This window comes from Macaca nemestrina, chromosome 11, assembly GCF_043159975.1.
Source record: "Macaca nemestrina isolate mMacNem1 chromosome 11, mMacNem.hap1, whole genome shotgun sequence".
Classification (NCBI taxonomy): domain Eukaryota; kingdom Metazoa; phylum Chordata; class Mammalia; order Primates; family Cercopithecidae; genus Macaca; species Macaca nemestrina.
Window position 1 is genome coordinate 50717493 of NC_092135.1, and position 144179 is coordinate 50861671.

The 144179-nt window shown below is 37.6% G+C and overlaps 1 long non-coding RNA gene across 1 annotated transcript; it reads left to right on the forward strand.

The window, feature by feature from the left end:
- Positions 1–8385: 8385 nt before the first annotated feature.
- Positions 8386–65456, forward strand: LOC139356973 (uncharacterized). Its single transcript, XR_011609557.1, has 3 exons — positions 8386–8478; positions 43249–43328; positions 65392–65456. It is a non-coding gene; the product is annotated as an uncharacterized lncRNA (long non-coding RNA).
- Positions 65457–144179: the final 78723 nt, after the last annotated feature.

The window sequence follows — 144179 nt, forward strand, 5'->3', positions numbered from 1 at the left end:
CACGCATGCGGGAGGGAGGATCTTCCTAAACTCAGTGCAATCATGTCACTCTCACTCAGACTATGCGTTGGCTCTCCACTGACTACTGAATATGAGTACAGTTCTTCCCTCAGTATCAAGGGCCTCTCTGATAGGACTCCAAAATATATTTCTGGTTTACCTATTCCATTGCCCAAGCTGTAGACGAGCTAAACCACTGATGGTGCTCTCAGGTCTTGCCATCCAAGTGTTCACAGTATTCATTTAATGGCTTCACTGTCTTTCTTGGACTGTGTTTACTTTCAGCATCACATTCTCCATCTCCATTTATTGACACTCCAATCATTTTCAGTTTCATGTCAAATGACACTTTCCCATAACCCTGGTGGATTTCATCATATTTTCCTCTTTTCTTCAGTTAATTTGGACTTTATCTCATTGTTTACTGAACTAGAAGCTCCTTTCAGGGATTCTATCTTTGTATCTCTTTACCTCTTGCAGTGTCTTGTGTAGGGCATGGATATTTGGAAAATTTAAACATTAGGAGTTGCTCTTGGAGGGAAACAAGTGACTTTTGGGAAAGGTTACCAGCTTTTGGAGGAAAAAAACAAGAATAATAGCAATTGTCATAAACATTAATGAATTTTGTATTCATCCAATACATATTTATTGGATAGATACTCTGTCAGGCATTGTGGTAGGCACTAAAATGTGATGGAAAATGGACGACATTACCTTTGTCTTCAAGGAGTTTAAAATGTTGCAGCAAAGCAGACAGTATAAAAAAAGCAATTAAAATAGAGAGTCATGGAGAGGACAGGATGCAGTGGGGACACATAGCCGAGGAGTCTGACCTGTCTGCTGGACACAGGGGGTGGCAATCTGAAGAACGTGTAGGATCTAGTCAGGAGGCTGGAGTGGGTGTGGCAGTGTTTTCTACAGGGGAAACTGGGTGTGATGGTCTTGTGGGGAGAGTGCACATGGCCCACGAGGCAAGTTGATTCAGCTTGTGTATGGGCTAAGAAGAGTGGCAAGTGACATGCTGAAGGGGCCCAAATCACAGAAGGTCTTGTAAACCATGGGAAGGAGTTTGAACGTTTCCCCTGCAGACAGTAAGAAACCATTGCAAAATCTTAAAACAGGAGTTATTTGATCAGCTTTGTGTTTTGGGAGTAACCCTTTTGTGTGGAAAACGGAGACAATAAATTTAAGGAGATATATTAAGAGTCTGTTTTAAGAATCCAGGCAAGGTGGAGAAAATGAGAGAAAGAGAATGATGAGGATAATGATGATGATGATGACAATGATGATGGATTAATCTAGGGAAAAGGCTGTGTAATTTTGAAAAATGTTTAGGAGACTGTACCACTGCTCGGTAAAATAGTTAAACATTCTGGCTCTCTAAATCCTGGTTTTGTATTTTCTAGCTGAACAACCTGACAATTACTTAACATCTCAAAACCTTAGTTTCCTCATCTGTAAAACAGAAATAATAATAATCCTTACCTACAAGGTTGTTAGGATTAAATTAGGTAATGCATGTATGAGCTCTTTGCACAGTGCTTGGTATGCAGTGAGCACTCAATAAATAATTGTTGTTTTTAGATTCACACAATTTAGTTTGTGAGTGACTGGCTGGGATGAAAGTGAGGGAGAAGACAATGAGGTCATCCAAATTCTGGCTTATTTACTGAGTGGATAATGGTGCGGCTCACTGAAATTTGGAAGCAGGTGTTGAGAAGGAAAGGGAAGATAAGGAGTTTGAGTGGAGATGTAGGAATTTGAATTTGTGGGTCTGGAATTCAGGGGAAAGATTTGAATGTTACCTGCATAAGAGTGCTCTTGAAAAGATAGACAAGATTCTATATTCCCACATCTCCGTCACCCCTCAATCCATTCAGATGTGGCATCTACTCTCACCACTCTACAGAAAGTGGAGTGTTCTAGTCGCTAGTTGAATTCATGTGAGTGGATGAGCATGTTAGAGGAGGGGAGGAGGTGTGGTGTGAGTGGAGCAGATGATGGAGGGCACCCAGGAAACACCAGCTGCTAAGGTGCGGACGGAGGACCAGGAGGTTGTAAAGGAGAAGAGAATGTGCTACCAGAAGAAAAACCAGACTACGGTGGTACCATGAAGCCAAGTAGACCAAGTACTTCATGAAGGAGGCAGTGGTCAGTGGTTCCACTGAGAGTGAAGCAGGGTAAGGTTTAAAAATTGTTAATTGATTTAACAACCAGGATGTTATTGGTAAACACTACCCCTTTCATAGTGTGGTGGGGACACAAACAAGATCTGAGGAGATGGAAGGCTGATTAGGATGTGCAAAACTACAATCCTGGCAATCCTTTCAAGATATTGGGCTGTTGAATGGTGAGATAGAATAGAGGTGGAAGAGGGGGATAAAGTTAGAGAATTTGTTTTGTTTTTAAAAAAAGGCATTTGCATTAGCATATTTAAGTGAAGACAGAAAGGAGCGTGTAGAAAGGAGGAAATTAGAAGCAGGTAAAGACGGAACCTGAACTCTGGATTAGAGAACAGGGTGGCCCTTGAGAACACCCTGGAGTTGAAAGATGAAAAATTAGGGATTCTAGCATGAGGATCCCAAGATAAGCCCACTATGGCATTTTGGTACACAATCTTTCAGAAGAAAAAAGGTTGGGATAAAGGAAAGCAATTTCTGTGACTGCATTTTATAGTAGATGCTTTCGTGAAGTTCAGGGGCTGAAACTCACTATGAGAGAAGATGGACAGAGGAAACTCTTAGGGAGGCTGTGTTTGTAGTTACAGAAGCAGAGCATTTCTTCAGAAGTAACAGTAGACAAAGAAGAGACATCAAACATCTGGGGAACCACCTTGCGTGATCATCTAGGAGAATGGTCTTGCACACAATTTTAATGTGAAAAAAATGTTGCATATGAAAGAATGTTCAGATGTGAGCCACGCTTGGACCTCAAGGAAGTAAGGTCAAAAAGAAACTTCTCATGAAGAATAATAGGTACTTGAAGCTGAATTGTGTGAATATACATAGCTTTTATTTTTATTTTTTAAAATTGTATTCACCTATTTAATCTTCATATATATCATATATCAGGAAAAAGCAATTTATTTTGTAGGAATTTTAGAGAAATGCAGTGTGTTTACTTTTAAATTAATATGAGAAGGCATGGACATTTCTATGTTAATTTCAGGGAACATTTTATTTTTTAACTGTCACTTCCTCAAAATCTTCTGTCTCCCAACTACGTACTTTCCATACTTTTTGACAAATGGGCCTTTTGTGCACAAGCCTCATAATCAAATTGGTTCAAGAATAGATTGCTGCAAGTGGAACTTTCTTATATTCACCCTTGTGACAGCTAATGAAGACAAATGGGGGAAGAACAGGGACTGTGCTTTGCGGAAGGAGCTCTCATTCCCCACTGTGTTGGCTGAAGGCAAATTTGTTTCAAAGGAAAAAAAATAGAATCATCTAATTGCTTAATTCCTGCTGAAAGCCATTGGCAGCCAGCCTGCTCAAATACAGACTTTTATTTAGAGAACAAGTGTAAAACTTGCATACACATCCAACAGAAACCTTATTTTTTCCTCATTGAACAGTTGCCATTATCAGAAAGTGTTTATATTTGATCTGCAGAAAAAAAGAATATTTGCCTTTTGTCGATGTTCAAATTAACTATCCGAACAAAGATTTCATATTGCTTTAGTTCTGGGAAATATAGTAATTAGGGAATGACTAGAAATTTGGAGGTCACAGGTAATTTTTTTTTTTTTGAGAGAGGTCTCCCTCCGTCACCCAGGCTGGAGTGCGGTGGCACTGTCATAGCTCACTGCAGCCTAGACCTCCTGGGCTCAAGTGATCTTCCCACCTCAGCCTCCCAAGTGTCTGGAACCACAGGCATATGACACCATATATGGCTAATTTTTTTACTTTTTGTAGAGACGGGGGTCTCACTTTCTTGTCCAGTCTGGTTTTGAACTTCTGGGCTCAAGTGATCCTCCTGCTTTGGCCTCCTAAAGTGTTGGGATTACAGGCATGAACCATGAATCCAGCTAACAGGTACATTTGAGAATGGTTTTTGCCTTCAGCTAATTTAAAAATTAAGATGCCAGTCAAATATATGACACAATTGGAACCCTCATACATTGCTGGTGAGAGTCAAACTGGAACAATGTGAAAAATTGTTTGGCAGTATCTATTACAGGCAAATATAAACCAGCACTGTGGTCCAGCAATTTCACTGCTGGGCATTACCTAACATAAATGGTTTGGAATTTCATATTGGATTACTCAGAGTAGCCCTAAACTAGAAACAACTGAAGTGTCCTTATACAGAATGGAATACCCGTATAACAATAAAAAAGAATAAAGTATTGATCCAAGCAACAACACAGATGAATCTTAAAAACAATGTTAAGTAAAAGAAGTTAGATATTAAAGAATACATGCTGTATCTGTATAGTTCCATTTTTTAAAGTTCAAGAAATGCAAAATTGATCCATTAGGATAAAAGTTAGAATAGTGGTTATTCTTGATGGGGGTTGACCTGGAGGGGAGGCAGGGGGAAACTTCTGTGGTGCTGGTGATGTCCTAGACTCCAGTGTGATTGTAACGGATGGTAGCTATAAGAGTATTAAACATAAGTAAAAATTTATTGAGGTGTATATTTCAGATTTGTACATAATAATATTAAGTTGTACTTTGATTTATAAAATAGACCATCTTGGGCGGTGCAGTGGCTCATGCCTGTAATCCCAGCACTTTGAGAGGCTGAGGCAGGCAGATTACGAGGTCAGTTGATCAAGACCATCCTGGCTAACACGGTGAAACCCCATCTCTACTAAAAATACAAAAAATTAACCGGGCATGGTGGCACACACTTGTGGTCCCAGCTACTTGGGAGGCTAAGGCAGGAGAATCGCTTGAACCTGGGAGGCACAGGTTGCAGTGAGCGGAAATTGTGCAACTATACTCTAGCCTGGGCAACAGAGCGAGACTCCATCTCAAAAAAAAAAAAAGTCATCTCTCTGATTTCTTAAAAACATTTTTTTACTTGCAGAGAAGGAGAAAGCAGGCAATAATGAGAGCTTGCCTCCTTGACCATGACTTTGTGGGCCCTGTATATTTCAGGTAAATCAGACTAAGTGACATACCCTCACTACACTAAGTAATTGATTTTTCAGTTAGGAGATAACAACTGTAATAACTAAATATTTATTGGATTTAGAGTAGTTATTAAAGATAAATTTGATTTACGGAACCACAGAGGCTTTGAGAGCATTCTGTAAATAATCTTTCTGAATTTGCTACATCTATGAATCAGTAGTCATAGGCTTTTGACCTTGACCATTTTTATGTCCCTTGATTTGATCTTTTGGGACCCATGGCCTTATCTAGTCCTACTCTAGGCTTTGCTAGACATCCTTTCATAGGCTTTTTTAGTGGCCAGATTTCACCTTCCTTACAGTTTGACCCATGAACTCTGGAAATACGCAGGAGATAAGACTGTACTTTAGAAAGCACAAGAAATTTAAAATGTCTGGAATTTTAGAAAATGTTAGGGGAAGACCTAATTTTCACAACAGCAGTCCATTATTTCAATAGACGATGAAGATTGCATGAGAAAGGCTCTCTGTTTCCAATGTGGTTGAAGAAATTGAAGTTGGTTGTAGCAAAACACACAGGAATGATGAGGAAGAATTTGAGAATAGGAAATAACTTCAGAGATCATCTCACCCTTATGTTTCCAAGAGCATGAACAACATACAATTTAAGTAAGGTTATATCTTTAGATCTCTTCATTTATTATGCCTGCTGATATTTAACTGATGGAAGAATAGAAGGCATATGCGCTGGCATCACTAGAAGGACACCAATACTTTTCACCTCTACTGGATTTTTTTATTTTTTATTTTTTATTTTTTTATTTTTTTGAGACGGAGTCTCGCTCTGTCGCCCAGGCTGGAGTGCAGTGGCCAGATCTCAGCTCACTGCAAGCTCCGCCTCCCGGGTTCACGCCATTCTCCTGCCTCAGCCTCCCAAGTAGCTGGGACTACAGGCGCCCGCCACCTCGCCCGGCTAGTTTTTTGTACTTTTTAGTAGAGACGGGGTTTCACCGTATTAACCAGGATGGTCTCGATCTCCTGACCTCGTGATCCGCCCGTCTCGGCCTCCCAAAGTGCTGGGATTACAGGCTTGAGCCACCGCGCCCGGCCCCACCTCTACTGGATTTTTTTTTTTTTTTTCAGACGGAGTTCTGCTCTTGTTGCTCACGCTGGAGTGCAATGGTGCAATCTCGGCTCACTGCAACCTCCACCTCCTGGGTTCAAGTGATTCTCCTGTCTCAGCCTCCTGAGTAGCTGAGATTACAGGGGCATGCCACCATGCCTGGCTAATTTCTGTATTTTAGTAGAGATGGGGTTTCACCATGTTGGTCAGGCTGGTCTTGAACCCCTGACCTCAGGTGATCCACTCACATCGGCCTCCCAAAGTGCTGGGATTACAGGCTGAGCCACGGTGCCCAGCCTCTACTGGATTTTAGTGTTTATTTGGGCTATGAAATTGTAACAGTGTACAAGATACACTCTGGAGTTGGAGCAGAGGCTCTCTTCAGGGTCTTCTGTTTACTAGTTCTATGATCACTGACAAGTTACTTAACTTCTCTAAGCTCCAGCTTCTTTTTATCTAAAGTGGAGTTTATACTAGTGTCTGACTCATTAGAATGTTAGGATTAAATGAGATGACATGCACAGCACTTAGCACTTAGCAGAACAAAGCCTGATACATCTTAGGAGTTCAATAACTGTTGCCTAACATCACCATCAAACAATAATACTAATAGAATATGGCTACTAATAATATCTATTTATTAGCTTATATTTGTGCAGTTAATCTGGTGAAAATTTCTCCATGTGGAACTGATAGTGTGTTTAAATGACCAGCACTTCCTCTCCATTTTTTTTTTTTTTTTTTTTTTATCCCTGAGCCTGCTAACAGTGTTTGTCCTCCATGCAGAATTGAGCCAATTTATATAATGGTTTTAGAAGTGAGGTAAATAGGATGAGATTCATTAGTGTTGGACTGATTTGTGCCTAGAAACCCCATGGGACATTTCTTGACAGCTAAGCCACCTAGCCCCCATGGTGCCAGTTAATAGAAAAGCTTCATCTGTAGTGAATTCATTTGTTATTGCAGTGGGAACATTCAATTTCCTCCTCTTTTTTATTTGCGGCTGCATTAGACTCAGAGTTTCCGAATATTTTTGTTTTAAAGCTATTGTTTAGATTTGAAATTAGTATTCGGAGAAGCAAAGGCTCTTCCTAATTTGGAGGCAGTGTACAGAGTAATACAGACTTTATGGCCCCATTGGAATGTGACAGTGATGCAGCAGTGGGAGCCGGTGGGGAATAAGCCCCTGTTGAGTTGAACAAAGTACCATGTACCTGAACTTTTGTATATTAATTAGATGGAAGTATCTATCTGTATTAAATTGAGCATTATAATCATCACCAATTGTTAAGTGATATTAGATGAATGAAAAAAAGAACCAACTATAACGCATGTCCATACCTAGCACTGTGGTTGCAGTTAACATGACACCAACCTAAGTAATATATTTAACAAAAATATTAAAAATATATATATTCATCTCAGATTGTTCCTTGTAGACCAAAATACCTATAGGTTTGATTAAAATTTTTATGTCTTTTATATTTTATTTAGATGAGGTTTCACTGCCACACAGGTTAGAGTGCAGTGGCATTATCTTGGCTCGCTGCAACTTCCACCTCCCAGGCTCAAGCAATCCTTCCACCTTAGCCTCCCTAGTAGCTAGGACCACACAGGTGGTCACCAACACACTGGCTAATTTTGTCTAATTTTGGTAAAGACAGGGTTTTGCCTTCTTTTCCAGGTTGGTCTGGAACTGCTGAGCTCAGGAGATCCACCCTTCTTGGCCTCCCAAAGTGCTGGGGTTACAGGCGTAAGCCACCACACCCGGGCTTTTACATCTTAAATAGTAATTTTGTTATGGAAAAATAATTTAAATATAATTTCCAGCTAAAGTTATAGTTTCAATTTTACAGTTTTAATGTAGAGATAATTCTGTTTTTGGAGAATCATTCTTTGAAATTGAAGAATGGGTTCTTCAATTAGGAAAAATATGAATTACATGGAATATTTAAAGGAATATTCCTAGTGACTTTCACTTATTTTACTTTCACTTACTTTATGCCAACAAAAGACATAAGGCTCTGTGGACATGAAACACTTCTGATCATGGATATTAAGATTCTTCAATCTGTGACCTGTTACCTATACTGTAGCCACTGTTTCCACTAAGACATACTATATTGTTTGAGTCACTAAGGCATCCATTTACTCAACTCTACTTGTTTTTATACCATATAGATTTTTTAAAAACATCAGAGCTGGAGTGGAGAAAGATGGCTGAGTAGGAACAGGCTCCGGTCTGCAGCTCCCAGCAAGATCAACACAGAAGGTGGGTTATTTCTGCATTTCCAATTGGGGTACCCAGCTCATCTCACTGGGACTGTTAGACAGTGGGTGCCGCCCACGGAGGGTGAGCCAAAGCAGGGTGGGGTGTTGCCTCATCCAGGAAGTGCAAGAGGTTGGTGAACTCCCTCCCCTAGCCAAAGGAAGCAGTGAAGGACTGTGCCATAAGGAATGGTGCATTCCAGCCCAGATACTATGCTTTTCTCATGGTCTTTGCAACCTGCAGACCAGGAGATTCCCTCAGGTGCCTACATCACCAGGGCCCTGGGTTTCAAGCACAAAGCTGGGCAGTCATTTGGGCAGATACCAAGCTAGCTGCAGGAGGTTTTTTCATACCCCAGTGGCACCTGGAACACCAGCAAGGCAGAATTGTTTACTCCTCTGGAAAGGGGGCTGAAGTTGGGGAGCCAGGTGGTCTAGCTCAGTGGATCGCACCCCCACGAAGCTGAGCAAGCTAAGATCCACTGGCTTGATATTCTCGCTGCCAACACAGCAGTCTGAAGTCGACCTGGGATGCTTGAGCTTGGTAGGGGTAGGGGTGTCTGCCATTACTGAGGCTTGAGTAGGTGGTTTTTCCCCTCACAGTGTAAACAAAGCCGTCGGGGAAGTTCAAACTGGGCAGAGCCCACTGCAGCTCTGCAAAGCCACTGTAGCCAGACTGCATCTCTAGATTCCTCCTCTCTGGGCAGGGCATCTCTGAATGAAACGCAGCAGCCCCAGTCAAGGGCTTATAGATAAAACTCCCATCTCCCTGGGACAGAGCATCTGGGGGAAAGGGTGGCTGCGGGCACACCTTCAGCAGACTTAAATGTTCCTGCCTGCTGGCTCTGAAGAGAGCAGTGGATCTCCCAGCACAGCACTTGAGCTCTGCTAAGGGACAGACTGCCTCCTCAAGTGGGTTCCTGACCCCCGTGCCTCCTGACTGGGAGACAGTTCCCAGCAGGGGTCAATGGGCATCTCATATAGGAGAACTCCAGCTGGCATTTAGTGGGTGCCCCCTGGGACGAAGCTTCCAGAGGAAGAAACAAGCAGAAATCTTTGCTGTTCTGCAGCCTCTGCTGGTAGTATCTAGGCAAACAGGGTCTGGAGTGGACCTCCAGCAAACTCCAGCAGACCTACAGCAGAGGGGCTGACGGTTTTTTTTTTTTTTTTTGAGATGGAGTCTCGCTCTGTCTCCCAGGCTGGAGTGCAGTGGCACGATCTCGGCTCACTGCAAGCTCCACCTCCCGGGTTCACGACATTCTCCTGCCTCAGCCTCTGGAGTAGCTGGGACTACAGGGGCCCGCCACCTCGCCCGGCTAGTGTTTTTGTATTTTTTAGTAGAGACGGGGTTTCACCGTGTTAGCCAGGATGGTCTCGATCTCCTGACCTCGTGATCCGCCCGTCTCGGCCTCCCGGGGCTGACCGTTAGAAGAAAAACTAACAAACAGAAAGGAATAGCATCAACATCAACAAAAAGGACATCCACACAAAACCCCATCCAAAGGTCACCAACATCGAAGACCAAAGGTAGATAAATCCATGATGATGAGAAAAAACTAGCACAAAAAAGGGTGAAAATTCTAAAAACCGGAACGCCTTTTCTCCTGCAAAGGATCACAACTCCTCACCAGCGGGGAAACAGAACTGGACAGAGAATGAATTTGATGAGTTGACAGAAGTAGGCTTCAGAAGCAGGGTAATAACAAATTCCTCTGAGTTAAAGAAGCATGTTCTAACCCAGTGCAAGGAAGCTAAGAACCTTCAGAAAAGGCTAGAGGAATTGCTAACTAGAATAACCAGTTTAGAGAAGAATATAAGTGACCTGATGGAGTTGAAAAACACAGTATGAGAACTTTGTGAAGCATATATAATTATCAATAGCTGAATCAATTAAACAGAAGAAAGGATATCAGAGATTGAAGATCAACTTAATGAAATAAAGCGTGAAGACAGGTTAGAGAAAAAATAATGAAAAGAAATGAACAAAGCATCCAAAAAATATGATACTATGTGAAAAGACCAAGCCTACATTTGATTGGTGTATCTGAAAGTGATGGGGAGAATGGAACCAAGTTGGAGAACACTCTTCAGGATATTATCCAGGAGAATTTCCCCAATCTAGCAAGACAGGCCAACAGTCAAATTCAGGAAAAGCAGAGGACACCACAAATATTCCTTGAGAAGAGCAACCCCAAGACACATAATTGTGAGATTCACCAAGGTTGAAATGAAAGAAAAAATATTAAGGGCAGCCAGAGAGGAGGGTCAGGTTACCCACAAAAGGAAACCCATCAGACTAACAGCAAATCTCTTTGCAGAAACCCTTCAAACCAGAAGAGAATGGGGGCCAATATTCAACATTCTTAAAGAAAATAATTTTCAACCCAGAATTTCGTATCCAGCCAAACTAAGCTTCATAAGTGAAGGAGAATTAAAATCCTTTGTAGACAACCTAGTGCTGAGAGATTTTGTCACCATCAGGCCTGCCTTACAAGAGCTCCTGAAGGAAGCACTAAACATGGAAAGGAACAACCAATAACAATAACAGCAAAAACATACCAAATTGTAAAGACCATTGACACTATGAAGAAACTGCATCAATGAATGGGCAAAATAACCAGCTAGCATCATAATGACAGGATCAAATTCACACGTAACAATATTAACCATAAATGGGCTAAATGCTCCAATTAAAAGACACAGACTGACAAACTGTATAAAGAATCAAGACCCATCAGTGTGCTGTATTCAGGAGACCCATCTCACATGCAGAGACACACATAGGCTCAAAATAAAGGGATGGAGGAATATTTACCAAGCAAATGGAAAGCAAAAAAAGAAAAAAAAAAAAAAAAGCAGGAGTTGCAATTCTAATCTCTGATAAAACAGACTTTAAACGAAGAAAGATCAAAAGAGACAAAGAAGGCCATTACATAATGGTAAAGGGATCAATGCAGCAAGAAGAACTAACTATCCTAAATATATATGCACCCAATACAGGAGCACCAATTCATAAAGCATCTTCTTAGAGACCTACAAAGAGACTTAGACTGCCACACAATAATAGTGGGAGACTTTAACACCCCACTGTCAATATTAGATCAATGAGACAGAAAATTAACAAGGATATTCAGGACTTGAACACAGCTCTGAACCAAGCAGACCTAATAGACATCTACAGAACTCTCCACCCCAAATCAACAGAATAAACATTCTTCTCAGCACCACATCACACTTACTGTGCAATTGACCATATAATTGGAAGTGAAACACTCCTCAGCAAATGCAGAAGAACAGAAATCATAGCAAACAGTGTCTCAGACCACAGTGCTATCAAATTAGAACTCAGGATTAAGAAACTCACTCAAAACTGCACAACATGGAAACTGAACAACCTGCTCCTGAATGACTACTGGGTAAATAACAAAATGAAGGCAGAAATAAAGATGATCTTTGAAACCCATGAGAACAAAGGCACAGCATACCAGAATTTCTGGGACACAGCTAGAGCATTGTTTAAAGGGAAATTTATAGCACTAAATGCCCACAGAAGAAAGCAGGAAAGATCTAAAATCAACACTCTAACATCACAATTAAAAGAACTAGAGAAGCAAGAGCAAACAAATTCAAAAGCTAGCAGAAGACAAGAAAAAACTAAGATCAGAGCAGAACTGAAGGAGATAAAGATTAAAAAAAAAAAACCCTTCAAAAAATCAATGAATCTAGGAGCTGGTTTTTTGAAAAGATTAACAAAATGGATAGACTACTAGCCAGACTAATAAAGAAGAAAAGAGAGAAGAATCAAATAGACACAATAAAAAATGATAAAGGAGATGTCAGCACCGACCCCACAGAAATACAAACTACCATCGGAGAATACTCTAAACACCTCTATGCAAATAAACTAGAAAATCTAGAAGAAATGAATAAATTCCTGGACACATACACCCTCCTAAGACTAAAGCAGGAAGAAGTCAAATTCCTGAATAGGCCAATAACAAGCTCTGAAATTGATGCAGTAATTAATAGTCTACTAACCAAAAAAAGCCCAGATCTAGATGGAATCACAGCCAAATTCTACCAGAGGTAGAAGGAGAAGTTGGTACCATTCCTTCTTAAACTATTCCAAACAATAGAAAACGAGGGACTCCTCCCTAGTTCATTTTATGAGGCCAGCATCATCCTGATACCAAAACCTGGCAGAGACACAACAAAAAAAGAAAATTTCAGGCCAATATCTCTGATGAACATCGCTGCTAAAATCCTCAACAAAATGCTGGCAAACCAAATCCAGCAACACATCAAAAAGCTTATCTATCATGATCAAGTTGGCTTCATCCCTGGCATGCAAGGCTGGTTCAACATATGCAAATCAATAAATGTAATCCTTCACATAAACAGAGCCAATGACAAAAACCACATGATTATCTCAATAGATGCAGAAAAGGTCCTTGATGAAATTCTACACCCGTTCCTGCTAAAAACTCTCAATAAACTAGGTACTGATGGAACATATCTCAAAATAATAAGACTTCTTTATGACAGACCCACAGCCAAAATCATACTGAATGGGCAAAGGAAGCATTCCCTTTGAAAAGCAGCACAAGGCAAGGATGCCCTCTTTTACCACTCCTATTCAACATTGTATTGGAAGTTCTGACCAGAGCAATCAAGCAAGAGAAGAAATAAAGGGTATTCAGATAGGAAGGGAGGAAGCCACATTTTCTCTGTTTGCAGATGATAGGATTGTGTATTTAGAAAACCACATCATCCCAGTCCCAAATCTCCTTAAGCTGATAAGCCACTTCAGGACACAAAATCAGCGTGCAAAAATCACAAGCATTTCTGTACACCAATAATAGACAAACAGAGATCCAGATCATGAGTGAACTCCCATTCACAATTGCTACAAAGAGAATAAAATACCTAGGAATACTACTTACAAGGGATCTAAAGGACCTCTTCAAGGAGAACTACAAACCCCTGATCAAGGTAGTAAGAGAGGACATAAATAGAAAACATTCCATGTTCATGGATAGGAAGAATCAATATCGTGAAAATGGCCATACTGCCCAAAGTAATTTATAGATTCAATGCTATCCCCATGAAGCTACCATGGACTTTCTTCACAGAATTAGAAAAAACTACTTTAAATTTCATATGGAACCAAAAAAGAGCCCATATAGCCGAGACAATGCTAAGCAAAAAGAACAAAGCTGGAGGCATCATGCTACCTGACTTCAAACTGTACTACAATGCTACAAAACAAAACAGCATGGTACTTGTACCAAAACAGATATATAGACCAATGGAACAGAACAGAGGCCTCAGAAATAACACCACACATCTACAGCCATCTGATCTTTGACAAACCTGACAAAAACAAGCAATGGAGAAAGGAATCCCTATTTAATAAATGGCATGGGGAACACTGGGTGGCCATATGCAGAAAACTGAAACTGGACCCCTTCCTTACACCTTATACAAAAATTAACTGAAGATGGATTAAAGACTTAAACATAAGACCTAAAATCATAAAAACCCTACAAGAAAACCTATGTAATACCATTCAGGACATAAGCATGGGGAAAGACTTATGACTAAAACACCAAAAGCAATGGCAACAAAAGCCAAAATTGACAAATGGGATCTAATTAAACTGAAGAACTTCTGCACAGCAAAAGAAACTACCATCAGAGTGAAAAGGCAACCTACAGGATGGGAGAAAATTTTTGCAATGTATCCATCTGACAAAGGGCTAATATCCAGAATCTACAAAGAACTTAAAACAAATTTACAAGAAAAAAACAACCCCTTCAAAAAGTGGGCAAAGGATATGAACAGACACTTCTCAAAAGAAGGCATTTATGTGGCCAACAAACATGAATAAAAGCTCATTGTCACTGGTCATTAAAGAAACGCAAATCAGAACTACAATGAGATACCATCTCATGCCAGTTAGAATGGCAATCATTACAAAGTCAGGAAACAGCAGATACTGACGAGGCTGTGGAGAAATAGGAATGCTTTTACAGTGTTGGTGGGAGTGTAAGTTAGTTCAACCACTGTGGAAGTTCAACCAGTGTGGCGATTTCTCAAGGATCTGGAACCAGAAATATCATTTGACCCAGCAATTCCATTACTGGGTATATATCCAAAGGATTATAATTCCTTCTACTATAAAGACACATGCACACATACGTTTATTGCAGCGCTGTTCACAATAGCAAAGACTTGGGACCAACCCAAATGCCCATCAATGATAGACTGGATAAAGAAAATGTGGTACAGGGGCGGTTCCAAGGTGGCCAAATAGGAACAGCTCCAGCCTCCAGCTCCCAGCGTGAGCAACACAGAAGACGGGTGATTTCAGCATTTCCAACTGAGGTACCAGGTTCATCTCACTGGGGCATGTCAGACAGTGGGTGCAATACAGTGAGTGCAGCCCACCGAGTGAGAGCCGAAGCAGGGCAAGGCATTGCCTCACCTGGGAAGCACAAGGGGTAAGGGAATTCCCTTTCCTAGCCAAGGGAAGTCGTGACACACAGCACCTGGAAAATTGGGTCACTCTCACCCTAATGCTGTGCTTTACCGAGGGTCTTAGCAAACGGCACACCAGGAGATTATATCCCATGCCTGGCTTGGAGGGTCCCATGCCCACGGGGCCTTCCTCATTGCTAGCACAGCAGTCTGAGATCTAACTGGAAGGCAGCAGCGAGGCTGGGGGAGGGGTGCCTGCCATTGCCTAGGCTTGAGTGGGTAAACAAAGCAGCCTGGAAGCTCGAACTGGGTGGAGCCCACTGCAGCTCAAAGAGGCCTGCTTGCCTCTATAGACTTCACCTCTGGGGACAGGGCATAGCCAAACAAAAGACAGCAGAAAGCTCTGCAGATTTAAATGTCCCTGTCTGACAGCTTTGAAGACAGTGCCCAGCTGCAACAATAGCAAATATTGACAAATGGGATCTAATTAAACTAAAGAGCCTCTGCACAGAAAAGAAACTATCAACAAAGTCAACAGACAACCTACAGAATGAGAGAAAATATCTGCATTCTATGCAACTGACAAAGGTCTAATATCTAGCATCTATAAGGAACTTAAATTAATAAGCAAAAAATAAGCAACCCCATTAAAAAGTGGGCAAAGGACATGAACAGACACTTTTCCAAAGACATATGTAGCCAATAAGCATGTAAAAAAATGCCCAACATCACTAATTATTATAGAAATGCAAATTGAAACCACAATAAGATACCATCTTATACCAATCAGAATGGCTATTATAATAAAGTCAAAGTATAGCAGATGCTTGTGAGGTTGCACAGAAAAGGGTATGCTTATACACTGCTGGTGGGAATGTAAATTAGTTCAGCCATTATGGAAAGAAGTTTGGTGATTTTGGAAAGAACTGAAAGCAGAATTACCATTTGACTCAGCAATCCCATTATTGGATTTATACCCAAAGGAAAATAAATTGTTCTACCATAAAGACACATGTATGTATATGTTCCTCACAGCACTATTCACAATAGCAAAGACATGGAATCATGTCTAAATGCCCATCAATGATAGACTGGATAAAGAAAATGTAGTACATATACACCATGGAATACTATGCAGCCATAAAAAAAATGAGATCATGTTCTTTGCAGCAACATGTATGGAGCTATAGGCCATTATCCTCAGTGAACTAACTTAGGTACGGAAAACCAAATACTGCATGTGGGAGGATACAGTATTTTTTTTCTTTGTGTCCATATGTACTGAATGTGTAGCTTCCACTTTTGGGAGGTAAAGGAACAATAGACACTGGGGCCTACTAGAGGGTGGAGGGGGGTAGGAAACTGAAGATTAAAAAAAACTAACTATTGGGTACGGTGCTTATTACCCGGATGGTGAAATAATCTGTACACCAACCCCACATGACATGTAATTTACCTATATAACACAACTGCACATCTACCCCTGAGCCTAAAATAAAGATTTTTTAAAAAAGAACCAGGTTTTGGGCCGGGCGTGGTGGCTCACACCTGTAATCCTAGCATTTTGGGAGGCCAGGAAGGGCAGATCAGGAGGTCAGGAGATCCAGACCATCTTGGCTAACACAGTGAAACCCCATCTCCACTAAAAATACAAAAAAATTAGCCAGGCGAGGTGGCGGACGCCTGTGGTCCCAGCTACTTGGGAGGCTGAGGCAGGAGAATGTCATGAACCCAGAGGCGGAGCTTGCAGTGAGTCGAGATGGTGCGCCTGCACTCCAGCCTGGGTGACAGAGCGAGACTCCATCTAAAAAAAGAACAAAACCAAAAAACAACAACAACAAAATCCAGGTTTTGGTCTGTGTTTTTCTCTATTGATTTGTTTTCATTTTTTTTTTTTTTTTGCTCTAATTTTTGTTATTTGTTTTCTTCAGCTTACTTCGGATTTAATTTTCTTTTCTTGCTTTTAGATTTCTAAAGTAGGAGGTAAGATTATTGATTTTAGGTCTTTCTTCTTTTCAAATACATGCCTTCGATACTATGAATTTCCTTCTAAGCACTGTATTCACTGCATCCCCCAAATTTTATTTTTCCTTAATTCAAAATATTTTTAAATTTGTCTTGATTTCTTTTTTCATACATTTGTGATTTAGAAGTGCGTTGCTTAATCTCTAAGCATTTTGGGATTTTCCAGCCATCTTTCTGTTATGAATTTCTAGTTTAATTCCATTGTAGTATGAGAGCAGAAATTCTATAATTTCTATTCTTTAAGCTCATTAAGATGTGTTTTATGACTTAGAATGTCATCTGTATTGGTGAATGTTCCAAATGAGTTTGAGAAGAGTGTGAATTCTGCTGTTATTGGATGTAATCTCTAGATGTCCGTTATATACAATTAATTGATAGTGTTGTTAAATTCAACTGTGTCCTTACTGATATTCTGCCTACTGAATTGATCCATTTTTAATAGAGGAATATTGAAGTCTCCAACTATAATAGTGGATTACTCTATTTCTCCTTAAAGTTCTAACCATTTTTGTCTCATGTATTTGGATGCTCTTTTGTTAGGCAAATACATGTTAATTATTAATACATCTTCTTGGAAAATTGGTCCCTTTATTCTTATGTAATGTATCTCTTGATTCCTGATAATTTATTTGCTTTGAAGTCTTCTCTGGTCCCAAGTTAATATAGCAATCCCAGTTTATTTTGATTGTTGTTTGCATGATATATCTCACTCCATTTATTTACTTTTAATGTATATGTGTCTTTATAGTAAATTTCTTGTAGACAGCATATAATTGGGCCTCACTTTTTGATCACTCTGACAATATTTGTGTCAAATGTTTGGCCTCAAATGATCCTCTTGCCTTGGCCTCCCAATGCACTATAATTACAGGCCATTGCACCCAGATATTTGTCTTTTAATTGATGCATTTAGACCGTTCATATTCAAAGTGATTACTGATATAATTGGAATAATATCTACCTTTTTTTTTTTTTAACCATTTTCTATCTGTTGCCCTTGTTCTTTGGCCCTATTTTTGTCCTCTACTCTTTTTCTGCCTTTTGTGGCTTTAGTTGAACATTTAATATAATTCTCTTTTCTCTCCTTTGTTAGCATATCAATTATATTTCTTGTTTTATTTTCTTTATGAGTTGCCCTAGAGTTTGCAATATACATTTACAACTAATTTAAGCTAACTTTTAAATAACACTATACAACTTCACAGGTAGTGAAAGTGCTTTGTAATAACAAGATAATCCTAATTCCTTCTTCTTGTCCCTTGCATTATTGCTGTCACTCATTTTACCTATGCATATAGATTTGAAAAAGTTGTTGATATTATTTTGAACAAAATGTTATATGTTAGATCAACTGAGAATAAGAAATATAAAAGTTTTTATTTTACCTTTACTTTTCCTTCTCTGACGCTCTTCCCTTCTTTTCGTAGACCTGAGTTTCTGACCAACATTATTTTGTTTTTCTCTAAATAACTTCTCAACATTTCTTACAAGGCATGTCCACAGGCAATAAAGTCCGTCAATGTTTGTTTGCCTGAAAAAGACTATTTCTCCTTTAGTTTTGAAGGATAATTTTACGGGCACAGAATTCAAAATTGTCGTTAGTTTTTTTCTCAACATTTAAGTCACTTAAATATTTCACTCCACTCTTCTTGCTTGCATGGTTTCTGAGGAGAAGTTGGATCTTTGCCCTTCTATACATGAGGTATTTTTTTCGCTCTGGCTTCCTTCAGGGTATTTTTTTCCTTATTTTGATTTTCTGCTTTTTGAAAATGTTATGCCTAGGTGTAGTTTTTCTGGCTTTTAGCCTGCTTGGTGTTGTCTGAACTTCCTGGATCTGTGTTTTGGTATCTCATATTAATTAGGGCAAATTCTCAGTCATAATTGCTTCAAATATTACCTCTATTCCTTTCTCTTTTTCTGTCATTCCCTTTACACATATGTTACATATTTTGTAGCTGTCCCACAGTTCTCATATGTATGTCATAGATATATATATATATATACATCTGTCACATATATACACATCTGTCATACATATTCACACACACAAACACATACATCTGTTTTTCTCTTTGTTTTTTTAGTTTTAGAGGTTTCTGCTGAGATATTCACAAGCTTGGAGATTCTTTCCTCAGCTGTGTCCAGCCTACTGAAATCCCTTTGAAGGCATTTTTCTTTCTGTTGCAGTGCTTTTGATCTCTAGCATTTCTTTTTGTTTCCTTTTTAGAATTTTTATCTCTCTCCTTACATTGCCCATCAGTTCTCACATGGGCAGATTGTCTACTCTATGCATTAGAGCCCTTAGCATATTAATCATGGTTGTTTTAAATTACTGGTCTGATAAATCCAACATCCATACCATGTGCAGGTCTGGTTCTGATGCTTGCTCTGTCTCTTCAAAGTGTGTGTGTGTTTTCTTTTAGTATGTATTATAATTTCTTCTTAATAGCTAGACATGATTTGTTGGGTAAAAGGAAGTGTAAATAAGCCTTTAGTAAGATGGTTATAAGGTGTAGGGGAGGGAAAGAATTCTGTAGTCCTAAGATTAAGTCTTTTAGTAAATCTGTACATCTGGACTGTGAACTTCACACATGGTTCTCAGTATTTCCCCTCCTTTCCTACTTAGGTGGGACAGGATTGAATGGGCTGGTGTTGAGTATTCCCTTCCTCTATGTGGAGGGCGAGAGTCAGCTAGAGTTCCTCATTTTTTTTTCTCCAGCTCAGATAAAATCCCAGCAAGTTAGGCTTTGTTTAAAAATTTCTCCTGAGGGGCAGAACTTGTAAAGAACAGAATGCTCTGACGTATTCAAAGTAGTTCTTTTCCTCTCTCCATGCTGGAGAAATGAGGGAATTTTAATCTGATACTCACTGTAAAGACCCAGTAGAACTCCTTGAAGTTAATCTCAGAGGAGTGTGGGGTTCCACTATGACTAAGTCACCCCTCCCTCCCTCACCCCAGAGATTTTAACTCTCAGATTGTCTAATCCAAGTCTCCAGCAATTTACCAATTATAGTTAAGGCTTTCCTACCCCTGCACTGGTTTCTGCTAAGCTCTGGTGTGGTAAGTTGTGATTCTCTGAATCCACCTGTCTGTCTCTTCAATTTTGAGGGCACTGGTTTGCCCTGTGACCTCACTTCTCTGATGCCTCTAAGAAGAATTGTTCATTTTTCAGTTAGTTCAGTTTTTTGATTCTTGTGAGGATGAAGTGGTGACTTCTAAGCTCCTTACATGCTAGGCTGGTGCTCTTTTATTTCTTATTGTTTATTTTTAAAGGCATATGTAATCCCCAGTTTCAATTCTTCCTGAGCTCCTAATTATTGCCGTGGAATAATTGTTGAGGAGTTGTGAATGACTTTGCTATGGTCTGAAATTCACATGCTGGAACTTAATTCCTAATGTGATCTATTAAGAAGTGGGGCCTTTGGGGAGTGATTTAAGTCATGGAGGCAGAGCCCTCATGAATGGGATTAATGCTCTCATAAAAAGGGTTGAGGGAACTTGCTGGCCTCTGGTGCCATGTGAGGACACAGTGGTCCTTTTTGCCCTGTGACAGTGCAGCAACAAGGTGCCATTTTGGAAGCAGAGACTGGACTCTTACCAGACACCAAATCTGCTGGCTCTTTGATCTTGGACCTTCCAGCCACTCTTACTGTAAGTGATAAATTTCTGTTACTTATGAGTTACCCTGTATTGGGTATTTTTTTTGTTGTTATAGCAGCCTGAATGGACTGAGACAGAAATTGATACATAGAAGTGAGGTGCTGCTGTAACAAATACCATGAAGGTCTTTTCTAATGAGAGCTCAGAAGAAGAGGAGAGCTATAGAGAAAGCTTCAATCTCCCTCGAGATTACCAAAGTGTTTGTGATCAGAATGTTTGTAGAAATATGAATATTAATGGCCATTCTGATGAGGTTTCAGATGGAAGGGAGGAATATGTAATTAGATCACGGAGGAAAGGCCATTCTTGTCTTAAAACGGCAAAGAACTGGGCTGAAATTGTGTTCATTTCCTAATGCTTTGTAAAAAGTAGAAGTTGCAAGTGATGCAGTAGGATATTTGGTCAAATAAATTTCTAAGCAAAGTGTTGATGGTGTGGCATGGCTTCTCTTGGCTGCTTAAAGTGCAAGAAGAGACATGTAAATTAAAGATAAAATTTATGATCAAAAGGGAAGCAGAATTTAAAGATTTGGAAAATTTTCAGCCTACCTATGTTGTTAAGATAACAAAAGCATGTTTGGGAGAAAGCACTAAGGGTTTGGCCAAGCAAATATTTGATAAGAAGATTAGTATGGATATAAGAAAGACAGATGCTATTAAGACAATGGAATAATGACCCCAAAGACATTTTGGAGAATGTTGGGACTGCCATTCCCATCATAGGTCGAGAGTTCCAGGGCCATGAGGGCACTACAGTTTCAAAGCAGATGCCCAGGGGACATCATGACTCACTGTCCAGTGCCATCTCAAGTCTCTGCTCTCTCCCTCCAGGTGCAGTGCTCTTTAGCTGCCCCACATGTGGCTCCAGTGGGCCCAGATGCAATGTGGGCTATAGAAGTCTTCCTTCTGGAGGGCACAGTGGTAAACCACAGGAGCATTCACATGGTGGTGCATTGTCTGCAGGTGCACAGAATGTAAGGTCTGTGGGTGGATGTCAACCTCCACCTAAATGTCAAAGGATACCATAGAGAGCCTCAGAGCCCAGAAAGAGAGCTGAAACATGGGTGAGGGCACCCAGAGATCTCTCACCTGGACAATGCCTAGTGGAGCCATGAGGTTGAGGCCACAGCAGTGAGTCCCAGTTAGGGCAGTGCCCAGTGGAGTTGTCAGGGGAAGGTTGCTTCTGAGACTCCAGCCTGGTAGGGCCATTAGCGTGCAACTTCAGCCTGGGAGAGCTACAGGTATTTGACTCCAGTGCATGACAGCTGAAGCATGGGCTGTGCCCAGCAAACCCATGGGGGCAGGGCTGTTTGAGTCCTTGGGGGCCCAATCTCCATCCTCATTGTGTCTGGAAATAGGACATAGAGTCAAGGAAGGTTATTCTCAAACCTTAGGATTTAATGTTTGCCTTATTGGGCTTTGGACTTACTTGGGACCAGTTACACTTTTATTTGTATTTCTCACTTTTGGAATGGAAATGTCTATCCTATCCCTGCCCATCAATGTATTTTGGAAGCACATAATTTATTTGATTTCACAAGTTCACAGGTGGAGAGAAGTTTGCCTACGGATAAATTGTACCTTGAGCATCACCCATATCTGATTTAGATGATATTTAGATGAGATGCTGGACTTCAGATTTTAAGTTATGAAGCTTGGAGCTATTCAGATGGAATAAATATATTTTGCATGTGAAAAGAACTTGCAATTTGGGGAGCCAGGGCAGAATGCTATAGTCTGAATGTTTGTGTTCCCTCTCTCCCAAATTTATAGTTTGAAATTAATTCCCAACATGATGTATTAAGAAGTGGGGCCTTTGAAAGGTGATTAGGTCATGAGGGTGGAGCCCCCATGAATGAGATTAGTTCCCTTATTAAAGAATTTGAGAAGCTTGCTTCCCTCTTCTGCCTCTTCTGGCATATGAGGACACAGCTACAAGGTGTCTTCCTAGAAGCAGAGACTGGGTGCCCTGCAGAATTGTGAGCCAAAAATTTCTATTGTTTCTAAATTACCCAGTCTAAGGTGTTTTTTTTTCTTCCACATCAACAAAGCAAAGGCAAATAGTCTAAGATATTTTTGTTACAGCAACCCAGATAAATGGAGACAAAGTTTATACATTTATCTTATAAAATATTGCTTTTCACTAAGTTTATTTCCATATTTTCACAATGTTAAGCTTAACCTATAAAATTTTAGATGTTTGGACTTCATTTATATTAGTATCTGCCTGTGGTAAAGACAGCAGATGGCTGACAAACTTCAAGTCTGACCTTTTAAAGCCAAAATCAGAAAATGAACTGATCAGAATGTTTTGCGCTGCTACTTTTATTTCCTGAAGTCTGAAACTCACATTTCTTCTTAATGTCTTTGTTTTTCAGGAACTCAAAAACAAATTACATTTTTCTTTAAATTTGAAAAGTAGTCGGATTGCCTATAATAAACATCAATCCTTTGACAAAGTGCATTCCTTTTCTCCTTAAAACAGGGTAACCTTGTAAAGAAACGAGTGTGTAGGAGCTAGAGGTGGTCAGTTCCTATAAACACATTTTAGTTCCTGTCTTAGCTTGGACTAGAAAGTTGAGCATAAAATTCTCACAAACATTCTTTAGGAAAAGGGCTTTACAATAACTGCTTTATAGCCACATCCTCATGGAATACTGAGACATTTCTGTTTTCCTGGGTTCTGTGATCACATATCCAAGCTTTCCAGAACAATTCTGTTTTTGTGTAGTTTTGTTCTTTCTCAACAAAAGCAGTGCATTAAGGGTTAACAAAAGTCCTCTAAAACTATACCCTTACATATTGTAAATAAAAATGAATTCAAACTTCAGGATAACATATATTGATATCTGGTTTTTCCTTTAGAAAGTAAAAGTGGTAAAGTCTTTTACTATGCAATATGAGGAATATTATGTTTCTTGTATTCCCTCCCCTCCCCTCCCTTCCACTCCCTCTCTTCCTTTCTTTCTCTCTCTCTCTCCTTGCTTTTGTTATTCCTATCAATAGCTATTTATTGAATATATATGCTAGTTGCCTACAAAATGTGGGTCTTGTTTATTTTTCAAATTCACTTTTGTTGTATATTAAGGAAATATGGGGGAGGATTAAGAAGCAGAGGCAGTGAAGAACACGAAGCAGGCAATAAATTCAGGCGAGGAGACTATGTCTGGTTGCTTCTCTCCAAGCCTTTTTTAAGGAGTGAACTATGAACTGTAACTCCAGCATACATTTCTACCCCATACAGATCTTTCTGGTGTTCCCTGGGAGGGCTTTGAATCTCTGGTCATTGGAGTGTCTCAGTTAATCTCTATCAAGTTAAAGATCTGGATTCTGCAACTTTCCCTATCAAATTATCTGGTCTAGTTCTGGTTTGGGTTCCTGTTCTTGAATTTTTCTTTTCATAGACTCTCCATTTCTAATTGCATTAATAAATGGTATTTCTCTGCTCCCAGACATCTGCTGTATGAGTCTTGCTTGTAAAGTCTCCCAGATGAATTCTGACAATAAATGACTTGGTAGCATTACATTTCTCCAGAATGCTTTCAGGTTGAGAAGGAGAGCTCTGGGAAGCTGTTTCTGGTTTGCTTCAGCTGGCTTTGCTTGGATAGAAAAGAAAGTTAAGTGGGCCTCTAATTTCTGCTCCTTATCTGCCACTTTTTCTCAAAAGGACAATGTGCCTTTTAGGTGAGGGCTTCTCTAGTTTGGTTTTTGGAGACTTTAATATGCTCAGAGCAGGAGTGGTGCCTCTGTGTTCTGCACAGTGTCTGGCTGCCAAGGTGATGCTGAAGCTCTTTTCACCACTGCTCCTTATTTAGTGCTGTGCCGCTAGCTTTTCCACTCATCCCATATGACTCATGGGTGAGCCATAGCACCATGCCTTCCACGGTGTATTAGCCTTTGCTTTGATTCATTCTGTGCAGGTTACATAGGGTGTTCTAAGCTCTCCTTGTCCTTTGAGTCTGAGCCTTATTTTTCCTTGCCTGATGAACATTTGGACTGTAACACTCACGCCGAGGAAATTGGCCACATTAAGCTAAGTTACTGCCTTCATTTGTTTGGGCTGCTAGAACAAAATGTCACAGACTGGGTGGCTTATAAACAACAGAAATTGGAAGTCCAAGATCAGGGTGCTGGTGAGACTTGCTGTCTGGTGAAGCTTACTTCCTAGTTTACAGACAGCTGTCTTTTCCCTGCAACCTCACATGGTAGAAGGGGCAAGGGATCTCTCTCAAGCCTTTTTTGTAAGGATACTAATCCCATTCGTGAGGGCACCACTGTCATGATCTGATCACCTCCCAAAGCCCCCACCTCCTAATACCATCACACTGGAGATTAGGTTTCAACATAATTTTGAGGGGACACAAACATCATACCATAGCAGTTGGAGGAGGAGGAGAAGGACAGTGAGATATAGAGGTAAAGAAATAAAGGTGATAATCTGGACTGGGGCTGTGGACCTAAATAGAAGAAAAGTGTACTCGACTAAAATTAACAAAAAGGGCAAAATAATAATAATAATAATAATAATAATAATAATAACAACAACAACAACAACAACAATAAAAAGCCTTATGGCAAAACGCAGTCTGGCATTTCTTATGATAAATCAAGGATGCCTCATATAGTTAAGGTAAGAATACTTTAGAAAGCAATCAGAACCATTAGTGTTTTATGGTCTGATAAGGGAAGAAACCTGAGAAGGCCTTCTATCAAAATATTACAACTCCAAGGACATCTTTCATGTACAGATAGGGAGCCCTTTTGCTATCAGTCAGTGCTTAGCAGAGTTCCTGGCTAGGTCCAAGCTGCGGTTCATGTGTCTGGGAATGTTTAGTCACCTGGTAAGAGAATGGAGGGTGGATGTTCTTGAATGAACTGACTTCAAGCGTTTTGCTCAATGAAGAAAGGAGAAAATGTTCCTTAAGGGATTAGGGTAGGAGTGGAGGACGTACAGTATTTGCCTCAGCTGTGGTCCTCATACTGGTTTGAAGGACTTGAGTTTGAACCCTGTGGACAGATGGGCTATAGGCAGAAGTGGAAAGATTATTTTCCAGAGAGACTTGAGAGTCAAGGGGCACTTCCATCACCGCATCAGAGGGGAGAGGAGTGCGCACTGAGACTCCAGGGACATCCTGGCTGTTTGCTACAGATTTGGGAAATCCAAGAGGCAGTTTCTTTGGCCCTGCCATTTGTAATATAACAGTCAATATTCACAGGGTGCTGAGATCTAGGAAGCTTCCCTTAAACTGTATGCCATTGTTGGTGCATAGAGAGATGCTGGGGGTAGAAGTCACGGCATGACAAGGATTGTGCAGAACGCAAAAGAAGCACAGGCCACTCTGCGACTTCACCAGGAAAACAGAAACATCCCAGAAATTCACAGAAATCTTAGAACAGGTATTGGGATTTTTACAATTTGAGGCATGGAGCTTACAGTCTATTTTATTTAGATCTAAAGATGATAGTTGGGTTCCTTCCTTCCTCCTTTCCTCCCTGTGTCACTCCTTTCCTCCATCTCTCCTCTCATTCCATCCTCCCTCCATCCCTTTCTTCTTTCCATGATGTTAAAAATAAAGTAGACTATAGTTATTTTTTCTTTACCTCATCTTCAATTTATTTTTGCTACATTTTTTTGTGTTATTGAATGGGCCTCAGGGATTGACTAGACAGTGCCCGAGAACTCTGTCGGCTGCATTCTTAAATCAGCCATCTAAGAACTAGGCATACATTGATTTTTTTTTTTTTTTGCTTACATTTCCCTTCCCTTTCCCTTCCCTTCCCTGCCCTTTGCCTTTCCCTATCCCTTCCCCTTCCCCTTCCTTCCCCTTTCCCTTCCCTTCCTTCTGTCCATCTTTCTGTCCATCTTTTTGTCTTTTCTTTCCTTCCTTCCTTCCTTCCTCCCTCCCCCCTCCTTCCCTCCCTCCTTCTCCCCCTCCCTCCCTTACCTTCCCTTCTCTTCCCTTCCCTTTCTATTCCATTACTTTCCATTCGTCTCTTTCCTTCCTCTCTACAGGGTCTTTATCACCCAGGCTGGAGTGCAGTGGTGTGATCATGGCTCACTGCAGCATCTGCCTCTCGGGCTCAAGCAATCCTCTCACCTCAGCCTCCAGAGTAGCTGGAACTACAGGTGCGTGCCATCATACCTGGCAAATTTTTTTTTTTTTTTTTTTTTTTTTTTTTTTTTAGTGGAGATGGGGTCTCGGTATGTTGCTCAGGCTGGTCTTGAACTCTTGGACTCAAGAAATACTCCTTCCTCAACCTCACAAAGTGCTGGGATTACAGGCATGAGCCACTGTGACTGCCTCATTCCCTGAGTTTTCTTTGTGCAGCCACCCTGTCATCACTCTAAGTCCAAGTTTTGTGGGTGAGGCTGGCCCTGACCTTGGCTCCCAGGATTCTCATATGGCACAGAATTTGGCCATGAGAAACTTACTGCCTTGTACTTTTGATGAAGGTGAAAAGAGGTATGCTCCCTTCTGCTAGGACTCCTAACTGGGCAGAATGGAGCTGGAGCTTCTAGGAGCTAATTTTGCCACCACACTGGAAGAAACTGCCTGAAAAGGAAGCCAAGCAGAGGAGAGCATATCTGGGAGGTGAAGAGTCAGTTTCCTGACTATAGTGTTGGACTTTTGGACCCAGCTGTGCCAGATGCACTTTCAGATTTGCAAGTCCACATGGACCTTTTCTTCATAACAAGTTTGAACTAAGTTTCTGCTGCTTGAAGTTTCCTGCCAAACATAACACCTAAATCACGCCTCCTGCTGGTGTATTGGGAAGATGATTAGTTGAGGAACTAATGCCAAGGGATTAATGTCTATAAAATGGGCATCCTAAAATAAACCTAAGAACTAAGGTGGTCTGGCCTTATTAAATTTGGGGTTGATGCCAGGAAGTACCAGGGTGCCTTTGGTCGTTAATACCCATCCCCTCATGCATCGAGTCCTCTCTCTCTCTTTTCAGTTTACATATTGGTTCAGGACAGAAATTGGGAGGTTTAACACTTCGTGCTTGCGAGAGGGCCACTTCGAGATGTTTTAGCCCAGCATGAGTGCCTGGTTGCTCATTGGCAGGCCCTATGCTAATAAGCACGCTTGCCTGAACTATCATCCAGATTGTCTTATTATTTAGATGGTGGCTAAAAAGTAGGAGGGGGTGGAACAGTAGCTCCCATGGTAGGAAAATGAAAGACTTTCTACGTTTTTCTATCAAGAGGCCTATTTTTAGGAAGCGTGAAATTGGCAGGTATGTGCTGTCTTACATTCTTTATACCTGATGACTTCAAGGATACAGGCCAAACTGCAAAGTGTTTAGAGAAGCAAAATGCAAATGTATGCCTTAAAAATTAGTCAGATAGAGGAGAGATTTGGAGATTCCAATGTGTGACTCTTGCCTTGTTAAACGTCAGTGTGAAACACGATTACTAGTTATAACCAATTTGAAAGGTGTGGCTTCCCAGAGGTTCAAGAAGCAACTCATGGCCACAGTTGTGGGAAATGAGGTAGGAGTGTTGTGTAGGGAGGCTGGCTGGCACACCACCTGGCAACCACTGCCAAACATTAGAAACTGGCTCTTGAAATTAAACCTGTTTGAATCACTGGCCTGAGTCAGCCTTGTTCACTGCAGCCCTGTCAATGGGACCAATACTGGGGTTCAGATTTCCCGTGTTTAGGATCATCCTCCTTGCACTGTCACATTGTTCTCTTTCGGGTACTAAAAGCGTCGTTCAAGTTATCAACATGTTCTTCCTTTAGTGCTTCACTTTGGGGAACAAATTGTTTTTTTTTTTTTTATTATACTTTAAGTTCTAGGGTACATGTGCACAACGTGCAGGTTTGTTACATATGTATACATGTGCCATGTTGGTGTGCTGCACCCATCACCTCGTCAGCACCCATCAACTCGTCATTTACATCAGTTATAACTCCCAATGCCATCCCTCCCTCCTCCCCCCTCCCCACAATAGGCCCCCGTGTGTGAGGGGAACAAAATTTTTAAAGGTAATGTTGCAGACCTGCAGTCTGGGTCATTAACCTCTCTTGGAGACTGGCTGTGTCTTGCTGTGGCTCCTATAGCACACTTATGCTTAGCATGCCAAAATGTTAACTTAAAGAAGATAGATATGTATAAAGTATGTATATGTGTATGAGTGTATATATATATAAAGTATATATATATTTACTTTAGGTGCCCAGAAGTGGATTAGTTATAGTTCTTTGTTTATGATACATTCTCAATATTAGTTCATGCATGGACCATTTTTATTTCTTTTCTTAGTGTGGCTATTCATAAAATATTTCTGTCCCTTGGCCCTCTAGGCATATGGCTGGACTGCATTTCCCCATACACTCTGAAATTTGGCATGGTCGTATGACTTGCTTGGGCTGATAAAATGTAAGCAGAAGTGATGTGTATCATTTCTTAGCAGAAGCATTGAAGCAAGTGTATGATCCGCCATACACCCTTCCCTCTGCTATGGTGATGATGGAAACATTTTCCAGCCTGGGTCCTTGAGTGGCTATGATGAACAGAGTCCTCCTGTTGATCTGCATTGGACATGTAGTATGGGCAGAAAATGCACTTTTATTGTGTTTGAGATTTTGGATATTTGGATGGCATAACCTAGCCTACCTGCTTGTGCCAGTTAATAAGCTATTGTTTCTCAGTGCCTAACCCACCCTTGCCTAATCCTGTGTGTCTGGAGCTGGGATTTTGCTCCTCACGTGCCTCCTTGGCCAGCTGCTCCTGTTATGTTTCGCCAGTAGGAGGCAGCACACAGAGACCAGAAGGCAGGAAGAGGGCAAAGGGAGCGGCTCTTGGCTCTTCCCTGTTCTGCTTGCCGTTCCTGTCAGTATTGCTTCATCCATGGCTTCTCACCCTAACAGTGTCAGTTGGTTCCAGTTTCCAGCTTCTTCTGGCACTTCCAGGACTAGTTTTACTATTCCCTGCCAGAGGCACCAGCGCAAAATGGGTAGGATGGGTAGGCTGCCCTTCTCAGACGCCATGAGGTGCCTTGTCTGAGTTTCCAATTTCTGATAATCCTGACCTTTTTCATTTTTCTAGCCCTAAGAGTGGTAGGCGATTCTCGTTACCATATATGTGCTACCTTCGTGTTCCTTTTTTTGCTTTTGAATTCCTCAAAGACTTATTTAACCCATTCCCTATGTTATCTCTGTTAAAATAATTAGTATGGTTTCTGTATTCCTGCATAAATCCTAGCTGACACACAGATTGATACAATTATCTTTTATTTTTCAAACTTTTTTTTTTTTTTTTTTTTTTTTTTGAGGCGGAGTCTCGCTCTGTCGCCCAGAGTACAGTGGCGCGATCTCGGCTCACTGCAAGCTTCGCCTCCCGGGTTCACGCCATTCTCCTGCCTCAGCCTCCAGAGTAGCTGGGGCTACAGGCGCCCACCACCTCGCCTGGCTAATTTTTTGTATTTTTAGTAGAGACGGGGTTTCACCGTGTTAGCCAGGGTGGTCTCGATCTCCTGACCTCGTGATCCGCCTGTCTCGGCCTCCGAAAGTGCTGGGATTACAGGCGTGAGCCACCATGCCCGGCCTATTTTTTAAACATTTTTTAAAAAATTTATTATTGATTTATTGTTATGCGATAGAGATAGAATCTCACTGTGTTGCCCAAGCTGGTCTCGAACTCCTGGGCTCAAGTGATCCTCATCCCTTGGCCTCCCAAAGTGCTGGAATTATGGCCATGAGACACTGCACCTGGTCTATATAATTATTTTTAATAATGTAAGAAGCACTCATGAATTTGCTACCCTAAAATCAGGTCTAAAGGCAAGTCCTTGTAAATGATCTTTATTTAACCATATAGCCTTTACTCCCTATTCCATTTTCCAGCCTCTTTGCACAAATGCTAATTGGTGGCCTTGATCCTATGTTTATCCCTCCCTATCTGTCCCTTTTGTGTAGTTTTTATTGCATTTATAGGCATAACTAACCCTAAAAATTATGTATTTTAATTACAGTTGTTTTAGCTTTATGAAAAGGATATATATGGTATGTAATATTTTTACTTTTTAACTTAATTGCTAGAATTTATTGTATATTGTTGTTTATTGCTTTATTTGTTTTTGAATTGCTGTGTAATGTTCCATTGGGTTAATAGCCTAAAGTATATAATTTGAAGTAAATTAGGAAAAGCAAACTCTAGGCTTCATATGATTTCACCAGCAAGTCATGGAAACCAAGTAAATTAGGGAAAGCAAATGCTGGGTTTTGTGTGATTTGAATACCGAAAGTTGATACTGAAAAGCAGTCTTGCTGGTTGTTCTGATCTAGTTGATGAGTGTACGCTTTGGACTCATAGATCGGGCAGAAAGAGTACACATCTCACTAAACATTTACATTTGCTAATGGGGTTTTTGTCTTTATACAATTTAACTTTTTATTTAATTAAAAACTAATCCAAGTGTGGAAAGACAGTCAACACAGAAGGAAGATTAGATGGACCAGTTAATCAGATGCCTCACTTTTTAAAGTTGTCTCTATGAATCAATGTCATCCTTAAAAGAAAAGTCATTTTCAGTGAAGTTTGATGGCATATTGTTCTCTGTTGGTTAAATGGGTACAAGGAGTTAATAAACTATAAAGCACTGGAAGTTACTACTAATTACAATTAATAGTAGTTACTATTCATTACAATTAATAGTAATTACAAAAACAGTTAACAAATGAACTGAAAGATAGCCATTCTCAGAGCAATTCTAAAGCCTTCCCAGTTTACCTGAAGGCACTTCTGTGACAGAGCTTCCTTGCCCAGTACCAGCCAGTGAATTCCAGTGTTCTGAGGGAGAACTTTCGAAGAGATACTGAGCAAATATTGAATAATAAAAATAACAGAAGCTAACATTTATCGAGTACCTATTGGGAACCTGGACCTGCTAAATGATTTATATGCATCATTTCATTTTATCCAATAAAAAGGTAGGTACTATCATTGTCTCCAGTTTTACAGATGAGGAAATCAAAACCAAGAGAGTGTAAGCCTCTTGTTCAAACTCATGCAGCTATTAAATGGTGAAGCTGGAATGTAAACCTAGGTCTATTGTTCTCTGGAGGCTGAGTTCCTAATCTCATAATTCTTAACAAACTTTAGCCAAACACAAGCTCTATATTTTTGTTGTATTCGATGCATATTTTTTGTAGTCATGTCAACTTTAAATTGTCTTTCTCAAATACTAGAGAGGCGGGGAGTAGAGATTATATAGACAGGACCACAAAATGCAAAGCTGTCTGAATTTTAAGCATATTCTATATTCAGTCATTTATTCATTCACACAATTATTCGTTCAACATTTAATGATGTGCCAGAAACTGTGCAGCTCCAAAAGAAAAAAGATTTGTTCCTTTCAGGTGCCCTTAAGGATCAAAGTTGAGCCATACCTTTTCTTACTCTTAGGATACCTTTCCTCATTTGACTATGTCTTTACTTTTGATTTATTTTGGGTGAATGGAGAGACACTGAATAGTTTTATGAAGGAAAATAGCACAATCAATGTTATATTTTTACTTTTTTAGAGATTTCTTCTCTAGCAACTGTCTAGAGGATGTGGGTAAAAGAATTATGAACTCAAGGCAAGGGGCCCTTAAAGAGCTACTGAAATTGAAGGGGTCCAGTGAAAGATGGGAGGGCTCACATTAAGATGGAGCAATGAGGACAGCTAGTCTTAGGTGGTGGTAGAGAGAAGGGAGTCAAGGATGACTCTCAGGCTCTTGACTTGGATAAGTAAACAATAGTGGCAATGAGTCAATTGCTGAGATAGGGAATATACAGCAAAATAGATTATAGTGGGAGAAATAAGTTAATGAGCTGTTTGGAATGTGTTGAGTTTGAGATACCTAAATTCATCTAGATATATGTGTCCATGAGACAACTGGTTATGTTATCTGATATATTTATGTATTATATATTTATATTATATATTACATAATATATATTTATACATTATATATCTGATACATTCATATATAATATCTATTATGTATACATTTATATAATATAGATTACATATACACACATGTAATATATATGTTCATATATTATATGTAATATATGTAACATATAATATATGTAATATATAATAGATTACATATAAATTATATATTATATAATTATATATGATTAATATATAATTAATATATTAGAATATATAATATAGTACATACAACATGTAATTATATATTAATATATAATTATATATAACATATGTAATTATATATGTTATATATAATACATATTAGGGTAGAGGTCTTTTTCTAGAGATAAAATATTGGGAACTCATCAGCAGAACCTTAATGACTTTTGAAGAAGAAATGATTGATAAGAAGAGCATGTAAAGTGAGACGGCCAGGAGTCCAAGGAAGAAACATTTGGGGGAACCAAGATTTAAGAATGAATTACTGAGTAGTGGTTCAATAACTAGTTCTTTAACAGGATTCAGCCTAAAGTTTATCTTGTCATCTGAATTCTTTCCTTGATATATTATATATATAATTAAATGCTAGAAATTATATATACAAGTGAATGCTAGATATATAATATGTATACATAAATGCTAGAAATATATATGTAATTTCCAGCATTTATAGTTGACATTTTAACATACCAACCTGTTTTGTTTCAAATGTACCTATATTTGTTCCATACCCTGTTTTGATAAATAAGAAATTTTCCTTCTTTTATCAGCTTGAGGATATTAAAATGCTTATTTTAAAAATCTTTCACATTTCTTTATTGTTTGCATCGCCTTAGAAATCAACTCTTCTTTTTGGTGAGTTTGTGGACTTTCATTTAATGGGTTAGCTGTCTTTGTAAGACTTTAAATTTTGACTTGCAAGATCATCTTAAGTGGGAGATTTTCTTCTCTCTCCTGATGTAATCCTTGGTGATTTGGCAGTTGCTTTGCTTTGGATTCTCAGAGTTCCCAGTTCAGAATGATGTCTTATATTGACTTGGGGATATTGCACATCCAACGTTGGAAGACTTTGTTCTTTATTGTTATCCAAGCTCAACAGTCTTTTATTTTAGCCTCTGTTCACGGAGAGAGATAGGTTTGTTCCAGCTCATATTTTTCAACATTGAACCTGAATGTAGGCTCCTATGTGCATGGGTTGCTTTTGTCCTTACTCTCTTGCAGCAACTGACTTTTCAGTGACCAACGCTTGTTTTTTATCTTGGAGCATAGGATGCTTAGAGCTACAACCCACTTTATATTATTATGAGTTGTTTTCCATATCAGAACCACAAAGATATTTGTACATTTTTTTTATTACAGCTGTGTCTTATAAAGACATTTAAAAATTTTAAGCTATTATTGTAAAGTGTTCAGAGTGAAGAAGAGATGGGCATTTCCAAGTGAATCCACTCTATTTACTTTATTGTTTTTCTTTTTTCCTTTTCTTTTTCAGGATAGAATAGGAGATATGAACATAATCATAGGCACACAGATACTGTGGCCAATGAAAGGTGAGTGTGTAAGAGTATAGACACATTTGCCTCCACGATGTGAAGATAAGGTCATATTGTAAGATAAAAGAATGTAAACTCTTTACTTGTTCTCTAACCAGTTTTCTAAAAAATTGCTTGATGAGTATGGTCTTGGTAAGAAGGGCCATTTTGGGGCCGGGCGTGGTGGCTCACACCTGTAATCCTAGCACTTTGGTAGGCCGAGGAGAGTGGATCACAAGGTCAGGAGTTCAAGACCAGCCTGGCCAAGATGGCGAAACCCCGACTCTACTAGAAATCCAAAAATTAGCCAGGCACAGTGGTGAGTGCCTGTAATCCTAGATACTCAGGAGACTGAGGCAGAGAATTGCTTGAACCCAGGATGTGGAGGTTGCAGTGAGCTGAGATCGCACCACTGCACTCCAGCCTGGATGACAGAACAAGACAATGTCTCAAAAAAAAAAAAAAAAAAAAAAGGGCCATTTTGAGAAATTGTTACCAAACAAATCTTGTGCTTATTGAAGACTTTTGTTTTTCAACTTCTCAAAGGCTGGTTGTTTTGGGGTAAATGGAAGCAACATGCTGATGTACTTGTTAGGGGTTGGTAGAACTGGAGAGAAAACAGAAAAAAGGAGGATTGTTCATGGTTATAAATCCATGCTTTTCTTATCTGTGGTAAATTTATTTCTTCCGTTGACATGATTTTCTCCCAACAGAAAAATTACTTTGATACTTTTATTTCCTTTATCAAAAACTTATTTCCTCTGAACGTTAAAAAGAAAAAAACTTTGCACTCAATTTTGTGCCATTTTGATGTCCTAATCTAAATGCAATCTTTTTGTGTACCGCCATTAATCTTTAGAGAGGCACTCTCTTCCCCTTGATTGTAACATAATACTTTTTCTGTGCAGCCAAAAACGGTGGTGTTCTTTTTGTGAATATTAAATTGCATTGTAGGCCTGTTTTTCCTGTCCCTCGGCAATAGGAGTCTATCTTTCTTTACTGTCCGACTTCAGGGGGACACATTTATCTTTTGTTTTTTTAAACTATATCTTTGAATACAACACACATATAGAAAAGTACTGAGTCCTAAGCTTGCTATTTTTTCATGGAGTGAATACACTGTGTCACTGTAACCCAGATAAAGAAAAGAAGATTACCAGCTCCTCAGAGACCCTTCTCCTGTTCTCTCCTGGTCACTCATTATCTTTATCAATGGTAACAATATCATGACTTCTATCACTATCTCTAAGTTTTATTGATTCTTAACTTTATGTAAATGGAATTATACAATATGGACACCCTTTTGGCTGGCTTCTTTCACTTAACAGTATGTTTGTAAAACTCTCCCATGTTGTTGTTGTGGCAGTAATTTATTTATTTCCATTGCTGTTTAATATTCCATTGTATGAATGTAACATGATTAATCCATCTTATTTATTTATTATGGATATTTGTGTTTCCAATTTTTGGCTATTATGAAGAGTGCTGCTATGAACATTCATGATGTTCACATAAGGCATTCTTGTATGTCTTTTGTTGAATATCTATGCACATGTAACTGAAGGTGGAATTGCTAGGCCATAAGGAATGCCTGTGTTTAATTTTTGTAGATTATCACTGAATGGTTTTTCAAAATTGTTGTACCAATTGCCTTCCTCATCAGCAGCATATATGTGTTCTGGTTGCTTCTCATTCTTGCCAACACTTGTCATTTACTGTTAGCTATTCTGGTATATAGTAAAATGACACTGTGGTTTTAACTTACATTTTCCTGAAGACTACTGTCAGTTACATTTCCCTGGACAAATATACATTTCCCTGAAGGCAAATGAAGTTGAGAAAATTTCCATGAGTTTACTAGCCATTTGCAGACCCCCTTTTTTTTTTTTGTCAGAGTCAACTGTTCTAATAGGTTGTTATAGTAGGTTGTTACTGATTTGTAGAAATTCTTCTAAATTCTGCATTTGAATAGTCTGATAGATACACAATTGCAAATTTCTTGCCACATTTTGTTGCTTGATTATTTTACTCTTGTAATGGTATCTTTGGATGTAGAGAAAATTACTATTTTTGTGTAGTCTAATTTATTTATCTTTTTATGATTAGTGCTTTTTATGTCTTACTTAAGAAATCTTTGTTTATCACAGGTTCACAGGATTTTAAAAAATTTGTTTTGTGTAAGTTTTATTCTCTGATGTTTTAAATTTAGATCTATGGTCTATCCAGAATGGATATTTGTGTATGAAGTGAGATGGAATCAACAATTATTTAACTACTAGACAGGTATCTAATAAACAGAGCACCATTATTTAAGAAAACACTTATTTCTATACCACAGTGTCTCCTTATAAAAAGTGGCCCTACTTGGGCACAGTGGCTCCTACGTGATATCTCAGTTACTCGAGAGACCAAGGCAGGAGGATCGCTTGAGGCAAGGTGTTCAAGGTCAGCCTGGGCAGCATAGCTGGATCACATTTCTACAAAAAGTAAAAAAATTGGCCGGGCGCGGTGACTCAAGCCTGTAATCCCAGCACTTTGGGAGGCCGAGACGGGCGGATCACGAGGTCAGGAGATCAAGACCATCCTGGCTAACACAGTGAAACCCCGTCTCTAGTAAAAAATACAAAAAACTAGCCAGGCGAGGTGGCGGGCTCCTGTAGTCCCAGCTACTCGGGAGGCTGAGGCAGGAGAATGGCGTGAACCCGGGAGGCGGAGCTTGCAGTGAGCTGAGATCTGGCCACTACACTCCAGCCTGGGTGACAGAGCGAGACTCCGTCTCAAAAAAAAAAAAAAAAAAAAAAAAAAAAAAATAAGCCAGGTGAGGTGGTGTGCATGTGTAGTCCTAGCTACTCAGGAGACTGAGACAGGAGGATCACTTGAGCCCAGGAATTCAGGGCTGCAGTGAAGTATGACTGCACCACTGCACTGCAGCATGGGCAACAGAGACCCCATCTCACAACAAAAACAAAAACGAAACAAAACAATAAAACAAAACAACCCAGAAGTGGCTGTATATGTGTGGGTGTTTTTTTTGGACTCTTTTCTGTTCTTTTGGCCTATGTATGTTCCAAATACTGTATCTTAATTCCTGGAACTTTCTGGCTGTAGTCTTAATAATGATAGTGTTAGTTCTCCAGCTCTGTTTTTCTTCAGTATTCTTGAAGTAAAGACTTTAGTTGTTTTTTTTTCCATTTCTACATAAATTTTAAAAATCAGCTTGTTTCTTGCTTCCTCCTTAAAGCATTCTGGAATTTTGATTGACACAACATTTAGTCTAAGTATCAATTTTGAGAGAACCAACAATTTAACAGCATTGAGTCTTCAAATCTATGAACATGGTATTTTTCTTTACTTATATAGATCTTCTTTAATTTATCCTCATAATGTTTTTGTGTTTAGGGTTTGCATATATATTGTTGAATTTATTCCTGTGTTTTAGGTGCTTTACAAAATGGTATTTAAAAAATTTTCATAGTTTATTGTTAGCATATAGAGGTAGATTTATTTTTTTACATATTGATCTTATACAGATTCATTGCTAAATTCCCTTATTAATTCTGATAGATATCTGAACATTCTGTTGAATTTTCTATGTATGCAGTTATATCATCTATTCAAATGAAAAATTTATTTTTTTAAATACTTGTAACATATATTAAAATTATAAATATATTTGTGTATGTATGTGCACACATATGTGTTCTAATTGTTTTCAATTGCAAGATTTATAATGTTGAATGAAAATGATAATAGCATCTATTCTTGTCTTATTCCTAATCTCTGGGGTGGGGGTGGGAAGGAAATCTTCCAAATTTCAGCATTAAATATTATGTTCCCAATAGATTCTTAATAAATATCTTTTATTTGATTAGATAAGTTTCTATCTATTTCTAGTTTGCCAAGAGCTTTTCAAAAAATTGTAAGTAGATGTTGAACTTTATCAAATACTTTTACCTGTGTATGTATGTGATTATATGATTTTTCTCCTTTACTTCATTGAAGTGATAAATTATACTGATTGATTTGGGATGGTTAAACTAACCTTGCATTCTTTGAATAAATCTCAATTGATCACCGTGTTTTTTCTTTTATATACTACTAGTTTTTATTTTGTAATATTTTGTTTAGAATTATTTTTGCCTATTTTCATGAGAGAAATTGGCCTATACATTTTCTTCCTGAATTGCATTTGTCAGGTTTCAGAAGTGCTGGCTTTATAAAATGAATTGGGAAATGTTCTTTATTTCCTATTATCTAGAAGAAGTTATGTAGAATTCATATTATATCTTTTTAAGTGTTTGGAGGAATTCACTGGTAAAGCCATCTAGGTCTGGAGATTTTTTTGTTGTGGTAAACTTTCAATTACAGATTCCATTTCTTGTCTAGTATAGCAATATTCTAATTTTCCATTTCTTTTGTGTTACTTTTGTAAGTTGTAGTTATCTAGAAATTTATTACTTTTATATGCATTTTCAAATTTACTGGCAAACATTTATAATATTTTCTAATTTTTCTTTTTAATGTCCATAATGTCTATAGTGATATCCTCCTTTGTTTGCGGGATATTGGTAATTTGTGCTTTTTTTTTTTCTTCTTCTTACTTTACTTGTTAGGGGTTATAATTTTATTAGTTTTCTTAAAAATTAAATTTTGGATTTGTTAATTTTCTCTGTGGTGCATATTTTTTACTTCATCTGTTTCTACTCTTATCTTTATAACTTTTCCCATCTACTTTTCTTTGAATTTAATTTGCTGTCGTGTTCTAACTCCTTGAGATAGACATTCAGATAATTGCTTTTCAGTTGGTATTTTTGTTTAAAATATTCATTTTAGGTTAAAATGCCTCCTATAATTATAGTTTTAGCTTAGCTCCATAATATTGATTATATTATATTTTAGTTATAATTTAAAATATTTTCTAATTTCCATTGTAGTTGTTTCTTTGACTCCTAAGTTGGTTAGTTTCCAAGTACTTGGGGATTTTAAAATTATCTTTTTTGTTACCAATCTCTAGGTTAATTTACCTCAATGATTCAAATATTTTGATGTTAGTTGAGATTTGCTTTATGGCCCATCTTATGGTAAATTTTGGTAAGTATTTCTGTGCTTGTGAAAAATGTTTATTCTGTTGTTTTGGCTCAAGTATTCATGAAAATAAAGTAAATCATTAATTTGTATCATTAAGATTTTTATTGCATACTCTATCTACTCCTGAGATAGCTGTCTTAAATTTTCCCACTATGATTACGGATGCATCCATTTCTCTCTTTAGTTCTTTTAAATATTACTTTACATATTTCAAAGCTATACTATAAGGAAGATACAAGTGTAAAATTGTTGTATTTCTGTTCTTACCATTATGAAAATCATTCTTTACCTCTTATCATTATGGGAATCCTTCTTGTTGACATCTGGTATCTTGCCTTAAAGTATATTTTTATGATAGTATGACTGTAACAGGTTTTATAAAGATTAGTTTTTGCACATTATATAATTTTTCTATCATTTTACTTACGTGTTTTTATATTTAAGTTGTGGTTCTTATAAGCAAGATATACATTTTAATTTTTTATATCTAATTTTTGTGGGTACATAGTAGTGTATATACTTATGGGGTACATGGGATGTTTTGATACAGGCATGTAATGTGAAAGAAGTGCATCATGGAGAATGGGGTATCCGTTTTCTCAAGAATTTAATTCTTTGAGTTATAAACAATCGAATTACACTCTTTAAGTTATTTTAAATGTACAGTTAATTCTGACTATAGTTAATCTGTTGTGCTATCAAATCGTAGGTCTATTCATCCTTTCTATTTTTTGGTACCCATTAATCATCTCCACTGCCCCCCTACCCCCAACCCTCCCACTACGCTTCCAAGCCTCTGGTAACTATGTCCATGAGTTAAATTGTTTTGAATTTTAGATCCCATAAACAAGTAAGAATATGCTGTCTTTGTCTGTCTGTGCCTGACTTGTTTCACTCAACCTAATGATCTCCAGTTCCATCCATGTCATTGCAAATGACTGGATCTCATTCTTTTTTATGGCTGAATAGTAGTAGTCCATTGTGTATATGTACCACATTTTCTTTATCAACTCATCTGTTGATGCACACTTACGTTGCTTCCAAATCTTAGCTGTTGTAAACAGTGCTGCAACAAACATAGGAGTGTGGATATTTCTTTGATAAACTGATTTCCTTTCTTCTGGGCGTATACCTAGATGTAGGATTGCTGGGTCATATGACAGCTCAATTTTTAGCTTTTTGAGAAATCTCCAAAGTGTTTTCCATAGTGGTTGTATTGATTTAAATTCCCACCAACAGGGTACAAGGGTTTTTTTTTTTCTCTAGATCTTTGCTAGCATTTGCTATTGTCTGTCTTTTGGATATAAGCCCCATTTCAACTGTGGTGAGATACTTCATTGTGGTTTTGAATTACATTTCTCTGATAACCATTGATGTTGAGTACCTTTTCATATGGCTGTTTTCCATTTGCATATCTTCTTTTGAGAAATGTCCATTCATATCTTTTGCCCAGTTTTGATTGGATTATTAGATTTTTTTTCCCTATAGAGTTGAAGACATTGTTGCCCATATCTATGTCCTGGAGATTTTCCATAATGCTTTATTGTAGTAGTTTCATACTTTGAGATCTTAGATTTAGATCTAATCCATTTTGATTTGATTTTTTGTATATGAGTCTAGTTTTATTCTTCTGCATATGAATATTCAGTTTTCCCAGCACCGTTTATAGAAAAGATCTTCTTTTCCCCAGTATATGTTCTTATTACCATTGTCAAAAATGAGTTCACTGTAGGTGTGTGGATTTGTTTCTGGGTTCTCTATTTCATTACATTTGTCTATGTGTTTTTATGCCATTACCATGCTGTTTTGGTGACTATAGCTCTGCCGTATAATTTGGAGTTTGGTCATGTAATTTCCCCAGTTTTTTTCTTTTTGACTAGGATAGCTGTGGCTATTCTTTTTTTTTTTTTTCTGTCATTATACATTTTAGGATTTTTTTTCTATTTCTGTGAAGAATGTCATTGGTATTTTGATGAGGATTGCATTGCATCTGTAGATTGCTTTGAGTAGTATGAACATTTTAACAATATTGATTCTTATAATCCACAAACATGGAACATTTTCTCATTTTTTTGTGTCATCTTTAATTTCTTTCATCAGTGTTTTATAGTTTTCATGCTAGAGATCTTTTACTTCTTTGGTTAATTCCTTAGGTATACAATTTTTTTGTGTGGCTATTGTAAATGGGATACTTTTTTATTTTTCCTGTTGTTCACTGTTGGCATATAGGAGTGCTACTGATTTTTGTATGTTAATTTTGTATTCTGCAACTTTACTGAATTTGTTTATCAGTTCTAGTAGTTGTGCAATCTTTAGGTTTTTCCAAATATAAGATCATATCATCTGCAAACAAGGATAATTTGACTTCTTCCTTTCAAATTGTATGCCCTCTATTTCTTTCTCTTGTCTGATTGTTCTAGCTAAGACTTTCAGTGTTATGTTGAATAACTGTGGTGACAGTGGACATCAGATATGGTTTGGCTGTGTCCCCACCCAAATCTCATCTTGAATTGTAGCTTCCATAATCCCCACATATCGTAGGAGGTACCTGGTGGGAGGTAATTGAATCATGGGAGTGGGTTTTTCCTGTGCTATTCTCGTGATAGTGAATAAGTCTCACAAGATATGATGGTTTTATAAAGGGTAGTTTCCCTGCACTCGTGCTCTTGCCTGCCATCATGTAAGACGTGCCTTTGGCCCTCCTTTACCCTCTGCCATGATTGTGAAGTCTCCCCAGCCATGTGGAACTGTGAGTCCATTAAGCTTCTTTTTCTTTAAAAATTATCCAGTCTTGGGTATTTCTTCATGGCAGTATGAAAATGGACTAATACAGCATCCTTGTTGTGTTCCAGATCTTAGAGGAAATGCTTTCAGTTTTTCCCCATTCAGTATGTTACTAGTTGTGGATCTGTCATATGTACCTTTTATTATGTTCCTTCTATCTTTGACTTTTAATTTGATATGAAAAGTACATGGTATTTAATCCATACATACTTACTGTAACAACATAGTAGTATGTTTAAACCTACCATTTTACTATTTGGTTTTCTCTTGCTTTACCTGTTCTATGCTCCCTTTTCTCTCTGTTTTCTTTTTTTTGTTTTTTTGAGATGGGGTCTCACTCTATTAGCCAGGTTGGAATGCAACGGCATGATCTTGGCTCACTGCAACCTGTTGGATCCCTTCCTTACACCATACACAAAAACCAACTCAAGATGGATTAAAGACTTAAATGTAAAACCCAAAACTATACAAACCCCTGAAAGACAACCTAGGCACTACCATCCTAGATATAGGAACGGTAAAATATTTTATGACAAAGACATTAAAAGCAATCTCAACAAAAGCAAAAATTGACAAGTGGAATCTATTAAACTTTAGAGGTTCTGCACAGCAGAAGAAACTATCAACAGTGTAAGCAGACAGCCTACAGAATGGGAGAAAATATTTACAACCTATGCATTTGACAAAGGTCTAATATCTAGCATCTACAAGGAACTTAAATTTATAAGAGAAAAACAACCCCATTAAAAAGTGGGCAAAGGACATGAACGCTTTTTTTTGCGAGAAGACATACATGCAGCCAACAAGCATATGAAAATATACTCAATATAACGAATCATTAGAGATATGCAAATCAAAACCACAATGAGATGCCATCTCATACCAGTCAGAATGGCTATTACTAAAAAGTCAAAAAACAACAGATGCTGGTGAGATTGCAGAGAAAAGGGAACACTTGTACACTGTTGATGGAGTGTAAATTAGTTCAACCATTGTGGAAAGCAGTATAACAATTCCTCAAATAGCTAAAAGCAGAACTACCATTGGACCTGGTGATCCCACTACTGAGTATATATGCAGAGGAATATAAAACATTCTGCCATAAAGACACACACACATGAATGTTCACTGCAACACTATTCACAATAGCAGAGATATGAAATCAACCTAAATGCCCATCAAGGACAGAATGGATAATGAAAATGTGGTTCATATACACTAATAGAATATTATGCAGCCATAAAAAATAATGAGATCATGTTTTTTGCAGGAACATGGATGGAGTTGGAGGCTGTCATCCCTAGCAGACTAATGCAGGAAGAGAAAACCAAATATCACACATTTTCACTTGTAAGTTGGGAGCTAAATGATGAGTACTTCTGAACACAAAGAAGGAAACAACAGACACTGTGGTCTACTTGAGGGAGGAGGGAGAGTGGAAGGAGGGAGAGGTACAGAAAAGTCACTGGGTCTTTTGTTGGGTACTGGGTGTAATACCTGAGTGATGAAATTATATATATATATATATATATAAAAAATATATATATAATTATATATATAAAATATATATATATAAAATATATATATAATTATATATATTATAATATATATGTATCTATAATATATGTGTGTATATATACACAACAAACCACCATGACATGTGTTTACCTGTGTAACAAGACTTCACAGGTACGCCCAAACCTAAAATAAAACTTAAAAAAAAACAAAATACCCTTTTGGTTTTGAAATAATTTCAGACTAAAAGAAAAGTTGCAATAATAATATAAGAAGTTTCTGTATGTCCTTTATTAAGATTTTCTAAATATTAACATTTCACCAATTTTTACTCATATTCATCCTCTCTGATGCATAGATAAATGCATTTGTTTTTCTTTTAAACTGTTTTAGAGTAAATTGTAATTATAATTCTCTTGAACTTCATTGCCATTTGCTAAAATGTAGGTATTGTATCTTTGTCATGGAATGTTATTTTCTCTGGATGTATAATTCTAGGGTGGATTAAAAAGAAATCTTTCAGCAGTTTTTCTGTTGTTTTCTAGCTTGTATCACTTCTGTGAAGAACTTAGTGTTTGACTGCTCATTTGAAGCTAATGTAATTATTTCCTTTAGATGATTTTCAGTATTTTTTCCTTTATCATTATCCCTTTTTAGGAGTTTTGGCCATAATATGCTCAGATGTGCTTTTTAAAAATTTAATCTCTTTTGGCTTCTTTGAACTTTACAAATCTGTAGATTTTTTTTTTTTATACAAGTCTTAAAACATTTTCAACCATACTTCTTCAAAAGTTGCTTTGGCCTAATTCTCTTGTCCCCTTTGTCCCAGATCACCACTTTTATGAATGTGTGACTTTTTCCTTATGTTCATGTCTCTTAAACTCTTTTTGTTTTTTCTGTCATTTTTCTTCCTGTGCTTGGGTTTGAGTACTTTATAATAACTTATTTTCTTGTTCACTATTCCTGCATTCATTTTGTGTTGAAATAATAATTGCCTTCTTAAAGTCGATTATTCTACTTTTCAGTTCTACATTTGAAATTTGATTGTTTTTATAGACTTTAATTCTCAGGCAAAATTCTCCAACTTGTCATCTATTTTCTTAAACATCATTTATACATAACTCATATAGATGATAATTGGGTCATCTATGAATGTGTTTTTCTTTCTGCCTTTCTCCTGGTTCTGTTTCTTTGTATGCCTAGAAATTCTTTTTAATTGAGTGCTGACATAGTATATGAAAAATTGTAGAAGCTCTGCAGGATGTTATCTTCCTCCAGAGAGGATCCACTTTATCCTCTGTCAGACACCTAGGGGAGGGGCAGGCTCCTTAATCTAGGTAGGATTAAGGTTACTCTAGGCTATGTTTGTGACTTTTGAAGTCCAGATTCAGGTTTTTTCCCATCTCAGAAGACAGCACTCAAAAGAACCCTCAGGATACTTACCAGGGCCTTCAGGATTTGGCAGGTCCCGAACTCTAATTTTAGCATTCCAGTCATTGGCCTGAACTCTAATCATCAGCACTATGAGACCGTGGAAAACCTCTACTGAGATTTCCTGCAGCTTTTTGCTCAGCTTCTTATCCTTGTGTAATCTAAGAATTGGTCAGTGCAATGAGAGGAAAACTCAGGAGTTTGGGCTTACTTCTCTATGCTTTTTCTCTGTCCGTGGTCTTGGCAAACCTAGATCTTCTGGCTGCCTTAGCAGACCCAAAGTACAATATTTTTCTTCTTATCTCTATGAAAAAGCTCACTTGGCCCCTTTGATTCTTAGCATTTGCATTCTGCAAAACTTTTTAGCCTCTGCCTTCAACCTCTGCCTTCTTGCTTAAGACTCAGCAAATGCCCCAAGGGGAAAACTGTCTGCAGAATATTGGGCTCACCTCAAAGAATTTCCCTCCTCTCAGAGATCTTGGCCCCTCCATTCCCAAATGTCCCCAGAATTCTTCAGGCAAACCTTAAAGACTATTTTATACAGACAGCTTTTGTGGTTACTTTTGGGGCGAGTGTTGGTCTATTAAAACTATTCTATTGCTATAAGCAGGATTTCCATATTCATTTTTGATGTATGAATTCTTTTGAAAACAAAATTTTAAAACTGCTAAGTGTATGGAAGTCTTAATAATTCATGTCATTGAAGGCTATTTGAAAAAAATTTACTGATTCTTTAATAATTTTTTTCATGATCGACTCCTGCCCTTTCTCACAATGTATGCACTCTAATATAAACACTTGGCACCTCCATCAGCTAAAATAGACAAAAGTTGTTTGTAGAAGGAGACTTTGTCTTAGGCATTTGCTTGATTGAAGTTTTCATGTTGAATATTGTTCTCTACCTATAAATGGAACACTCAAGATTAACACCTTCTCCCTGAGCAAGTGCCATGGATGAAGCAGACTGTCAGGAACATTAATGATAACTGACAGCTCTAGAGAAAGGAAGCAGGTCTATAAATGCACTGGTGCCCTTGTAGAGTAAATTCAGTCAGCAGGCACTTGGAGAAGGTGTTATTTCAGCCTTAAAGTGAAAGACAGGGTTGGCCACCAAGTAAAAGGTTTTATATTTTGAAAACTGCCATAATTTTTCTTCTCTTTGTCATCTCAAGTAAGTAACATGTAAGTAGCTTAGAAATGATCCTGCCCATCTGAAGCCAATGTAATAGATAAGTTGTCCTTTCAAGGTCTCTTTCAATTCAGTTTCCATGTTATTATTAAAACAAAAGTTAATATGGTCTTATGCAGAATTAGTATACTTTTCACATAAATAAAATTATATGCTTTTCTTGAAAATTTCCATTTCCATTTCCCTGGTCATGTCTTCACCTAGAATGAACTTGGTTCTGCTCTTTGCAGTTTACTTTGAGAGGTTCCTTCAATTCACCATCTTGAAGAAGCCATCCCTGGTTTTCACATCCAGTCTGATTATGCCTTCACTCATATTTATTAATACTTGTCATGTGCCAAGTGTTGGAGACAAATGACCAAACTGAATGATCACATTTAATAATAAAAATACACAATGAAAAAGGTCACCATTTTTAAAGTGCAGACTATAAGTTCAGAGAAGCTAAGAAATTTACTCAGTCACACAGTTTGTGAATAACGTTGCTTTTTTGGAAAACTCTGTTACATTTCCAGTTGGTAATATATAGATATTAAATTCTGTTTGTTTTTGATCACCTGTGTTTTTTAAATACAGCCTTATACAACCCATTGTTCTTCCTGTGCTTATAGAAGACTATGGAAATAACGGTTTATGGACGTCTTTTGAATTAACTATTTGAAATATAAAAGAATCATCATTGTGCTAGAAGGATCATCAAGAGCTCTGCTTTGTTTCACATCCTGATAAGCAGAGAGACCAATATCTATTGCCACATAGATAACACTCGAGATACAGTATTTTAAAACATGATCCAAATCTGAACACTGCAGGGTGGAGGGTGAGATTAAAATTAAGTAGATTCTGACAATCACGAAAAATACTTCTGGAGACCTATACAATCAGTATAGGTTAATTCCAGTGAGCTTGCATCTGAGGGTGATATCAACCAACTTCTGCTTTTGTAACTAGCACGAGCATGTTTCTTTATCCAACATGAGTCACCTTCTAAGATTGATGTAGTTACAGATTGCCTCTGTAACTAACACAATGTCCCTGCTCCCCAATCCTCCCTTATTAAAATTCTATGTAATATCAGCAGTTTGCTTAATTCTGTGAGACTTTTCCCAATTAGTAATGCTCTCATTTCCTAAGGAGAACAATAAATTAACTTTGCAGCTTTTATTTTGTTTCAGAGTTTGAATGGTGGTCTCACCTCTTGATAGATAACAGTATATGTCAACACCTTTGTTTTTTTTAGTGAAAGTAACAACTTTGTTCAACTTCTCAAATCAATTATTTGTTGGAAATAAATTCACATACCAAATTATGGATTTATTACATAATTAAACCCTTCTTACCAAAAGTAAAATTCACTGGATTGTCACATTAATAAACATTGAGAAATTTAAACCTTTATTCTCTTTGTAGCAGCGTGGAATGTGTTTCATTGATGTATAACATCCATTTTATATAGTTTACATGTGACATCAGCCTCTTGAAGTGGAACATTAACAAATCTGACATGCTTAAAGTGTGAAGAGCTAGGGACTTAAAAATGAAACTTCCTGGAAAATCCCTAGGAGTAAGCTAAGAGTTGATGAGAGATGGACAGTGAATAGCAAATAGATCTGATGGATGTTCTCTAATATGAGACTACACTGGGCCATTTCTATACCTTTCTGTATACATCCTAATAAGCCTAGCAACAGAAAGTAGATTGGAAGGGTATGTCTTTAAGGGAAACTAATTTGGCGATGAGTTCTCCAGTAGGCCACAGAGTGAAGCTTTTGATGGTGGTGATGGAGCTGGCAGGGAAGTGACTTGATACCAGTCCAGGGCTGCATTGGGGTTATATTGCCAGTGGAGATGGGATCATGATGGACTGGAAGAAATGTAAAAGACTTGGTGATTAAAGGTCTTTATACAGGTTGGGTGCAGTGGCTTATGCCTGTAATCCCAGCACTTTGGAAGATCGAGGTAGGTGCGTCACTTGAGGTCAGGATCTCGAGACTGGCCTGGCCAACATGGTGAAATCATGTCTTTGCTAAAAATATAATAGCTGGGTGTGGTGGCGCATGCCTATAATCCCAACTACTCAGGAGGGTGAGGCACGAGAATCACTTGAACCCGGGAAGCAGAGGTTGCAGTGAGCCAAGATTATGCCACTGTACTCTATCCTGGGCAACAAAGTGAGACTCTGTCTCCAAAAAAAAGAAAAAGATGAAGAAAAAAAGTATTTATAAGAATGAAGTGCAGATGTGATTGGAGGGGAGAAAAAGACAAATGGCCAGATTGTGATCAGGGAGGAGAGAATGCTAAGGTAAGGATCTCAGATATATTACATTCAAGTCAAAAATATTTTTTGAAACTCAGTGGTGTATTATGTGATGGTTATTTTGCCAGATGCTGTGGGCGGTACAAAAATGAGTAAGATGTAGCTTCTGCTCTCATGGAACTTACAGTCTCATGGGCCTTTATAGGCTTTATGATGGGCTTTTGATGAGGATGTTCAGAGGTGTTTATGGCTGATTTGGGAAGGAGGCCATAAAAGCCAAGAGGAAATACATATTGTGAGGTCCATAAACCAGATGGGCATTAACATAAATGCTAAAGGCTGAAGAAAGGCAGGGAATGGGAACTAAACGGGAAATGGAAATGCCATACAGCACCAAAATGTAGAAGACAGTTATGACTTGCTTCTTTCTTTTATTTTCTTTCTTTAGGATTATTTAGTAGGGGACGGGAAGTGGGGAACCATGTGGGAACCCGCAGCAGATGACAGAACATTTTTAGAGAAATCAGATATACTTTTGATATAGTTTGGATATCTGTTCCCTGCAAATCTTGTGTTGAAATGTGATCCCATTGTTGGAGGTGGGGCCTGGTGGGAGGTATTTGGATCATGGAGGAGGCTCCTTTATGAATGGCTTGGTGCCCTCCTTGCATTAATAAGTGAGTTATTGCTTTATTGATTCAGGTGAGAGCTGATTGTTTTAAAAAGCCTGTTACACCTTCCCTTCCTCACTCCCTCTCTCGCCATGTGATGGCCTGCTCCCACTTCGCCTTCTGCGGTGATTGGAAGCTTCCTGAGGCCCTCACCGAAGCAGATGCCAGTGCTACACTCCTTGTACAGCCTGCAGAACCCAAGTATACCTTTTTTTCCTTGTAAATCCATAGATATTCCTTTATAGCAACCCAAAATGGATTCAGACAAAATTTATGAGGAGAGGTGGGTCTGGCTGATTATTATGTAATTACATTGTTACTCTCGATATTAAAGGCCACATAAATTGCCTGAAAATGTGAATTCACACTTGAAAATTTGAGGGTTTCTTTTGGAGGGAATGCATGCATATCAAAAAATTGTTAGCAGCTGCCCAATATCTTCTGATCATTTTTCAGTATCTCATACCAAGCCTAAGCACAAAATGTCTGGAGAATAATGCAGTATTAAATGATGATTATTTGTATATGGATCAACTCTAGGAAAAAATATAATTTTGGAGAGGTTAGATGATAACATTAAAGATAAATCAGTAAAATTAAGATCAAAAGCCTGACCTTGGACTGAATTTGGGAGTAAAGTTTTAAAATTCAAGATTTCTTGTTGTGCTTAATCCTCTTAAGCCAAACTATTACACTTTGTAACCAGAATCACCAGTAATTTATCCACAGTATCCTAATGGCTCTAATTTATGCTGCAGACCTCATCTGCACTACTTCGTTTGGTTTTAACAAAAAAGCCTTTTTTTCCCAACATGCATAGTTAGGTTTTATATGATTATTATAGGGAAGCTTGTTAGCAGTAAGGGAGTGCAGAGATGAAAGCATATTTTCTCAGATGGGCTGTCTTTCTGAATGCTGTTTGCTGGAAGGTAGCAGTTATGAAAGGAAATGATGGCTGCTGCTGAAGAGTCTGAAGGGGTCTGAGGGCTTTTCAGAGCACAGGCTGATGGGCATGAGGTGAATAGTTGTTGGTGGGTTTAATCCTAATTTGTCACCAACTCAGAGCCTGGATAGCTCACAATAGAAGATGACAGGTGTTTTAAAGCATGAGGCAAGTGTGTAACTTGGCTTTGTACAGAGGTCACAAAGTGCTGGTTAACTTGGATATTGCTATGCCCTTCATTTTACCTTAACACCTGCTTTCCTTCACAAGGTAACCAACCCCAAGGGGTCTCAGTCCTCGGTGAAATTTTTTTAAGGGGCATATTTACATCATTCCTTTGTACTTAACTTGGGTCATGTGTGGTAGCATCTATTGGATGTATTTGTGATGGGGCCGAGTGGCAGACAGTATACCTACAGTTTTAGCATTTAATTATAAGGGAAAAAGCAGATCGTCCTTGTATCACATGTTTTGGTATCAGGGCATTTCTAGCATCCAGCATTACATGTGGTGCAGTTAGGCTCATATGGATATGCGGCAGGAGGAAGATGCCCAAGGCAGATAGAAATTGAAAACAAGATTACACGCAGAGCCAAACCAGTGGCACATCATTTTTGGAAACACTGAAATATTAAACAGATATTTCACTTGGGCAGCAGATTGACTGTGCATGGTCTTTTCTGATGTTGGTGGTTTATATAGCAATTAAAAAAGAAGAAAAAGTAGAAAACATATTGAGTAAGTGACATAAATAAAGGATAAGAATTAGCTAAGAAAGGAGGTGACATTACATGTATCTGCTTACTTGTCCCAGGGTGTTTGGAAGCACATCTTGACTTTAATTGGGATACCAGTACCATCATTTAAAGCTTAGATTGCCTGTGCCAAATCCTAGGACTGCATAGGCATTCTTCTGCTTTCACTGTAAGTTTATAAGATATGTTGACTGCACCTAGAGGAGGTATAAAACTAAATGAAGATAAATGACTTGATTAGATACAAACAAATATATGTTGCATGCACTTGGAAAAGCACACAATTCCGTTTCAGGAGGGACATCATGGAAAGGAGAGGGGTTTGAAAAGTAATTTGGGGTTTGAGTAATTTGCTTTGTCTTACATAGTACTCCTCAAAGCCCACCTGGGAAAAAAAGAGGTGCTTTTTCTTTTGTTTAATTTCCTGTAAAGTGTTGATGACGTGAGGGTGCAGGCTTTCAGCAACATAGCCTGGTCCCTAATTTTTACCCATTGCTTTTCACTGGAGAAACATCAATAGAAAAACAAACAATTTTGTGTTATCTCCTTAGAATATTCTGTGAGAACTAAGACCATTCCTGTTTTCTTCCCTCTGACATCTCTTATTTTGTACATGGTCTAGCTAATCCACTATTAGGTTTAGCAAGGAAATGGCATTAAGATTTTTATTTATTTATTTTTCTGAAGAATAGGGTGAGATATCACACATTTACTTTTCAAACTACAAAGGGATTAAAAAAATGGATAAATCTTCTTGGAATTAGGTCTTTCAGTAAAGTAAGAGCTTTCATTAAATACTGACATATACTGAAGTTCAGCAGCTCCCAACCTTTCTGGCACCAGGGACCAGTTTTGTGGAAGACAATTTTTCCACAGACTGGTTGGTCGGGGATGGTTTCGGGATGAAACTGTTCCATCTCAGATCATCAGGCATTAGTTAGATTCTCATAAGGAGTGTGCAACCTGGATCCCTCACATGCACAGTTCACAATAGGGTTTGTACTCCTATGAGAATCTAATGTCACTGCTGATTTGACAGGAGGCAGATGGAGCTCAGGCAGTAATGCTCACTCCCCTGCAGCTCACCTCCTGCTGTGCAACCTGGTTCCTAACAGGTCACAGACCGGTACCAGTCCATTACCTGGAGGTTGGGGACCCCTGCTATAGTGTACGCTCTCTTGAATGTTCTAGGGAGTTTCCAGAATTAGGCTTGTGAAGCTTGTATGCATCTGTCTTCTTGTACCACAATGAGTTCCTTTTTTTAAACTCATGACACTTACTTTATCTTTTAGTCACACACACACACACTTTGTATGTGTACACAGTATATACATTCATCCTTCAGTATCCATGGGGATTGGTTCTAGGACTCCACACAGGTACTGAAATTCATGGATGCTCGAGTCCCTCATATAAAATGGTATAGTGTTTGCATATAACCTGTGCAACTCTTCCTTTAAATTTTAAATAGTCTCTAGGTTACTTATAATGCATAATACAATGCAAATGCTATGTACATAGTTGTTGTATTGGTTAGGGAATAATGACAGGAAAAAAAGTCTGTACATGTTCAGTACAGATGCAACCATTCTTTTTTTTTTTTCAACTATTTTTGATCCACAGTTGGTGGAACCCATGGATGCAAAACCCATGGATATAGAGTACTCAATATACATGTAAACTAGTTAATCAAGATTTAGTTCACCAAGAAATTCAAGAGGAAAGTCTGACATCAAGCATGCTGTATGTAGAAGTATAACTAACATCATGAAGGGTCTGAGCCTTTTGTTCTGTCTCCTGACTCTGCTTTTCTCTGAGCCAGCTTCATTCATAGGTAGGGTCTTCCAATATAGAGGTGAGGCTGGCCACCAGCATCGCTAGACATACATTATTCTTAAAGCTATCATCTCTTTCCTTGTAGCTCAGCCAAGGCCTTGCCAATGACCTTAACTGGACTGACTTGGATTATATGGTCATTCCTGACTCAATTCCTGTGGCCAGGCCTGAATTATATGCCCATACCTAGGGGTATCAGGACCAAGGACAGCAGCATTGCCTTTTTTCCCAAAGAGATTCTGATTCTAGCCAAACATAAACCCATGTCCACTAAAGTTCCATGCCTGTAACATTAGCTTGCAACTTTCTAGGAACTGTAGGTGGAACATAAAACAAGTTTGTTTTTCAGTCCTACATATAGATTGAATCATGGGCCTAATGTTTTAAAACTACAGTGTAATGATTTCAGCAAATTTTTACAGGGCCGATGCTTTATTTAGCTATTCATTTAGAAGTCTAATATTTCTCAAAGGATTTAAATCTCCAAAAATTAGATTAGATGAGGAAACAAAGAAGAAGGCACAAGCAAATTTATCACTTTTTTTCTGGGCTCCCACAACCCCCTTCCACTCGAAGTGCTGCTTCAAATAAGTGACTGTGTGGCCATCTATAAAATCAACAACCTTTCAGATTGGCAATAGACATGACAAAGTAGCATAAATGACTTATCTGCCAACTATTGATTGATAGATATTTGCTTATTGGTATAATCTAGTTATATAAATGTATTCAAAGTTATAATTTGACATTCTGCAATTCCCATCTATGGGTTTTATATAGGAATTCTACTCTTATTCATCACTAATTCTAGTGCATCTGAGTATAAATTGAATTAGGTTTGCTTTTTTCTGGGCTTTGTTTGTATGTCTAATGTTATAGTTACTTTATAATATTTTTTATTTAGTGACTCAGGTTCTTTTAGAGACAAAATAAGAATCTAAATGTGTCAACTGTTATTATTATTAGTTTATGGGTTTGTTCAACTACTAAACTTGAGCTTCAGGAGAGAATATCCTGGGACTTTCTCATCTTTTCTAACCCTATGCTCATTAGAATAGTTGACACAAGGTAGAAAATCAACACATGCTCGCTGAATCACTGACTTCAAAGCCCTTAGAGAATTCGCTACTGAAAGAAACGTTGGAAAAAAGTTTCAGTGAGTCTTTGAATAATCATTCTCTAAGTATTTATAAGCTGTTTTTATAAGCTTGAGTATTTATTAATTGGATTCCTTTAAGGTTTATACCCCACCACACAGCTAAAATTCTGTTAGAGCCTTTTTATTAACTGTTTACATGCAAAGTTGGATGAATTCTAACAAATTTTCAGAAATTACCTGTGTATATATGAAGATGAGTTAAGAAAACCCCAAATTTATGAAATTTCATTAAGAGTGGACAAGATCAGATATTGTAATAAAAATTACATGTATTAACTGCTCATTTGGAGTCCCCAATTATCTACTGAAACAAAAAAAAAAAAAAAAAAGAAGAAAGTATCCCACTCTCTTGATGGAAAAATTCAGGTTTTGAAAGCAATAAATAGACTGCGTGACATAAGCTTTCTCAAGAAACAGACATAATTTGGTGAAATTTAAAACAAGGATCAGATGTGTTACTTTGGTAGAGTAGGAAACTGATATGCTCAAGATTTTAGATGTCTTTAAAATAAAAACCTTACCAATAGAGGCATTATATACGATAGTAACTAACTTTCAATTTCCAAACTAAGACGGCTTAAATAATTTACTGTGCATAAAAGTTACATAATTATGCTCAAATAGCCACAACTACCTTTTTTTTTTCTTTTTTTCTTTTTTAAATGAGACAGAGGTTCACTCTTGTTGTCCAGGCTGGAGTGCCATGGCACGATCTTGGCTCACTGCAACCTCCGCCTCCCAGGGTTCAAGTGATTCTCCTGCCTCAGCCCCCTGAGTAGCCGGGATTACAGGTGCCTGCCATCATGTCCAGCTAATTTTTTGTATTTTTAGTAGAGATGGGGTTTCACCATGTTAGGCAGGCTGGTCTTGAACTCCTGACCTCAAGCGACCTACCTGCCTCAGTCCCCCAAACTGCTGGGATTACAGCTGTGAGCCACCACGCAGGCCTGCCTCTTGAATTAAATTATGGACATTTAGAAATGAGGCTCCATGTGTGTTGTGGGAAGTCAGGGACCCTGAATGGAGGAATCAGCTGAAGCTGCGGCAGAACATAAATTGTGAAGATTTCATGGAAACTTATTAGTTCCCAAAATTAATACTTTTATAATTTCTTATGCCTGTCTTTACTGTAATCTCTGAACATAAATTGTGAAGATTTCATGAACACTTATCTCTTCCCCAGTCAATACCCTTGTGTTTTCATATGCCTGTCTTTAATCTCTTAATCCTGTCATCTTCGTAAGCGGAGGAGGATGAATGTCACCTGAGGACCTTGTGATTGTATCAACTGCACAAATTGTTTGTAGAGCATGTGTGTTTGAACAATATGAAATCTGGGCATCTTAAAAAGGAACAGGATAACAATGATGTTCAGGGAACAAGAGAGGTAACTTTGAACTGGCTGCCAGTGAGCCGGACAGAACAGAGCTATGTTTCTCCTCTTTCATAAGCAAATAGGAGAAATATTGCTGAATTCTTTTTCTCAGCAAGGAACATCCCTGAGAAAGAGAATGCGCCCTGAAGGTAGGCTTATAGATGACCCCTTTTAAGGTGTCCCGTCTTCTATGGTCGAAGCCGAAGGGATGAAATAAGCCCCGGTCTCCTGTAGTGCTCCCAGGCTTATTAGGACAAGGAAAATTCCCACCTAATAAATTTTGGTCAGACAGGTTATCTGCTTTCAAACCCTGTTTCCTAATAAGATGTTATCAACGACAATGCGTGCCAGGAACTTCATTAGCAATTTTAATGTCGCCTTATCCCATGGTCCTGTGATCTCGCCCTGCCTCCGTTTGCTTTGTGATATTTTATTACCTTGTGAAGTATGTGATCTCTGTGACCCACTCCCTCCCCTTTTGATAATCGCTAATAAAAACGTGCTGGTTTTAGGGCTTGGGGAACATCATGGATCCTGCCGACATGTGATGTCTCCCCCGGACACCCAGCTTTAAATTTCTTTCTCTTGTGCTCTTTCCCTTTATTTCTCAACCCAGCTGAGACACTTAGGAAATAGAAAAGAACCCACTTTAAACATCGGGAGCGGGTTCTCCCGATACATGTGCATTTTATGTACTAATGCTGTGATTCTTAAAACTCATATTTACTGTATTTATGTAGCTTATTGGACGTTGAAAAGTTGACATGGTGAAACAGTTCTGATGGCCTCCAAGAAGCATGTACAATCTAAAAAAGCATAGGGAAGATTTCACTTAAATATGGATCGCAGTTGCCTCAGACCCACTCCTCACACAGGTTACACCTGTGCTGTGCTGTAACAAAGTATAGTAATAATCATACTTAATATAATATTTAATAAGGAAATGGCAAACATGCACCGTAACATTAAATGGGAGATGAAAGAATAGTTAAAAAGTTAAGAATACATTTTCAGTTGATTCCAATTCTAAAGTGATGTTTTCATTGTTATCAACAAACAGATCCGCCAGATTTTGTCAGCCCCATACTGTGTTTTCTCAGTCTTGTCTGAGCTTTATGGAAGCTTCTTGTGTCTTTATCTTGGGCAACAAACAGAGGTGGTTATAGCTTCATGTTCTAACTTTTTAAATGAGCAGAAAGTATACTTTTCCCCTTTGTTTATCTGGATTGTAATCAGAAAGTAGCCTATACATTTACTCCTACAAGATGATAGATTATCATTTGTTTCATTGACCAACGTGGAGTATATCTGCATCTTCATGTCAAAAGTGTTGGTTTGCTTAGATGGTATGACTTCTGTGAAGGAACCAGACTGAGGCATTTAGCAGCTTTATATCCTCAGATTTTTTTAATACGCCCTGGGATTTGTACTTTGACAGATATTAAACTCTATAACTTCAATCAGTAATCCTTCAGAAGTATTGTTATATTTTTTATAATAAAAAAGGTAAAATAAATTGCCATGCTTTGTGATCCAGAGCCAATAAAACCCTTTGAAATTAAAGGCATTTCCTCTTGATTTGTCATTTTCCTAGGAAAGCTTGAAGAAAGGTACCAATTATTTCTGACAGGCAGCAAGGGAATTTTGAGCAGCATTCTATTAACATGTTTTTGGTCTTTTGTCAGCTTATCTGTATGGTCTGCTAATGCTCAACACTAATTAACAGAACTATGAAGAAGGTGAAAAAAGGAATCACCTAAGCTCAGTCAAACTAGCATGACACTGAAAGAAGCTGAGAAAGACCTTGCTCTCCCAGAGACAAATTCCTGCAAGAAAGTCCCAGAGACTGGAGTTGTAGGCAGAATCACAAACATGTTTGGGTCCTTTCCTTAATCCTTATGTGTTCTGGCCTGTTAGAGTATGCTGTAGATTGAAAAGTAGAATGAATATGAGATAAAGTTGAATGCATTTAATATGTTTATTTTTGTGTCTAAACTATGGTACTCACCACATTCGGTATTTAATCATCTCATCACATATTGGGTTTTTTTAAACCTGTGTATTAGTCCATTCTCATGCTATTATGAAGAAATACCTGAGACTGGGTAATTTATAAATAAAAGAGGTTTAATTGACTGATAGTTCCACAAGGCTCAGGCAACTTATAATCATGGTGAAAGGCATCTCTTCACAGGGTGGCAGGAGAGAGAAGTGCAGAGTGAAGCGGGGAAAAGGCTCTTATAAAACCGTCAGATCTTGGGAGAACTTACTATCACGAGAATAGCATGGGGGAACCGGCCCCATGATCTAATCTCCTCCCTCCCCCAACATGGGGATTGCAATTTGGATTACAATTCAAGGTAAGCTTTGGGTGGGGACACAGAGCTAGACCATATCAGCTTGCTTTTCCATAGTTTTTTCTTTCATTAATTTTTACCAGCTTCTTTAGTACATGTTAAAGTCACTTGTCTGGGAGCTGGCAAGTGTTGTAAATTTTTACAGAGCAACCTTGACATGAAGAATGCTCTCACACTCTCCATTACCATCCTAAAACATACCTTGCAGGGTATGTGTGTGTGTGTTGGGGGGCGGGTCACATGTACATATAAGTATGAGAGAGAGCATTATTTACCTTCAAGTAGTATATAAATAGCCAAATAAAATTTATTAGTGTACAATCTCCTTGGGTTAAGCACTTGGCTAAGATATATCATACTGAAAGGGAATTTTTATCACTATTGTTACAAATGGCAGAATTCCAGGAGGTTATAATGAGGCCGTCTTCTCAACCTGAGTTACCTCATTATGACTCCAATGCTAGAATCCTTTTCTTAGTTGGGGTTTGTTTTTTATCAGAGCAAACTCTGCTGCTGTGTTTAATTGGCTCCGTTCTCGTTCATAGCAGTGGTTCATTTTTAGTGCTGTAGTGTAGTGTCTGATAATTACAAAGGCTAATTTAAAGGAATAATGATATGATTGAAAATGATACAGATTGAACCTTGGCGACACTCTGCTTTCACATCTGTTAAGGGATGGAATATTGATATGTTAGAAGAAATCAATTTAGAAAGCCAGTGGACTTTTGGTATTCACCTCTTTCATGTGTGGCTCATAGGTGGTCAGCCTGGCTCACTGGATAGAAGAACACATAGGGCTCTGGGGCTTCAGCCCCAATGATGAGTGAAGGGTTCATTTCCCTTCCCTGTGCAGAAGATATGCATTGGAAATCTGCAGGACAATAGGTAAATGGTCGATGGTCATGGATTTGGGACCCATATCAGATCTATATCAGAGACTTGGCTAACACATGCATCCTCTGAGTCTAGGTGAATCTAATTTTTGGTGGTATGAGAAATACTTTTTTAAGATTAAGAGAATTAGGGGCCAGGTGCAGTGGCTCATTTCTGTAATCCCAAGGCTTTGGAAGCCCAAGGCAGGTGGATCACTTGAGGTCAGGAGTTTGAGACCAACCTGGCCAACATGATGAAACCCCTTTTTCTACTTAAAAAAATTAGCTGTGTGTAGTGGTGCATGCCTGTAATCCCTGCTACTTAGGAGGTTGAGGCACAAGAATCACTTGAAGTCTGGGAGGCAGAAGTTGCTGTGAGCTGAGATGACACCACTGCACTCCAGCCTGGGTGACAGAGTTAAGACTGACTCAAAAAAAAAAAAAAAAAAAAAAAAAAAAAAAAAAAGAATTGGAATGTTTCTAGCCACTAGCCCCTATGTAATTTCTACATTTTTGGCCTGTTTCTTGATTTGAATCCCCATATTTTGATGCCTTCCTTATGAACTTTTTTGTAGAATAGAATAGCTTGTTATAAATTTTGATTTGGAGGGTAGTATGTAATATGTATTGCAAAACTTTTTACTGTGCTTCCTGTAATAATGTTATTGAGAACATTATCTTCTATCCATGATCTCCAGGAATACTTGAGCTTCTTCTGAGAAACTGTTATAATTTCTTTTTATGCCTACCGTGAGTAATATAACAAATTGTGCTTTCATTTTTGAACTGACCTCTATAAAACTGAATTTGTGGCCCATATATAAGAAGAGGAAATTTCAGGGATGTGTTTCATGAGTATATGAGCTCAATCCAGTTTTATCTTTTTTTTCCTACTTACATTTAATCTATTGCCCTAAAACTTCACCTGCTTGTTTTAATAATGTTAAGTGGAATATGTCTCTGAAAACCTCCTTAAGTTATTTTTGGAAAAAGGTGATTATAAAAAAGTCAATCTTAAAAGCTATGTTATTCCTTAATTCTCATGAGTAGTTGTCCCTTGTTTTCTAAAGTTTCATCTGTTTAGAGGATAACAGAGAGCAGCTACAGTAACAGGGTCAACCTTGTGAATAGGTGAGGAGGAGAAAGATGTGGCAATGCATGGAAATTCCTAATATCTCTTCCCTTTGCTCCCTTGTTAAAGTCCCAGGAAAGGCAATTGCATTCATTCCTGTGGAAGGATGGAAGTTCTGAGAGTGTAGAGAAGGAGAGAGAGAACACTGGAGAAGGAAAATGAGTAATAATTAAAAAGGGACATCAGAAAGCAGAATGTGAAGGATGGCAAGGACCAAGACTGTTAGTATCCTTCTTGCTGCTCTTAGAACATGTCCAGATGCTTCTTTGACCCCTGCTCCTGGTACAATTGGACAGTGATTAATGGGTGATGAATTAATATCCCCAAATATCTTCTATTTTCTTCATTATTCACATGATTGCTGAAATCAAACAGGCAAACCAACAAGAAAACTTCTTCAAACCCCAATTTTGTTGCTTAATGATACCATTTTCTTTATTCTAAATTTCAAAAAGATATTGAAGTTTTAAATTTATTTCTAAATGAAAGTATATTTTCATTTTTTGGAATAATTCATAACAATAGCTTTGGAAGCTGTTTTTGTACTTTCATTGTTACCATCTGTGTAATATTTGCCATAGCTGGAGTAGGGAGAAGTACTTAGAAGGCATGCCTTAGTACTTAGAAGGCATGCCTTCTTCATGTTGATTGTTTTAGGTTGTAAACCTTTCATTTTTGATTTCCATAATCACTGCTAGGTATTGTTGTCTTTCAGGCTTATGTCCCAATGGGACATGTATGAAAACCATCAGAAATATATTTCACACACTCTGAAATTGTGTTTTCACAAAAGCATAACTATAAAAATAAAATTTGTGAAGATGAACACCATCCATGTTGATGTGTAACATTAAGATCAGTTTATAGCCAGCTTAAAAAAATAACTATGAGAACTTGGAAGAGAAGAATTATGTTAAGTTTTTAAATCAATATTTACTTTAACTGCAATGGGTGTCCTTCTTGCCTAGCAAGCACTTAAAATGAAGCCTCCACCATACTTCTGTCTTTGTGTAACCACTGAAAACAGCTTGGCAGGTTCTCCTCGGCCCTACCTTTACGAGGCTATGGATGTCAGAACTTACCATGAAGCTAGTTACTGCAGGCTCACAAAGTTGTGATAACTCATTATGTGAAATTGCTCTCAGTTGCTCTCATTTCCTGCTCAAGGAATGTTCTTTCTTGTTCAAAACCTTGAATTTCTCTCAGTTGCACCGGCAAAAAATTCCTGCCATATCAAGCAGATTTTAAGCTGAGCTAAAGCTTGCAGGAAAACACAACCAATCACTGTGCATGATGCTGAGGGCAGCATCATCAGCAGAGTGAGAACATGGACTCTGAGCCGCCTGTCTGCATTCAAATACCGTCCCACAGTATTTGCCTCTCTGAGGTGTTGTGTATGCCTCAGTTTCCTTATCTGTATATGGGAATATACTGCTACCAACCTCAAAGAATTTTTATGTGGAATAAATGAGTTTTAACACATGTAAATTGCTAGGACAGTGCCTAGATCTGGTGTTACACATGTATTTTTCATATGAATTAGCAAAAGATGTTTAGGTGCTGTTCATTTATTCTCTCTCTTCTTAAAATTTGGAAGCTGTTTTTTATCTGACATCCCTGACACAGCCTTTCAAAAGATTAATAGAGAGTCATTATTCAAAAAACCTCCCAATCTCAAATGAACTATTTTATTATATTTTCTGTTTCAGTAGTGAGACTTTGGAAAGAATACTTTGACTATAGTCAAACATTTATTCCAGGATCCTAATCTCTCACAGTTTAGAGCACTATCGGCACACTATGGCCTGTGGGCCCAATGCAGCAGCCACCACCATTTTTTTTTTTTTGAAACAGAGTCTCACTCTGTCACCCAGGCTGGAGTACAGTGGTGTAATCTCGGCTCACTGCAACCTCCACCTCTTGGGTTCAAGCAATTCTCCTGCCTCAGCCTCCTGAGTAGCTGGGATTACAAGCATGCACCATCACTCCTGGCTAATTTTTGTATTTTTAGTAGAGATGGGATTTCACCATGTTGGTCAGCCTGGTCTTGAACCCCTGACCTCAGGTGATCTGCTGACCTACACCTCCCAAAGTGCTAGGATTACAGGCGTGAGCCACTGTGCCCAGCCCATCACCCACTTTTATAAATAAAGCTTCTATTGGAACATAGCCATGTTCATTCATTGACATATTATCTATTGCTGAGTTGAGTCATTGGGGCAGAGACCATACGTTCTGCAAAGCCTAAAATATTAACTGTCTAACAGAAAAAAGTTTGCTGATGTCTGGTTAGGAGTATCAGTACAGTATTAGAGTCTTCCCAAACTAAATCTTTTAGTATATTTCTTGATTTTTGCCATATCTTCTTACTGCCCATTTCATATTTTCTTTAAATAGAGCCTTCATGTTTTTGGTTAAGAATATTTTATAAAAGAAGCTTTACATTATCTTAAAAGAAAAATTAGTAAAACATGACAGGAATAGAAAATATTTAAGAAAGCAAATTGCTTAAAACAAATCAATTTGTTATTAAATTTTAGTGGAATACTACTCCGTGTGGTCTGAGACCTGCTCTCTCAGGTAATGAAGGAGGTTTTCAATTGTCAGATAGATGACAAATAGAGATGATAAAGATGATAAAGTCATCAAATTGAAGCTTTAATCTTGCCGTAATCAGAGTACTAAATGAGAATTGAAAAAGGAAGGTATAATTGTCTCATTATATGTGATTCATGCCATTTAATGATACCTACAAGTACACCCTACAATAACTTTGAGTATCACCCCTAATCTTGTATGTCTGCAGTGATACACTTTCTACACTTTCAGAAACACTGGAAAAACAGTGACAACAATAATGCCAGCTAATGCCAGTTCATATGTATTTGGACATTCTTTGCCAGGTGCTATTCCAGGAACTCTGCATGTGTGAACTTAGCTCTCACAACGATCTCTGAAATAGGTTCTACTCTATTCCCTTTGTACAGATGTGATAGCTAAGACAGACAGAAGCTGGTAATTTGCTTAAGGTCCACAGCTAATAAACAGCAGCACTAGCAATGAGGCAGTGATTGAGGGTAAACAGTACAGGATTAGCCACCAATTGTGTGTAGAAAACGTGAGATCAGTTGTGACTTCTCACCTGTGTTCTCTGTATTGTAGATATTTTCATGGGAAATTGGGAGAAGTTTTGTTAGAAACTACTAGCTTATTAAAGAACTACTTTATTTTATCTTTCTGAAGTTGTAATTTCTCTTTTCTTCTTTGAGGGTATTGAGAATGGATATCGATGAATAAAAAATCAGCCAGGCACTGTGGCTCACGCCTGTAATCCCAGAACTCTGGGAGGCTAAGGAGGGTGGATTGCTTCAGTCAGGAGTTCGAGTCCAGCCTGGCCAACATGGTGAAACCCCATATCTACTAAAAATACAAAAAATTAGCTGGGCATAGTGGCATGGGCCTGTAATCCCAGCTACTCAGGAGGCTGAGGTGGGAGAATCACTTGCTCCCAGGAGGTCGAGGTTGCAGTGAACTGAGATCACACCACTATACTCCAGCCTGAATAACCAGAGGGAAACCCTGACTCAAACAAACAAACAAAACAAAACAAAAAAAAAAGGGAAAGAAAGATAACTAGATTCCTTTATTTCCTGCTAAATTAGTGAAGTTTTTAAAAAACTGCAAGATGTTGAATTTTGTAAAGATACAATAAAATTCTTGAGATTATAAGTTTACGGTGGCAATGTAATCTGATAGGACTTTTTTTGTTAAAAAATTTTAAAATGTGTTTTAAAAACCATAAAAAGCAGGAAATACGGATTTTATTTCCTTAAACTCCAAATTCAACTTGGGGACTCTATTGTGAGGGAGTAATGCTAATGATGTTAAAAATGAAGATTTTTGGAAACAAACAGAAATCAATACAAGCTTTGAAACTGAATAGACTCTGGAATGTGAGTCTGCTGCCTGGTTCAAGTGAAACATCAACAGGTTGAAGGCATAGCATCTGAACCAAAGGGTAGAGGAATTGGCATTTTTACTTAAAGGGAAGTAATTATGCGGATCAGTGAGCGTTCCCACTTCAGTTTAGGCTTTTGAGTTATCAGTGGTAGCACATTTGGTAAGAACTGTAGCAGTGTAGGACAGGGACAGGCTACGTTTGATTCCCGTCTCTGCCTCTGAATGGTTTTAGGAGCCTCAGTTTCTAATCATTAAGCAGAGATAAAAATGCCTTTCTTTTTAGGAGTATTAAAATAAGAGGGTGTAGGCCGGGCTCGGTGGCTCACATCTGTAATCCCTGCACTTTGGGAGGCCGAGGCAGGCAAATCACTTGAAGTCAGGAGTTTGAGACCAGCCTGGCCAACATGGTGAAACCCTGTCTCTACTAAAATACAAAAATTAGCTAGGTGTGATGGCTGCACCTATAATCCCAGCTGCTCTGGAGGCTGAGGCAGAAGAATCACTTGAACCTGGGAGGTGGATGTTGCAGTGAGCTAAGACTGCACCACTGCACTCCAGCCTGGGTGACAGAGCGAGACTTGGCCTCAAAAAAAAAAAAAAAAAAAAAAAGAGAGAGAGAGAGACAATGTGTATAAAGCATCTCAAGAACATGGTTCTTTCCAGAAATTTTAGCTATTATTCATCTCTCATTTGGCTTTCTTTGATATCTAATGGGATAAGGAAGACCAAAGTATTTGGGGCTGAGTAACACAGGTGGGAGTGTTTGGTGTGACAGTTCTCTTTGTGATGTGGAAAAGTATTTTTGACTTTTTGCCACCAAACATTAAATTTGGTTTAAATTTCAAGTACAGTGACAAATAATCTTCAGTTATATGCAAACAACATATAACTCAATTTGAGGTTCTGTTTGGTCCTTAGGAGCAAAACTAATTGAAACCAGGTTCTGACATTTACTTGCCCTGAGACTTTGAATAAGTTAAACTTTCTATGCTTCAGTTTCCTCATCATTAAAATGGGGATAATAAGAGTATATCACTCAGAGAGCTAGGAAAATTTAGTTATTAATTTTGTAGATTTACAATACTATCTGAAACATATAAGCACTCTATGTATTGATTGTTGCATAAAATACTTTCACGTATCTGAAAAATGTGAATGAGGCAGAAATTTCAACACTTCTTGAAGCTGTTGGTAAATGTTTTATCATCATGCCACAAATTTTCCATATTTGAGTTCTTAAATGGTGAGAAGGGCTAGATTAGACTCTCCTGCCTTTAGTTCTTGGTCTTCATAAAGTATGTAATATGTTGTCTTGTTGTCAAGGTAACAGGATTCAAGATGGTTTTATAAAATGAGAATGGGCTCATTTTAAAAAAATGCCAGGAAATGCTTTAGAAAAGGAAGTGTCTTAATAACAGGCTTTATTGAAGCAAAAGTGTCTAAATCTCATTGAAGGCAGAGAATCGATTGCAGTTTCATTGCCTTATTGAAAGCAGCCTGTATTTTCAAACAAGGGCTTGGCATTTAATATCCCCACAATAATGGAGCAGACTTTTGAGAGTGTGAACTGTGAGGAGTTGGTAAAGATTTTTTTCCCTGGAGAAAGACATAAAATAGCAGTAGATTTCAGTGACTCATGATGGCAGGGAGAGTGATTCGTGAAGGGATTTGACAGAATGAGTCTTAGCAGTATGAGGAGTGTATCCATATAGCCATTTTTACCTAGCTTCTTTACGTGAATTCTGGAACCAACTACTCATGTGCTAAGCCAAAGATTAATGATAATAAAGCAAATTTCAGGAAATCTAATTTGGGAACACATAACCTCATTTACACATCACCTAATTTAAATTGGTCAGAAGAAGGAACTCTGCTATTTTGGCTTCGTACCAGGCATCCATTAGTTATAAGAAAAATTATGTGTATTCTCTCTTTTTTTAAAATTATACTTTATGTTCTAGGGATGCAGTTGGAAACGTGTTCTCTTTTTATGATCCCAAGAAAAGAGAAGTGTATGAGAAAAGAGGTAAGATACACGAGGTTTTTACAGCTTTATTGTTTGTATTTTTAATCTTTGTTTAGTACATATACTCTTCAGTGAATCTGATAACCATACACTAAAACCAAAAAACATTGGCTTGTCCTAATTGTGAGTGGAACAGTTAGCGTTTTGATTGTAAGAAATAGCAATTAAAATTAAGAAATTTTAATGAATCAATTTTTGGTTTGTTTTTGAGATGGAGTCTTGCTGTCTTGTCTAGGCTGGAGTGCAGTGGTGCAGTCTCGGCTCACTGTAACTTTCGCCTCCCGGGATCAAGCGATTCTCCTGCTGCAGTAGCTGGGACTACAGGTGTGTGCCACCATGCCCAGCTAATTTTTTTTTTTTTTTTTGTATTTTTAGTAGAGACGGGGTTTCACTATGTTGGCCAGGCTGGTCTCAAACTCCTGACCTCAGGTGATCCGCCCGCCTAGGTCTCCTGAAGTGTTGGTATTGCAGGCGTGAGCCATTGTGCCTGGCCTAATCTTTAATTAATTAAAACAAATACTACCTGTAATCCCAGCACTTTGGGAGGCCGAGATGGGCGGATCACGAGGTCAGGAGATCGAGACCATCCTGGCTAACCCGGTGAAACCCCGTCTCTACTAAAAAATACAAAAAAGTAGCCAGGCGAGGTGGCAGGTGCCTGTAGTCCCAGCTACTCGGGAGGCTGAGGCAGGAGAATGACGTAAACCCGGGAGGCGGAGCTTGCAGTGAGCTGCGATCTGGCCACTGCACTCCAGCCTGGGCGACAGAGCGAGACTCCATCTCAAAAAACAAAACAAAACAAAACAAAAAAACCAAATACTAAAAAGAAGTCAGCCCTGCTGGAGACCAGCACTGGACTTCGTGCTGATGACAGGTGCCACTTCAAATGATTCTAGCTATTCCTTTTTTTTTGTATTACTTTCTCCAGAGGTGGGAGGCAACCAATCAGGGGCTGAAGTGAAGTTACAAAGTTACGCTCTATGAAAATGAAGACTTGGCCTCTGAGCAGTCTGATTGGTTGTGGGAGGGGACCAGTCAGATGTACTTTACATTTTTCATCTGTGACACAGTGGAAGGGGGATTGTTGCAAAGGGTGTAGCCTCTGATCCTTTTGTGAGTTGGGTGTGGTGAAGTGTGGTTTTTCTTCTGATTCAGTTCTAGCAAGTCAGTATGAATCAACCTTAGGTTCCTTGCCTCCAGACCCTATTCTCCTGCCTCATTTCCCCCTGAGAGATGGGATCCCCCTAAATCTTTATGGGAGGCAGAGGGACCGATGGTTTTTCTTCTGTAACAGCTTCATGCTGACTTGAAGTGCAGTCCCTATCTACTGGGGATCACAGAATTCTTTCCCTGCTCTGTCTAGTGGAGACAGGGTAGCTTCTTGATGGCTGTGGTGGTGCCTTCACCTGGAACTGGCTGGAAACCTTGTCACATGATCATCTGAAGGTTGATGGTCTCTAGGTGAGAGAAAATAAATTTGGTTAAAAGATTTAACAAACATGGTCCAAAGACCAAGGCATGTATAATTATTAATAATTGGCTAGCCAGAGGAAGGAGCTATAAACCCAATTTAGCATTTTTGATCAGGAGCCCATGACTCAGACAGCTGTTGTTGTATCTTAAAGTCCCACCTGGGTAGTTTTTGGGCGGCATCTCTACTAATCCTAATTGGTTGACCTAAAAACAGCATTCTTACTCTAGAAAAAGACATAAGCCCCCCTTTTCAGCAGCTAGGAGATCTAGTTCACTTCTATTTTGCAAAATGACTGCTGCTAAGGAGTCTATTTTATTTTGTATGGTGACAATACTTTGGGCCGTGTCATTCAAGCTTTCCATAAAATCCTTGGACAAATGTTAGCAATAGGATAAAGAAGTTGCAAGTCTGCTAACTCTATCTAGTTCCTACTCCCACTGTTATTCCTAGCCCTACCAAACAGAGTATGAGTTGGATGGCACATTTGTGTCTGGTAGTTGCGGTTAAAGGCATAATGAGGGATTGGTCGTTGGGAGCTGTATGAGTTTCGGAGGCTAAATAAACAAGTGTATAGGTTCCAGGTTAATTGGCTGGTAAACATAAGTAGAAATTTATCCTGCACAGGAAAAAGACTCCTTGTTTTTCAGACAAAAATTGTTTCTTATGGTGAACATGTGGGTTAGCTTGTTTTCACTTTCCCAAGTGGTTAAGGTCCGTACTAAGGTAGCCCTGGTTAAAGGCTGGAAAGGACTTTGGAAAGTATCCTGAGTTGCCCCAGCAGTTCTGTTTTCCCAGTGGAAGTAGTTACACTTAAGCGTCCACTAACCACCACCCAGAGGTATTTTCATACTGGGGAACCAAAAGGCAACTGATGTCTCAGAATTAGTGCAGTCTTCCCAAGGCAAAATGTGAATGTAGCTAGTGGGCTTACTTTGACAGCACTTATACTGTACATCCTTTAAAGTGCCTTTATCTAGGAATGGGGAATGGTTTCCATGAAAACCATACAGGTTTTCTAAATGATGCAGTTCGGGTAACTGCATAGCTTACATGATCATGTGAGGGGTTAATCTCTAGGGTGTAGTTACATTGATGACTTTTCACATTTCCCAGGGCCTGACCAGAAATGTGGCTTCTCTTAATAAAAAGTGGTGCCTGGAGTTTTAGCTCTGTGTGCATTGATACTGGGCCCCAAATGGGTTTCTGTAGGGATGTATCCCCAGAAAGGTTGCTCTGATAGGACTGGAGAAGGTGCTCATCCTGTCATTATAGCCCTTTTCATTTCCATAATTTTGAAGTCATAGAAGTCATCCAGGTCTATTAACTTGAAGGGAGTTCCTCTCTTGTAGTTAGGGTGATAGGTTATTTTTTCAAGGGCCCAAGATTGGGCTGGGATCGGGATGGCAGTGTATTTGGATGAGGATGGAGATAAAGAAAGCCGACAGTCCTTTTTCAGAGCTGAGTTGGTAGTATTTAATATTTTTTGTGTTGAATTTAAAGTTCTTAATAAATACCCAGAGTACATCAATTGCCAGAGGGGTAAAGTGAATCTCTGTTGTAAAATAAGGCTGATTCCTGGTATGCATGGTCCCAGTATACACAGGCTGTCGGTGACCATGACAGAACAAAAAAATACTTATATGTTATTTTGTTCTATAGAATGGGAACTTCAGGGGGTGGATACCTTTGCTGCCAGGAATTCTTATTATAAAAATGAACTAAAACACTTTGCTTAATGATTACGAAGGATGTGATTCCATCCACTTGGAAGAAGGCAATTAAATTGCAAAAATATAAAAATGGCTACTATTATCCAGCCTGTAGTAACTATGCAGCAGAGACACCAAGGAAAGTTGATAGGCATTTACTTATCTTTTGGCTGTCTTTTAAACAGGCACTTGAGGTCTTTCACAGGTTCACAGGTGTAGTGGCTGATGGGAACTTCACGTTTCAGGTCTAAGGTTTCAGGTATCGCAGGCTTGACTCTGGAAAGATGTATCCAGCTATCTAATCTTAGTACTTTGACCACAGAAGGTGTGGCCAGTACCACTGAAAATGGTCCCTTCCATTACAACCCCTCCCATGGGTTGTAATTGTTGAGCAGGTGATCCCTCCTTCCATATTTTAATAAGTACCTTATCCCCTGGTCTCATGTGGGATTGCTGGTTAGTTCCCAGTATGGGGAGTCTTTGAGCTCCAAACTTTTGTAAAGCTTGCTGAAATTGTCCTGGGTTAACTAGGTATTTTACTAAACTGGCAGTATCTGGATCAATAATTATATCATTTCTTAAAAATGGCCTCCCATATAACATTTAATATGGGCTCATATTAATTTTTGCTCTAGGGGAATTATGGATCCTTAAAGAGGGCCATGGGCAGCAAGTTGATCCAAGTTTCTGATGTTTCCTTACATAGCTAATGCCCATTTTAGAGTCTGATTAGCCCTTTCTGCTTTCCCAGAAGATGGAGGATTCCATGCTGGATGTAAATAGTATTTGATCCCTACTGCCTTAGAAACCCCTTGAGTTATTTGGGAGATAAAGGACAGGCCATTATCACTTTGGAGGCTCTGAGGTAACCTAAACCGGGGGATTATTTCTTTTAAGAGGACCTTCACAACTTCATTTGCCTTTTCTGGTAGGGTAAGCTTCAACCGAACCAGTACTATTAGTAGTAACAAAAACTTGTATCTTCTATAGGCTGGAATATGGGTAAAGTCCAATTGCCAGTCTTCCCCTGGGCAAGTTCCTCTCCTCTGGACTGGTTCTATTAGAGGAGACATTTTGTTTCCTGGGTTGTTAATTGCACACAGCGAGGAGGCTTGACAGACTTGCTTAACCACCAAAGCTAAGTTCGGCCCAAAGAAGAGCCTGTTAACCACGGCCAGGGAGGCATCTCCCCCATATGGAAAGAGTCATGAAGGGTTTTTATAATTCTTCATTAGGCTGTTTGAGGGAGAGATACTTTTAGTCCCATATGCCACCAAGATCCTTGTTTTAGCCCCTCTTGCTCCTTTATTAACTGTTTTTCCTGTGGTGTATATTCAGGTTCTATTGGGGAATTATAGAAAGGGATCATTGCTAGGATCTGTTGAAATTACACCCTGAGGGCTGCAGCTTTAGCCTGTCTATCGTCTTTCTGTTACCTTATGTTATGAGAATTAAGTCCCTTTGATTCCCCCTACAATGGGTAATAGCTACGGCCTCTGGCAGGTGTATTTCTTCCAATAGCTGAAGAATTTCAGGCCCGTGCTTTACTGGGGAATGTTTTGGCAGGTGTATTGCTTCCAGTAGCTGAAGAAGTTCAGGACCATGCTTTATTTAAGTAGTGCCCTTTCTTTCCTAATTGTAGCATGATCACGAAGTAGGAGAAATGCATATTTAGTATCTGTATAGATGTTAAGCTTTTTTCATTGTCTCAACATTAATGCTCAGGTAAAAGCAATGATTTCAGTCTGTTGTGCTGATGTGGCAGCGGGTGATGGCTGGGCTTCAATAATGATGTTGTGACCTACTACTGCATGTCTAGCTCAGTGCTCCCCATTTGACACAAAACTACTTCCATCTGTGAACCAGTCACCTCTGGAATCTGGGAGAGGCTGATCTTTTACATCAGACTGGCTGACATATGTGTGTGCAATAACCTGCTTACAGGCATGATCAGTTATTGGGCCTGTGGGTAGCAGGGTTCAAGGTGTTACAGGTTTTAAGGGTTACATCTGGATTGTCTAGGAGCATGGCCTGGTATTTGATTAACCTTTCCTCCATCATCCAGATGTGTCCTTTTATTTCTAAGACTGACTTCATCTGATGTGGGGTTTGAACTTCCAGTGGTTGAGCCAAGGTGATTTTAGTGGCTTCCTTTACTAAAATAGCAGTGGCTGCAAATGTTTGCAGGCAGCTCGGCCATCCTGAGGCTACTCTGCCCAACTTCTTTGAAAAGGAGACAGTTGGTCTGGGTTCTGATCCTATTTTCTAGGTTAGCACTCTCACAGCTAAGCCCTTCCTCTCTGCTACATACAAGGAGAAAGGCTTGGTGAGGTCCGAGATGCCAAGAGCAGGAGCCTGGGTGACAGCCTGTTTTAGCTTGACGAAGGCTTTTCTCATTTCTGGGTTCCATTTCATTAGCTCGTTTTCAGGCCCTCTTGTTGCTTCATATGGGGGCCTTAATATGAGCCCCAAATTTGGTACCAATATTCTGCAAAATACAGCCATTTCTAGAAAAGAATGAAGCTTTTGATTGATGTGGTGGAGTCACAAACTGCATATGACTTGCACTCATTCTGGGGATATTTACTGGCTGTGGGTGTTAAGATATAACCTAATTATTGGACCTACTGAGCCTTCTTTTTGGACACTTTGTATCCACTGTCTTTGAGGAAATTCAAAGTTTTTATAGTATTTTGGTCAGAAACCTTCTGGGTCAGGCTACATATAAGAAGGCCATCCATATACTGAAGTGTACCCTCATTCTCCAATTGCAGATCCCTCAGACCCCTCTCTAAGGCCTAGGCAAAGAAATGGGGGCTATCCCGAAACCCCTGAGGGAACACTGTCCAGGTATATTGTTGTTTTTTCTGGTATTAGGATTTTCCCATTGAAAGGCAAAAAGTTATTGAGACCCTGGGGCTAGAGGAATGGAGAAGAAAGCATCTTTCAGGTCTAGGACTGAGAACCATTTTGCATCCCCTGGCGCCTGAGCCGGGAGGGTATATGGATCCATGACCAATGAATGGACAAGGATAACAGCCTCATTAATTATTCTGACATCCTGTACTAGCTGGTATTTCCCCAAAGGCCTCAGAACAGGTAAGATGGGAGTATTGCAGGGAGAATTGTAGGGTTTTAAAAGTCTATGGGTAAGTAATTCCTCAACTATGGATAATAGGCCTTTTCTTGCTTTCAACTCAATTTGGTACTGTTTTTGATTGGAAAAATAGCTGTGGTTTTTAAGCTGTATTTTGATTGGCACTGCTGTTTTAGCCTTCCCCAGTTTCTCAGTATACCAAGCTAGTGCATTAACCTGTTTATTAATGTAGTCTGGGACATTGTCTCCATTATCGACTATTAGCAATTTCACTGGGTGGTGCTTAAATTGTAGCAGTGCCTCTGTTTTAACCAAGATATCCCTTCCCCAAAGGGACTGGGCAACTTGGTACTACTAGAAATACTTGTTGGAAGATTTGTTTGTCAAATTGACAAGTCAAAGGAGGAGTAAAGAATCCTTGGCATGCCCATGACATCAAGAGTTACCTGGGGCTCCTTGATAGTAATGATAATGTTCCTGGACAGGGGCGGTGAGGAAGGCCCCAGTCCCCTTCAGTCTTCATCTAATTCCTCCTTTTGCACTGCTAGAGTTTTGACTGACTGAGTCCCTCTGTGGGAGTGAGGGCAGTCAATTCTCTGGTGCCAAGGGTCATGACTGATGCCTTCTTGTTGACAGCAGGGGCCTGGCAGGGGCTTAGTATAGTCCCTTGCCCAGTGCCCATTTTTCTTGCACTTGAAGCAAGAGTCTTTGCTGGCATTATCCTTATGGCCCTTTGGGTTTCCCCTGGACCCTCTTTGGGCATTCAGGGCAGCACCAATGATGGCTGCCATAATTTTGGCTTGCTGTTTTTCTTTACTCTGTTCCCCTTTTCTTCCTCCAGGTCACAATCATTATATACCATAAATATACCACAATCATTATATACCATAAAGGCAGTATCAAGAAACTGATTTTGATTAGTTTGTGGCCCCATCTCTAGCTTTTGGAGCTTACGTGTAATGTCTGGGTGGACTGGCTAATGAAATGCTGTGTCATTATTATTTTACCTTCAGGAGAGGAAGGGTCTAGATTGGTATATTTTTTAAAGGTTTCCTCCATCCTGCCATAAACCATGGCTCTATTTTCCTCCTTGCCTTGTGCAGCCTCTCTTACTTTGTTATAATTGACTGCCTTAGTTATTCCCTTTTTCATTCCTCCAAGGAGAGCCTCAAGAAATTTAGCCCAGTTGTTCATCCTTACAGGGGTGTTATAGTCCCAATTAGGATCAGTAGTAGGGACTATGTCTGGGCCTGGGTGATTGCCCTGAGGGTTTTGGGCAAATAAATCGTCCACTTCCCATTGGGAAGTCTCAAAGATTCATTCTTTTTCCAAGGGGGTCCAACAGGTTGCTAGCATGAATTGAACATTTCTCCATGAGAGATTAAAGGCTAAGATCAAAGTTTAGAACCCATCTGCAAATTTTCTGGGGTTCTTGGAATAACTTCCTAGCTTTTATTTACATTGTTGTATGTTAGTTGTAGAGGAGGAGGCCTGAACTCAGACTGGATCCCTGGCTCTTACTACTTCCTTAAAAGGTAGCAGGGCTGGAGCGGGAGTTGAATAGGGTGTTCCCCTCTGAGTGTGAGGGGTACTTAGCAAGGTTCCCACTGTTTGCTGTTGGGCTTGAGCCTCAGGAGCACTTAGCAAGAGGTTATATGGGGGTGGTTGCTATTCCCTCTGAGAGACAGGTGGCCCTTGTAAAAGGGGGTCATCTACAATATCTAGTTCTGCCTTAGGACTTTCCTTTTGGGGGACAGTTTATGGCAGTTTTGCAGATTGTTGGGTTTTGGTATAGGTCATAAAGGCCTGTATATATGGGATTTGTGATCATTTATGCTTCCTTTTGCAAAATAGGTCTAATTGCAGGATGGTGTCATAATTAAGGCTACCACTGACCACCCATTGTTCTTGACTTTCTAGCTGGTAATGTGGTCAGACAGTATTACAATAAAAAAAAATCAGGTGTTTTCTCCTTAAATTGTCAGGGTCAAATTTATTCCAGTGGTTGAGGATCCAGCCAAGCAGGGAATCAGGTGGAATAGATGGGAAGTTGACTATAGTGGTCCAGAAAAGAGAAGAGGACTTTGAAAAGTGGAGGGCTTATTAGGTGACCCAAATTTTATCTGGGGTATCGCCGTGGAAAAACCCTGGGCCCTGACTGGGGTCCCCCTTTAGGGCCCCATCTTATTCTGTCAGACATCTCTGAACTTAGATGGGTACCAGCATTGCTTTGGAATGATTTCCTCCACCACTGATGACCCATTTTGAGTTCTCCTTCTTGTTACTGGATGAAGACCTCAACTTTTAGCATCCTTATGATTTGATAAGGTCAAGCTTTCCCTTCTGACTTTAGCCAATGTGTTCACACACAGAATCTCTTTTACAATTAATTTTTACAACTTGGTCAAACCTTTGGATTTTTCCTATCTCACTAAAAACAATCCTTTAATACTCTAATCTTAGCCAAGAAATCCACATTAAATTGTACAACATTTCTTGCATACTTTGCTTTCACGAATCTTTGTCACGACTTACACAGACCATCTATGAAATGCTTGGACTCTCTGACTTGTCCTAAACTCTCTTTTTAAACAACCAGTCATTTGACTTTAGGACAGGAATTTACTATGCAAGATCCTTTCTGGTTTTTTTTTTTTTTTTTCCTTGAGAGTGTCTCACTCTGTCACCAGGCTGGAGTGCAGTGGCAGGATTTCAGCTCACTGCAACCTCCGCCTCATCTGGGTTCAAGCAGTTCTTCTGCCTCAGCCTCCTAAGTAGCTGGGACTACAGGTGCATGCCACCACTCCTGGCTAATTTTTTGTATTATTAGTAGAGGTGGGGTTTCACCTTGTTAGCCAGGATGGTGTCGACCTCCTGACCTCGTGATGCACCTGCCTTGGACTCCCAAACTGCTGGGATTACAGGTGTGAGCCACCATGCCCAGCTGCAAGATACTTTCTTATATAAAATCTCTTTTCTTTATAACCTTCTTTGCATAGGGGGCTAGGTGGGTTTCTTTTGTCCTTAGCCAGTCGAATACACCAGTTAGGAGAAGGGAGGTCAACACACCTAACAGACATTATCATTTATGGGCTAACTCTAAAGAAGAATTTAGCATAAGAAAAGCGGGTTTAAGTCACCTGAAACGTGTGTGAATTTGTCCTGGATGAGCTGTTGCTGCCAATTGTATCACACATAAAAGTCAGGAACCATAACCAGGAAAGATAGAAAAGAGTCTTTCCCCCTTATGGGCAGGGCAACTATCTCCATTCGCTCTTTGGCCTTCAGGTAATAGTGGAGAATGGCCCGAGTCAGTTGTCCTCAATTACCAAGGAGCTACTAGGAAATGGCCACTGAAAGACTGAAAAAATAGAGGAAAAGGGCTCAGGTCTCTCACCCAAACTGGGTAGTGGTGGTCAGGTGTTTCCACATGGAAACCTTTCAGTTTCACTGGAGAGTGGCCCCAGCCAGAAACCTGCAGTTGTCTTTGTGTTTAGGCACTGTCCACTGAGGGTCCTAAGTCAGAAAGGGAAAGAGAGAGAGAGAAAAAAGGGTTCCCCTGTATGGAGCAAAGAGGAAAAGGGGAAGAGAGAAAAATAAACCCAAAGAGCTTGCCTCCTGGCCGTCTCACCAAAATATCAGTGGAGGGTCTTGACTACAAGTTGTCCAGGTGAATTCAACAAAATGTACAAACAAAGCAATGAAAGAATGAAGCAATGAAAGCACAGATTTATTGAAACAAAAGTGCACTCCCCAGAGTAGGAATGGGCTTGAGCAAGTAGCTCAAGAGCCCTGGTTACAGAATTTTCTGGGGTTTAAATATCCTCTAGAGGTTTCCATTGGTTACTTGGTTGCACCCTATGTAAATGAAGGATTAGCTTGTGGTGAATCTGATTGGTTGCTGGAGGGAACTAATCAGAGGTACTTTCCATTTTTCATCTGTGAGGCAGTGGAAAGGGGAGTGGTGGCAAAGGGAGTAGCCTCTGATCCTTTTGTTACTTGGGCTTGGAGAGGTGGGGTTTTCTTTTTGATTCAGTTCTAGGAAATCAGTGCAAATTGGCCTTAGATTCCGTGCCTCCAGACTCTATTCTCCTGCCTCACAGGGGTAAGGAGCAGCACTATCTGTTCCCCTTTGATGCTAGAGTGGGTGCATGGGAACTTGCTTTCTATAAAGTCTCACACAATGGGGGCTCCTTCTAGTTAGGAAGAAAGTTTAGATCCTGGATAGACAAATAAAAGCAAATATCCTAAAGTGTAATAAAAACAACTGGAAAAAATAAAGGAATGGAATAAATAAGTTTTATATATGTGCCATGTATACGTGGGCTCTGCTTGTATGAGAAGTCAAGGACTTGCACTGCAATATCTATTACAAGTGAGCACTCCCCTGGATGTCCTAGAAGGGCATCTCCATCCCACTCAAGGTGATTAAAAACCTTTTGGTAGTCAGAGTATCTCTCTTTCTTTACTCAAGGGGAAGGAAGTAGCTTTTCTTCCTGAACACCAGATTCCTCTAAAGGCAATGGCTTCTCTCCAGTCTGGTTCTTACACTGACAAGGTGGTGGCAGTAGAGCTGATTCTGCTAATTGATCCTCTCAAGGAGCTCCACAGGGAGATGTCTTGTACCAATGGCTGCTGGTTATTGGAACTTAAGATGTAGGATGTGCATCTTAAGGATGTTCATCTACAACTTAAGATGTAGGATGTGCAACCTGAATTTCAAAATTCTACAAAGAATTCTTAGGGTGAAAGAAAAAAGTTAACATTTAGACATCAGAAATAGTGGCATTCAATAACAAAAGTATCATGGAACAACATCATATGTCTGAGAGGAAAACGTGTGACTAAATGATTTTTTAATTCTGTGAAAGATAAAAGTTACAACCAGAGATTGATAAATATGCAAAAGGAAATATAGCACAAATTAGCCCTTGAAAACAATACATGATGAAAATCAGGCAGTCAAAAAGTGAATTATGGTACAGATCTCAGAAGTAAGGGAGCTGGTATTAGCAGACTGGTAGTTAATATGTTTATATTAGAATTTGGGCTCAACAATTATGGGAATTATGGAAAAATCCAAGTGTTATAAATGTAGACAATATAAAAATAATAACCTAAAGAGCCAAATAATGGGGGATGTGGAGAAAAAAATGTGAGGTAGAAGGAAATCTAAGTGTGCTTTTTTAAAATTGAGGAATCATATAATATATTCTAAAGTAGATACTTTAAGAAATATAGTTTAAATATATAATTTAAACTTTTCTTAAACAGGGTATAAACAACCTTGAAAAAATGGGAAAAAAGCAAGCACTAAAATCAGAAAATATAAATGTCAGAAATAAGAACAAATAATATCTGTTTCAAAAAATGAAGGTAAATGAAAGAAATTACTTGTAACAAGAGAAAGATTCTTAGACTAGTTTCTGTGAGAACAGAGATTTTTTGTTTGTTTTGTTCATGGCGATGCCTAGAACAGAGGAAATGTCAAACTGGCTTGAAAATGAAGGGACCGTTTAACTCATGTAATCAAAAAGTTCAGTGGAACAGTGGGTACCATGGGGCCTTTGGCCTTATTTTTCTGTGAAGGTTCTTGGTCGGCACCCTGTCTTGTATGGCTTATTCTTAGACTAGCTTCCTCATAGTCACAAGAGGACTTCCCATAACAACTGTGGGAATGTGACTCTTCATTCTATGCCATCACTTTTCTCCCTGCCTCACCCTCAACAAATCTTAAACCAATCCCATTGGAAAACCAGGTAGGATTGTCAGCTGTTTAAATTAGACGAGAATTCTCAAAGGGTGAACCGTAGATCTCCAGGAGTTCCCAAGACTCTTTCAAGAGGTCCACAAGTGCACAACTATTTTTATAATAGTACTAAGAGGTTATTTTCCCTTTTTCCTATATTGACATTGGCCATGATGATACAAAAGCTGATGGGATAAAGCTGTTGGTACTTTAGTGTGATTCAAGGCAATGGCACCAAACTGCACCAGGGATCATGGCATTCACTGTCAGTTACTTGCAGCCAAAAAAAAAAAAAAAAAGCCATTTTCACCTAAGAATGTCCCTGATAAACCAGTAAAAACTATTAATTTTATTAAATCTTGACCCTTGAATACATGTCTTTTTAATATTTTGTGTGATGAAATGAGAAGTAAGCATGCAGCATGAATACAGCGTCTGGGAGTATTGTGGTCATTGCAAAGAAAGCACTTTGAGGTAGTGTGAGATGTGACTGAACTGTCTGCTTTTTTTTCATGTAAAAGCATTTTATTTCAGAGAACCACTGACAGACAAATGATTGTTATTCAGACTTAGGTACTTGACAGACATTTTCTTGAAAACAAATGAAGTGAATCTGTCACTTCAAGGAAACTACTAACAATATTTTTTGCCAAAGATGAAATTCAAGCTTTCAGGAAAAAATTCAAATTTTGGAAAACTTATGTCTACCACCTTCAGCTCAACAGCTTCCCAATATTGAAAAGGTTTCGCAGTTATATTGATGCAAATATTAGCAAATGTGATTTTTTTTGGATATTATATAATGTGTCAAAATTTAGAAGAGTAACATTTTGAGAATCAATATTTTTCAGATGATCAATGTATAATGCTACAAAATCATGCTTGGTAAAAGATCCATTCGAACTACAAAATAGGCCAATAAATTTTAATGTAACAGTATTTAAAGGGTGTAAAATATTCATTGACATGGTTTCAAATTCCGTATTCCAACATTTAAGGTACCAGTTGTTTCTGTAGTATAGTATCAAAAAAGAATATCTACAATTATCTGAAAATTTTAAAAATACCCTTCCCTTTTGAAACTACATATCTGTATGTGGTTGGATTTTCTCTATATAGTTTAACATATCACAACAAATGAAATCAAAAGCAGATATGAGTATCTTCTATTAAGACAGATACTAAAGAAATTTGTGAAAATGTAAAAAAAACCTTCTCTCCTCACTACATTTTAGTATGATAATTATAGATTTTTAAATAAAAATGTTGGTTGTAATATATATGTTTATTGTGTTACTTTTAAATAAATAAATGTTTAAAAAATTTAAATTTTAATTTCTAATATAGTAAATACTGATAGATTTAGCCCACATAAAATATTTTTGGAGTTTTTGATAATTTTTAATAGCATAAAGGGGATCTGATGCCATAAATTCTGAGAAACACTGATTTAGATTAATCAGGTATCATCCATGGTGCTGGATCATGACTCAATTCCACCTAAATTGTGTAGCATCTGTATTAGCTTGTATGTAATTGGAGAAAGATTGAATTATGTTAGGGAAGCAACTGCAAATTACAGTTTAATGATAAAGGGTAAATTCCACAACAGATATATAATTATTATAAAACATTGTTATAATAAAACATTGTTATATAAAACATTGTTATAATAAAAAATTATATATATAAAATTATATATATAAATTATATATATAAAATTATATATATAAAATATATATTATATATAAAATTATATATAAATTATATATATATAATTATATATATAAAATATATATTATATATAAAATTATATAAATTATATATATAAAACATTGTTATAATAAAAAATTATTATAAACAAAAAACATACTGTATAGTAATAATGATTGGCAATTCAACATTAGTAAAAAATTTTGTCTCATCTTTCAGCCCCGGCATATCAAGTAGACGAAAAGTAAGTAATCCTGTAAAAATCAGAATAATAAAATTAATATAGATATTCTCATAGTTACATATTAGACTTCATACCATAAAGACAAGTTTTTATAAAATCAACCATTATATCAGGCCTAAAGAAATCCTTACTATATTAAACATTAGAAACCCTAGAGACTACATTTACTGACTGCAATGCACTCAAGCTAGTAATTAATAGCAAGATTCAGAACTTTCGCACCCAAGAACCTAAAAATTGAAACACACATCTCAGGGCCACCATGTTTTGCAGCTCTGTGGGCACCATTCACATTGGGCCCAAGTTTTGTTCATAGAGTGACATTCAAATAGAATACAATTTAAACAGTGATATCCACTTGGGCAATGTGATGATCTTTGACTTCATTCTTAAGTAACTCTTATGAAAGATGAAATTTAAAATTTCAGAATGTCTAGAAATCAAATAATACCCCCACATGAGTTAAGGTGGTATGAAGAGGAATACTTACAGTTGAAACTATTACAGTATTAAACAAAAATAAATAAATATATTAAAAATTTAAGATTTCCTAACCTAAGAAGCTAGGAAAAATTAAAATACATCTAAGAAGATCAAATAAAGGTATTAAACATGAGAATACAAATTAATAAATTGGAAAACAGAGAACAAGCTATAATTGATAAATAAATCACATGTTGTTTATTTGGGAAAACAGCTAGCCTAAGCAGGCAAAAGGAACAGGAAATGACAAGTACTCAAGATTAAAAAATGAAAATACAAATGGGGAAAAATAATAGTCAAAGAGAAAAGTAATTCTTTTTTTTTTTTTTTTGAGATGGAGTTTCACTCTTGTCACCAGGCTAGAGTGCAATGGAGTGATCTCGGCTCACTGCAGCCTCTGCCTCCCGGGTTCAAGTGATTCTCCTGTTTCAGCCTCCCGAGTAGCTGGGATTACAGGCACCCGCCACCACGCTTGGCTGATTTTTGTATTTTTAGTAGAGACGGGATTTCACCACGTTGGTTAGGCTGGTCTCGAACTCCTGACCTCAGGTGATCCACCCACCTCGGCCTCCCAAAGTGCTGGGATTACAGGTGTGAGCCAGTGTGCCCGGCCAAAAATGGAAAAGTATATGTATAGACAGGTAACAGAAAAATAAATATAGATGGCCAATGAATAAAAAAGAAAAAGGTGTTCAGTTGCTCATCTAGACGTGAAAATCAACAAAAATTAAATGTTACATTATTCACCTACCAGATTGGCAAATATTCAAAATTTGGATGAGGATAAATAGTGTTTGATATAATTTTAGTGGGGGGGGGAAATTTGTTCAGCTACTACTATTTATTAATATCTGTTAAAATTTAAAATGTGTATAACAAATTAATAAATAGGACATTTTTCTGGTCTGGGTTAATGTCCTAAAAATAGTAACAATAGGTGATAATTTTTGTTTATTCTGAAGAGAGGTTTTAGGTCACCTATGAAAGAATTGCAAAAGTGGATGCAGACTGATTCTGAAATCCTTACCGTATCATCCAAATGGCAAGAATGATCAGGAAAAGAGACTGAAACTAAAGTGGATTCTCTCCCCTTCCCTTACCTCAATCAAGCCCAGTAAAGAAAACACAACTGCCTAAATCTCAGGTTGTCAGTAGGAGGAGATAAATACTAAAAGGATAGTCCTTGTTTCTTTTCTCCTTTGGAGAATCTTGAAACGAGATCAGGTCTGAGTTGGGAGAAAGAGAGAAGATTTAAACTGGAAGAGAGTATGACCAGCCCAGAGTTTTTAATATTGGAAAGTAAGAATGACTGGAAAGTTACACAATCCGCTCATAGGATAAGGAGGGAAGACCATCATGAGACAGAATGAAGGTGTTGTGCTCATACTTCACTGAATTCAGCCCACTTAATAGACAGTTACATGTCCTTTGACTCAGCCACTCTACTTCTAGGAATTCATCTTACAAATACACAGAGGTGCCAGATTGATGTTCATAGAAGCGTTTCTTGCAGTAGAAAGCTGAAAACAACTGATATGTTACAAAATTTTATAGTCAAGTAAGTTATTGTGTAATGTCACATAATTCACAGTTATTGAGAATAGTGGGGTATACCCATATGTACATGGGCATAGGAAGACAGAATAAGGAAAAAAATCAAATTTCAAAAGAAATGATAAATGTTTAAGGTTATAGATATCCTAAATGCCCTAGGATATCTATAACCTCAAACATTTATCATTTCTTTTGATAAATACCTGGTTTGATAAATACCAGGTATTTGACAAATACCCTGGTTTAATAATTACCTATTGTATGCGTGTATCAAAATACCATATGTACCACACAGTTATTATGTATCAATATCAACATTTTAAAAACAAAAACATCAAGTTTCAGAACAAAATGATCACAGTTTTGTTAGAAAAAGAAGTAAAATTTCATAGCTATCTTCATGATAGAGATGAGGGTCATGTATTTTTCTGGATAAAGGCATCTAATTAATTTATTTTTTTCTTTAAAAATTAAAAGAATAACACATACCTGGTATACAATATTTTGTCTGTACAAAAAGATAAAAAGTTAAAAAAGACAACAAAAACCTATTTCTATTTATGTCCCAGCTCTATGGATACAATTATACAATATCTGTGCATGACTTCTTCTAAAAAAATCATGCATTACTTATAGTTAAATATGCAAAGAGAGAAGTGAAAGAAAAACAATTAAATGTCTTTCTTTTATTTTAAATGTTACCTAATTAGAGGAAAGCTCCTCTATAATTTTATGTGCTATTGTTTTCTTTTGACTTATGTTTGTTTTTTGATTTGTGTGTTTCCAAATGCTAGCCTGTTTCACTTTTTGCCAAAAATGAAGTCATCTGAAACAGGAAAAGTTATAATGAGTCAGAGATTGTGTTTGGTGAAGGCCCTTTTATGGTGTCATGGGAAGAGTTTGCTTATCAGAAGCCCCAGTGGGTTTCCTATCCACAAATCTGAGGCCATGCAACACTGGAAAGTATCTCTCTTACAACTATCCCCAAGCTTGCTATCTGGTTTCCTACATGGTAAAATTCAATAGAATGTATATTCATCACTTATATTTCTACATTTAAATGAGTATATACCACTAGCCTTCCTATTTTCTACCTTTAAGCCTTTTCTCCCACTGGAAGTACCAGATCATATTATCCAACCTAATTAGCACACTAATTCCATAAGATGAACCTTGAGACAGTTTCTGTAGATAAATTATTCTGGACCATGTTGTATGGAGTATCTCTGCTTTGGATAGTCCATGAGAGGAACATATTACAGGCTTATTTTCTTTAGATAACCTGAACATAGTTTCTAGTCAGCACTTCTCTAAATAACCTGAACGTAGGACTCTCCCCTATTAATATCTGGAAAGGCTTCCATTCATGTAAATTCCCAGAAAGGAGACTGGAAGAGGTAAAGGAGCCTAATTCCTTCATGGAAGACTTAGGTTGTCAAGGCTGCATTCCATAGCAGGTTCTGTAACTAGATAGATCTGAATTTAATTTCAGCCCTCTCTCTCCTGTGTTTAAACTGTAAATCTGGATACATTTTCAACATTTCAGTCTTTAATTTGAAAAGAAGTTTCTTGAGTTGTAGCGAATTAAATAAGAAGAGGTAGTTATTGTAGGTGCCCAATAAATATAAATTTTCTTTCTATTCTTTTTTAGAGAAGCTTTCAATTTACTGTATTTTCTTTTCCCATCATTCTGTTTTATTAACTTTAAGAGAAACACTCTTATCCTCCAATCCTGGAAAATTTTTTTCTTATTTTTGCCCTGAAACTTTACATTTGTATTTTAGGCCTTAGTGTCTCTTGTTTGGTATGGCTAACCAACAAGGTATGCTCAAACCAAATGAAAAAAATGGATAAAACAGTACTTCAAGAGTGAAGAAAATAACCTATTTTAATTTAGCATTTAACTGCAGCCAAAAATTTGCCTTAATTTTTTTATTCTCTATTTTCGAATAGTCATAGCAGTCCTAACAGCTCATAGAGTCACAGAATCTCTTTTGGAGGACTTAGTTTTCCCTTCATTTGCATTTCATATTTATCCCAATCATTTTGCTGTCCCTACCTCTTATTAGAGTAGCTTCCTAACTGCCTTCCTGCTTCTAGTGTCTCTCTAGTATTCAAGTGATTGTCAACACACCTGTCAGCTCATCTTCCTAAAAATTCCACTTGGATTATCTTACTTTCTTAGTCATTAATTTCAATAACTTTCCTCACCCATCGAATTGTGTCTAGCAAGACTTCCATGATAAAGTCCTTCTGTTTGGGCAATCTTTTTTCCTTCTCTTTCTTAATAGTTGCTTTCTTTTCACCCAAATCAGCATTGGTTCTGTTTTGTGTGTATACTGGGCTCAAGCCAGTGCTGCAAATTTGTGTCCCTCCAATTCTCTTGTGCTTTTTTCTCTTTTCTCTGCTAGTCCTAAGCAGAATGATCTTTCAAGAACCAACTATGTCTTTCCTTCTACATAAAGATTTCCCCTTTCCTCCAATCAGTGTACATGATTTCTTTTCTAAATGATTAGCTATTTAACTAAGTTTGAACTCTTACTGTGGTGTTTAATCAAATACTTATCTGAAACAGTAAGATTGTTTTTCTTTTTTTTTTTTTTTTTTGAGACGGAGTCTCTCTGTCGCCCAGGCTGGAGTGCAGTGGCCGGATCTCAGCTCACTGCAAGCTCCGCCTCCCGGGTTCACGCCATTCTCCTGCCTCAGCCTCCCGAGCCGCTGGGACTACAGGCGCCCGCCACCTCGCCCGGCTAGTTTTTTTGTATTTTTTAGTAGAGACGGGGTTTCACTGTGTTAGCCAGGATGGTCTCGATCTCCTGACCTCTTGATCCGCCAGTCTCGGCCTCCCAAAGTGCTGGGATTACAGGCTTGAGCCACCACGCCCGGCCTGTAAGATTGTTTTTCTTCTCATCTCAAAGCGACAGAAAGTTCCTGGAAGGTAAAAATTATTTTTCAAAATTCTCTCTTACTGATTATGAGGACTAGCATAGTGATGGATTGGTTGATTAACTGAATCAAGTATGGTGTGAACTTTAGCTACATCATTGTTATTGTTATCTGAATAGTGGCAGTCCACTAGGCCTGTGACTTCATCCCATGTTGTCCTGTCTCCTTGAAAACAGTGTTTGCACATCCAATTTAGGGGAAATCTAGAGTTATGACCAGGGCACTCTGCAGTTTTTAATATGTTGCATTCAACTTTGTGTTGTTATAATCAGATGAAAGTTATTGCAATCAAGCAATTTAATATGTGCATGGAAAAACAAGGACATAAAAATTGAGAAAAGACAGCAAAGTTTCAGTTCAAGAGATTTAAGATGAAATTAGCACAAAATTCCTATGAAAATCGACAAATAAGATTATGTTGTATTCAGTAGCTTTTTGATGCAATCAGTCATAGAAAGCCCTTCATTTTCCTTAAAATTTTGTATTTCCCCAAGATAATGTAGGGCATGAATAGTAGAATTTTGAAAAAGACAGTTGGAGGAAGAAACATACAATTTGCTATTATATTACTTTGAAAGGGAAAAAGAACACAGGGAATGCTTAAACTTCTTATTTTGCTCCTGGAAATCTGCATCTAGATTTGAAAACCTGGACTATTTACTCCTAGTACACCTCTAATACCCAATAGATTGTCAAGTTGTCAGCCTAAAATAAATGAGTCAGAACGTAGTTTAAACAAAGTTGATTCAAGCACAAAGGTTAAGGACTTCCTCCTGGGACACAATTCCAAGGGGCCTTGGGGAAGAAAGGCTTGTTTTAAAAGAAAAAGGGACAAATTAGGAGAGGGGTGATTACAAAAGTTGTTCATCAAGAATTCTCATTGGTTTGCAGAAATAACATTGGTTAGTGATTGGCTATACATTGTTGAACTGGAGGATGCATGGCATTTTATGTGTACTTGGCATCAGTCTAGAACCCACAGAGCAAGTGGCTTCAAGAGGTTGTTATTTAGCTTAAGGGGGAGTGAGATGTGACTACCTACATATTAAATGTCTTTCTGGGCCTGATAATTTAAAGGGGCTTGCATTTATCAGATAAAAGATTTTTTTCTTTCTCAAAGTTCTATTGGCTTCTACCTCACAGTGCATCATAAATTTGTGCTTTGATCTGCAACCATAGGTTAAACTTCATTATCCCTGGTTAGAAATATTGTAAAGGCCTTCTAACTCCTTTCCCTGCCACAAGTGTCTTTCTCCCCAAATATATTCTCCGTGCTGCACCCTGCATCATCAAAAATATAACATGTACTTTTCTGTTCACAGAAATGCCAAATACAATTCAAGTGTTCATGTCCTATCTGATCCTTACCTACTCTTTCTCTAATATGTCTTTCTAATGTACAGTTTATAGATTGGCCATACAGGATTTCTTGGCACAGTCCACATTTTTTTGCTTCCATTTTTGTTGTCATCTTACTAGTTCTACTTAGAATGCCCTATCTTTCATCCTTATCTATTGAAATAATTTTCATCCTTCAAGAACGAGCATCTACATTAAATATTAAAAAAATTTTTGACTTCCTAAATGGATGTGAATTGCTCTTGTTTTTTTTTTTTTCAGTAAGTTTGTTTTCCACAAACGTTTTTTGTTTGTCATAGTACATTCTCCTAAATCAGCAGCAGAAACTTGTCTTATTTATCCTTTTAAATCCCATAGTGTCTAGCAGAGTACTTCTCCTTACTTCTATTATTCTTATAAGGATTACCTTCAAGAATGACAAGTGCTACTCTAGTTTGTTGTTAAACTTTTCCTTTTGCCTCATTTTAAAGAAGCATTAATCATGCAATCTGTTATGAAAAGAACTCCTACAATAGATCAAAATTGTTTTTTAGAGTTAGAAAATTTTCTTTTAGCCTCTTAATTTGTTGTTGTTAAGATCATGTAATGTTAATAAATTGCCAAGTTGGAGAAGTATGATCAAATTTCTTCCATATGAGTTGCAACATTTTAGGGTGTTTAAAGATTTTGGGCTGTGACTAATTTTAAATACTTTTTGAATTGATGATGCTCATTAGAGCAGGTTTTTCATCAATGTCCTTGTAACAGTGTTTTATTGTTTTATATTACCTTGGTCAGTGTCAGTATTTCATGTTCAGTCAGCAAGAAATGTATTTTTCTAATGTATTCATGAGATATATTCTTCTTCATTCATTTATCAATTACTCTTGAATTGTTTTAAATTAATTTAAAGATTATATTTTTTTCTAGTGAATTACTACTTTTGATAGAACCTGAAATTTTTGATAATAATGCCCTTCTTAGTGTCTGAATAATTTCTATTGCTTTAATCATTCATTTGTATCATTTTACAATTTCATATTCCTTTAATTTTTAGTTTATCTCATTTAATGAATAAATTTAAATATGACAAGGGAAGGCATGCTTCATATCCATTCAGATTAGGAGCAGTATATTCCTAGCCTAATAAATATTCTCTTAGCTAGATTTCAAAGATGCCCGCTGTCACTCTGATGCCACTTGACCCAAACATGATGGAGGGAAATCAGAGTGAACGGAGACAGTGGTCCTAATTGATTTGAGTTAAAATAAGTTATTTCTAAAAAGTTCACAAGGACATCTGATAATATGAACACATTGCTAGGAGTCTTTTCCTGGGTCTTAGAAGCAGCAAATGAGGTTAAAGCTTGTGCTTTCCTAACTTCACGGTAAGTCACCTGGTCTTAGATGAGCCATTCCTGCTGTGTGACCTTGATTACAATCAGATGATCCGTCTGGGACTGGTCTCCTCATCTGGAAAATAAAGTAGTTGAACTAAATAATCTCTAAAGTTTACAGAGGAATAAGTTCTAGGATAATAGTTGTGATGGAGGATGGGTGTTTGTGGCAGTAATGTTGTCATATAAACAAAATGAAGTGTTCAAAGGGCTGCGAGACTTAGTGGGAGTGTCAGATATGTTAAGTATTAGATTTTGGTTCCTGAGGAAGGTTGAGTTAGTTGAGTTAGTTGTTACATTGAAAAGAACATTAGAGACAAATTAGCAATGGCAGAGAAAGCAAACCCAATTCTCTTCATTGCAGCATTTTTTGTGGTGTGCCCACACAGAAGGGGTACTAAGAAGCCATCAAAAAGAGTGAATTATATGTCTATATCAACATGGGATGAATCTGAAGGAAACTGCTAAATAAACAAAAGTAATGATCAGAACAATGTGTTCAAAATACCTTTTACCTAAAATGGGAAAAATATGTATGTGTGTGTGTGCATGTGCATGTGTGTATGCTCACCTGTCTGTTGCTTATGTCAAAAAATGTATACCAAAAAATGAAAAAAACATGTATATGGGGCGGTTGGAGGGATTTGGCTAAGAGAATACTGGATTGGGGAGCACATTGGTTTTGGTGTGAACGTGTATGAATGATGCCTTCTTTTGTCATCTTTAAATTTATTTATCAAATAAATAAAAAATGTAAATAAAATTAAAGGAATATGAAACAAAGGTAATGCAAATGAATGACTGTATAAATAGATTTGACTCCAGAATCCTGAAAAAGTTTTGTTATAATATAAAATTAAAACAACATTTTAAAAAGTCTGAAAATATAAAGCAAATAAAATAATTGAATGTAACTGTGTATTGACTTGATAATTTAGTCAGCAAAGAGGGGTTACTTCAAATACTTTTAAAACAAAGTAATATGTCTGTACATCTGTAGTGGTATATGTACCAAGAGCAAAGTCACTGTAAATACATCTTTGTTTTAATTTATCCTATTTTTCGTAAAAATATTGCCATTGCTACTTTGTAATTATAATAATAAGCTAATGCAAATAAGTAATCTTATCATCATTAGTAGCCCAAATTTTTATTGAAAAGAAGATAAACAAGTAAAAAATAAAGTAAAAAATTCTATAATTGCAAATTTGGATTGGAAATACCAGAATAAACTCATGATGTATTTTCACTTAAAAAAATTCAGCTTCATGTGGTTCTAGCTACTGAAAAACTTAGAAACAGTGGCAGTGAGTACTCCTTGAGGCCACTGGTAATCTCTAAACACCATTTCCCACTGAAAGAAACTACGGATCTTTGGAGAAATAGCTGGTTCCAGATTGGAAATAGAGAATGTACGAGATAAGCCTGAGAAATCTTATACAAGAATTCAAAGAACTTTTCAAAAACTGCGAAGCTTGGGTCAAAAGTATTAGGGTATATAACATGATGGACTTTTTATGGGCTAAAAAATTTTATCACCAAAAAGAATAAAAACTTCAATAAATTGAAACACATCAAATATGTTAAAATACATGAATATGTATACTAAAAAAAGTTGGTCACTTTTGGAGGATGCTAGGGAACCAGTGAATTATTCTGAAAACTGAAAAGTTTTATAACTTTCCTGGACAAACTACCCAAGGGAAAATTCTTTTTTAATAGAATAATTCTAGGTAATAAATGTAGAAACAGTGATAGAATTAAAATATTATTATTTTCCCGCTACTGATGAACTAATGGATCTAGGCAATCATTATCAACAGGTAATAAAATCATGAGGTGAGAAACTGTTGGGAAACTTTATAATGGATGGATTAGGCTTAGCAATACATGAATTCAGTCAAGAGTCTAAATCTCACAAAGAGGGACAATCAGCCATTATTTGTTTCCTGATACGATGCTAGGGCAATACATAAGATAACCTATAAAACTCTGTTTCTGAAAAAATTCAGTCTCAATCTGATCAATCCTCTAATTCTAACTGTCAGTTTATGAGAAATATACAGGACAGAGAAACAGGTTAGATTATAATATGAAGGTACAAGCAGCAAAATATAAAAATTGGGAAAATCTACAGGTCAAGTGATTTCATGTCCTCAACCAATAAATTATAAGTTTTAAAATAAAATTAAACACATCAATGGAATGTATTATATGGAACTTATTTGAGCAAAGCAATAATTAATAACAAACAGACACCAATAATAACAAGAGAAAACCCAGAACGTTGTATGGGGGATATTTGACTAGTTTGGATATTTGATAACATTAAGGCAGTCTTAAAGGTTGCCATTTTTATAAGGTAAAATGTTATTGTTGTTATTAAAAAGAGACCTTAGGCTTTCAAACTAAAGTAATTAAAGAAAAAATGATATAATGTGATGTGGACTTTTTTAAATAATCAAATTGGAGGGATAATTTAGGTGGGTATGTTCAAAATATCTATAATATGACATTTAAAAATATGTAGGTAAGTGAAGATAAACTTCACTTGGGTCGTGAATGAATTCCAAGGAACTGAGGCTATGTGGATCTGTAAGAAACTGGATCTGAGGTGGGAATCAGTAACGCATACATCTATAGAAAAGATCATTTTGTAGCAGAGGTCATTTCAGAGGTCAGTTTCTGAAAATGGAAGAGGGGAAATGATGAGGGCTATATAAGCAGGAGATGGCCTTTTGCAATTCTCTTCTTGACTTGGTGACCTCCCTTTTGAACTGTTCATGTTTTTGCACAGCTCTGTTTTACGGTTCTCTCAGTCCCTTCATCTGCATCTTTCCCTCTTGGATTACTTTCCATTAACTAGGCACATTAGACAACAAAAGTGTACTTAATATATTTTTGGAAAATTTATATTTTTTTATTGTAGCAGTGGAGTATTTTATGTGTGACCATACACTCCGGTTCATCTGGATCAGACCCAATTTATGACTTTTGTCCCAGAGAAATTATTAACACCACTTTCTCTCTGCTTTAGTCCATTTGTGCTGCTATTACAAAATACCTGAGACTAGGTAATTGATAAAGAACAGAAATTATGTTTTCACAGCTCGGGAGGCTGGAAAGTCCAAGGCAAGGTGCTGGCAGGTTCCATTGTCTGGTGAGGGCTGCTTTCCTGCATCCTCACGTGATAGAATAGCTGAAGAGCAAGCTAGCCAGCTAGCCTAAAGTGGTGTGAAGCCTCTTTTATAGGGACATTAATCCCATGAACAAAGGAGAAGCCCCCATGACCTAATCAGCCATTAAAGGCCCACCTTTTAATACTATCATATTGACAACATGAATTTTGGAGGGGACACATTCAAGCCATAGCACCCTCTAAAAAGTGTCCTGGATTGGATGAGAAGCTATATATTTTTTTAAATTTTTGCAACAGTTGACTGTCATTCATATTCTTTAGGAAGTGTTTGTGCTAATACCTTACCTATGAGAGATACGACATTAATGTATTGGCAGGCACGTATCCTTTTGAGTAGATTCCTTTGGAAGAATTAAAAAATCACAAAGCAGACAGCACAATCCCCAGAGAGCAGAGGAGAGGCATATTTTGATAGAGAAGGAAGGTTTCAAGCATAGGCCCTTGTATGGAGGGAAAGCCAGATATGGGAGCTGGAAATGGGATTTACAAAGCTGAAACACATCAGTGAGAATCGGTGGAGTCAAGTATAAAAATTGAGATCAGGAAGAGCCAAATACTAAGCAGGGTAACAGCAGTTTTGTTTAGGCACTACCATCATCTCAGTCATGGTAATCATCATGATAATGTAGTGAAACACAGATTGGCAAGAAATGCCTTTTTCCCTGTAACTAGTTCCCGTGACTACAACTTAAAATCTTGCTCAATTAATTGTTTCCTCGAATCAGTTTCTCACCTTTCTCAGATTTCTGTTTGAAAGCATAGATACCAGGATATGTGTGGAGGGGTGTGGTGGACCTGGTTCACAGCATCATCATCTGGCCCTTGGGCATCTTCTTAGGTATGCTTATTCTCATCCATCCTTTGGTCCTAAAACTTCTTCAGCACGTGCTCTTGTATTTATGTATAAAATCCTTCCACCACCTTTGGACACAGAAAATCATCTGGCTGCCCTCTTGGCTCTGGGAGCTCTGGGGAAATCTCAGCAAGGCCATCTCAGACTGTCTCCTGCATACCCCATGTACCCATCCCCCAGTGCTGTGCCAGCTGCCATGCCAGAAAGCTCTTCAAGGCTTGCTGCTTTTTCTGGCACTACCTCCCAGCCCTATGTAAGCTTTGGGAATTATTAAGCTTACAGCGACTTATAATTGTCATTTGCTGAGCCTCATGGAGTTTTTACCTTATGAATGTGCCCTTTAGTATTGAGGAGGACATTCAAGAATACTCTGTTATAGATTTTTGGAGTTCTTTTGATTTCTCCTCTCTGATTTCTGTCTCACACATTTCATCTCTCATAGCGTCCCTGAATTCTGATCTTTGTTTCCTCAATTCAAAATATTTTCACCTTTTTCTTAGGTTCCTCCTCGCTCCACTATAGTCCTTAATGTGTATCCGGTGAAACTGAAGTGATTGCATGGCCTACCACTTTTGCGTCTATTCCCCCAGGAACCATAGTCTTCTTTGCCTACTATCCAATGCCTAAAAATCATTACTTCATATATTCTGCCAAGTTTTCTAGTTGTTACTAGAGGACAAGTCTGCCACCAGTTATGCCATCATGGCTAGAAGTGAGAGTCTACAGTTGTCCTTTTTAAGTTATATTTTTAGTGATGAATTTCTCTGACTGTCGGGTAATGCACTCTAGTGCATAGCCTGGCTCTTCCTACTGGTTATCCTTACTGCAAACTGTACCACTCTACATGTGGAGGTGAAAACTTGATTAGATGCTGCTTCCTGATTCTACTTTCCCTTTACCACTTCTCTATCATTGAACATGACTTTGTGTCCACTATTTGGGATTCTAAGAGATCACACAATTTTTATCCTTAGGTATCTGATACCTTCAACCTTACAAAGCATTGTAATATACAGTAAAATAAGGAACATATGGAGAGAAGCTTTGAGCTCAAGGTGTTTTAAGTGGGCCTCAGAAATAAGTAGAACAATCGGGTTTGGCTCTTGGTAGCCAAAAACAATTATTATGTGCCCGAATTAAATGCCACACATTATTTCAAGGGCAAATCAAGTAATTAAAAATTATCTGTTGAAAACAGGCCTTCCTAATGAATGCATTGAAAAAATGGCATAACCCTGGGCTTGGCAAGTTACAGCCTATTTGTCAAATCTCACCTGCTGCCCATTTTTGTGCAAACAACCTGAAAGTTAATAGTGGCTTTTACTTTTTAAAATAGTTACATATTAAAAGGCTACATAAATGCCTATATAATATTCTCAATTTTTTCTCTTGACTCACAAAGTCTAAAATATTTATTCTCTGGCTCTTTAAGGAAAAGTTGACTGACTCTTGGTCTTTAACATTTTCTCCATCCATTCCTCTACACCATTCATGTCACAAGTATTTATTGAATGCTTTATACTGTGCAAGGTACCTTGCTAAGATAAAAAATTAAATTAGGCAGAGAATCATTTTTGGAGTTCATAATTTGTAGGGGAAGATAAGACATGAACATTGCTTTAAAGCAATAATATAAGTTTGAGTAAAAGAGGATTCATGAAAGAGGAAAAAGGTTAAGAACTATCCTATTTCAGAAGAGAATCACTGACTTCAAGCTGGAAAAGTTAGAGGAATCTCACTGGAGGAGGTGGAATTGGAACTGGGCCAGGACAGATAGGTAGGATTCAAATATACATGGCTAAGTACATTCCAGGAGGGAAACATTACTAAAATTCAGCCACAGTTGCAATTCGTAAAATGTGCTACAAGTTCACTCTTGAAGTCTGAGTCCTGCCCTTCGAGTGGCAATTAATTGACGTTCCAGGGTTTTGAGAAAAACATTTTCGTTCTTTGGTGCAAATTTTCATCCTGCCTTCCCACCTGTTTTCTCACCTGTGGCCAATATTTAGGCTGAGTTTCCTTGTAGACGTAGCAGGTTTTGAGGAGCTGCTTTCCTAGCTGAATTTTCAGATTTGGGATTCCAGTGTGTTTAGTGGGGAGACAGTATTCCATAGCCTCATCCCAGATTAGAGAAGTTTTGGCCAAAGTACTCCATGTACCACCCTCTTTGTGTGTGCTGTGTTCACCAGTGGAAACTCTGCCCAGACACCCTTCTGTAACTGCACTCCTTCTCTCCATGGGGACCCGCAGCCAGCAGCATCTCCCTGGTATTTTTGCCAGCCTACTATCTCTAATGGTGGAGAAGGAAGGAAAATCAGATTCAGTATTTGTAATGTTTAGAAATTGCTTTCGCTCATGTAAATAAGCCTCTTAATGCTAGGACCAAAAAAATTGATCTAAGCAAAAAGAGAATCTTTATTTCCCTTGTTTAATAGAGACTTGAATACACAATGAGAAACTGAAATAAATACTGTCATTCATCTTAAATGAAATGAGCATAACCTGAAAATAACTTTCTTATGGATCAACATTTTTAAAGTAGAGTTAGAATGTAAAAAGATTATTCAAAGGAATGAAATTCATGATATTGAGTTTTCCTGTGAAAATTATCTTTAAATACGATTCAGGATGATGGCATAGTTCCTGATTGATGAGTTATATGTGAAAGAACAGTTTTGGGGGGACTATGAATACAATCATTTTCAGAGAAAGAGCTATTAAATAATACTACCTATTCTTTGAGGTAAATGTATTTTTTGTTATTAAGGAGTAGTCATCATTAAATTTGTATGCTGATTAACACAAAGTCTCTGAAATCAAACTCTATTCATGGACATACACAGCAGTACTTATTAGGCACAATAAATGGAATAATTTTCATAATGGATTTAATGTTTTTCCATTTGGCAGTAAGAATAGTGTTTCTTAGTGTCACAAATACACTACTTTCATAACACCTTTTCATTTCTTCCATGGGCTTTGTAATTAAGTTTGAATAAATCTATGTTGTTTTCCTTTAACTTTTCTTTTAATCTTATATAATGGTCATACTGACTTATCAATTATAGGACAGTGAGAATTGAATTAAAGATATATCCAAGATTGAAGGAGTCACTGGACTTGAATCAGATCAAATGTAATATTTTGGAGGAAGTTTTTGCATTTATTTGGCAACAATAAAAGTTTCTTACATTTCCGTCATATTTAAAAATATTCTCAGCGCTGTGCCATAATCTTTTGGTCTACCCTTGGTTGCAGGTGGTAGAAACTTAAAAGGGCTTAATACCAAAAAGAGAATGTATTGTCTCACAATACTGAAATGTCTAGAGACATCAGTCTTCAGGAATAGCTTGCTACGTGTTTTCAACTATATAGCTAGGGTTTTGTTTCTGTCCATACCTTGGCTTTATTTTCCTCTGTGTTGGCTACATTCTTTTTTTTTTTTTTTTTTTTTTTGAGACAGAGTCTTGCTCTGTCGCCCAGGCTGGAGTGCAGTGGCCGGATCTCAGCTCACTGCAAGCTCCGCCTCCTGGGTTTATGCCATTCTCCTGCCTCAGCCTCCCGAGTAGCTGGGACTACAGGTGCCCACCACCTCGCCCGGCTAGTTTTTTGGTATTTTTTAGTAGAGACGGAGTTTCACTGTGTTAGCCAGGATGGTCTCGATCTCCTGACCTCGTGATCCGCCCGTCTCGGCCTCCCAAAGTGCTGGGATTACAGGCTTGAGCCACCGTGCCCGGCCCATGTGTTGGCTACATTCTCAGTATCTCCCTCCATCAGGTGGCAAGATGGCCACTGATGACTTGATGCATACACAGTCCTTATTGCTTGAGATACCAAAGGAAGCGGGAGCATCTTTACCCACAGCTTTAGCAATTTTCCCAGAGCTCATACCCAATTCTCAAGGTATGTGACTTCGGTTACTGTAGTTTTGGGAGCAGGGGCTTCTAGATCAATTCATTAAAGGTCAATAAACCAAAAGACTAATGAGTAATTTATTGAATTCATTTTTCTTTTAGGGTTTATTTTTTAGCCAGGTTTCGTTTCTCATGTATAATGACACTTTCAGGGATATTCACTTTATCTTGGCCTTTATTCTGTGCCTCTGTAGCTAAGATGGAGAGTCAGAGAGGTGGGGAATGAGGAGCAGAGAGAGGAGAGATATCTGGCCATCCATTCTGCCATTACTTTATTGGTTGTGTCACATCAACAGGGCTACTACTGGACATATCTAAGATCTAAGCCCTACAAAACTTTATTCTTTAGTGCTGGGGCAGTGGGTCTATGTAAGTGAAGCCTAATTCATCAGTGGACAAATCCCATTGACAGGTTTTATGGAACTGATGTGCCTAGTCCCAGGACCACAAAGCACTCACAAGGAACAAGTTGGGACCTGGCCACCAACAAAGTATGAGTGCTTTGTCCATCTGTCATATATTGTATGCTGTATGGACTTTCATGCTGTGCCATTAAAGAGTTTATGTGAAATAACAACAAAGTATTTTTATAAAGAATTTTCTAAAGGTCCTAAAGATAGGGGTCAAAAAAAGAACGGTAATGACTCCCTGTATCCTCAGCCATGGACTCTGTCCACATACACTACCCTTCCAGAGTTTCAGGTTTTGACACAGAAAGAGAATTACAATTGCAAGAGGAGGATCATATTATCCTTTGTACTCACAGTAAATAATCTGTGAAGGTGTAATGTGAAGAGCATTTAACTAGGAGTCCAAATATCAGAAATTACATCCTGTTTTTTTTTTTTTACCATGTTCTAGCCTTTTGATTATAATTAAATAATAACTTTCTAACCTTTGGTTTTCTCAGGGATATAAAAGGTTAATAATGATCCTTTTAAAATATATACAAAAATAGCACTGTGAATATTATAATTATAGAAAAAGATAAGATGAAGCAATTGATTTACTATTCAGAAGAACCAAGTACAATTTTCTTAATATTTCCAGTGTTCTTGTCAAATGCTTGGAATGAAAGAACTTGTGTTTTTCTCTTCTGCAAGGACATTTGAAATAAAATACATTTTAGAAAGGTAGACGAAAATCTCTTTGTCACTGGTTATTTAGTAGTGACAGTAGAACATGTAAATGACTGTTTACAAAAGCTATTCCTTTGTATTTTGGGGGTACTTTAGGCTTGCATTATACCAACACAAGTAGCCATCACTATCTCTTGCAGAAATAGCAGTGCAGTGCATGGCCACAGTTTGAAACATCAGTGGCTGTCAGTTAAAACACCTCCAATGTCTTGAAGCACTGCTGTGTGGGGGCAATAATCGATTTTGATCATGAAATTACACCTTGAAGAACTATTTTTTATTGTAGGCATTTTTAAAAACCAAATTACACCTTGTGGTGCAGACTGGGTTAAAAAAATTCCAAATGTCAATATGATTCTAATATGTGATGCTCTAGGGCTTATTTTTCCAGAGTTTTAAAAATTATATTTTCTGTGCTTGGCATCCACACTTTACTCTGTACTCTAGGGCACCACATTATATCTGTGTACTTCACTGATCTTCTTTGTGGAGCTACAATGATTAATGAGAACAATAATCAAGAACTCATTTATTACACTTCATTAACCCAGTGATCTATTGACACTCACAAGATAAGAACATAAAGTACAATTTAATGATTAAAATAGTAAAGGGAATCAAACATATCACGGAATGTTAACTCACTGGAAGAGTTGATAAAGATGTTTACTTTTGTGCAATACAAGAGGAATGTTTTTATATGAACTTCAACTAAAGGAGAAATATGAATTTAAAAAGTGGAATGCTCACAACTTAATAAAGAAAGCTATGTTATAGAACCTTTATCTGCTTAGAAAAACAGAAAAACAGGACAGACAAAAACCCTGTGAAAGTATATGTTGACAAGACAGTAACATCATAAGATAACACACCTACTATGTGCACTTTGCTTAGTGCGAAAGATCCAAGATGACAAAGACTCTGAAATGAGATTAAAAAAACCCTCAATTTTCTCTTTTGATCACTGAATAGTGTTCTACATTTATATTATAATAAAGCACATTTGTTTGGATAAATCAGACTCAGTGATATAAACACAAACGTTACATTCTCCGCCTTTTCTAAAAACATCTATTTAATGCCATTGCTGTATGGGAGTTTTGCTTTGTAAATAGGAGAGCAGAGAGGTTTGGGTTGGGTTTCATGGAAAGAGTACAGAGGATGGAGAAATGGTGGTGTTGATAGTGGTTTATGAGAAGATATGCTACCACTCTTAAGGGAGTGTTTAGTAATTCATGAGGACATTAAAAAAACTGAGGCATTTCTAGGTTCTCACTGATTGTGTGTATGTGGAGAATACTACTGGCAGCTATTGAGGGTGCTGTATTATCTACAATGCATGGGATATCTCCATACAATGAAGACTTTTCCTGAGACTCCTATGAATTTTGATTTTCTGACCAGACATTGAGGTATATAGAAAAACCTGTATATAAATAACCGAGTCTAAATGCAAAAATTTTTTACATATCAGTATGTTTTTTTTCATGGTGTTATATCTATTGATTTCCAGTGATAAACCTGCTGAATAAATCAAGGCAAGTTTATACTTTGAAGCATCACTTTACCAATAATTGTTTATTATTTTGGTAAATCACATGATTGAAAGAAATGCTAATGTCAAATACCAATATCAGACTTTCTTTGAGGCAGTGTCATTCTCTGCATTCTATACATACAGGTAAAAATCAGCTTATTGTTGGCCCTCCCTACTCATCGGCTCTGCATTCATGGATTCAATGGAAAATATTTGGAAAAAAAATATAACAATACAATGATAAAAAGTAACACGAGTAAAAAACAATGCTGTGTAACCACTATTTATGTAGCATTCACATTGTATTAGGTATTATAAATAATATAGAGATTATTTAAAGTATATGGGAGGATGTGCATAGTTATATGCAAATACTATTTTGCCATTTTATGTAAGGAATTTGAGCATCCTTAGATTTTGGTGTCTGTGGGAGGGGTGTGTGTGTGTGTGTATGTGTGTGAACTGTACTTCATTATATCTTATAATGTAGTTTTGTCTAAAAATTTTTATATTAAGACATATTTTATTATAAGTTACTTCATTTTTAAAATATAATTAAGACTTTATATAATAGCAATTTGAATTTATAGTTTTGTAATTTTAAATTACACATTTATATAGATTATCTTATCTATACCTTTATTTCATATGTAAAAAGAGGCATTGATAACCCCTAGATGACAATAGTATGGTATCTGTCTCTCTTTGGAAAAATCTAACTTGAACTCATGCATAGAGAAATAAAAACTGGAATTTATAGAATTATTTCTATGGGGACAGTTTGAGATTCTCTGCTGATAATAGTGACTTAAGAAAGACTTTGGGCTGCATGCGGTGGCTCATGCCTGTAATCCCAGCACTTTGGGAGGCTGAGGTGAGTGGACCACAAGGTTAGGAGTTTGAGGCCAGCCTGGCCAACATGATGAAACCCCTCTACTGAAGAGGGGTTTCAGTCTGTACTGAAAATACAAAAATTAGCTGGACATGGTGGTGGGCACCTGTAGTCCCAGCTACTTGGGAGGCTGAGGCAGGAGAATCGCTTGAACCTGGGAGGAGGAGGTTGCAGCGAGCCAAGATTGCACCACTGCACTCTAGGTGGGTGACAGAATGAGACTCCATCTCAAAAAAAAAAAAAAAAAAAAGGCTTTGAAAGATTGGGAAACAAGCAGATTTGGCTCAGTGTCCAAATGACAAAGTTTGACACACAAGCTGAGGAGGAGAGTGTTCCTTTATGGCATCCTTTACTTTGTTGAGCAGTAGGAATGATAATAGATACTCCTGCCTTTTCCTGGAATTTGAAGAGTATATGTCTAAACTTTTCTCCAGTATGTGTAATTATTTATCATGTTTAGGGAGCTTTATTCTATTCCTAATACTTGCTAGTATGTTTTAAAATCATAAATTACTATTAAAGTTTATCGAGTAATTTTTGGCATTATTAAGAACATCTTCAGAGCAACTCTTCAGGACGTTTTGGTGCAAATCATGCTGGGTTCTGCAGTCAACCAAGCTACGCCTTTATGAGGTCAGCCATTTAAGATTAATAGAGATTGTTCATATAATTTGCTACCCACTTTTGTTCTCAAGTATGCTGGTTTAAAGACTCTAATATTGACATGCTTGTTGTTTTCATCTACCTGGTCTGTTGTAACAAAATTTCATAGACTGGGTGGCTTAAACAACAGACATTTATTTTCTCACAATTTTGGAAACTTGATGTCCAAGAGCAGGGTGTCAGAACAGTGGATTTCTGGTGAAGTCTCTATTTCTGCCTTGTAGATTTCTGTCGTCTCACTGTGTGCTCACATGACCTCTACTTGGTGAGCATGTTCATGGAGCATGCTGTGAAAGAGAAGGAGGTGGAGGGACATAGCAAGCTCATTGGTATTTCTTCTTATAAGGACAGGCAATATGATATGTTAATTCTATCATATTAGGGTTCCACCCATGTGACTTTATTGACCTTAGTTACCTCCTTATAGGGTCTCCAAATACAGTTACATTGAGAGTTAGGGCTTCAACATAAGAATTTTGGAGTACAAATTTCAGCCCATAGCAGTAATTTATCTGGGTCACTATAAATCAAATAGAACTAACATGAAAATTTAATAATCCATCTTAAATTAATTTTTATATAGTTTGAAGTCAGGTAGCTTGATGCCTCCAGCTTTGTTCTTTTGGCTTAGGATTGTCTTGGCAATGTGGGCTCTTCTTTGGTTCCATATGAACTTTCAAGTAGTTTTTTCCAATTCATATTTACCCATCACCTTAAATATTTATCTTTTTTAATGCTAAGGACATTTGAATTACTCTCTTCTCACTACTTTTAAATTTCTATTTAAAGTTCCTATTTGCACCTGTTGTTTCCTGACTTTTTAATGATCGCCATTCTAACTGGTATGAGATGGTATCTCATATGGTTTTGATTTGCATTTTTCTGATTGCGAGTGATGATGAGCATTTTTTCGTGTGTCTGTTGGCTACATAAATGTCTTCTTTTGAGAACTGTCTGTTCATATCCTTTGACCACTTTTTGATGGGGTTGTTTGTTTTTTTCTTGTAAATTTGATTGAGTTCTTTGTAGGTTCTGGATATTAGCCCTTTGTCAGATGAGTAGATTGCAAAAATTTTCTCCCGTTCTGTAGGTTGCCTGTTCACTCCGATGGTAGTTTCTTTTGCTGTGTAGAAGCTCTTTAGTTTAATGAGATCCCATTTGTCAATTTTGGCTTTTGCTGCCGTTGCTTTTGGTGTTTTAGACATGAAGTCCTTGCCCATGCCTATGTCCTGAATGGTATTGCCTAGGTTTTCTTCTAGGGTTTTTATGGTTTTAGGTCTAACATTTAAGTCTCTAATCCATCTTATATTAATTTTTGTATAAGGCATAAGGAAGGGATCCAGTTTCAGCTTGCTATGTATTGCTAACCAGTTTTCCCAGCACCATTTATTAAATAGGGAATTCTCTCCCCATTTCTTGTTTTTGTCAGGTTTGTCAAAGATTGGATAGTTGTAGATGTTTGGTATTATTTCTGAGGACTCTGTTCTGTTCCACTGGTCTGTATTTCTGTTTTGGTACCAGTGCCATGCTGTTTTGGTTACTGTAGCCTTGTAGTATAGTTTGAAGTCAGGTAGCGTGATGCCTCCAGCTTTGTTCTTTTGACTTAGGATTGTCTTGGCAATGTGGGCTCTTCTTTGGTTCCATATGAACTTTCAAGTAGTTTTTTCCAATTCTGTGAAGCAAGTCATTGTTAGCTTAATGGGGATGGCATTGAATCTATAAATTACCTTGGGCAGTATGGCCATTTTCACAATATTGATTCTCCTATCCATGAACATGGAATTTTCTTCCATTTGTTTGTGTCCTCTTTTATTTCATTGAGCAGTGGATTGTAGTTCTCCTTAAAGAGGTCCTTCACATCCCTTGTAAGTTGGATTCCTGGTATTTTATTCTATTTGAAGCAATTGTGAATGGGAGTTCACTCATGATTTGACTCTCTGTTTGTGTGTTATTGTTGTATAAGAATGCTTGTGATTTTTGCACATTGATTTTGTATCCTGAGACTTTGCCAAAGTTGCTTATCAGCTTAAGGAGATTTTGGACTGAGACAATGGGGTTTTCTAAATATACAATCATGCCATCTGCAAACAGGGACAATTTGACTTCTTCTTTTCCTAATTGGATACCCTTTATTTCTTTCTCCTGCCTGATTGCCCTGGCCAGAACTTCCAACACTATGTTGAATAGGAGTGGTGAGAGAGGGCATCCCTGTCTTGTGCCAGTTTTCAAAGGGAATGCTTCCAGTTTTTGCCCATTCAGTATGATATTGGCTGTGGGTTTGTCATAAATAGCTTTTATTATTTTGAGATACGATCCATCAATACCAAATTTATTGAGCGTTTTTAGCATGAAGGGCTGTTGAATTTTGTCAAAGGCCTTTTCGGCATCTATTGAGATAATCATATGGTTTTTGTCTTTGGTTCTGTTTATACGCTGAATTACGTTTATTGATTTGTGTATGTTGAACCAGCCTTGCATCCCAGGGATGAAGCCCACTTGATCATGGTGGATAAGCTTTTTGATGTGCTGCTGGATTCGGTTTGCCAGTATTTTATTGAGGATTTTTGCATCGACGTTCATCAGGGATATTGGTCTAAAATTCTCTTTTTTTGTTGTGTCTCTGCCAGGCTTTGGTATCAGGATGATGTTGGCCTCATAAAATGGGTTAGGGAGGATTCCCTCTTTTTCTATTGATTGGAATAGTTTCAGAAGGAATGGTACCAGCTCCTGTTTGTACCTCTGGTAGAATTCGGCTGTGAAGACATCTGGTCCTGGACTTTTTTTGGTTGGTAGGCTATTAATTTTTGCCTCAATTTCAGAGCCTGTTATTGGTCTATTCAGGGATTCAACTTCTTCCTAGTTTAGTCTTGGGAGAGTATATGTTTCCAGGAATTTATCCATTTCTTCTAGGTTTTCTGGTTCATTTGTGTAGAGGTGTTTATAGTATTTTCTGATAGTAGTTTATATTTCTGTGGGGTGGTGATAATATCCCTTTTATTATTTTTTATTACATCTATTTGATTCTTCTCTCTTTTCTTCTTTATTAGTTCTTGCTAGGGGTCTATCAATTTTGTTGAGCTTTTCAAGAAACCAGCTCTTGGATTCATTGATTTTTAAGGGTTTTTTGTGTATTTATCTCCTTCAGTTCTGCTTTGATTTTAGCTATTTGTTGCCTTCTGCTAGTTTTTGAATGTGTTTGCTCTTGCTTCTCTAGTTCTTTTAATTGTGATGTTAGGGTATCAATTTTAGATCTTTCCAGCTTTCTCTTCTGGGCATTTAGTGCTATAAATTTCCCTTTAAACAGTGCTTTAGCTGTGTCCCAGAGATTCTGGTATGTTGTATCTTTGTTCTCATTGGTTTCAAAGAACATCTTTATTTCTACCTTCATTTCGTTACGTACCCAGTAGTTATTCGGGTGCAGGTTGTTCAGTTTCCATGTAGTTGAGTGGTTTTGATTGAATTTCTTAATCCTGAGTTCTAGTTTGATTGCACTGTGCTCTGAGAGACAGTTTGTTATAATTTCTGTTCTTTTACATTTGCTGAGGAGTGCTTTCCTTCCAATTACGTGGTCAATTTTGGAGTAAGTACGATGTGGTGCTGAGAAGAATGTATATTCTGTTGATTTGGGGTGGAGCGATCAGTAGATGTCTATTAGGTCCGCTTGGTGCAGAGCTGAGTTCAATTCCTGGATATCACTGTGAATTTTCTGTCTGGTTGATCTGTCTAATGTTGACAGTGGGGTGTTAAAGTCTCCCATTATTATTGTATGGGAGTCTAAGTCTCTTTGTAAGTCTCTAAGGCCTTGCTTTATGAATCTGGGTGCTCCTGTATTGGGTGAATATATATTGAGGATAGTTAGCTCTTCTTGTTGAATTGATCCCTTTGTCATTATGTAACGGCCTTCTTTGTCTCTTCTGATCTTTGATGGTTTAAAGTCTGTTTTATCAGAGACTAGGATTGCAACCCCTGCCTTTTTTTGTTTTCCATTTGCTTGGTAGATCTTCCTCCATCCCTTTATTTTGAGCCTGTGTATGTCTCTGCATGTGAGATGGGTCTCCTGAATACAGCGAACTGATGGGTCATGACTCTTTATCCAATTTGCCAGCCTGTGTCTTTTAATTGGAGCACTTAGCCCATTTACATTTAAGGTTAATATTGTTATTTGTGAATTTAATCCTGTCATTATGATGCCAGCTGGTTATTTTGCTCATTAGTTGATGCAGTTTCTTCCTAGCATCGATGGTCTTTACATTTTGGCATGTTTTTGCAATGGCTGGTACCGGTTATTCCTTTCTATGTTTAGTGCTTCCTTCAGGAGCTCTTGTAGGGCCGGTCTGGTGGTGACAAAATCTCTAAGCATTTGCTTATCTGTAAAGGATTTTATTCTCCTTCACTTATGAAACTTAGTTTGGCTGGATATGAAATTCTGGGTTGAAAATTCTTTTCTTTAAGAATGTTAAATATTGCCCCCCACTCTCTGTTGGCTTGTAGAGTTTCTGCCGAGAGATCTGCTGATGGGCTTCCCTTTGTGGGTAACCCGACGTCTCTCTCTCTCTCTGGCTGCCCTTAACATTTTTTCCTCCATTTTAACTTTGGTGAATCTGACAATTATGTGTCTCAGAGTTGCTCTTCACCAGGAGTATCTTTGTTGCATTCTCTGTATTTCCTGAATTTGAAAGTTGGCCTGCCTTGCTAGGTTGGGGAAGTTCTCCTGGATAATATCCTGCAGACTGTTTTCCAGCTTGGTTCTATTCTCCCCATCACTTTCAGGTACACCAATCAGACGTAGATTTGGTCTTTTCATATAGTCCCATATTTCTTGGAGGTTTTGTTCATTTCTTTTTCTCTTTTTTCTCTAAACTTCTCTTCTCGCTTCATTTCATTCATTTGATCTTCAATCACTGATATCCTTTCTTCCAGTTGATTGAATCTGTTATGAAGCTTGTGCATTCATCACGTAATTCTTGTGCCATGGTTTTTCAGCTCCATCAGGTCATTTAAGGACTTCTCTACATTGATTCTTCTAGTTAGCCATTCGTCTAATCTTTTTTCAAGGTTTTTAGCTTTGCAATGGGTCCAAACTTCCTCCTTTTGCTCAGAGAAGTTTGATCGTCTGACGCCTTCTTCTCTCAGCTCGTCAAAGTCATTCTCCATCCAACTTTGTTCCATTGCTGGCGTGGAGCTGGCATTCCTTTGTAGGGGGTTAGGTGCTCTGATTTTTAGAATTTTCAGCTTTTCTGCTCTGTTTTATCCCCATCTTTGTGGTTTTATCTACCTTTGGTCTTTGACAATAGTGATATACAGATGGGGTTTTGTTATGGATGTCCTTTCTGTTTGTTAGTTTTCCTTCTAACAGTCAGGACCCTCAGCTGCAGGTCTGTTGGAGTTTGCTGGAGGTCCACTCCAAACCCTGTTTGCTTGGGTTTCAGCAGCAGAGGCTGCAGAAGAGTGAATATTGCTGAACAGAAAATGTTGCTGCCTGATCATTCCTCTGGAAGCTTCGTCTCAGAGGGATACCTGGCAGTGTGAGGTGTGAGGTTTCAATCTGCACTTACTGGGGGGTGCCTCCCAGTTAGGCTACTCGGGGTCAGGGACCCACTTGAGGAGGCAGTCTGTGTGTTCTCAGATCTCATACTCCATGCTGGGAGAACCACTACTCTCTTCAAAGCTGTCAAACAGGGACATTTAAATCTGTAGAGGTTTCTGCTGCCTTTTGTTTGGCTATGCCCTGTCCTCAGAGGTGGAGTCTACAGAGCAGTGGGCTCCACCCAGTTCGAGCTTCCAGGCTGCTTTGTTTATCCACTCAAGCCTCAGTAATGGTGGGCTCCCCTCCCCCAGCCTTGCTGCCACCTTGCAGTTAGATCTCAGACTGCTGTGCTAGCAATGAGGGAGGCTCTGTGTGCATGGCACCCTCTGAGCCAGGCACCGGATATAATCTACTATTGTGTCGTTTGCTAAGACCCTTGGTAAAGTGCAGTATTAGAGGGGCGTGACCTGATTTTCCAGGTGCTGTTTGTCACGGCTTCCCTTGGCTCGGAAAGGGAATTCCCTGAGCCCTTGCGCTTCCCAGGTGAGGCGATGCCTTGCCCTGCTTTGGCTCTCGCTCGGTGGGCTGCACCCACTGTCCTGTACCCACTATCTGACACAGCCCAGTGAGATGAACCTGGTACCTCAGTTGGAAATGCAGAAATCACCCGTCTTCTGTGTCGCTCATGCTGGGAGCTGTAGCCTGGAGTTGTTCCTTTTCGGCCATCTTGGAACCAAGTTCTTTTTTGTTTTTACTTTAAAAATCAAGTATGTGATTCTGAACCCAACTTTAAATCATTTCCATGGGGAATTCAGTGCCACTTATGGGGAAATTTGTTTTCAGTTTCCTTTTTGTTATATTTTCTTGAAGTGTAGTTACACTTTTCAAAAATTCTGAGTTTTTTTTTCTGTTTGGCATTACTGTGTTAAACTCATGAATGGTTCAGATATAATAAATGGAAAATACTTACTTCAAAAATAAGACCTGAGTGCTTCTCTGTTTAAAATTTATGATTGGTATGGCTCAACTGTCTTGTACTAAAGAAAAAAAAAAAAAAAAGTATTGCATCCTTACCCCCTGTTGTCTGCTTTCCTTTAAAATAGTCTGCCAAGATAAAAATCCAAATCATGTATCAATGATGAGGTAGGAATGAGAATATTATAAATATTACACTAACTTCTCAAATTTTTTGCTTATTTTTGTATTTTCTACTTGGTATAAGTGGGTGGTTTATCCAGAAAAGTAGTGGTAAACATGAACACTTATTATAAAGGTACATTGGAGATCCCGTAAGCAAAATGAGTTTAAACAGGAGGTAACTGTGAAACTGTAATGCAGTTTTCATTAATTTTTCAATGCTTGTTGCTCTTTAAAATGCGGTAAAGATGACAACCTCCTCCATTCCTAATTCACTCAGTCTATCTCAAGTTAAAGGGGGTTATTTTAAAGGATATCTGTAGGAAGGATGGACACCTAGTGTACGATATACATTGTGGGAAGGTAGGGTCTTGAACAGAGTGGAACTGGTAAGACTGGCACAGCAGTTGGGTGGGAAGCTCTGCTCCAGTGTTGGCTAGTGAATGTCACTCAGCCTCTCTCTGTCTCTACTGATCTTGCTACTACAACCTGGTTACTATGCTTCTTCCCTTTAACATCATATACCTACTTCTGATTTCCTTTTCATAACCGATTTAGTCCATCATGTCCTCTTCTTCACCTCCTGGCTTCTATTTGAACGTTCTTTAGCTTTCAGTTCCCACTGCTTACATGCAATTCTTATTATGTTTCTCAGTATTGACAGTGAGATTTGAATGAACTCAGTTAAGCTTTTCACAAGTCAACTTATGGTCCACTGGAAAGCTGAAAGACGGTCTACTGTGGGTCAGATACCTATCCATTTTTCAATCAGTTGTGTCCCATGGGAGAGATAGGGGAGGTAGGCTGCATGATGCAGAATATAGCTTTCCCTGCAGAAGGAGAATCTGTGGCTAATTTCTTTATCTGGCACACAGCAGTTTCCTTGGAAGGTGTGGTAGGCACAATGATTGATGTGTCTGGTGCAGCACTAAACCACAGACTCTAATGATTTGTAAGGGGGAGCTGAACCATCACTCTGTGATTATGGGAGGCAGTAGTCTCATGAGATTCTCACACAGCAGTATAAGCATCTCAAGAGTTTTGCTACAGGAATGTGATGCCCAAAGAAAACAACAGCTTCATGCAACCTGTAACTGTTAACAATTAGTGAAGGGATGGTTTTATCGTGTCATGAGTTTATCTATTTCGGGAGACTGCATGAGAATATTGATTAGTTTTACCATGGAGGCAAAAGAAGAGATGCCTTGCAATGTTTTCTGTGTTCTTGGTTACCATATGCTGTGTGATTTTCTTTCTCATCAGTAGGCATTTAGAAACTGATCTATGATAATTAAATGTAGATTAAAATGTGACAAGATTTAATATAGACATCTATGCTTCCAAGGAAACTACAATTAGTAAGCTTACATTTCAGACCTTTTTTTAAAAAAAGCTATGAACTGTTATTTTTCTCATCAATTAGCTGTAAGCTTTGGATTTATTTACGGCTTTGGAAATAAAGTTTTTTTCAGTTCAGTGGAAATGCTGGCATGTTTATTCATGGAACAAATGCTAAAAATAGTTAAAGATATCTGCTTCTATCAAAGTTATGCTATTACAATGTTAACATTGCAAATAATTCATTTTCTTTTATAGAGTTGATTTGGAGTTATACAAAATATAGAAATCATTGGATAAATAGGAAACTTCATTTTAATTTGAGATGTTAAAATATTTGGAAGATTTTCAAAATTATTTATATGAAGGTAAGTGATAACAGCAATTTTTGGTTCACTATCATCATCTTTAAAAACAACATACTTTTTAATGATTCATTTGCTTAAACCAACTTGGTAGTAAGAATTTGGTATGAAATCTTCATACATCAGTAATAAACTCAAAACCCTCTACTCTTCATGAAACAGAAATTGTATTTACCAAAAATAAATCAGTAGTAAAATGGAAAACTAGTTTTCTAACTTGTTGATTGATAAGGTTGTCATAAATTTGTATATAAAGTATGCTATTGAATGTTTCAAGTTTTTAAACTTTACCTAGATAGTGTTGTAACATACTTAATATTTAATTTGTTTTTTTTTTTTTCACTTAACATCAGTTTTTTGGGATGGACCTTGAGGATATAGGTAGCTATAATTCATTCATGTTTACTGTCATATAGTATTATATAACATCTCATAATTTATTCGTCTAATTTTAGATTGCTTTTAGTCTTCTGCTGCTATAAACATTTTTTGTATATGTTTTCTTGTGCATACATAAGAAAGTTTCTCTAGGGAAATGCTTGTGTGAGAAATTGCTGGATCTTAGGCTAAGCACATTTTAAAATATCCTAGATATTGGCAAATTTTATTCTAAAGGGATTGTGCTGATTTGTATTTCCAAACTGAGAACACTGAGAATTCCTGTTTTCTCATGTTTGTGAAAAGCTTGAATTTAAAAAAAATTTTGTATCACCAATTACTAGTTAGAACAGTGAGCATTTGGATATCTTAGTCTCTAAATTTGTTTACATGCTTTGCCATTTTTATATTTTATTGTTTTTGTTTCATTTTTAATTGATCCATAGGAATTCCTTCTGGAATTTTAATAGTAATCCATGGTGATGTATTATATGATATACAATATTTTATATATTTTATATATATTGTAAGATATATATTTTACATTTTATATATATATTATATAATATGTAATATTTTATATATATATACATGTTGTATGTATCTTCTACCAGAATTGCTTGTATTATCACTTAAAAGACAAGTCTTATATTTGACAGAAGTATTTAATTCTAAATTAGTCAAATGTATTCATCTTTCTTATAGTTTGTGCTTATGCATCTTGTCTAGGAAATTATTCCTCACACTGAATTTATTAAAAAGATTTTCTATATTTATTTCTAAAAGTTTTAAAGTTTTTTTTTTGACACTTAGGTCTTTAGTTCACTTGGAAATTTTTAAATGTCATATAAGTAAAAATTGAATTTATTTGTATTCCTATCAGGAGCATATTTCCCCAGTATCGTTTACTGAATATTCCATTATTTACCTACTGACTTGAGGTGATGTCTCTGTCGTACACCAAATGACCCCAAGTATAGATAGGCCTGTTTCTGGGTTCTCTCTTCTGTTCATTGGTCTCTTTGTCTTCCTCTGCATGAGTATCACCCAGTTTTAATTATTATAATTTTATAATAAATCTTGATAGCTTGCAGAACTAGCCATCCATTTTCACTTTCAAAAATATCTTGGCTATTCTTGGTGTTTTACTTTTTCATTTAACTTTTAATATCCACTTGTTAAGGTGACACGAAACTGGTATTAGACATGATTGATCTCCCTATTTATTTAGGTCTGTTTTATGTCTTTGGCAAAATTTTAATATTGTCATTCGAGTTCTTGCACATCTTTGTTAAATTTACTACTAGGCACCTTATAGTTTTTATAGCTAATAAAAATGGTAACTTTTGGGGCTAGTGTGGTGGCTTATGCCTGTAATCCCAGCACTTTGGGAGGCTGAGATCGGGGGATCTCTTTAACCCAGGAGTTTGAGACCAACTTGAGAAACATAGTGAGACCCTGTCTCTACAAAAAAAATTGAAAAATTAGCCATGTGTGGTCAGGCGTGGTGGCTCACGCCTGTAATCCCAGCACTTTGGGAGGCCAAGGTAGGTGGATCATGAGGTCAAGAGATGGAGACCATCCTGGCCAACATGGTGAAACCCTGTCTCTACTAAAAATACAAAAAAATTAGCCGAGTGTGGTGGTGGGTGCTTGTAGTCTCAGCTACTCGGGAGGCTGAGGCAGGACAATCACTTGAACCCGGGAGTCAGAGGTTGCAGTGGGCCGAGATTGCACCACTGCACTCCAGCCTGGCGGCAGAGCAAGACACCATCTCAAAAAAAAAAAAAAAAAAAAAATTAGCTAGGCGTGGGGATGCACAGCTGCAGTCCCAGCTACTTGGGACGCTGAAGTGGAAGGATCGCTTGAGCCCACGAGGTTGAGGCTGCAGTGAGCCAAGATTGTGCCATTGCTCTCCAGCCTGGGTGACAGAGAACCTGTCTCAAAAAAAGGGGGGAACTTTTGAAAATCATATTTTAAAATATTCTGTTACTCATAAGTAAACATTGATTTTCATTATTAATCTTATTTTTTAAAAGTTTGCTGAACTCTCTTATTAGTTTTAATATTCTGCAGATTTTCTAGAAGAAAATTAGGAATTTTTTTTTCTTATTTTTTGTCCTTACACCTTTTTTTCTTATTATTTTAGCTAGGCATCTGGTACAATGTTGAATATAAGAGAACTGTCTTAGTCTTTCATTTAGAGGATGTAGCCTAGCTTGTTTTCTTAAGCATTACCATCATTCCTAGGTTGTTGGGCCTGTTCAAAGAAGCAAGTAAATTTGGGAATAAGTATTAATGGTCCCCTCTCCATCTTTCACTCAGGGCATTCTCATGTTAGTAAGGGTTAGGTGGAATGCTAGACACAAGAGCCTGTTACAAGTGTTACTATTTCAATTCAGCTTATGCAAAGAGTAAGTGTTCAGGAGCCAAACATGAAACAATGGTAACAAGTAGAGAAGTTAAGGAAATTTGAATTCGCTTAAATTGGGAGTTTCCATACATGTGAGAGAAATAACAGGTTTGCTCAGAAACAAAAAATCTCACGCATGGGGATATTATTATTTTTTTATTGTCTTTGTATTTCTTTCTTTCTTTTTTTTAGACAGGGTCTTGCTCTATTGCCCACTCTGGAGTTCAGTGGTATAATCATACCTCACTCCAGACTTGACCTTCTAGGCTCAAGTGATCCTCCACTTCACCTTCTGGAGTAGCTGGGACTACATGCATGTGCCACCATGCCTGGTTAATTAAGAACATTTTTTATAGAGATAGGGTCACACTATGTTGCCCAGGCTAGTCTTGAACTCCTGAGGTCAAGTGATACTCCTACCTCAGTCTCCCAAAGTTCTGGGATGACAGGCACGAGCCACTGCATTGTCTTTATGTTTCAATGCTTATTTAGATTTACCAAAATATTTTCTCTCTCTCTCTTTTTTTTTTTTTTTTTTTTGGCCAGCTATTGCTTCTTGTACACTTCTCTTCTGTGGTTAGCTTTTTCTTCATGACACATATCCTTTCATATTTTTTTTCCATAAGAGTCACTGGTGGTAAACTATCTCATAAACTAAACAAACTATCTTTGTTTTTCTGAAAATATATTTATTTTTTCCTTTAGTCCTCTATGCCGTTTTAGCTGGGTTTCTAATTTTGATTGACTGTTTTCCTCCAATACTTTCAGTGAGTAATCTATTTGGCCTCTTACTATTTATCAAGAGTTTCTGGTTAGTCTAATTATTGTTACTCTGAGGATTTTTTTCTCTTTGGTTTCTTTTAATATTTTTCTTTTTGCCTTAGATAATTTTTAATTGTACTTTGATGTGTCTAGGTAGAGATTTATTCTCTGTGAGTCTTCCGCTTTTTTCAATTGAGTTTTTTTAGGTCATTTACTCTTACTTCTCCCCAATAATCTTTATTCTCTTTTACTGGAACTTATATCGATTGTATGTTGAACCTTTGTATTCTAAACTCCTTATCTCTTAACTGCTTTTCTATGTTTTTCATTTCCTTTTTATTAGTGCTATATTATGTGTAATTTCCTCATGTTTCCTTTAGTTTGCCATTTCTTCCTCTAGTTGTGTCTAGCCATTGTATGACTTGTCAAAATTTTAACCTTAATATTATATTTTAAAATCTATATTTTAAATCATAAAATATTATATTTTAAAATCTATATTTTAAATTATAAAATATTATATTTTAAAATCTATATTTTTATTCTGGTGCCTTGTTCTCTTATTACATTTTTCATTCCTTCTCTTAAATACTTTAAAAAATTTTTATCTTTGGATTTATCTAGTATCTTAGGTTCTTTGATTCTTAATTGTCCTGTTTGTTCTGATTACTCTTTATTATGGTGCATTATTCCTTTGGATAGTTCATAAATTTTGATTATAAGCTTATTTTCAGTATACGCATTCATTCTGTGAGCATCCCTTACAGCCTGAATAGAAATAGTGTCTCTGCAGAGTAATTTTGGGTTTGTTTTTGCCGAAGTCTAGATTCATCAGTTTTTATGTTAAATCCTGGGTTTGGGATTTTAACACTATGTGGATGGTATAAATTTGGGCTTCTACTCAAGTACAGGTGTAATCATGGTGTTTTACCTTCCATGGGATTCTTTTTATTGCCACTGAGTTATAGGCACACAGTAAGTTTTCTTGCTTCTTTCTGGGTTGGTAGGTAAAACGATTCTACTGTTATTTTCATGGAGTGGTGTCAATTCACAGTTTCCTGCTTTGCAAGAAATTCACTTTCAACTCTTTGCCTTGTGTAGGACCAAGGCACATTTTTAAACCACATTTGTTATTTGAAGCCCTATCCCTGAATCCCTAGGGCTTATATCTAGGAATTGTATCTATTAGACACTTGACCTTTATCCATTGGCTCTTGCATTTAACGCTGTATTAGTCCATTTTCATACGCTAATAAAGACATACCTGAGACTGGGCAATTTCCAAACAAAGAGGTTTATTAGACTTACAGTTCCACATGGCTGAGGAGGCCTCACAATCATTGTGAAAGGCAAAGAGGAGCAAGTCACATTTTACATGGATGGCAGCAGGGAAAAAGAAAGAGCTTGTGCAGAGAACTCCACTTTTTTTTTTTTTTTTAATAGACAGAGTCTTGCTCTGTCACCCAGGCTAGAGTGCAGTGCTGCAATCTCAGCTCACTGCAACCTCTGCTTCCTGGGTTCAAGTGATTCTCCTGCCTCAGCCTCCTGAGTAGCTGGGATTACAGGTGCCCACCACCATGCCCGGCTAATTTTTGTATTTTTAGTAGAGACAGGTTTTAACCATGTTGGCCAGGCTGGTCTTGAACTCCTAACCTTATGGTCCACCTGCCTCAGCCTCCCAAAGTGCTGGAATTACAAGCATGAGCCACCATGCCCGGCTGAAACTCCCATTTTTAAAACCATCAGATCTCATGAGACTCATTCACTATCATGAGGACAGCATGGGAGAGACCTGCCCCCATGATTCAGTAATCTCCCACTGGGTCTCTGTCATAATACATGGGAATTATGGGAGATACAAGATGAGATTTGGGTGGGAACACAGCCTAAATATACTCCCAAATCTCATATCTTCACATTTCAAAACCAGCCATGCCTTCCCAACAGTCCCCCAGAGTCTCAACTCATTTCAGCATTAACTCAAAGTTCACAATCCAAAGTCTCATCCAAGACAAGGCAAGTCCCTTCTACCTATGAGCCTGTAAAATCAAAAGAAAGTTAGTTACTTTCTAGATACAATGGTGGTACAGGCATTGGGTAAAAACAATCATTTCAAATTAGAGAAATTGGCCAAAACAAAGGGGCTACAGGCCCCATGCAAATCCGAAATCCAGCAAGGCAGTCAAGTCTTAAAACTCCAAAATGATCTCCTTTGACTCCATGACTCACATCCAGGTCAGGCTGATGCAAGAGGTAGATTCCCATAGTCTTGGGCAGCTCTGCCCCTGTAGCTTTGTGGGTACAGCATCCCCGCAGGCTGCCTTCATGGGCTGGCATTGAGTGTCTGTGACTTTTCCAGGTGCATGGTGCAAGCTGTCATTGGATCTACCACTCTGGGGTCTGGAGGACAGTGACCCTCTTCTCATGACTCCTCTAGGTGGTACTCCAGTAGGGACTCTGTATGGGAGCTTCCACCCCACATATCCCTTCTACACTGCCCTAGCAGATGTTCTCCACGAGGACCCCACTTCTACAGCAAACTTCTGCCTGGACATCCAGTTGTTTCCATGCACCTTCTGAAATCTAGGCAGAGGTTCCCAAACTTTAATTCTTGACTTCTGTGCACTTGTAAGCTTAACACCACATGGAAGCTGCCAAAGCTTGAGGCTTGCACCCTCTGATGCCATGGCCTGAGCTCTATGTTGGTCCCTTTCAGCCACAGCTGGAGTGACTGGGATGCAGGGCACCAAGTCCTTAGGCTGCACATAGCACAAGGCCCCTGGGCCCAGTCCACAAAACCACTTTTTCCTCCTAGGTCGCTGGTCTTGTGATGGGAGGGGCTGCTGCAAAGGTTTCTGACATGCCCTAGAGACCTTTTCCCCATTGTCTTGGTGATTAACATTCAACTCCTCATTACTTGTGCAAATTTCTGCAGCTGGCTTGAATTTCTCCTCAAAAAATGGGATTTTGCTGCTTATAAATTTCTCCTACCAGACACCCTAAATTATCTCCCTCAAGTTCAAAGCTCCAAAAATCTCTAGACAGGGGCAAAATGCCACCAGTGTCTTTGCTAAAATGTAACAAGAGTCACCTAGTCTCCAGTTCCCAACAAGTTTCTCATCTCCATCTGAGACCATCTCAGCCTGGACCTTATTGTTCTTATCACTGTCAGCATTTTTTCAAAGCCATTCAACAAGTCTCTAGGAAGTTCCAAACTTTTCCACATTTTCCTGTTTTTTTTCTAAGCCCTCCAAACTGTTCCACCCTTTCCCTGTTACCCAGTTCCAAAGTCACTTCCACAGTTTTGGGTATTTCTTCAGCAATGCCCTACTCTACTGGTACAAATTTACTGTATTAGTCTGTTTTCACAGTGCTGATAAAGACATACTTGAGACTGGACATTTTACAGAAGAAAGAGGTTTATTGAACATACAGTTCCATGTGGCTGGGGAGCCTCACAATCATGGTGGAGGGTGAAAGGCACGTGTTACAGGACGGTAGACAAGAGGGAGAGCTTGTGCAGGGAGACTCCTGTTTTTAAAACCATCAGATCTTGTGAAATGCATTCACTATCATGAGAAGGCCATGGGAAAGATCCACCCTCATGATTCAGTCATCTTCCATTGGGTCCCTTCCACAACACATGGGGATTATGGGAGCTACAAGATGAGATTTGGGTGGGGACACAGAGCAAAACCATATCAAACACTGTGGCTATGAGTTTTCTAACCTCTTTTCTTATACCCAGGATTTAAAAAAATACTTTTCTGTTCATCTTTATATATGAAAAATGAGAGTTATACTTTATTGATTATCTATATTTTTATGGTGAAATGGGGGTTTACATCAGTCTTCTAGGTTGTTTATGGAGTATTATTTTCCCAGTGAACTATTTAGAATATTAAAATGTAAAAAGCACAACTTCGTTATGCAATGTTAAGTAGGCTTAAAGGTGGCTTTTTTGTTGATCAGTAATGCACTTCAAAAAGCAAAAATAACCAAGTTCCTATTGCTTATCAAATATTTAAATTTCTTTAAAAAGTAGAATATTGTAGCTTATATTGGGGGAAGTGAGGGAGGTGTGAAAGGGGTTTCCAGACATAGCAGTGCAGAGAATTTTTTTTTTTAATAAAGCACATATTACTTAAACATTAAACAGGCTTTTGAAAAAGTGAGTTATTTAAACATTTTGACATAAGTTATTGTTTTCTAAGAAATTTGTCTTCTAAAAGAGATATATTTCTACAACAAAATATGACTCCAAGAAGTAATGCAATCATACTGAGTAGTATCCAGAACTAGTCTAACTAGTCTAATATGTGCAGTCTATATATATCTGGCATGTTAGTTGAGGAGAACTTTCCAAAATATATTGCTATTGATACTATCCTCTTCTCCTAACTGACCTATAATAAGTACAGATTGGGAAGAATATTTCTAGGAAGTCAGTATGAAAATGAAAGTCATTGCCTTTCTTATCTGGGTTCCTCCAGAGAGCAGAGCCTAAGTCAAAAGTCTTTCTATAAGTATTTTATTGGATAATAATTCCAGGGAGTGGGAGTGAAGGATAGAGGAATGAAGCAGAATAGAAAAGAGAACAATGTAAGTCTATGAATTACTTACTGCCATGAGAGGCTGAATGTGCAGCTGAGTAGCCATGCAAAATGTATTCCAGACCATATACTTGTACGCCAGGGGTGAGGAGATGGGAGGAGAAGGGGAGAAGCATTGATGTGTTGGATTCTGTTCTCCTTTGGCCAACTTTGTGTCATGAGGAATTATATTCGAGGCTGTGTCTGTGTAAAGTATGAGTCCTTGTATTTCCATAGAGAAGCTTAGGACTGGAGAAAAGAGGCATGTACAGTGGGATGGATGTAAGACGCTGTGAAGCTGGGAAGAGCTCATGAAGAATTTGTTGCACTGGTGACTAGAATGAGAGACAGGTGAAACCAAGAAGACTTGCAAGAATATCAGATATGAAAAAAGTCTGAGTTTTGTGCAGTTTAGTTAATTTTCTTATATCATGATATGATCATATAACAACTTTTAACCTTGGATACTTCAGATAAGATTCTGAATGAAGAATATACATGGTGGAACATTTTGGCACTGGGAAACATGACAAAGACAAATTATTTTGATAGAATGAAGGCACAAGGTCATGTACACATATTATGTGTTTGCAGAACATCATTTATTCTAGAAACATTAGAGAAGGCAAAGTTGGAGGTAAGTATAGGGGTCTGCATCCTGTGGGTAAGCAAGGGAGGAGCTCCAAATGCCCATCAATCATACGCAGATGTTATATTGGAACATAGAGGTATATAAGGGAAAAATATTCCACTTACAGTTTAGTCCAACAACAGCTAGAGTGGCTAACACCTCCTCATTTCTTCCATCAAAATCTTATCTTTCCAAAAATTTATATCTTCTAGTAAGTATATTCACTTTATAACCCATCCCTTGCCTGTTATTTTCTCCCACCTAAATAAAGGGTTGCGGGGAGCTCCAAGTACAAATGGTCCCGAACTTACAATGGTTTGACTTAAGAATATTTCAACTTTACAGTGGTGTGAAAGTATTATGCATTTGGTAGAAATCATACTTCAAATTTTGAATTTTGGTATTTTACCATGCTAGCGATATGTGGTAGGGAAACTCTCTTAAGATGCCAGGCAGTAGCAGTGAGTTGCAGCTCCTAGTCAGCTATGTGACAACAAGGGTAGACAACCAATACTCTGTAGTGTACTGTTACCTGTGGTTTTGGGATATTGTGTTTTGTGTTATCTCATTGCATCATGTCTACAAAACACCCATCTGTGTACAGTACTCAACACCTTATTATAAAATAGTACTTGTGTTAGATGATTTTTGTCTAGCTGTAAGCTAATATAACTGTTTTGGGCACGTTTAAGGCAGGGTAGGCTAAGCTACATTGTTTGGTAGGTTAGGTGTATTAAATGAATTTTCGACTAATGATATTTTCAGCTTACAATGGTTATATAATTCCATCGTAAGTCGAGGAGCACCTGTAGTTTGAATTCTTTCCTGTCCTGTAATAATAGTATGCCATTTCTGATTGAATACAAATACATGCCAATAGCTTCTACAGATTACAAATTTGTGCATCTCATTCGCTTATCAAATAACCCTAAACATTTGTGCATATCATTAGCTTATCAAATATCAATATTAAACATTTATATGCCTGTAAATGAAGCAAGTATTCAAGAATTCCTGAGCTGAACAGTTTAAATTTCCTCAAATCTTCTCTGTACTGTGATTTGGGGATAGAGATGTGAGTGGGTAATGAACTGAAAAGGAACAGTGCAGAAAACGTTAAAATTCACAATTTTGTATAATGTCTACCTCATTGGAACAAATCTAATGTTTGATTTTATGTATTAAAGATGCTTCAGTAATCGACTAAATTTTATGGAGTTTTTGTCTGGAGATTTTGGCAATGATGTACCTTGTACATAGTATGTTAATCAATATTTTTGGATTGAATAAAAGAAGGAATAAAATGGATTCAACTTGCACATTGGTTGTTGAACTGACAAATAAGAAATTTTTAAAGTTTGTTCCTCTACAGGCATTTAAACTGGGATTGATTATTTACTAAGCTTAGGTGACTTAGTGATGGGAATTGACTAAAGGTAGGAAAATGGCCAGATGAGTGCCTATCATTCCTTCTGGTCCCATGATTCCAAACAGAATGGATGAAACTGTAATATTCAGTTATAGTTTAGGAGTTTCATTTGAATGTTTTCCCTAAGGAAATCTGACAATTTTTATTCTACCATCTTCCTTAAATGTAATAAATGTGTAATGTGACTTCTTTTTCAAAAAATTCCTTTTATGCTAGTGGATTGTTCAACCTGCTCACATAATGACGTTTCTGGGATATTTTCCAATCTTTTCTTCCTCTTAAAATAGACCTCATGTTCCATCTTGGAAGGCGTTACATTTACTTGTTATTTGGTATCTGAACTATGTATTTTGAATGCTCCTGAAAAGCAGTTATCTAAAAGACATATAGTTGTCCTCCAGATTTTTCCTGGCTTCAATTCTACATAAGCTTGCAATTTTGTGTTTGTAATGTTATCAGTTACCATGTGTAAAGAAATATGACTTATTGTTGGAACAAAAGAAAGGATAGACAAGATATAGTTAGTAAATATCCTTCAGAGAAAATTCCCAAGGAAATTTCAGGACATCTCTTCTCTTTCACATAAAATTCTTAAAGGTAGGAATTTAAAGCAGAAAAATTAGATAGTCCTTGGGGCTTCAAAGTAAATGAAGATCGATAGATTTCATAGATAAAGAAAAATGCAAAATTATTGCTATTGTACTATCAAGTGATAAGTTAAATAGCTGTCAAAGCCGCTAGTAAAAAAGATACAAATCATATAGACCTTCATTATAAAAATATTACACCTGGGAGGCGGAGCTTGCAGTGAGCCGAGATCACGCCACTGCACTCCAGCCTGGATGACAGAGTGAGACTCTGTCTCAAAAAAAAAAAAAAAAAATTATAAAATTAACATTTCAAACGCTGTAAAATATATGTATCCATAAAGTGCAACACTCAAAGTGAATATAAATTCGATGTAAGGAAGGAATATCTTCTTTTTTTGCAAGAGAAAAATCAAGTATGGTCTGTACATGAAAATAAAAAATGAGTTTCTTTAGATTCTCCACGATAAAAACAAATAATTTTTCCAAAGGGAATAGACATCTTGTCAGTCTGCAGGTGTTTCTCAAAATGAAGTTTAAGGATCACCTGCGTTAATGTTACCTGGAATGCTGGTGAACATGCATATTCCTTGGTTCCACCTCAGACCTAAAGAATCACATGTTCCAGGGTGAAGGTGCCCAAACTTGAATTATTAACATGGCTTTGAGGTGATTCTGATGAACATTAAAGCATGGAAACCTGGTGCAGCATTGTCGAATTTCAGATCACCCAGAAAACAAAGAAATACAAAATCCCATTGGAAGTCCAAAACCTATTTTCTTCAAATAGAAGCATTTGTATCAAATTGCTTTCTCATTATCAGTTTACCAATAACAGTAAAAACATAAAGGTAACATGTTGATAAGAATATTTAAAAGGGTTTTATTTTCATTCTGGAAAGATTGTCTTCTAGGTATAAATAAATCTGAATGAGATTGGTTTGATACTTTAGGTCCTAAGACTGACTTGAATAAAAACATCTGGATACAGTGGTTAGCCCACTGATTCAGGAATTATATATACCTTGAACAATTTTCCATGTTCAAAATGCCTGAAATTATTTAGGAAGTGATATTCCTAATGCTAACACCATACTTAGGAAAACACTCTCAGATGAATATTTACCTAAAAATAAAAGACCCTACCACTTTGTAAGGCTTATGTATCGTGAAAGCAGAAAAGAAACTAGTGGTTTTTGAGAATTTACTATGCATAAAGAATTTATATACATAATCTTAATTCTTTTTACAGGCTTGTATCAGAGGTGTTACTATCCCCATTTTACCACCAAGGGAACTCAGATTCGAAGAGGATAAGTGTATTGTAAAAGAATCATATAGCCGATAAATGGCAGAGGCAATGCCTAAACCCGGTACCTGTCTTAAATGGGCCCTTAATTCTTCCCAGGAATTGAAGTTGTTCGAGTATCACTCTCCAACTTGTCACAAATACTATTTTATATCTTTTCTCTTTAAAATCCTCATTGAAAATCTTGTCTCATAAATCTGTGACCCAGTTGTGACAAAGCCTCTCTCAGTCCTCCTGTTTTTACCCCAGTGCCTGTGGCTCTCTTTCCCCTGTCCCAGTAATCAGTGTCATCTGACCTAAAACCACAGACTAAGGTGAGCCAGTTCTAGTCACTCCCCTAAATTTCCTCCTGAACATCTCTCACCGGCACACCAGAGTATTTGTTAGAATCGATAAACCAACACTGACACATCATTATCTACCCAAATTCATGTTTTACATTAGGGTTCACTCTGTGGGATTTTGTATTTCTTTGTTTTCTGGGTAATCTGAAATTCAACAACACATCCTATGTTCTTCAGATCAAATATGCACTGAAAGGGTCTCAGAAAGGCCATATTATGCTGGAGGACAGAATCATTTTATATGACTTAGTCATGTTTTTGAGTCACCAAAGGAAGGGCCAGGGACACTCAGACCTTCTAAAAGAAGGTGTCTCAAGTGGACATTCTCTGTCTCGGGTCTCTTTCTTTCTCTCTCCAGCTTCCATCACTCCCCATTTCTCTCAGTTTTGGAGCCCTTTCTTTTAAATCCTGCTCAGGTCTACATACTATGCCCCAGAAAATTCCACTTGTCATCAAAAAAGCCACCCCCCTCTTTCTTCTCTCTTGTCTTACACCCTAGAATGTTTCAGACCTTGGCCAGTTGCTAATGAACTTCCTAGTTTGCACAGTTGTTGCTGACCCGGGCCATGGAGGATGTCCTGTGAGTGCAGACCAGTGTGGCTACTCAAGTTCCAGGTTAGTCTTCCCACTAGCCACAGTGGCTAATTTTCTCAATGTTGACGAGTTGATGGGTGCAACACACCAACATGGCACAAATATACATATGTAACAAACCTGCACGTTATGCACATGTACCCTAGAACTTAAAGTATAATAATAAAAAAAAAAAATTCACCGCCATATTTGTTTAGGTTTAGACTAAGTTTGGGAGGCTCAGGACATTCATGTTCAATATTTTGCTTTTCTTAGATAAAATTTGCATACCATAAAATTCACCAAAAAAAAAAAAAAAAAAAAAGAAAAAGAAACAAGTGTATGTTACCAACACAAGCTTTTAAACAGCCCAGAGAACATACAGTCTAGTTGATACAAAGTGGGATTTTCCTCCCATCAGCATAGCTTTAATCTTGCCCCTGGCAAAAAAGAAACTCTCTACAGTAATTGAAAAAAAACTTTCTTCTTTTTTTTTTTTTTTTCGCCAACCAAGAAAGGTGGTGCCAATGTCTAGTAGATTTCATAAAAAATTATTTCAGTGCTTTCTACCTCTGTCATCTATGGCACAACCCCAAAAGGAGATTTCTGTTCACCTGGCGGAAAGGCCTTTGTGTTCTTACTAGGGTTCCTGAAAATATTCTTCTTTTTCTACATTTCTCCTTCTGCTGCAATGGAGGAATTCCTCCCATCAAAGAGTAAGTCCTTCATGTGCATTCTGAATTCCAACCCTCATTTTCAGGTCTTGCTTCATAATTTATCACCTCTCTCTCTCTCTCCTGTGTTTATGACTCTCTTTCTCTACTGGACTATCCTCACCAATATTCAAATATTATCTAGTACTGCCATGTTAAAAACAGGCTTCTTTCATCCCACTTCTCTCTGTATCTGCTGGTCTACCTTTCTTCTCCCTTTTCTTGAAAAAATTGTCCCCACTATCATGCTATTTTGGGTCCCTATATATTTCCTTTATAGCACTTATTGTCATCTGTAATTACATATTTATTTGTTTATTGTATTTATTAGACTACAAGCTGTATGCAAACAATGATTATTTGTATTTATTTAGACACCTAGCACAGGCACACAATACCTTTTGGTAAATATTTGTTATGTGAATAGAACACTTTAAATCCCGTGTTCTTCCCACTGAAGAGTGATAGGGATGGGGGCATTATGATGCATACCATTTGTTGACTTATGGTCATCATCTGTTTCACTGGTTTTGTTAAAAAAAAACTTTATATTTTAGAGAAGTCTTAAGTTAAAAAGAAATTAAGCAGAAAATACAGAGTTCCCATGTAACCCCTTGCCACATACATACAGCCTCCCCATCATCAACGTCTCTCACCAGCGCACCAGAGTGGTATTTGTTAGAATCAATGAACCAACACTGACACATCGTTATCTACCCAAATTCATATTTTACATTAAGGTTCACTCTGTGTTGTATGTTCTGTGGGTTTTAACAGATGTATAATAATGTGTAGACATCATTATGATATTATACAGAATAGTTTCACTGCCCTAAATAGCCCCTCTGCTCTACTTATTTATCCCTCCCTCCCCCTAAACCCTTGTCCACCACTGATCTTTCTTTTGTCTCTACGCTTTTGCCTTTTCCAGAATGTCATGTCATTGGAATCATACAGGGTTTAGCCTTTTCAGACTGGCCCCTTTCACTTAGCAATATGCATTTAAAGTTCCTCCATTTTTTGAGTGTGGCTTGATAGCTCCTTTATTTTTAGTGCTGAATAATATTCCATTGTCGGAATGTACCACAGTTTATTTACCCATTCACCTACTGAAGGCCATCTTGGTTGCTTCCAAGCTTTGGTAATTATGAATAAAACTACTATAAACATTTGTGTGTAGGTTTTCATGTGGACATACATTTTCAACTAATGTGGGTAAATATCAAGGAGTGTGGTTGCTGGATCATATGGTATGAGTATGTTTAGTTTTGTAAGAATCTGCCAAACTCTCTTCCAAAGTGGCTGTACCATTTTGCATTCGCACCAGCAATGAACGAGAGCTCCTTTTGCTCCTGTTTCCAGCATTTAGTGTTGTCAGTGTTTTGGATTTTAGCCATCCTAATAGACATGTAATAGTATCTCATTTTAATTTGCAATTCCCTAATGTCTTATCATGTTGGGAATCTTTCTCTATGATTACTTGACATTTGTGTATTTTGTTTGGTGAGGTGTCTATTCAGATATTTGCCCATATTTAAATCAGGTTGTTTGTTTTCTTCTTCTTCTTAAGTTTTAAGAGTTCTGTATATATTTTGAATAACAGTCCTTTATCAGGTATTTCTTTTGCAAATATTTCCTCCCAGTCTGTATCTTGTTTTCTTGTTCTCTTGATCCTTTTACATTTTACCCTCTTTCTGAAACATTTTGGCACCCACTCTTCTTCTGTTATTTCTCTTATTATAGAAGAAAATTGTCTGAGAAATTCACACTAAGATGTAAGTGCCTCATTTTATTTATTTCTCAAAATAGGACTGAAGGGAAATGACAGGGCTTAACATTAGGAAATAACTTCTGATGATAGAATTTAAGTTTTTATGATATTGAAGTGAGGTATTTTTTGGAAGAGATTTTTTTTTTGTAATTATTCTCCCCAAATATTGGTGACGATAATGTATACATTGAGGGTGTTCAGTCACAGAATTTCAATTTCCTACCACTATTTGCTTGACACTTGAGATACTTTAAAGACAAATAAAAAGGAAATATGACTTTATCAGCAGGTAGTTGTCTTAAAGAACTCATCTCAAAATCCGAAGTTCCTAAATATAAATATATTCAAGAGGGAATCAATTAACTCCATGGTTGAGTGAATTATATTTCTCAAACTGTTTGCTTGCAATAGAAATGCAAATCAAATTACATTATGCAAAAAAAGAAGTATGTTGGTTATGTATCTGTGAATGACAAGCAAGGAACTTTTTTTGAATGATGCTATTCAATTACTCAACCCTGTGTGACTTTATTCACAAACAGGATTTCCCCAAATGGTGGGAAAGACAGTAGCCGCAAACTTGTGTACTTACAGATCGCAATCCAAAAAAGAAACCCCCAAACTCTTTAGTGTTTATGTAGTAAATTTCACTGAAAAGTATGATTGTCCATCTTGGATAATGTGGCCAAGGAGATGAAGAACTTTATTCATTTAGGGGTCATGTGACTATCTCTATGGTCTGGGATGCAAGAATTTCACTTGTACTACAAGAATTTACCCCAGGTAAGAGGAATTTTGTTAAGAAAAGGGTGTGAGAAGCTTAAGACAGCAAAACCAACAGATATTGGATTTATACATTCCTTATCTGGAATTCATATTATTCATTCCCTATTTTCAGAGTGCTGATCAAAAACAGGTTCTTGCTTTGAACAACAGAACACTTTGAGTGACTCACTAGTCAGATGCTGTAAGGTATTTATTTATTTTTTGCTAAAGCTAAAAATACATTAATCAGTTATGTATGTAGATGTCTTGAAGACCTAACAAAGAATGAAGAAAATATTCATTTATATATTAAGTGGTTATTATGAGGCCTATATTTATTTTTTTAGAGACAGGGTCTCACTCTGTCACCCAGGCTGGAATGCAGTGGCATGATGCTACCTCACTGCAATCAAGAACTCCCGGGTTCAAATGATCCTCCTACCTCAGCGTTCCAAGTAGCTAGTACTACCAGCCACACCACCATGCCTGGCTAATTTTTTTATTTTAATTTTTTTGTAGAGACAGGTCTTGCTATATTGCCCAGGCTGATTTTGAACTCTTGGTCTCAAGCCTTCTTTCTGCTTTGGCCTCCCAAAATGTTGGGATTGCAGGCATGAGCCACACTAACCACCTAGGCTTATGTTTTTATTTGCTCTATTTTATAAATAATTATTTTAGAGTAGAACAGGAAAATAAGAAGTGTTCATTATTTTTGGCATAGTTGTGATAATTCTTGTTTAGTTGGTTTTCCCTGCTTGGTGGTAACCAGGCAACAAGAGTTGCCAGAAGAATGAACTGTGAGGACTAAATTTTTAAAAATTAAGTCTTTAAAAAAATCACCTTCTCATAGTTCATATTTTCTATTTCATCCAAATTATTTTTAATTTAAATCTTCAAATATAATCAAAACTTCAAGACAGAATGCTATATTTTAATCGATTTTTGATTTAGCTGTTATTTAGACATTTTTAGTCAAACTTTAAAATGTTTTAGGTATTCTGTTTTTGCAGTGTTTCTTTGAAGAGCTGGGGCAATAATTTTTGATAATACTGATTCAGGATAGCGCTAAGCCAAAAATTCTGTGTTGGATATTCTTTTGCCAGTTGCTAGTTCTGTAACCCTAGGCCAGTTTCAATGTAGAAGTGAAATAATAGAACTAACCTCATAAGACTGTTGGGAGAATTCAGTGAGATTATGCACACAAAACACTTGACATATGCCTTGGTACTCAATGAGTGGTTAGTCAATGTTAGTTTACATCAGCTATGTTAATACTTATCTGTTAAGAGATGCAGAAAATTTCTGATTTCAGTCATTATTAGTGTTAACTTCATGCTTAAGGGGATCACTGCCTGGGGTCGGGAGCTGTCTTTTAGACATCTGGTTCCAGTGTGAATGTGAATATTTTACAGTCAACTCTTCCGTGAGAACTACAGGTGGGAAATGAAGAAATAATCTTAATTGAATGCTCCAAAAGCCATTAGTGGATATTATTCAGAATCATTCCTTATTTTGAAGTGTGATACATATTTAACAGATAAAATGTACATTTTAGATTAGAATTATGTAAAACTTTTATGTGTTGTCCAAGAGTCAATTACAGTTTTATCATTTTCAATAGTTTTATTCTGTTTTTCTTTCTTTATATATAGGTTAAGTTATATTTTATACCAACAATCTTCATTTTCTGCTGCTGAATAACAGAGAACCTCAGGTTGGGTAAAGAAAAATTTGTGTGTCCCATAGTTTTAGTGGCTGGGAAGTCCAAGAGCATGGTGCTGGGATCTGGCAAGAGGCTTTGTGTTGCTTCATAACATAGTGGAAGGTCAGGTGAGCACACAAGACAGAGAAAGACAAAATGGGATCCAGTCTTATCCTTTCATCAGAGCCCACTACTATGGTAACTAACCCACTCTCAGGATAATGGGATTAACCCACTTATAAGGGCAGATCCCTTATGACCTACGCACCTCTTAAAGGTTCACCACATAACACCATTACAATGGCAATTACATTTCAATGTGAGTTTTGGAGGGGACATTCAAACAATAGCATCAACTAATCATGAAAATAATTTACCTGTTCCTGTTTTAATGTATAGCTTTGATATTTCAAAAAAAGAAACTGCCCATTAATTTCTTGGTGCATGTGCAATACAATGTGAACAAAACATACAAATTTCAGAATTTAAAAAATCTATTTGGAGTTTTCATTTAACTTTATATTACACTCACCTAAGGAAATTAGAGCCATTAATAATATTTCAATATGTGTACTTATTTTACACAGGAGAATATTTTTTTCAAAAATTTGAGAGCATATATATTTGCTATAAATGAGCATATAATTAACAAGTATCATTGCATATTGTCTTTATTAACTGCAAACATTTATTAAGTGTCTTCTGTGCAATAAATGGACAATACTTTGGAATACTAAGAATGAAAAAACAAACAAATGAACAAAAAACTCAGTTGGTATTAAGTAATATAATGGGCAGTGCCCTCAGTGATATTTTTACATTGACTTCAAAGTCAGGTTATACGTTTGTATATTTTAATAATGCAAAAATTATGTTAAGGGATATTTCAATGATAATGACAACATGGTTTAAAAGGATTAAACACTTGCATAGACTTTTCTCCAAAGAATATATATGAATGGCCAATAAGTCTATTAAAAGGTGGCCAGGCATGGTGGCTCATGCCTATAATCCCAGTGCTTTGGGAGGTCAAGGTGGGAGGATCGCTTGGAGACAGGAATTTTAGACCAGCATGGGTAACATAGTGAGACTTTGTCTCTACCCAAAAAAAAAAAAAAAAACCTAAAATATTAGCCAGCCAGTCATGGTGGTTCATGCCTGCTAGTCCTCGCTACTTGGGAAGCTGAGGTGGGAGGATCACTTGAGTGCAAGAGTTGGAGATGACAGTGAGCTGTGATCATACCACTTTACTCCAGCCTGAGAGACAGAGTGAAACCCTGTCTCAAAAACAAACAAACAAACAAACAACCCCCAAAATAAGATTCCACCTCACACCCATTAGTAAAACAAACAAGCAAACAAAAACCAAGAAAATAATTGTTAGTGAGGATGTGGCAAATTGGAACCCTTGGTCACTGTTAATTGGCATATCAAATATTACAATATTATAACCACTGTAGAAAATAGTATGCCATTTAAAAAAACTAAAACTAGATTTTAGCAATTCCACTTCTAAGAGTGTACCTGAAATTATTGAAATAGGGTCTCAAACAGGTATTTGTACACCCATATTAATAGCAGCATTATTCATAATAGCTAAATTATGAAAGCAACCCAAAAGTGTTACTTTCATCAAGAAATGAATGGATAAGCAAAATATATACATATATAATGCAATACTGTTTAAACCTTAAAAAGGAAGGACATTCTGTCATGTGCTATAACATGGATGGACCTTGAAACATATTATGCTAAGTGAAATAAGCCAGTCACAAAAAAGACACCTATTATATGATTCCACTTATATGGGGTATAAATCATAGAGTCAGAAATCCTAGAAACAGAAAGTTGAATGGTGGTTGCTGGGGCAGATGGGAGAGGGTAAGGTAAAGAGAAGATGTTGTTTAATGGCTATATAGTTTCAGTTTTGCAAGATGAAGAGTTCTAGAGATAGACCATGGTGATGGTTATACAACAATATGAATGTAATACCACGGCACTTTATACTTAAAATGGATAAGGTAAATTTTATTCACATGTATTTTGCCACAATAAAATAATTGGAAAAAAAGGTGATCATCTAGCATCTAGCAGTCTAAGTTGGCTCTAAACTTCTTTTAAGCACTCTTTCCACCATATCATTTCTTTTGTTGGGGATTTATTTTCCAGTTGAGCTTTGTTGGAAATGAAGTTAATTTGTAACCTGACAAGTTCAAGAAAATAGCATTTTATATTTTGAATTTCTTTCAAATTTGAATATAATGTAAATTTCTAATTTTTAGCTGGCTTGCACAATTAGTCTGAATTTGTGAAGGTTTATGATTCAGCTTACATTTTGTTCAGGTAGCTTTGTGGAAGGTAATTATCTTCTGTTTGAAAACATGAGCTATTATATCATAATATATGAAATTTGACATTTATTAGTAACAGCTTTTGACATGGTTTTCATCATTGATTTTCTTTCCTCTCTTCCACTTGTTTTAGTTGTACTTTCTTCCAGATGCACAGACAAGAAATTTTTTAAAATCTTTTATGATACATTGTGAACAATGGTGCTGGAAGAATGAACTTAGAATACAGGTGGTGAGGGGGTTACGAGATGGCTGACTAGAGGCACTTGGCACTAGGCACTCACCTCCTTCACAGACAAGGACCAAAACGACAAATAGATAACCACATGATGAACAGAGCTTCTAAGAGAGAACACTAGCATCCAGCAAGAAAGTGACAGGGAACTCCTGAGATACAGAAGGAGAGGAAAGCAAGACAGCCATACTGGCCAAGATTGGTTTGGAGTCAGGAGAAATTCTCCATCATGAGGAAAATGTAAGTGAGAGATTCTCAGTGGTCTACATTCCCACCACGTACTCCTGCAATTCTAGCCACTGATAAGCCCCTTGGCTCTTTTGGGCCCTGAGTTAGTGTAGGGAGCTGCCTGGTGTCCAGATGACAGCATTGATCCAGAGAGGAAGTTTGTATTGGTTCCCATACATCCCCCGAGACTCAAGCGGCTGCAGCACAGTATAATTTTGTACTACTCTGGTGGGACTGGGCTCTCAAAATGATGAGATAGTCCCTATACACCCACATTTCTGAAGCCTTGATGATATCCCTGACATCAACCCAGAAGGCTGCAGTATTGTGACACCAGCTGGACCTGGTAGTGGGGGTAGGACTCCAGCATTCTAGCCCACTCAGTGTTCTATGTTTTCAGGGAATATGTAGTGCAGTGTACCAGGGAGGCTGCATCTGGGACAAAGGGAGCTGAAGTGTGTGCTGCTCAGAGCCAGACAACTGCCTGTCTGGAGCTGCTGCCATTGACAGAAAACCCACCCTATTTAGCAGCAGGACCACTGTGCATCTGCACACACCTTCAAGGGGCCTGGGAACTAGAGCAGTCTTGGGGCCTGAGGACAGGCCCATACTGACTGCCACTGCCGGTGCCCAAATATGTTTTCTTGTGGCCTGAAGACAGGCCCACCCAACCTGCCAATGGCACCTGCATGCATCTCCAAGGGAACCAGGGACAGATTTGCCCAGTCTTCTGCTGCTGCCACCACTGACATCCACTTGTGTTCACCAGCTTGACTGGGGACTAGCCTGTCCAGCCAACTGTTGCCTCTGCTGTCAGTCTTAGCATGAGGCTTGGGGCCTGAGGGTTGGCTGTTGCCACTACTGCCATTGGTGATGCCACACATGCTGAGCAGGGGCCCAAGGACCCATGGACCTGGCCTACCAATGCCATTACTGGCACCCAAGTAAGCTGTCTGGAGGCACAAGGACCAGCGTGCTCAGATCTGCCACTACTGGCATCCCTATATGACACCTGGAGGCCCAAAGATCAGCATGCCTGCCGTATTGCCAAAAAATGGAAAGGAGAGAATCTTTCTAATGCATACTAGGAGGCCAACATTACACTGGTAGCAAAACCAGACAATGCCATAACATAAAAAGAAAACTATAGGCCAGTATCTCTGATGAACATAGAAACAAAAATATCAACAAAACAAACCAAATGCAACAACACATCAGAAGGATAACCTACCGTGATTGAGTGAGATTTATCCCAGGAATGCAAGCGTGGTACAACAGATGCAAATTAATAAATGTGATACATCATATCAACAGAACGAAGGATGAAATACTATGATTGTATCAATAGATGCAGAAAAAGGCAGTTGACAAAATTTAACATCTCTTCATGATAAAAACTCTCAATAATGTAGGAATTGAAGGAATATACCACAACATAAGAAAGTTGATGTAAAACAAATCCACAGCTAACATCATGCTGAATGGAGAAAAGCTAAAATCTTTTATGAATTAGGATAAGACAAAGATGCCCACTTTTACCACTCTTATTCAGCATACTATTGGAAGTCCTAGTTAGAGCAATCAGGCAAGAACTAGAAATAAAAAGCATACAAATCAGAAAGAGTAAGTCAAATTGTCTTTGTAGATGATGTGATATATTTAGAAAAGCTTAAAGCCTCTACCAAAAAAAATCTTTGAACTGGTAAATTCAGCTAAGTTCTGGGATACAATCAGCATACAAAAAGTAGTAACATTTAACACACCAATAATAAACTAGCAGAAAAAAGAAATCAAGAAAACAACTTCATTTACAATAGCTACAAAAAATAATAAAAGATCTTGGTATAAATTTAACCAAGGAGGTGAAACACTTCTATAATGTAAACTGTAAAACAATAATGGAAGAAATTAAAGAGGACCCAAACAAATGGAAAGAAATCCCATGCTTATGGATTGGAATAATTAATATTGTTAAAATGACAATACTACCCAGAGCAATTCACAGATTCAATGCAGTACCCATCAAAATACCAATGGCATTTTTCACAGAAATAGAAAGAACAATCTTAAATTTTGCATGGAACCACGAAATACCCAAATATCCAAACAACCCTGAGCCAGAAAAAACAAAACAACAACAACAACAAAAACCCAAAGCTGAAGTTATCACAGTACCTGACTTCAAGATATGCTGCAAAGTTATAGTAATCCTAAAGGCATGATATTGGTATAAAAACAGATACATATAGACCAGTAGAACAGGATAGAAAACCCAGAAATAAATTCACATATTTGTAGCCAACCAATTTTTGACAAGGTGCCGAGAATATGCATTGGGGAAAAGACAGTCTTTTCACTAAATGGTGCTAGAGAAACTGGGTGTCTATATGCAGAAGAATGAAACTAGACTCTTATCTATTACCATATAAAAATCAAATCAAAGTGGATTAAAAACTTACACATAAGACTCAAAACATAAGATTATAGAAGAAAACATAGAGAAAATGCTCCCAGGTCATCTAGGCAAAGATTTTATATCTAAGACTTCACAAGTATAGTCAGAAAAGACAAAAATATCCTAATGGGACTATATTAAACTAAAAAGCTTCTGCAAAGCAAAGGAAATAAGCAACAGACTGAAGAGACAATCTGTAAAATGACAGAAAATATTTACAAATTATCCATCTGACAAGTCACCGACATCCACAATACACAAGGAACTCAACTCCGCAGCAAAAGTCGGCAATGCACATGTACTCCTGAACTTAAAAGTGACATTAAAAAAGTAGACAAAGGATATGAATAGATTTTCTTTTAAAAGAATACATACAAATGACCAAGAGTTATATAAAGAATGAAAAAAATGCTCACGATTATGAATCATCAGTGAAATGCAAATCAAAGCCACAATGAGATATCATCTCACCTCAGTTAGAATGGGTATTATCAAAAAACCAAAAAATAACAAATGTTGGCAAGGATACAGAGAAAAGGAACTAAACAGTATGGAGGTTTCTCAAAAAAAACTAAAAATGCAACTACCATACAATCCAGCAACCCTACTCCTTGGTATTTATGCAGAGGAAAGGAAAATAAAATCTTATTTTCTCTTTTTCTTTCGTGTTTTCATTTTCTACCAAATCAAAGAAATTACCTTTACCTTGTATGTTCTGTATCTTCCTGCTTTTTTGCCATTCTTCATACTATTCCCTCAACCTGGAGTGCCCTTTCCCTCCTCTCTGTATAAACTCTATCTTTCCAAATCTGACTCAAAGGGCAACTTCCTTATGGCATTTTTTCTAATCTACTCCTTCTTTCCCACTTGCCAAAAGGAATTAATTTGTCCTTCCCTTATGCCTCCTCTGCTCTGTGCTATTAGTTCCAAGCGGGTTTGCTAATAGCAAAGGTCATTGTTAGGTCTACCGCCAGAAAGATGTTATCTGTGTACTTATGCCCACTGCATCCTGGGCTACTCTTTAAGTCCACCAGGCACTGATTACCAGTTTGTCTGAGTTCAGTGAGACAGAAGATACTCACATACAGGTTATGTAAAGCAAGTTAATTACTTACAGGTCAACAGCAAGGGACAGAAAAACAAACAAACAAAAACACCTCAGATCCATTGTGAGCCAAGAAAGCTACCATGGTGGATGGCATCTCGACTGCATATGCTGGACTTTGCACCACAGCTGAGGCATCCCAAAATCCACCCTGCCTTGGTTATATACCTCAGAGACCACATGACACAGTGGGCAAAGCTTTGAAGGACATCCTGTTCCAGATGAGAGAGGAGCAAAGTCTGGGCTATCCCTGGCACTTATTCCCTAACTCAAGATGTTACCTTCTCTGGGAGGGACAGGAACAATGTCCAGGCTGTTTGAGGCAGTTCCTTCCCAATTTCAAGATATCATATTCCCAGCACATTCTGTGGTTATTCTTGAGAACTATGAGCAAGAAATGGGGAGATCTAGGTTGGTACAAGACCACCTGGAGAACTGTCCTGCACATCTTTCCTCTATTAGGGGTTTTAAATTTATTGAAAGTGTGACATTGGCTGATTTTTATTTATGTTCTATTTCTCAATATTCTTGGTATGATGCCTTGAACATTAATAGTTTTTTCAAAATTACTTCAAAGAGGATGCATATGGAGTCACCATTATAACCTACTAATTACATAGTTACTTCGAGTACCTGAAAACCATAAGAGGATACTTGGGCTATTTCTTTTTATTGTGGTAAACAAACATGTAAAATAAAATTTACCCTGTTAACCATTTTTAAGTGTACAAGTCAGAACTCTTTTTTTTTTTTTTCTTTTTGAGACAGTTTCTCTCTTGTTGCCCAGGCTGGAGTACAATGGCATGATCTTGGCTAACCGCCACCTGTGCCTCCTGGGTTCAAGCCATTCTCCTGCCTCGGCCTCCTGAGCAGGTGGGATTACAGTCGCCTGCCACCATGCTCAGCTAATTTTGTATTTTTAGTAGAGACGGGATTTCTCCATGTTGGTCAGCCTGGTCTCGAACTCCCAACTTCAGGTGATCTGCCCACCTCAGCCTCCCAAAGTGCTGGGATTACAGGCGTGAGCCACCACACCCGACCAAGTGTACAAGTCAGAACTCTTATGTATATTCACAGTGTTGTGCAATTGAGCTCTATAATCTTTTCATCCTATAACACTGAAGCTCTTTATCCTGTAAACTGCAGGTCTCCTCCTACCTCCCCCAGCCCTTAGCAAGCAACTTTCTACTTTCTGTTTCTATGATTTTGACTAATTTAGGTATTTCATATGTGTGGAATTATACAGAATTTGTCATTTTGTGACTGGCTTATTTTGCTTAGTGTAATGGCCTCAAGATTCTTCCATGTTGTAGTATGTAACAGAATTTCCTTTTTTAAGACTGCATGATATTTCATTGTGTATATATACCACTTTTTCTATATTCGTTCATCTGTCCATGGACATTTGAGTTGTTTCCACCTTTTGTCTGTTATGAATGATGCTGTGATGAACATGGATGTGCAAATATCTCTTCCAGGCCCTGCTCTGAATACTTTTAAATGTATATACAGAAGTGAGATTGCTGGATTACATGGTAATTCTATTTTTAATTCTTTTGGGGAACTCTCACACTGTTTTCCACAATGGCTCTATCATTTTACAGTCTCAACAACAGAGCATAAGGCTCCCAATACCTCCACTTTCTTGCCAACACTTGTTATTTTTTTTGTTCAACAGTGGCCATCCTAATAACTGTGAGGCTATATCTCATTGTGGTTTTGATTTGTATTGCTTCTATTAGTAGTGATGTCAAATGCCTTTTCATATGCTTCTTGGCCATTTGTATATCTTGTTTGAAGAATTGTCTATTCAAGTCCTTTGTCCATTTAGAATTATGTTTATTTTTGTTCTTGTTACTTTGAAAAAGTTCACTATATATTCTATAAAGGTTGAGTTGTAACAATTTATATATATATATAATTATATATATATAATTTATATATATATATATATAAATCCCTTATTAGATAAACAATTTGCAAGTATTTTCTCCCATTCTGTAGGTTGCCTTTTCACTCTGTTGACTGTTTTCTTTGATGCACGGAAGTTTTTCTGTTTGATGTATTCCTGTTTGTCTGTTTTTTCTTTTGTTTCCTGTACTTTGGGTGTCATATTCAAGAAATCATTGCCAAATTCAAATGTCCTGATTCTTTCCCCTAGGTTTTCTTCTAGGAGTTTTATAGTTTTAGGTCTTACCTTCAGATCTTTATTCAATTTTGAGTTAGTTTTTATATACGGTATAAGGTAGAGGTCCAACTTTATTCTTGTGCTTGTGGATATCTGGTTTTCCCAACACCTTTCACAACATTTTGAAGAGAGTATCATTTCCCCATTGTGCAGCTTTGGCATCCTTGTTGAAAATCGTTTGGCCATCTATGCAAGAGTTTATTTCTGGGCTCCCTATTCTGTTCCATTATTATATATATCTATGTCAGTACCAACTGTTTTGATTGCTGTTGCTTGCAGTGTGTTTTGAAATAAAAAAGTGTGAAGCTTCCAACTTTATTCTTCTTTCCTAATTGTTTTGGCTATTTGAGATCCCATCAAAATTTATATGAATTTTAGATTTTTTTTCTATTTTTGCAAAAATGCCATTGGGATGTTGATAAGGATATATTGAATCTATAGATCATTTTAGTTAGTATGGACATTTAAAAAGTAATGTCTTCCAATTGGAGAACATGGGATATCTTTCCATTTACTTCTGTCTTCTTTGATTTCTTTTTGCAATGTTTTGTGGTGTTCAGTGTATAAATTTTTCACTTCCTAGGTCAAATTTATTCCTAACATTTGTATTCTTGATGCTATAATAAATAAAATTGTTTTCCTAATTTCCTTTTTCAATTTATTAATGTTTGTGTATGGAAATGCAACTGTTTTTTATGGATTTATTTTCTATCCTAAGATTTTGATGAAATTATTTATTGGTTGTGACAGTTTGTGTGTGTGTGTGTGTATGTGTAATCTTTAGGAGTTTCTAAATGCAGTTAGCCCTCTTTGTTGTGGGTTTTGCATACATGAATTGAACCAAATACAGATCGAAACCTGTGGATACGAAGGACCAACTGTATTATGCTATTTTAGATGAGCTACTTGAGTACCTATGAATTTTGGTATCCATGGGGGTGTCCTAAAACCAATTCCTCATGGATACAGAGAGCCAACTGTATAAGATCATGTTATCTGAAAACAGGGATAATTTTACTTTTTCTTTCCTAATTTGAATGCCTTTTATTTATTTTTCTTGCCTAATTACTCTAGCTAGAACTTCTAGGACTATGATGAATAGAAGTGATGAGAATGGGCATCCTTTTCTTGTTCCTGATCTTAGAAGAAAAGTTTTCAGTCTTTCACCATTGAGTATGATGTTAGCTGTGAGTTTTCCATACACATCTTTTATTGTGTTGAGGTAGTTTCCTTTTATTCCTAGTTTGATGAGTGTTTTTATCGGGAAAGCATGTTGAATTTTGTCAAATGCTTTTTCTGCATCAATTGAGATGATTATTTTTTGTCCTTCACTTTGTTAATGTGACGTGTTAAATTAACTGATTTTACTCTGTTGAACCATCCTTGTATTTTAGGTATATATTTTACTTGATTTTGGTGTATCATCCTTTTAATATGCTGGTTATGCAGCATATTAAAATTATTTTGTTGAGAATTTTTATATCAGTATTTTAGTATTTTGTTGAGAATTTTTGTGTCAATATACACCAGGGATATTGGTCTGTAATTTTCTTTTCGTGTACTGTACTTCTTTGTCTGCTCTTGATATCATAGTAATGCTGGCTTCCTAGAATAAATTTGGAAATATTTCCTCCTCTTCAATTCTTTGGAAGAGTTTGATGAGGATTGATGTTAATTCTTCTTTAAATGTGTGGTGGATTTTTTTAGTAAAGCTATCTTAGCTTTTTTTTTTTTTTTTTTTTTTGGTTAGGAGGCTTTTAATTACATTTTCTGTCTCCATAGTTGTTATAAATCTGTTCAGATTTTTTTTATTTCTTTATGAGTCAGTCTTGGTAGATTATAAGTTTATAGTACTCTCTTATAATCTTGTTTATTTCTGGGACATCAGTTGTAATGTTCCTTCTTCATTTCTAATTTTAGTTATTTGATTCTTCTCTCTCTCTCTCTCTTTTTTTTCCTTAGTCTAGCTAAGGGTTTGTCAACTTTTTTAATCTGAGAATATTTTTGACTGTCTATTCCACATGGCAAAGGAGAACATTCTACAGGGGTGGGAATAGTTGAAACTATATATAGATTTGACGCCTGTATATCTAAGTATTAAATGATTGCTACTGCATGAATTTCTAAGATAGTCTTAAGACTATGGTAGCATAGAATTTTATTTTTGAAAAATTTTTGAGAGAGGATACAATTGTTTAAAGCAATTGCCAGTGTTTTTAATGGAGGAGAATATATGTACACATAGTTTGTAAAGATCAGTTAAATTCTGTATTTCTATTGGGATATATTTTATAGATTAATGACATACTGGTAGTATATTCCTCTGATAGGAATTTTCAGTGAGAGACATTCACTTTGCATTTTGAAGTTTATATAAGAATTCGTTTTCATCATTCTTTCTCTCTTAGTGAAGTTCTATTAGAAAATCATTATTTTTCTATGCAATGTGTCTCTTGGTTATATTTTCATCAGGCAATTACCTGTTTGAATTTTGTTATTCTTACTATTTAGAATTTTCATTAAAATTAGAAATATTTCTGCTTAAAGAAAAGTAGTTATTTTCTGAGGATAGAGGCTTAAATTTTTATACAAATTCTCAAATACCTGTGGAACCAATAGTGACCTATGCAGTTGGGATGTTTTTGTGTGAGTAAGAATATCTGCTACATTTCTGGATAGATTGTCTTGTGAGGATCATGGTGGCCATAGCTTGTCTTGTGAATAAAAGTTTTTCTAGAAATATATTAAACACTTTTCTTACAGTGGAAAAGGAAAAATCTTGGACTTGAAAAAAGAAGGCCCTTCCAACTGTGGACTGTCCAGGTAAAATCGTTTATAATTGTATCTAGTTTTTCACTAAATCATTATAATTATTATATTATGGTATCATCAACATTTTAAATATGATGGTTAAGGTTATTATTGAAATACAAACTTATTGCACAGATTTAAGTTTTTTCTGATGATCCTTTCTTTAAAAATATAACCTCAATCTATCAACATTGTACTAACCTATTACAACTATCAAAGTTAAAAAGAGAGATTTTTAATTACTCATCTAGAGCACAGCCCCTTGGGTTACCCACTTTCTCTCGCTTCTTTAAGAAAATGTTATCTTTTTAATCTCAATCTATCAACACTCTACTAACCTATTATAACTATCAAAGTTAAAAGGAGAAATTTTTAATTACTCATCCAGAGTACAGCCTTTTGGGTTACCCACTTCCTCTCCTTTCTTTAAGAAAATGTTATCTTTTGCTTAAAACTTTAAAAATTAAGAATGTAGTTTCTACCACTAACCCAGAAGCTTTTAAATTAGTTTTTCTACAATGGACTGAAGATACCCTAGGGAAGGTAAACATTCCCATTATTCAGTTGATATGGTAGAATTTGCCAGGGAAGCAGGTGCCTCAGTCATTTTATCTCTCCTAGAATCTGGGAAACTCACTCAACTATGTAGCTAAACTGGAATGAAGGCATGCTGTACTGATCTTTGAAAACTGGAGAAAACCAGTTAATAAGGATCACCCTCCAGATTTTCCCCACTGTCACTCCATTCTGTTTGGTTTCTTGGGCTATGATTAAGGAGTTTAGGAACTACCCACCATGAACAGAAGCCATCCTTGGAACAATTTTCTGTGAGTATATGTTATGGTTTGAATGTGTCCCCGAAATTTCATGTTCTGGAAACTTGATCTACAAATTCATATTTTGATGGTATTTGGAGGTGGAGCTTTAGAAGGTAATTGAGATTAAATAAAGCCATAAGATGGGGGCCCTATGATGGAACTGGTAGTTTTATAAGAAGAGGAAGAGGCTGGGTGCAGTGGCTCATGCCTGTAATCCCAGCACTTTGGGACGCTGAGGCGGGCAGATCACCAGAGGTCAGGAGTTCAAGACCAGCCTGGCCAATGTGGTGAAACCCCATCTCAACTAAAAATACAAAATTAGTTGGGCATGGTGGCATGCACCTGTAATCCCAGCTACTTGGGAGGCTGAGGCAGGAGAATCACTTGAACCCGGGAGGCAGAGGTTGCAGTGAGCCAAGATCATGCCATTGCACTCCAGCCTGGGTGAAAAGAGCAAAACTGTCTCAAAATGAAGAAACAAACAAACAAAAAACCAAAAAATAAGAAGAGGAAGAAAGACCTGAGCATATACACTGTTGCTCTCTCATCATGTGATGCCCCCCATCATTTTATAACATCACAAGAAAACCCCCACCAGATGCCAATGCTATGCTCTTGGACTTATCAACCTCCAAAAACATGAGCTAAATAAACTTATTTTCTTCACAAATTACCCAGTCTGTGGTATTCTGTTATAGCAATAAAAAATGGAGTAAGATAGTATGTGTCCATACATGTACTTGTGTATGTAGACGAATGCCTTGGGAGAATGAATCTTAAATTGTGGAGGCTGGAAAGTGCCATTTTGGAGAGTTGTAAGCAACTTCTCCCAACTATGACAGAAACTTTGTGTTTATGGAAAACTTCTTTTCTATGAGTTGGGCCAATTTCATACATCTAGATACTAGATATATTCTCAGGTAAGCCTAGAGAACTGTTCCAAATACTTATGCTTGAATTTGAAATGTTAAATCCTCTTTCTAGTAATATCAATTCAGATTATTTTTAGCAGAACTAGAGTGCAGGCTACACATTGTGGGTGGGGTGAGGATTTTCTTCAAATAATTGGACATCGCCACCAAACAGGCCTTGATCTGGGTGAAAGAAAGAGCTTTTTTTTTTTTTTTTTCTTCTCTCAAGATTAAAGGAGAAGAGTTTGGGTGGGCTCAAGGTAGCGGTACACTTGGAGATTCTCATTTGTGGGAGCCATTCTGACCCCACATCTCCACCAGGATGAAGTCTGAACTAGCTTGTTTAGTCATTCCAATAGGTCCTTGAAACAGATAATTCTGGTAGTGAAGGACGGGAATGCCTGGGAGCATGTACATTTAAAAAGCTATTCTGTATAATGGCAAATGCTAACCATGTTTTTCTTACTAAAATGATCTCTCACCTGCAGGGTAACAGGGCTTGCCAACAGCAAACAGTAGTATTATTTTAATTTCTGCCCATTTGATAAGTAAAATTTTGGATCTCATTTTAATGAGCATATCTTGAAATTTGAAAAAAAGTTAAATCTGGAAGAAATCCTAGAGATATCTAATTTAACCAATTCATTTTACAAAGCCCATGGCACAGTTAGTGGGCTGCAGAATAGGGATCATGATCCAGTTCTGGATATTATCCCACGGCTCTTTCCATGGAAACAAACTTAGCAGGGGGGCCCCTGCTGCCCTTCTGCCCTTCCCCTGCTGCAGTTCTCCAGCTGGAAGCATCAGAGCACAAGACTGTGGGAAGAGAGTACAGTTTTGTCCATTGAAAAACAATTAAGTTATTGATTGCATCGTACAGAAGCAATTAGTGAACCCAGCTTCCTGGAGATGCTTCTGCCCAGGGAGGAGGTCATGAGGAAGATATAACGTACAGAAGGACCTGGTTATCCTAGTACCAGAGGCTTCTCAGGAGAGGAGCTAAGAAACACTTACTTGGAGAACATCAAGCTTTCTGCTGTCCCAGCTTGAATCTTACTGGGGTCATCCCTTCTGGTTAGTAGACCTGAAGATGGGGATAGAAGGTATTTAACTATCTGCTGGGTAGAGAGAATAACAATGGCTTATCAATTTACTGGGCAGGCTGGAGTCCTATAAAATGTAGGAAGAAGCTTGAGGCATATATAGCCAAAGATTCCAAATTACAATCTGACCCTAATTTTATTTTGTGAGGAATGCTGTGGGGGAAAAAGCCTATGTCTTCAGTTTCCTCTTGCCTGACTCTTTTGTGCACTGTTACTGTATTTTGCAGGTTCAGTATCTTAGAAAGACTTTTTTACATCCCATGCCCCCTTTGCCTTACATTATATATAATATTACATTATATTTAAATTAATGTATTAATATATTAATGTGTATATATGCACACACATATATATGTATGTATGTATATATCTCCCCTTGGCCTTGACTTTCTTAGTGTATCCCCATGGGACGTAGAACTACACACACTTTTATCTCTTTGCTTGAGGGCTTTCTAACCAACTTTCTTTTCTATATGACATTTCAGCACAATTAATGGATGATGTTAATCTAAAACCGGGTGAGAAGAATCAAAACCAATAGGAGCGAGTCAGAGAAATCATGAGGACATTTTGTCTGCCTGCAAAATAAAACTGGGTGCTGGGGCTTGCCATCAGAGACTGTCGTCTGTCCCCAGCCTTTGTTTCCAGGCTTATTTACCCACTCCTCACTTCACAGAACCTTTGGTCTGGTTAGATCGATCTGCCATTGTCTCAGAATGCCTGGTTATTCCTGCCTCTGGGACTTTGCCATTTTCCTTCAATGGAGTGCTGCTTTCCCACACTTATTAACCTACTTGAAATCTTTCCATTGTATCAGCTTTATTAACCACTGCCTGCACTTCTCCCTACTTCTTTTGAAGCCACTCATTTACTATTCATAATATACTGAGCTTCTGATACTTGTCTTTCAATGAACACATATTTTGCCTGTAACTATAATTGTAAGCTACTTTGGTAAAGGAAGTAGGTACTGTGCTTCTGGAGGCTTTGTAATGTGTCCCTTGACTCAGCCAAACTACTTTTCCCATAATTCCCTCTCCTGCATGTTTCCAGTTAGAGTGGAGACAGACTTATGTGAGATTTGGAGGGAGGAAGGGAAGCAGCAGCTGTTTTGTAGGTCATGCATTCTGTGGCTGAATGATTGGTGGACTCATCTTGTTGCTGTGAGGCACTGACTGGGCTGGAACTGTTCTACTATGTCCTGCATCCTGCTTCAGGGGTGTGTGTGCATGTGTTTAGCTATGTAATGAAGGGACCTAACTTTTTTTTTTCCTTTCTTTCTTTCTTATTTATTTATTTATTTATTTATTTATTATTATTATATTTTAAGTTCTAGGGTACATGTGCATAACGTGCAGGTTTGGTACATATGTATACTTGTGTCATGTTGGTGTGCTATACCCATCAACTCGTCATTTACATCAGGTATAACTCCCAATGCAATCCCTCCCCCCTCCCCCCTCCCCATGATAGGCCCCAGTGTGTGACCTAACTTTTGAAGGACATGCGTATCAGTAATGCCAGAGGCAAGAGGATTGACACAGGTTTTAGTATGCTTTGTACTTGGGAGTTCCAGCTTTATCTTGCTGTTTCCCACCATACACCCACCTTCAAGCTCTAGCATCAGATGTGAAGAAGACAGCCTTACAGGGACTGCTCAACAGGTCCCCACAATTGTATAAGATCAAGTCACTGTAACATTTCCCATTTAGAGGGAGGATGAGGTACATAATTAGCTTCACACACACATACACACACAAACACACACACACCCAAACATGTAAAACAGATATTTATGTGTTTGTGCACAGACCTTCATGAAGCCAATTTTCTTTTCTTTACAATATAACATTTCATTACAATAAGTAATTAATAATGAGAGATTTAGAAATCATTACAGAGGAGGAGGTAAATTATGATAGAAATCAGGCAAAAAGAGTCAGAACCAATGGAAGTAAAGAGATGTATCATGATTACCCAAACAAACTAAAAGAAACCCTAATAAGCAACAACGGGGTGGGAATATAAACAAAAATAAAACAAGATAGTGAGGGGGATACATTAAAAGAAAAACGAATGCTACAGTAACCAAAACGGCATGGTACTGGTACAAAAACAGACACATAGACAGATGGAGCAGGTTACAGAACCCAGAAATAAAGCCTCACACCTCCAGCCATCTGAGCTTCAACAAATTTGACAAAAATAAGCAATGGGAAAAGGACTCCCTATTCAATAAATAGTGCTGGGATAGCTGGCTAGCCGTAAGCAGAAGAATGAAACTGGACCCCTACCTTTCATCATATATATAAATTAACTGAAGATGAACTCAATGTTTAAATGTAAGACCTCAAACTATAAGAATCCTACAAGGAAAAGCTAGGAAATATCATTCTGGACATTGCCCTTGGGAAAGAATTTATGGCTAAGTCTTCAAAAGCAATTGCAACAAAAAAGAAATGGTCACATTGGACCTAATTAGACAAAAGAGCTTCTGCACAGCAAAAGAAACTAACAGTAAACAGACAACCTACAGAATGGGAGAAAATATTCACAAACTATGCATCTGACAAAGGTCTAATATTCACAATCTATAAGGAACTTAAGCAAAAAATAAATAACCCCATTAAAAAGTGGGCAAAAGACATAGACATAACAGATGCTTCTAAAAAATCAACCTAGGTTCCCATCAATGATGGATTGGATCAAGAAACGTAGTACATATACAACATGGAATACTATTCAGCTATAAAAAAAGAATGAAATTATATCCTTTTTGGCCACATGGTTGCAGCTGGAGGCCATTATCCTCGGGAAACTTACAAGTGATTTCAACAGAAAACCAAATACCACATGCTCTCACATAAGTAGAAACTAAACGTTGGGTACATGTGGACATAAAGATGGAAACAGTAGACACTGAGGACTACTAGAGAGGGGAGAAAAGGAGGGTGGAAAAGACTGAAGAACTACCTATTGGGTATTATGCTCAGTACTTGGGTAATGGGATCATTCATACATCAAACATTAGCATCATGCAATACACCCATGAAACAAACCTCTACATGTACCCCCCTGAATCTAAAATAAAAGTTGAAATTATTTTAAAAAACTTTAAAATATAAAGGAGATAAAAATAAATAAATAAATAAATTTTGTCACGGGTTCAAACCCTGTATGGGCCATCAAATAAATCTAAGGGAAATAAGAAAAGAAAAGAAAAATTAACTATTGACAAGGACAGAGTTTCCCAAACTTTCCCAGTTCCTTTAGTGTCTCAGTAATTTTTTCCTGCTTCTAGGCCCAAAGAAAAAAATTAACAGTTTTGCTTATTAAGTAATTAGGTCCATATAACATAAGTATTTGTTATTTAACATAACTTAGTGCTTATTGGGCACTGCACATCTTTTCAAATTTTAAATCAAACTGGACACCTCTGTCCTACCTCTACAGCTTTCTGTACCATATTGATTTCCATGCGATACTTCCTTTTTATCACAGCCACTGCTGAAAACCCAGCTTGAGAAAGATATGACATTTTAAAAAAGAATGTAGTTATCTAATGTTGAAACTCTGAACTTCCTCCAACTAGTAGTTTGCATGATATCTGACAGATGTTGCTATGCTTCTCTTGAAAATTGAAAATATCTCATGGTGTCCCTGTGAATCTGCTAGAGTACCCTGGGGCCCCTTGGCACATGGACTGGGAACCTCAGGTTTAGGTATTTTTATAATAAAAGAATAATGGAAGGAGTTTTTGGGGAAAAAAAGAAGAAGGATTTGACTGGAAGAAGAAGGTCATAGAGATGGGGAGTCAAGGCATTGAGATTTTAGGGAATTGTTCTCCCCATGGATGTTGAAAATGTTAGTAGCTATGATGTTGGAAGAAGTTAAGGTCGCCACTGGCAGTGAGTTCTGTGTCAAAGTCTTCAGTGAATGAGGGAGACTAACCAGGAGCTCGGTCTTCCTCACTAAGAGGAGAGTAGGATACTTAGCCAATGGCATAAGTGAGCCATGAAGGAAGAGAGGATGATAGAAACGGGGGGAGTTGAATGGTCCTGGAGCAGCAGTGAAGAGCAAGGGGTTCCCTGATTCAGACCCCAAAGTGCATGAGATGTTGGAAAGTGAACGGCTTCCCCTTGAAAGACCTGCAAGAAAGCAGAGTCCTCAGGGAAGAGCTAGTTTTCTCTAAAGGAGACGGGCAATGCTTAGTAAAGAAGTTGAAGTTGTGGGGAAGCTTGTTAATAATTAATATGAGTTTTAGAGGGCACAGTGGTAACA